Source organism: Oncorhynchus gorbuscha, linkage group LG22 (genome assembly GCF_021184085.1).
Source record: "Oncorhynchus gorbuscha isolate QuinsamMale2020 ecotype Even-year linkage group LG22, OgorEven_v1.0, whole genome shotgun sequence".
NCBI classification, from domain to species: Eukaryota; Metazoa; Chordata; class Actinopteri; order Salmoniformes; family Salmonidae; genus Oncorhynchus; species Oncorhynchus gorbuscha.
In genome coordinates, this window is record NC_060194.1 from 20,827,731 (window position 1) to 20,971,909 (window position 144,179).

At 43.3% G+C, this 144,179-nt stretch overlaps 2 protein-coding genes across 3 annotated transcripts; one reads left to right on the top strand and one right to left on the bottom strand.

Moving 5' to 3' along the window:
- The first annotated feature begins 26,635 nt into the window (after window positions 1–26,635).
- LOC124009778 (protein patched homolog 1-like) lies at window positions 26,636–61,397 on the top strand. Its single transcript, XM_046321933.1, is given in 21 exon segments — window positions 26,636–27,190; window positions 29,048–29,240; window positions 40,042–40,231; window positions 40,332–40,401; window positions 40,539–40,630; window positions 44,555–44,750; window positions 44,875–44,996; window positions 46,824–46,971; window positions 48,116–48,247; window positions 48,380–48,628; window positions 48,907–49,032; window positions 49,782–50,664; window positions 51,611–51,753; window positions 51,956–52,136; window positions 52,249–52,529; window positions 53,791–53,928; window positions 54,194–54,336; window positions 57,964–58,108; window positions 58,110–58,334; window positions 58,468–58,990; window positions 59,194–61,397. Coding segments are annotated over 21 exon segments (4,362 nt in total). The 5' UTR covers window positions 26,636–27,043; the 3' UTR covers window positions 59,229–61,397.
- Window positions 61,398–72,321: 10,924 nt separating this feature from the next.
- Window positions 72,322–91,050, bottom strand: LOC124009953 (kinesin-like protein KIF2C). 2 transcript variants are annotated; one of them, XM_046322214.1, is made up of 22 exons: window positions 90,718–91,048; window positions 88,588–88,682; window positions 86,388–86,471; window positions 86,227–86,275; window positions 86,106–86,138; window positions 84,126–84,257; window positions 83,772–83,885; window positions 83,460–83,560; window positions 82,647–82,742; window positions 82,507–82,561; window positions 82,245–82,407; window positions 81,978–82,068; window positions 81,806–81,869; window positions 80,165–80,256; window positions 79,871–80,013; window positions 77,281–77,485; window positions 76,011–76,121; window positions 75,629–75,696; window positions 75,463–75,556; window positions 74,500–74,583; window positions 72,804–72,897; window positions 72,322–72,672 (listed from the first exon to the last, which is right to left on the bottom strand). In XM_046322214.1, exons 1-22 carry the CDS (start codon window positions 90,776–90,778, stop codon window positions 72,596–72,598), a joined length of 2,106 nt encoding a protein of 701 aa, XP_046178170.1. In that variant the 5' UTR covers window positions 90,779–91,048; the 3' UTR covers window positions 72,322–72,595. The 2 variants fall into 2 exon arrangements, with proteins under 2 accessions (XP_046178170.1, XP_046178171.1); XM_046322215.1 differs by lacking the exon at window positions 86,106–86,138 and having other exon boundaries at window positions 90,718–91,050.
- Window positions 91,051–144,179: the final 53,129 nt, after the last annotated feature.

Consider the following 144,179-nt stretch of genomic DNA (forward strand, 5'->3'; position numbering starts at 1 on the left):
AAATGGAATAATGTGTCCCTGAACAAAGGGGGGGGTCAAAATCAAAAGTAACAGTCAGTATCTGGTGGGCCCACCAGCTGCATTAAGTACTGCAGTGCATCTCCTCCTCATGGACTACACCAGATTTGCCAGTTCTTGCTGTGAGATGTTAGCCCACTCTTCCACCAAGGCAAGTTCCCGGACATTTCTGGGGGGAATGGCCCTAGCCCTCACCCTCTGATCCAACAGGTCCCAGACGTGCTCAAATGGATTGAGATCCGGGCTCTTTGCTGGCCATGGCAGAACACTGACATTCCTGTCTTGCAGGAAATCACACACAGAATGAGCACTATGGCTGGTGGCATTGTCATGCTGGAGGGGCATGTCAGGATGAGCCTGCGGGAAGTGTACCACATGAGGAAGGAGGAGGTCTTCCCCTGTAACGCACAGCGGTGAGATTGCCTGCAATGACAACAAGCTCAGTCTGATGATGCTGTGACACACCGCCCCAGACCATGGCGGACCCTTCACCTCTAAGTTGATCCCGCTCCAAAGTACAGGCTTCGGTGTAACGCTCATTGCTTCGACGATAAATGCAAATCCGACCATCACCCTTGGTGAGACAAAACCGCAACTCGTGAGTGAAGAGCACTTTCTGCCAGTCCTTTCTCGGTGGGTTTGTGCCCATAGGCGACGTTGTTGCCGGTGATGTCTGGTGAGGACCTGCCTTACAACAGGCCTACAAGCCCTCAGTCCAGCCTCTCTCAGCCTATTGCGGACAGTCTGAGCACTGATGGAGAGATTGTGCATTGCTGGTGTAACTGGGGCAGTTGTTGTTGCCATCCTGTACCTGTCCCGCAGGTATGATGTTCGGATGCACCGATCCTGTGCAGATGTTGTTACACCTTAATTGCCTACCGTCTGTAAGCTGTTGGTGTCTTAACGACCGTTCCACAGGTGCATGTTCATTAATTGCTTTCTGGTTCATTGAACAAGCATGGGAAACAGTGTTGAACCCCTTTACAATGAAGATCTGTGAAGTTATTTGGGTTTTTACGAATTATCTTTGAAAGACAGGGTCCTGAAAAGGGGACGTTTCTTTATTTGCTTTGTGTATATGTCAGTATTCATGCATACAGTGCACTCTGAAAGTATTCAGACCCCTTGACATTTTTCACATTTTGTTACGTGACAGCCGTGTTCAAAAATGTTGTAAATATTTTTTTTTACTCATCAGTTTACACACAGTCGCCCATAATGACATTTATAAAAACTGAGTATCACATTTCCATTAATATTCAGAATCTTTATTCAGTACTTTGTTGAAGCACCTTTGGCAGTGATTACAGCCTTGAGTCTTCTTGGGTATGACGCTACACGCCTAGCACACCTGTATTTGGGTAGTTTCTCCCATTTCTTCTCTGCAAATCCTTTCAAGCTCTGTCAGGTTAGATGGGGAATGTTGCTGCACAGCTATTTTCAGGTCTCTCCAGAGATTTTCGATCGGGTTCAAGTCCGAGCTCGGGCTGGGCCACTCTAGGACATTCAGCGACTTGTCCCGAAGCCACTCCTTCATTGTCTTGGCTGTGTGCTTAGGGTTCTTGTCCTGTTGGAAGGTGAACCTTCGCCCCAGTCTGAGGTCCTGAGCGCTCTGGAGCAGATTTTCATCAAGGATCTCTCTGTCCTTGCCGCTGAGAAACATCCCCACAGTATGATGCTGCCATGGCCATGCTTCATCGTAGGTGTGACGTTTTGCATTCAGGCCAAAGAGTTCGGTCTTGGTTTCATTAGACCAGATCATCTTGTTTCTCATGGTTTGAGAGTCTTTAGGTGCCTTTTGGCAAACTCCAAGCAGGCTGTCATGTGCCTTTTACTGAGGAGTGGCTTCTGTCTGGCCAATCTACCATAAAGGCCTGATTGGTGGAGTGCTGCAGAGATGGTTGTCCTTCTGAAAGATTCTACGATATCCACAGAGGAACTCTGGAGCTCTGTCAGAGTGACCATCGGGTTCTTGGTCACCTCTCTGACCAAGGCCCCATTCCCCTGATTGCTCAGTTTGGCCGGGCGGCCAGCTTTAGACTGCGTCTTGGTGGTTCCAAACTTCTTCCATTTAAGAATGAAGGAAGCCTCTGTGTCCTTGTGGACCTTCAATGCTGCATAAATATTTTGGTACCCTTCCACAGATCTGTGCCTCGTCACAATCCTGTCTGTGAGTTGTACGGACAATTCCTTTGTCCTCGTGGTTGGGACCTTATATAGACAGGTGTGTGCATTTCCAAATCATGTTCAACTAAATCAACTAAAGGTTTAGAAAATTTATTAATTTTCCACGGTTTACCATAAGACATGAACAGAAAGCATCAGTGATTTGTGTGTTCCTACAACTTTCTGAAGAGGCAACGAGAATGCCCCTTGTCTGTCTGTGTGCGGTGTCTACCAATTTGTGTAGCCGTTAGCTAATAAAAACAGTCTCTGGTAGATAGAAAGGCTTTCCCAAAAACCTTCAATTTGATTTGACTTAAATGTTAGCCCAAAAAGTATCCTATGCTTAACTGGCAGAATGATATCATGATTATTATTGTCAATCCAGTGGGTATTTGGTTTGCAAACTCATGAGTGCTACAATAACACTGCTAAACACAGCCTCTTGCTTCGTGCTCAATTGAATTAAAGGGTAAACAAAAAAAATCTAAATTCTCAGCTTTTTCCCAGACCTCAAAAGTGGTGACCTGATGTGGTTTAAACATTGTTGTGCACTTAGAACATCTAATGTGGTTTTTGTGTAATTTTGAGAGTGGAAACCTGACATAACTGGGAAAAACAGAAACCTGGGAATATGTGGGCTATTTACTTATTTTTTCTGTTTTAATAAAATACATAAATAGGTCAATTTAAATAAATAAACTAGGCCCTAATCTATGGTTTTCACATGACTGGGCATGAGGTGGGCCTGGGAGGGCATAGGGAGCCAGGCCCAGACAATCAGAATGAGTTTTCCCTCACAAAAGGGCTTTATTACAGACATAAATACTCCTCTGTTACATCAGCTGTCCGTGTGGCTGGTCTCAGACAATCCCGCAGGTGAAGAAGCCAGATGTGGAGGTCCTGGGCTGGCGTGGTCTGTGGTTGTGAAGCCGGTTGGATGTACTGCCAAATTCTCTAGAACGACGTTGGTAGAGAAATAAAAATTCAACAGCTTTGGTGGGCATTTCTGCAGTCAGCATGCCAATTGCACACTCCCTTCAAAACTTGAGACATCTGTGGCATTGTGTTGTTTGACAAAACTGCACCTTTTATTGTCCCCAGCACAAGGTGAACCTTTGTAATGATCATGCTGTTTAATCAGCTTCTTGATATGCCACACCTGTCAGGTGGATGGATTTTCTTGGCAAAGGAGAAATGCCCACTGAAAAGGATGTAAACAAATTTGTGCCCAAAATTTGAGAGAGATAAAAAAAATGATGTGTATGGAAAATGTCTGGGATCTTTTATTTCAGCTAATTAAACACGTGACCAACATTTTACATTTATATTTTTGTTCAGTATAAATTGTAAAGTTATGACTTTCTACACAATATAACAACACATTTTTCCAATCTGGGTGGTGAAGTCTATAAAGTATTCAATAATTTCACTGTGTATTTTGGATAGAATCATGGCATTTGAATGTACCCGAGGCCACCAAAATAGAGCTAATGCAAAAAAATGTCCTGGCTGTCTACTTTTTCTGGTAACACTTTACTTGACACCCAGCGGCATATGTCATAACAGCTGACATACTTTATAACCTGTTTATAATATGGTCATAACACTGTCATGACACATATTTAGACCTGTTGTGACATCTTTTGCATTATTTTATGGCTGGTTATGACACCTACAGTACCCGTGAAAATTTTGGACACGCCTACTCATTTCCAGGTTTCTTCTTAATTTTTTACTGTTTTCTACATTTTTTAATAATTATGAAGACATCAAAACTATGAAATAACACATATGGAATCATGTAGTAACCAAAAAAGTGTTAAACATATCAAAATATATTTTATATTTGAGATTCTTCAGAGTAGTCACCTGGAATGCATTTCAATTAATAGGTGTGCCTTGTTAATAGTTAATTTGTGGAATTTCTTTCCTTAATGCGTTTGAGCCAATCAGTTGTGTTGTGACAGGGTAGGGTTGGTATACAGAAGGTTGCCCTATTGGGTAAAAGACCATGTCCATATTATGGCAAGAACAGCTCAAATAAGCAAAGAGAAACGACAGTCTATCATTACTTTAAGACACGAAGGTCAATACGGAAAATTTCAAGAACTTTGAAAGTTTCTTCAAGTGCAGTCGCAAAAACCAACCACTATGATGAAACTGGCTCTCATGAGGACTGCCACAGGAAAGGAAAACCAGAGTTACCTCGGCTGCAGAGGATAAGTTCATTAGAGTTATCAGCCTCAGAAATTGCAGCCCAAATAAATGCATCAGAGTTCAAGTAACAGACACATCTCAACATCAACTGTTCAGAGTAGACTGCGTAAATCAGGCCTTCATGGTCGAATTGCTGCAAAGAAACCACTACTAAAGGACACCAATAAGAAGAAGAGATTTGCTTGGGCCAAGATACACGATATTAGACTGTGGAAATCTGTACTTTGGTCTGATGAGTCCAAATTTGAGATTTTTGGTTCCAACCACCGTGTCTTAGTGAGACGCAGAGTAGGTGAACGGAGGATCTCCGCATGTGTGGTTCCCACCGTGACGGATGGAGGAGCAGGTGTGATGGTGTGGGGGTGCTTTGCTGTTGACACTGTCAGTGAATTATTTATAATTCAAGGCACACTTAACCAGCATTGTTACCACAGCATTCTGCAGCAATACGCCATTCCATCTGGATTGCTCTTAGTCCCACTATTATTTGTTTTTCAACAGGACAATGACCCAACACACCTCCAGGCTGTGTAAGAGCTATTTGACCAAGAAGGAGAGTGATGAAGTGCTGCATCATATGACTTGGCCTTCGCAATCACCTGACCTCAACCCAATTGAGATGGTTTGGGATGCGTTGGACCGCGGTGTGAAGGAAAATCATGTGGGAACTGTGCGTTGTGCTCAGCATATGTGGGAACTCCTTCAAGACTGTTGGAAAAGCATTCCAGGTAAAGCTGGTTGAGAGAATGCCAAGAGTGTGCAAAGCTGTCATCAAGTCGGCTACTTTGAAGAATCAAAAATATATTTTGATTTCTTCAACACTTTTTTTGCTTACTACATAATTCCATGTGTTATTTCATAGTTTTGATGTTTTCATTATTATTCTACAATGTAGAAAATAGTAAAAATATAGAAAAACCCTTGAATGAGTAGGTGTGTCCAAACGTTTGACTGGTACTGTACATATTACATACAACCTGAGAACAGTGGTTCTCTTATACAGAAATGCTATCCATATGAAGCAAAGAGCAGTTGCTTTATATACACTGCTCAAAAAAATAAAGGGGACACTAAAATAACACATCCTAGATCTGAATGAATGACATATTCTTATTAAATACTTTTTTCTTTACATAGCTGAATGTGCTGACAACAAAATCACACAAAAATTATCCATGGAAATCAAATTTTTCAACCCATGGAGGTCTGGATTTGGAGTCACACTCAAAATTAAAGTGGAAAACCACACAAACATGTCAAAATGAGGTTCAGTGTGTGGCCTCCACGTGCCTTTATGACCTCCCTACAATGCCTGGGCATGCTCCTGATGAGGTGGCGGATGGTCTCCTGAGGGATCTCCTCCCAGACCTGGACTAAAACTTCCGCCAACTCCTGGACAGTCTGTGGTGCAACGTGGCGTTGGTGGATGGAGCGAGACATGATGTCCCAGATGTGCTCAATTGGATTCAGGTCTGGGGAACGGGAGGGCCAGTCCATAGCATCAATGCCTCCTCTTGCAGGAACTGCTGACACACTCCAGCCACATGAGGTCTAGCATTGTCTTGCATTAGGAGGAACCCAGGGCCAACCACACCAGCATATGGCCTCACAAGGGGTCTGAGGATCTCATCTCGGTACCTAATGGCAGTCAGGCTACCTCTGGCGAGCACATGGAGGGCTGTGCGGCCCCCCAAAGAAATGCCACCCCACACCATGACTGACCCACCGTCAAACCGGTCATGCTGGAGGATGTTGCAGGCAGCAGAACGTTCTCCACGAGTATCTCCAGACTGTCACATGTGCTCAGTGTGAACCTGCTTTCATCTGTGAAAAGCACAGGGCGCCAGTGGCGAATTTGCCAATCTTGGTGTTCTCTGGCAAATGCCAAACGTCCTGCACGGTATTGGGCTGTAAGCACAACCCCCACCTGTGGATGTCAGGCCCTCATACCACCCTCATGGAGTCTGTTTCTGACCGTTTGAGAAGACACATGCACATTTGTGGCCTGCTGGAGGTCATTTTGCAGGGCTCTGGCAGTGCTCCTCCTGCTCCTCCTTGCACAAAGGCGGAGGTAGTGGTCCTGCTGCTGGGTTGTTGCCCTCCTACGGCCTCCTCCCCGTCTCCTGATGTACTGGCCTGTCTCCTGGTAGCGCCTCCATGCTCTGGACACTACGCTGACAGACACAGCAAACCTTCTTGCCACATCTCGCATTGATGTGCCATCCTGGATGAGCTGCGCTACCTGAGCCACTTGTGTGGGTTGTAGACTCCGTCTCATGCTACCACTAGTGTGAAAGCACCGCCAGCATTCAAAAGTGACCAAAACATCAGCCAGGAAGCATAAGAACTGAGAAGTGGTCTGTGGTCCCCACCTGCAGAACCACTCCTTTATTGGGGGTGTCTTGCTTAAATGCCTATAATTTCCACCTGTTGTCTATTCCATTTGCACAACAGCATGTGAAATGTATTGTCAATCAGTGTTGCTTCCTAAGTGGACAGTTTGATTTCACAGAAGTGTGGTTGACTTGGAGTTACATTGTGTTGTTTAAGTGTTCCCTTTATTTTTTTGAGCAGTGTATAAATCACCTGAAGCAATTGCTCCTCAAGGGGCTCAGTATGCCTCTGAGCACCATCTGTATCAGGTGGTTCGCCTCTCTCATCAGAGGATAAATGAAGAGCGTGGCTGGTAAAAGCATTACGCCTCCACTCACGAAGCAGTTAGATGGAAGTGTCTGTCTTCTGTAGAAAGAGACCACCCTGTCAGGCAGCCACAGACCGACTTACGTCTGCTGACTGCGCAGACAGACAGGCAATCTGGTGGTTGTGGGACTGCAGGTGTTGCTGCTCCTTCATAAAGAAACCAGACTGTTCTCCAGGCTTCTGGGACACAGACACGCTCTTCTCTCCTCCACCTAGCCCTCTCCCTCACTGTCTCTTGGAAATATACTCCTCTCCTAGTGTTCCATGCTCTATTTCTCTTTCCTTCAAACTCTGAACGTAAAAACAGAGCCTTTTGGAATCCTTCACACTAAAATATGTCTTTATATGGATCATGAATCACTTTCCCCACAGTTTAGTTTGGATTAGTTGTCTTTGTCTGGATGGATAGCAGGCTCGCCTCATGTTTGTGTTTCAAAAGGCTGCTAGGCTTCACCCTTATTTGAAGCAAGGAATTATCTGCTTTCACCTTGTTTTTGTCCTAAAATCCTAGTCCATCTGTCATATTGAAGTGTAGATTTGGCACATCGTGAAGATATATACTTTTTGTCTGAGTTGAGCATGTTAACTATCTTATGACATTTAATTTCCGCTTGAAAACGCACTTCAAAGACCAGAACATGACTTTTGTCTATCAAACACTTGTTTTACAAAAGGGTCATTCCACCTCAAAAAGCACAAGAAATAGGATTTTGACACCCTTCATCTCAGATTGTTTTGAAATCGTTTCTGTTAGAAACGGATAAGATTAACATTCCTGCAACATTATGTTGTTGAAATATTTTTTTTTTTAGAAATTAAGCTAATTGTTGGCCCAAATGGCCCATTTTTTATTTATTAGATTCCTATAATATTCAATAAATATAGTACCTAACATCTGATTTGGACCGAACTTGTTAGTAACAATGAATTAGAGATGACTAATCCAAAGAAATGGTGAAAAGCCATCCACGGGACCACACCCCATGCCAATCCCACCCCAACATCAAGTATACAGTATCAGTTCTTAATATAGTATGGAGCTTATTGTTTCTTCATCCCGTGTATTGTATTCTCAGTTAATTTGGTGATGACTTTCTTTCCCTGTTCAGAAAATGTTTTATTTAAATTATTGAATTAGTAATTGTTAGGTTCATGTCCCATCCTATTTCCTCGAAGATGGCGCAGACAGATATGGCAGCTCTGCTTCTAGCTCCTAAGCAACTTTGCAGTATTTCGTTTATTTGTGTGTTATTTCTTACATTGTTAGTCCAGGATGTTTTTTGTGTTATTACATACAGCTGGAAATAACTTTTGGATATCAGAGCGGCAGTAACTCACCAGCATTTATGACCAGAAATACGACTTTCCCGAATTGTATCCTTTGTTCGTACCCTCCAGTGCAATTGAACTTATCCCAGAGGCTGCTCCCAGACGCCACCGGCAGAGAAGAGATATTCTAGTCGTACTCAGGAGGCGTGTACACCACCCAGAGGAGCTCATTGTGAGGATCTCCTTTCAGAGAGACATCAGGGACTGTAACATAGTCTTTTTCACTGAATCATAGCTCTTTCTGGATATACTGTTCTCGTCCATACAGCCAGCTAGGTTCTCAGTACATTGCACAGACAGGAATAAAAAACTTTCCGTGAAGAAGAAATGCGGTGGTGTATGTTTCATGATTAACTACTCATGGTGTGATTGTAATAACATAGAGGAACTTAAGTCCTTTTGTTCACCCGACATAGAATATCTCACAATCAAATGTCAACCTTATTACCTCCAAAGAGAATTGTAGCTGGGGATTTTAGCAAAGCAAATTTGAGGATAATGCTACCAAAATTTTATCAACACATTGCTTGTAGTACGCGTGCTACAAAAGCTCTTGACCATTGTTACTCTCCCTTCTTGGATGGCTACAAGGCCCTCCCCGCCCTCCCTTCGGGCAAATAATATAATAATATAATAATATATGCCATTTAGCAGACGCTTTTATCCAAAGCGACTTACAGTCATGTGTGCATACATTCTACGTATGGGTGGTCCCGGGGATCGAACCCACTACCCTGGCGTTACAAGCGCCATGCTCTACCAACTGAGCTACAGAAGGATCAGATAATGACTCCATTCTGCTCCTCCCTTCCTATAGGCAGAAACTGAAACAGGAAGTACCTGTGCTAAGGTCTATTCAACGCTGGTCTGACCAATCAGAATCCATGCTTCAAGATTCTTTTGATCACGCGGATTGGGATATGTTCCAGGTAGCCTCTGAGAATAACATTGATGTGTACACGGACACGGTGACTGAGTTCATCAGGAAGTGTATAGGGGATGCTGTTCCCAATGTGACTATTAGATGGCAGCATTCGTGCAAAACTGAAAGCGCAATGCACAGCATTTAACCAGGGTAAGGTGACTGATAAATATGGTTGAATACAAACAATGTAATTATTCCCTCCGTAAGGCAATCAAACAGGCAAAACGTCAGTACAGAGACAAAGTGGAGTCGCAGTTCACCAACTCAGACACGAGACGTATGTGGCAGCGTCTACAGACAATCATCTATTACAAAGGGAAACCCAGCCACGTCGCAGACATGAACGTCTTGCACCCGGACAAGCTAAACACGTTCTTCGCCCGCTTTGAGAATAACACAGTGCCACCGACACGGTCTGCTCCCAAGGACTGTGGGCTCTCGTTCCTCGGCATACACATCACTGACAATCTGAAATGGTCCACTCACACAGTGTATTGAGGAAGGTGCGACAGCGCCTCTTCAACCATATGAAGCTGAAATAAATTGGCTTGGCCGCTAAGACCCTCATAAACTTTTACAGATGTACAATTGAGAGCATCCTGTCGGGCTGTATCACCGCCTGGTACGGCAACTGCACCGCCCACAACCGCAAGGCTCTCCCAGAGGGTGGTGCGGTGTGCCCAACGCATCACCGGTAGCACACTGCCTGCCCTCCAGGACACCTGCAGCACCTGATGTCACAGGAAGGCCAAAAAGATCATCAAGGACATCAACCACCCGATCCACGGCCTGTTCACCCCGCTATCATCCAGAAGGCGAGGTCAGTACAGGTGCATCACAGCTGGGACCAAGAGACTGAAAAACAGCTTCTATCTCAAGGCCATCCAACTGTTAAATGGCCATCACTAGCCAGCTACAACTCGATTTCTCAGCACTGCACCTTAGAGGCTGCTGACTATGTACATAGACATGGAATGACTGGCCACTTTAAATGGAACACTAGTTACTTTAATAATGTTTACATAGTGTTTTACTCATTTCATATGTATATACTGTACTCTACTGTAATTTAGTGAATGCCACTCAGACATTGCTTGTCCTAATATTTATATATTTCTTTACTTCATTCTTTTACTTTTAGGTTTGTGTGTATTGTTGTGAATTGTTACATACTACTGCATTGTTGGAGTTAGAAAAACAAGCATTTCGCTGCACCAGCAATAACACTCTTGGCATTCTCTCAACCAGCTTTATATAGTGGTCAGAGCCTGGTAATGTCAAAATCAAATCAAATGAAATCATATATCATTTTAAATGTGTGTGACCAATAAAATGTGATTTCATTTGATTTGATTTTGACATTACCAGGCTCTGACCACTATATAAAGCTGGTTGAGAGAATGCCAAGAGTGTGCAAAGCTGTCAAGTCAAAGGGCGGTTACTTTGAACAATCTCAAGTATAAAATAGATTTAGATTTGTTTAACACTTTTTTGGTTACTACATGATCCCATATGTGTTATTTTATTGTGTTGATGTCTTCACTACTATTCTACAATGTAGAAAATAGTACAAATTTAGAAAAACCCTGGAATTAGTAGGTGTGTCCAACCTTTTGACTGGTACTGTATATACACTGCTCAAAAAAATAAAGGCAACACTAAAATAACACATCCTAGAACTGAATGAATGAAATATTCTTAGTAAATATTTTTTTTATTTACATAGTTGAATGTGCTGACAACAAAATCACACAAAAATGATCCATGGAAATCAAATGTATCAACCTATGGAGGTCTGGATTTGGAGTCACATTCCAAATTAAAGTGGAAAACCACACTACAGGCTGATCTAACTTTGATGTGATGTCCTTAAAACAAGTCAAAATGAGGCTCAGTAGTGTGTGTGGTCTCCACGTGCCTGTATGACCTCCCTACAATGCCTGGGCATGCTCCTGATGAGGTGGCGGATGGTCTCCTGAGGGATCTACATTTACATTTACATTTACATTTAAGTCATTTAGCAGACGCTCTTATCCAGAGCGACTTACAAATTGGTGCATTCACCTTATGACATCCAGTGGGACAGTCACTTAACAATAGTGCATCTAAAACTTAGGGGGGGTGGGGTGAGAGGGATTACTTAACCTATCCTAGGTATTCCTTAAAGAGGTGGGGTTTCAGGTGTCTCCGGAAGGTGGTGATTGACTCCGCTGTCCTGGCGTCGTGAGGGAGTTTGTTCCACCATTGGGGGGCCAGGGCAGCGAACAGTTTTGACTGGGCTGAGCGGGAGCTGTACTTCCTCAGTGGTAGGGAGGCGAGCAGGCCAGAGGTGGATGAACGCAGTGCCCTTGTTTGGGTGTAGGGCCTGATCAGAGCCTGGAGGTACTGAGGTGCCGTTCCCCTCACAGCTCCGTAGGCAAGCACCATGGTCTTGTAGCGGATGCGAGCTTCAACTGGAAGCCAGTGGAGAGAACGGAGGAGCGGGGTGACGTGAGAGAACTTGGGAAGGTTGAACACCAGACGGGCTGCGGCGTTCTGGATGAGTTGAAGGGGTTTAATGGCACAGGCAGGGAGCCCAGCCAACAGCGAGTTGCAGTAATCCAGACGGGAGATGACAAGTGCCTGGATTAGGACCTGCGCCGCTTCCTGTGTGAGGCAGGGTCGTACTCTGCGGATGTTGTAGAGCATGAACCTACAGGAACGGGCCACCGCCTTGATGTTAGTTGAGAACGACAGGGTGTTGTCCAGGATCACGCCAAGGTTCTTGGCGCTCTGGGAGGAGGACACAATGGAGTTGTCAACCGTGATGGCGAGATCATGGAACGGGCAGTCCTTCCCCGGGAGGAAGAGCAGCTCCGTCTTGCCGAGGTTCAGCTTGAGGTGGTGATCCGTCATCCACACTGATATGTCTGCCAGACATGCAGAGATGCGATTCGCCACCTGGTCATCAGAAGGGGGAAAGGAGAAGATTAATTGTGTGTCGTCTGCATAGCAATGATAAGAGAGACCATGTGAGGTTATGACAGAGCCAAGTGACTTGGTGTATAGTGAGAATAGGAGAGGGCCAAGAACAGAGCCCTGGGGGACACCAGTGGTGAGAGCGCGTGGTGAGGAGACAGATTCTCGCCACACCACCTGGTAGGAGCGACCTGTCAGGTAGGACGCAATCCAAGCGTGGGCCGCGCCGGAGATGCCCAACTCGGAGAGGGTGGAGAGGAGGATCTGATGGTTCACAGTATCGAAGGCAGCCGATAGATCTAGAAGGATGAGAGCAGAGGAGAGAGAGTTAGCTTTAGCAGTGCGGAGCGCCTCCGTGATACAGAGGAGAGCAGTCTCAGTTGAATGACTAGTCTTGAAACCTGACTGATTTGGATCAAGAAGGTCATTCAGAGAGAGATAGCGGGAGAGCTGGCCAAGGACGGCACGTTCAAGAGTTTTGGAGAGAAAAGAAAGAAGGGATACTGGTCTGTAATTGTTGACATCGGAGGGATCGAGTGTAGGTTTTTTCAGAAGGGGTGCAACTCTCGCTCTCTTGAAGACGGAAGGGACGTAGCCAGCGGTCAGGGATGAGTTGATGAGCGAGGTGAGGTAAGGGAGAAGGTCTGTCGTCGACCTTCTTTTCAAAATGGTTGACGAAGTCATCTGCAGAGAGGGAGGAGGGGGGGGGAGGGGGCGGAGGATTCAGGAGGGAGGAGAAGGTGGCAAAGAGCTTCCTAGGGTTAGAGGCAGATGCTTGGAATTTAGCGTGGTAGAAAGTGGCTTTAGCAGCAGAGACAGAGGAGGAAAATGTAGAGAGGAGGGAGTGAAAGGATGCCAGGTCCGCAGGGAGGCGAGTTTTCCTCCATTTCCGCTCGGCTGCCCGGAGCCCTGTTCTGTGAGCTCGCAATGAGTCATCGAGCCACGGAGCGGGAGGGGAGGACCGAGCCGGCCTGGAGGATAGGGGACATAGAGAGTCAAGGGATGCAGAGAGGGAGGAGAGGAGGGTTGAGGAGGCAGAATCAGGAGATAGGTGGGAGAAGGTTTGAGCGGAGGGAAGAGATGATAGGATGGAAGAGGAGAGAGTAGCGGGGGAGAGAGAGCGAAGGTTGGGACGGCGCGATACCATCCGAGTAGGGGCAGTGTGGGAGGTGTTGGATGAGAGCGAGAGGGAAAAGGATACAAGGCAGTGGTCGGAGACTTGGAGGGAGTTGCAATGAGGTTAGTGGAAGAACAGCATCTAGTAAAGATGAGGTCGAGCGTATTGCCTGCCTTGTGAGTAGGGGGGAAGGTGAGAGGGTGAGGTCAAAAGAGGAGAGGAGTGGAAAGAAGGAGGCAGAGAGGAAAGAGTCAAAGGTAGACGTGGGGAGGTTAAAGTCGCCCAGAACTGTGAGAGGTGAGCCGTCCTCAGGAAAGGAGCTTATCAAGGCATCAAGCTCATTGATGAACTCTCCGAGGGAACCTGGAGGGCGATAAATGATAAGGATGTTAAGCTTGAAAGGGCTAGTAACTGTGACAGCATGGAATTCAAAGGAGGCGATAGACAGATGGGTAAGGGGAGAAAGAGAGAATGACCACTTGGGAGAGATGAGGATCCCGGTGCCACCACCCCGCTGACCAGACGCTCTCGGGGTGTGCGAGAACACGTGGGCGGACGAAGAGAGAGCAGTAGGAGTAGCAGTGTTGTCTGTGGTGATCCATGTTTCCGTCAGTGCCAAGAAGTCGAGGGACTGGAGGGAGGCATAGGCTGAGATGAACTCTGCCTTGTTGACCGCAGATTGGCAGTTCCAGAGGCTACCGGAGACCTGGAACTCCACGTGGGTCGTGCGCGCTGGGACCACCAGAGTAGGGTGGCCGCGGCCACGCGGTGAGGAGCGTTTGTATGGTCTGTGCAGAGAGGAGAGAGAACAGGGATAAACAGACACATAGTTGACAGGCTACAGAAGAGGCTACGCTAATGCAAAGGAGATTGGAATGACAAGTGGACTACACGTCTCGAATGTTCAGAAAGTTAAGCTACGTAGCAAGAATCTTATTGACTAAAATGATTAAAATGATACAGTACTGCTGAAGTAGGCCAGCTGGCAGTGGGTGCGTTGTTGACACTACACTAATCAAGTCGTTCCGTTGAGTGTAATAGTTTCTGCAGTGTTGCTATTCGGGGCTAGCAGGCTAGCTAGCAGTGATGTTTACGTTACGTTGCGTTAAAAGAATGACAATAGATGGCTAGCGAACCTAGAAAATCGCTCTAGACTACACAATTATCTTTGATACAAAGACGGCTATGTAGCTAGCTAAGTAGCTAGCTACGATCAAACAAATCAAACCGTTGTACTGTAATGAAATGAAGTGAAAATGTGATACAACCTGTGAATGCGACCGGGTAGTTGAGTTCTATACAGAAGACGTTGGCTAGCGTTGGCTAGCTAGCAGAGTCACCTACGTTAAGGACGACAAATAGCTGGCTAGCTAACCTCGGTAAATTAAGATAATCACTCTAAGACTACACACTCTAAACCTAAACAACACAATTATCTTGGATACGATGATACGAAGACAGCAAAGACAGCTATGTAGCTAGCTAACACTAAACTAATCAAGTCGTTCAGTTGAGTGTAATAGTTTCTCCAGTGCAGCTAATCAGTGGACGTTAGCTAGCTGGCTAGTGAAGACTACGTTAGGACGGCGAAATACGATAATTACGCAATTATCTTTGATACAAAGACGGCTATGTAGCTAGCTGAGAAGAAATTGCTAAGATAAGACAAATCAAACCGTTGTGATATAATGAAATATAATGAAATATAATGAAAAAGTTATACTACCCGTTGGAGCAAAGTGCAGATGCGACCACTCGCTCCAACCGGAACCGGATCTCCTGCCAGACCTGGACTAAAGCATGGACAGTCTGTGGTGCAACGTGGCGTTGGTGGATGGAGCGAGACATGATGTCCCAGATGTGCTCAATTGGATTCAGGTCTGGGGAACGGGCGGGCCAGTCCATAGCATCAATGCCTTCCTCTTGCAGGAACTGCTGACACACTCCAGCCACATGAAGTCTAGCATTGCCTTGCATTAGGAGGAACCCAGGGCCAACCACACCAGCATATGGTCTCACAAGGGGTCTGAGGATCTCATCTCAGTACCTAATGGCAGTCAGGCTACTTCTGGCGAGCACATGGAGGGCTGTGCCACCCCACACCATGACTGACCCACCACCAAATCGGTCATGCTGGAGGATGTTGCAGGCAGCAGAACGTTCTCCACGGCGTCTCCAGACTGTCACGTCTGTCACATGTGCTCAGTGTGAACCTGCTTTCATCTGTGAAGAGCACAGGGCTCCAGTGGCAAATTTGCCAATCTCGGTGTTCTCTGGCAAATGCCAAACGTCCTGCACGGTGTTGGGCTGTAAGCACCACCCCCACCTGTGGACGTCGGGCCCTCATACCACCCTCATGTAGTCTGTTTCTGACCGTTTGAGCAGACACATGCACATTTGTGGCCTGCTGGAGGTCATTTTGCACTGCTCTGGCAGTGCTCCTCCTGCTCCTCCTTGCACAAAGCTGGAGGTAGCGGTCCTGCTGCTGGGTTGTTGCCCTCCTACGGCCTCCTCCACGTCTCCTGATGTACTGGCCTGTCTCCTGGTCGCGCCTCCATGCTCTGGACACTACACTGACATACACAGCAAACCTTCTTGCCACATCTCGCATTGATTTGTCATCCTGGATGAGCTGCACTACCTGAGCCACTTGTGAAAGCACCGCCAGCATTCAAAAGTGACCAAAACATCAGCCAGGAAGCATAGGAACTGAGAAGTGGTCTGTGGTCCCCACCTGCAGAACCGCTCCTTTATGACTGTAAGTCGCTTTGGATAAAAGCGTCTGCTAAATGGCATATATTATTATTATTATATATTATTTGGGGTGTCTTGCTAAATGCCTATAATTTCCACCTGTTGTCTATTCCATTTGCACAACAGCATGTGAAATGTATTGTCAATCAGTGTTGCTCCTAAGTGGACAGTTTGATTTCACAGAAGTGTGATTGACTTGGAGTTACATTGTGTTGTTTAAGTGTTCCCTTTATTTTTTTGAGCAGTGTATTTCTGTATTTCATTTTCAATACATTTGCAAACATTTCTAAAAACACTTTCACTTTGTCATTATGGAGTATTGTGTGTAGATGGGTGAGAAATAAAATATATTTAATCCATCTTGAATTCAACCTGTAATGTAATTAAGTCAAGGGTTATGAATACTTTCTGAAGGCACTGTGTAACATTGAGTTACACAATCCATTTTTAGATGCTTTAGGATGACCTGGATATGAAGTGTAAAAGTTCTAAAATACATTCGCCAATTCATTGTCGAGGTTGGACTTAATGCCCCGTCAAGCTCGTTCGCTCGTTTCGCAACTATGATGTGTGCATTCGGGATGTATTCAGACCCCTTGACTTTTTCCACATTTTGTTACATTACAGCCTTATTCTAAAATATATTCAATATTTTTTTCCTCATCAATCTACACAAAATACCCCATAATGACAAAGCAAAACGTTTTTAGACATTTTTGCAAATGCATAAAAAATGTAAAACCGATACCTTCTTCACATAAGTATTCAGACCCTTTGCTATGCGACTCAAGATTGAGCTCAGGTGCATCCTGTTTCCATTGATCATCCTTGATATGTTTTTATATCTTGATTGGAGTCCACCTGTGGTAAATTCAATTGATTGGACATTATTTGGAAAGGCACAAACCTGTCTATATAAGGTCCCACAGTCGACAGTGCATATCAGAGCAAAAACCCAAGCCGTAAGCTCAAAGGAATTGTCCATAGAGCTCAGAGACAGGATTGTATTGAGGCACAGATCTGGGGAAGGGTACCAAAAAATGTCTGCAGCATTGATGGTCCCCAAGAACACAGTGGCCTCCATCGTTCTTAAATAGAAGAAATTTGGAACCACCAAGACTCTTACTAGAGCTGGCCACACTGAGCAGTCGGGGGAGAAGGGCCTTGATCAGGGAGGTGACCAAGAACCGGATGGTCACTCTGACAAAGCTCCATGGTTCCTCTGGGAGAATCTTTCAGAAGAACAACCATCTCTGCAGCACTCGACCAATCAGGCCTTTATGGTAGAGTGTCCAGTCGGAAGCCATTCCTAAGTAAAAGGCACATGACAGCCTACTTGGAGTTTGCAAAAAGGGACATAAAGACTCTCAGACCATGAGATATAGGGTTCTCTGGTCTGATGAAACCAAGATTGAAATCTTTTGCCTGAATGCCAATTGTCACATCTGGCGGAAATCTGGCACCATCCCTACGGTGAAGCATGGTGGTGGCAGCATTATGCTGTGGGGATGTTTTTCAGCGGCAGGGACTGAGAGACTAGTCAGGATCAAGGGAAATAAACAGAGTACATAGAAATCGTCTATAAAAACCTGCTCCAGAGCACTCAGGACCTCAGACTGGGATGTGGGTTCACCTTCCATCAGAACAAAGACCCTCAGCACACAGCCAAGACAACGCAGAAGTGGCTTCGGGACAACTCACTGAATGTCCTTGAGTGGCCCAGCCCGAGCCCGGACTTGAACCCGATCTAACATCTCTGGAGAGACCTGAAAATATCTGTGCCGCGACACTCCCCATCCAACCTGACAGTGCTTGAGAGGATCTGCAGACAAGAATGGGAAAAACTCACCAAATACAGGTGTGCCAAGCTTGTAGCGTCATACCCAAGAATACTTGAGACTGTAATCACTGCCAAAGGTGCTTCAACAAAGTACTACATAAAGGGTCGGAATACTTGTGAAAATGAGATATTTCAGTGTTTTTTTGTGATACATTTGCCTAAAAAGTATAAAAACCTGTTTTTGCTTTGTCATTATGGGGTATTGTGTGTAGATTGATAAGGGGTGAAACAATTTACAAATGCTAAAAAGTTATCATTGAAACAGTGGCCGACTGCATACACGGTAAGGAAACAATCATGTAATTTGGGTTAACTATCCCCTTTACATGGGGAGGTATTCAATGTTTTTTCAATGTATAACAGGAACAGAATTATCTAGTGGCCAGACCCTGGTAACAGGAACAGAATTATCTAGTGGTCAGACCCTGGTAACAGGAACATAATTATCTAGTGGTCAGACCCTGGTAACAGGAACAAAATTATCTAGTGGTCAGACCCTGGTAACAGGAACATAATTATCTAGTGGTCAGACCCTGCTAACAGGAACAGAATTATCTAGTGGTCAGAACCTGGTAACAGGAACATAATTATCTAGTGGTCAGACCCTGGTAACAGGAACAGAATTATCTAGTGGTCAGACCCTGGTAACAGGAACAGAATTATCTAGTGGTCAGACCCTGGTAACAGGAACAGAATTATCTAGTGGTCAGAACCTGGTAACAGGAACATAATTATCTAGTGGTCAGACCCTGGTAACAGGAACAGAATTATCTAGTGGTCAGACCCTGGTAACAGGAACAGAATTATCTAGTGGTCAGACCCTGGTAATGCCAGGATGTAGGATGGGTAATAAACCTATCAACAAAGACAGTATTGGTATTTATTACCAAGGGGAACAAATATCACCAAATTCACTGAGAACAAATTAAATAGGATGAAGAAACATTACTCTGAGCCTCAGCTCCATACTACTTTTCAGACCGAGAGAACTGTTGGGATTTGAATAGTGTGGGGTGTGGGAGTCCGTGGGTGGCTTTTGACTTTCTTTGGATTCCTCATGACTTACTCGTTAAAATAAAAAAACGTTTTGTCCAAATCGGATGTTAGGTACTATATTTATTAAATATTATATACAGTGGGGCAAAAAAGTATTTAGTCAGCCACCAATTGTGCAAGTTCTCCCACTTAAAAATATGAGAGAGGCCTGTAATTTTCATCATAGGTACACTTCAACTATGACAGACAAAATGAGGTGAAAAAATCCAGAAAATCACAGGATTTTTAATGAATTTATTTGCTAAATACCAGGTTCTAAAATGTCTAATTGTGAGTGCTTTCTTCTCACTCTGTAGCGGAAAGGACTAACGAGGTGATTGTTGGAACTGACCAGCTGATGGAGATCTAGACCAGGGGGAGACTGACCGAACGACCAGTCCTACACACTGGTCCACAGTGATAGTCCAATGTCTAAATAAAAGCAACTTTGTTTATCCCTAGGCTCAGTTTCAGTGGTGTTCTTTGTGTGAATCTTGTCTGTTGTTTCTGGGTGATTCTATAAAGTTTTGTTGGGTGTTTGTTCAGTCAGTGTGTTCTCATCTATACATACATTCCTCCACACAACTATTCAGCCTAGGAGTCTGTGTGTTCGTGCTGTGTGGTGCAGCAGAGGACCAGAGAAGCACAATGGGGGTTAAGTTTATTTGTACACAAAAATGGTGGGCCGGACCACCCAATGAGATCTCATCAAGTAACACACAATCCCTCCCACTTTCACGAACTGATAGAAACATAAGAGTTGCTCTCTTTGTTTTTAATTTTTCTTCTTACTCTTTGCTGTCAACGATTTATTGCATTCCTTTGCCAGCTCATTTCTTAAATTACAGGTCTGAAGTTCCTTATTGACGAACGACAGATCTCCAGGAAGAGGCTCTGTCTACATCGTGTGATTTAGTGGCCTGCTTTATAGTGTGTCTGTGACCAATAGAAGTCATTTAGTGTCATTGGGAGAGTAGTTATGTCTCTTGTCTTTTCTCATCTTTCCTCTTTTGATTTAGTCATTGGTGACGCTAGAATAATTACTTAACTTTTAACTCACTGTTGCTTTTTCATTTTGTCATCCAGAAAATGGATTCAAGTCCCGAAATAAAAGTTATTGTAAACTTTATTTCTGTCCTAATCGAAACTGCCAACCACAATCTTAAAGACCCCTGTTTTGTGGCTATTTAAAGACATAAATAAATAAATGGTTATTCATAAGATAAAGATCAAAAGTGCCACGCAAACAATATAATTGTCACAAAACATTTTGATTTGGATTATTTATCTTCCTGCTTTAAACTTTAACCCTTTGAGCAGCCTCTGACCTGAGCATCAAGTCAAGTTTATGAGATCTGGCATGGGTTGTTTTGGAAAGCCAGGTTTGTATATTTATACAGCAGCCTACTCTGAGTCCCTGTGGCTGTGCTGGTTTGGTTAGGGGCTACCCAGCGCTGTGTTCAGCGTCAGTCCCCACCCCTCTGGGCCAAATGTGACAGATGCTTGTGTTTTCCAGGGTTTGGGATCAGATGTCATCCAACATATCATATATCAGCTGTCTCTAGGTAGATCTGGGTTAGTCTGCAGGCCCAGGCTGAGTTAGTCTCCATAGGGCTATTTGTTACTATGATATAACAGGCCCTACCACCATGGACAGACTATAAAGGTTGAAATTGATCAGAGTGGTCGTTCAACAGAATTGGGGGACTTTTTGACGTGATAATCAAATGTCCATGTTTACTAGATCTACAGCTGTAATTGTTTTTTTGTTGATTCCCTCTCTCCACACCTCTTCATACCTCTGTGTCAGCTCAGCTGCATAGTGTGAATGTTGGCAGGCTCTCTCATCCAAATGAAGATGCTAATGTTAACAGGCAGGCAGTGGTTCAATGTGCCTTTGGCAGTTACTGTAAGTAGTGTAAGTGCAGTGGTACTTGCAAAGCCCATGGTGGCATAAATCACGAATACATGATATAGACAGTGATATAAATACTGCCCAGGAGCTGGTCCAAGAGGATGTATCCCACATGGAACCCTATTCCCTATTTAGTAGTGCATTGGGGACGCACCTACCGCCTGCTCTGGTGGAGCAGTACCCTGCCCTGGCTTACTGGGTGGTGGTCACGCTGACCACTGATTGCATGGAACTGCCTTCCAACTCATAAAGCACAAATTAACAGCAAACCTGGTTAAAAAAACAACGTGAGGCAACACCTCATGGCCCAATGCCTCTCCCCCATGTGAACTCCTTTTTGTGTGTATATATTGACGTGTAACTGAAAGCTGCATACTCACACACGCACACTACATGTTCATGTTTTTAAATGTGTTGTATGTAAATTGTAAAGTCTGTTGTATGTATTTTTTGATATGAGTAATTGTCGCCATTGGCATTGGCTAATGAGGATCCTAATAAAATACAATTAAACCAAATGACAGCTCGGGGAGAGAAGTTTCAGAGCCTTGAGCAAAAGAGGCCGTCACCCGCTCTGCTCAAAGGGAGGAGTGTGTGGTGGGGTGGAGTTTGGGACTTTGAGGGTGGGTGCAAGGTAGGTGGGTGGTTTTAGGGCTGGAGGGCTGAGCGTGTTGGAGGGTGAGAGACTGGTTAGGCCACCCAAGTGGCAAAAACCTGCGTGTTTGTTGCTGACCCCTACACATCAACAGAACACTTCCTCTGTTTGTCTTCTGTGTTCTTGAGGCACAAACCAATTTCCTCCCTTTTTGCAGCACTATCATTTAAGACACTGCTGCGTCCCCCACGCCTCCCTCCAGCCCCACGCCCACCGCCAACGCACAGACACACACACACACACACAGTATCTTTAAGCAACTCATCAGAAAGAACACTTGCATATGCTACTTTTACAAAGGCTGTGTGTGGAGGAAGTAAGATATTCATCTAGGGGATAATAAACTATAGGAACATGTGAGGCACACCTACTCAGATATCTCAGTAGTACACCACTGTTGCTTTCAACGAGCTACTAAACAAGGCAGTAGGTTTGATCATTATCAACACCACAGTGCACAGCTTTTATCACCAGCTAATGTCTTCAATTGAGTCAGACAGACAGCCAGAAAAACCCAGCAGCGTTGCAGTTCTTATCACAAACCGGTGCGCCTGGCACCTACTACCATACCCCGTTCAAAGGTACTCACATATTTTTTCTTGCCCATTCACCCTCTGAATGGCACACATAAACAATCCATGTCTCAAGGCTTAAAAATCCTTCTTTAACCTGTCTCCTCACCTTCAGCCACAATGATTGAAGTGGATTTAACAAGTGACATCAATAAGGGATCATAGCTTTCACCTGGATTCACCTAGTCAGTCTGTCATGGAAAATATCAGCTGTTCTTAATATTGTATACACTCAGTGTATACAGTTTTCTATTGTACTAAATGTTTGTATTTCTGTCCTTGAGCTGTTCTTGTCTATTGATATTCTGTATAATGTCATTCTGTATTATGTTTCATCTTTTGTGTGGAACCCAGAAAGAGTAGCTGCTTTTGCAACAGCTAATGGGGATCCTAATCAAATACCAAATACCAAGGCTCATACTATATAACTACTGCTGTACATACCTTTTTTATTCCTATACTGTTCATAATGTCTATACACACCCTCGTATACATATACATTTATATTCCACACTCTTGACATTGGTTGTCTTGATATTTCTTCATGATTTTCTTAACATGTTGGGGATTTGTGTGTATTGTTAGGTATTACTGCACTGTTGGAGCTAGAAACACAAGCATTGTGTCTGCGATAACATCTGCAAAGTATGTACGCGGCCGATAAAACCTTATTTGATTTATGTTTCAATGGATCACGATACAAAGATATGTCACAGTGCACTGACAACACATGTCAAAGCATTTGATCTATAGTCTGCTCTCCTTGCTTTGTCTCAGTTCAACCCATCTCACAATATAGTCACATAATGGTTCTCAGATTCACAAGTGATAAGTTGACGAGAGCCCCATAAACAAGCAAAGTCTGATTCTGCATTAGTTACCACATGCTAAAGTCTGACAATACCTTTGTTAGAGAAACACAAACAAAGATGGACAGAAAAGTGTTGTTGTTTTTTTTCTTTAAAGAAACCATTCACTACAATGACAAAGGGGGAAAGAAATACATTATCATAATGAGTCTTATCTCTGGCTGTGTGGCAGGTCTCTTCTTTTATAGACTGACAGAACCCTTACAATACTGATCTGTACACGTCATTCTGTTACAATGCACTGTTTGGCTTACGAATATTTAAGAAAGCCTGTTGTAAACATTCATTAAACCTGCACTCACGGAATATTGGTTTGGTTTTGTCTTTTTGTTGCTCCAAACAGTAGGCCAATGGTAGAAGTAAACATCACTTAAAATAAGGTGATTTAAGAGTAAATAGGTCCCTAAATGGATTGAACACATGTACTTTTGTGTTGTGTGCTTATTACTGTGTGTAAATATACTACGTATATACTTCTGTTATTACTGTTATACTCTTATCACTTCAAATACATGATTGTCGTATGTTTTTTTATTTAATCAAGCCAGAAATCCATTTAGTTAATAGTGATTGTAATAGATTATGGGTTCTGTTTAGACAGATATTGTTTTAAAGTGGACAATATTTGTAATCTATCTAATGCGTAAAGGAAAATAAGTTATCCTTATACCACGGGCAACATTGTAATTACTTTGGCTACCAAAGTCCTGTACTCACACATACAAGTAACAGCAATAGATTTACACATAGCCCATCAGCCAACGGAAGTTACAATTAGTTGCACTATTGTTAAGAAAATGTAAAATAATGTATCTATAGAGCTTTAAAGTTACTTATTTTGTTGACTTTCAAATGATGTACCAAAAAGGCACAACATTTCAATTTATACTGTTATGGGGTGGTTTCACGGAAAAAAACTAGTCCTGGACTAAAAAGATAACTCAATGGAGAATCTTCATTGAGGGCCAATTTCCCTACACAGATTAAAGACATTCTCCGGTACTTCTCCGTATACTTTTTAGCCAGCAGTTCTATAAGTAGTGCTCATGAGCCAAAAGTGGTCCCTGAAAATTGCATAAGTACGTCACATATGTGCAGATATGTGCACCACGTCATTGCTCTCTCTCTCTCTCTCTCTCACTGTTGTTGGTGCATCTTGCTAGCTGTCACTCAAATGGCGAGGGGCTGAAACGCATTGTCTAGAACTCATATTGCTAGGGGGCTGGCCCACTTGGGGGGACATGTAGGAAAAATAGCACAGCACAGCTTCCAGAAAAATCGTCATTTTCAAACTAGGGATCATGTCAAATTAAGTTAAAATAGTAACTCTGCTCATAGATTATGCATGTATGAACTACACATTAACATATCGAGCCCAAAGTGGTAGGTTTTTAAAAAATGTAGTCGCCAAAATTCCGGAGCATGTCTTTAATCCTAATCCTGGAATGAAAAACTATTTTCAGGGAGAATTTCCATTGAGCATGCCTTTTAGTCCAGGACTAGGCTTAATCTGTGTCCAGAAAATCAGCTCTTCTTAGGGTTTTAAACTTGAACTTCTCTGCATATCCTATTTCTCAAAATTGTTTCCCACCTTGTATGTGCTAACTTCAACTGCAAATGATTTAACCCTGTTAGTTCATGTGAACTCTAACCTAGTAAAATGTGTGCCTGTCTCCACTGGGCCATATGAAAAAGAAATGCACGCACGCCTAGGTTTACGATAAATAAACACATGGTCGACTGCAGCACAGCTCAGCTGTCATGTGATGCGTGAGTGTGACAGTGGTTCTGTACTTTGCAATTGCACATACAGAACCAGGGCTATGCAGGCATGGCCATGGGCCAGAGAGAGCGGTTTATGTTGGGAGGCCTTGTGATGGCAGATATCTGGACAGCGCATGGTCATCTCTGGGGTTTATTTATCCAAGGCCTCTAGACCTTGGACCAGACCTCCCTCAGTTTGTTAGGCTTCAAGGGGCCACACAGGGCAATTCCTCACATTCCACATTAGCTCCAATTTCCAGCTGCCTTTTCCCCTCATCCAATTCAACAAATTGAGAAACTAGCTGATCATTAGTACCACCCCTGCCTGCCACCATGATATGAAATTAATATTGGGCTGAGTGTGTCCTTTCCCACACATCTCTGTCCACACTCACAGAGTATTCTAGACTAGGCACGTAGGTCAATTATATTGTTGCCATTGTACATGTATGCTTCTCAAATATCAAACATTTGAAAAAAGTGAATCTAAATCAAATTCGCAGTCCAATCGTCATCTTGAAGGGCTGGGTTGAAAGTGTTCTAGCTACATGTTATCCACAAACTGAAATGTTTGTATAAGTCGGGCAAATGATGAGTGGACTAAAAGTCAGTGTATATCTCAGTCATGTAGGTGTGTGCTAATCTATTTGACTGTGAAGCCATTGTCTTCTCAGTTTTTGAACAATGTTCCAAATGAAAGTGTTATAGAGCTGTAGTCTCCTTAATGGTTTCATAAAGTGGCAACTATTGCTGTTACACATCCAGAATGCAAGTAGCAAGTTTCTTTCATTTAGCAGTTTGTTGTCCAAGCTTGATACCAAATTCATTTGTCGTTATTTAACATTTTTTGTAATAAAGTGGTTATGAAGACAAGGAAATTGATTTTTTCTCGTATTAAACCAATACAGTAGAGCACCAATATGTATTTGATTCACAAAGCTATACTGTGTATTGTTTTTGTGTAGGCCTGCACCAAGCTGCTGTATACATGTCTATTGTTCACTCTATAATAAACGATGTTGCCTTGAGACTCAGGTAAACAATGTTAGAATAAAGTACTTGACAATGGACTGTGACAGAGAGGAAACAAATAACTACCTGGTTTAATGCCTTAATTAATCCAGGGTTGGTAGGTCTACAGCTGTCAATGTTAAAGACCCACACCACACACACTCATCACAGCTGTTTGGCAAACTGCACAGCACAGTGGAATTAAACATGTGTCAGTAAGTCCTTAGCAATTAAGTATAAATAGACAAGACAACTACACAGATGATACAGCAATGAAGGGATTACGTTGTTTGGTGAAATAGTGAGATTGGTATACATTAGTCCAATCAATGAGCAAAGTCAAGCAAATGAATGAACTTTGAAAGTGTGAATGATTAGCTACTTTAAACGTAACCTTTGATTGTAGTACAGTTTATAATACTGAGTTTGTTCCTGAAATTCTTGCCAATGAATAAAGCTAGTTTAGTACACAATTTCGACTATTCAGTCTTTTTTTCCCCCTTTTATTTGTGTGAGAAACCACTCTGGATTCATTTAGAATTTTGTTTATGTCAGACTGGATTAAATATAAAACTGTGTCTGTTGTATCAATATATAGCATGTGTGATTGCTTCGTATAACAGAGCTCAGGCAATTGGGAATGTGCAGAGCAGAGCCGGCAACAGTGTGCTGAGTTTATTGAAAGAGTTCCTCTCTCTGACGCCCCTTCGTTCTCCCCCCTCCCCTCGATTTGAAGGGCTGCCTGGGTGGTCTCCCTCTCTCTCCACTTTGGTGAGCTGTTGCTTAGCAGCTAATAATAGGAGATGTTTGCTAAGTAATTTGCCTCTTCCTTGGCCAATGAGAACCAGATCACTTTTCCACCAAACCACCCTTTTCACGATTTGCAGAGGGGCTAGCTTCTCCAAATGTCACTGCTACGGGATCAGAGGCAGACTTAAATATCTGCTCGAGACTTTACTTCGAAAAGTTGTTTTATAAGCTATCAGGACGGATGAAGACTCAAGGATCTATACGGATTTGGGCACATAATGTTGGGATGGAGTTGCAAGACTTTGGCTCAAGGAAAGACTAGTATATATTCTCCTAATTTCTACCCGGTGGATGCGCTAGTATTCTATCTTGGATTATTGTCGCTTTTGCTGAACTCGCACTGTTTCTCTCTCGCTTCGCTCTGTGCTTTGTTTTTCTTGTTTGGACTATGGCCTCGGATCCCAGAGTCCCAGGGGCCGGTGTTTTTGGAGATTTACCCCCAAGTTATACACGTTCTCCGCCGCGAGTAAACTCAGATCTTCTCCGGAGACCCAGTTACTGCCACGCTGCTTTCGCATTAAAACAGATTTCTAAGGTGACAAAATGCTTTCAATGGAATATACTTTGCTGTTTCATTCATCATGTGCTATGTTTTGGTACTTCTGAAGAAACGGGTGTTACTACCACTCGAAACGAGGAGTATTTTAGGGAGTTTTATGTCCAAATGTAGTACAATGTGATATGCTGCCGTTTTCACATAATATTTCGATGTTACATTGTAACATTTACGAATCACTGGCACGCACATATTTTAACCTTCGATCCCGATCTCACTCTGAATGAAAATAACTTTCTCCTTTCATTTTTTAGAAGCAATACAACCCATACTAGTTATTTCTACGTGTGTGGGATCTGTTCAACTCTATTAGTAAGAAGCTAGACCCGGGGTCCCCGTTGTAGGCTAGTTTGTTTGAAAATGCGGTGGATCTTAGAGGAGTTCACTGATTAAGTTTTATCTGACAAAGCATCACTGGACCGCATGAACGGTTGGATATGTGTCAAAACTCCCAAGTGAAACCAAAACATCTGTCCAGTGTGTCTGTACTAGACCGGTGACATTGTTTGTAAAGTTTGAATGGGTATAGTAGACGGTCTTCAGCCAGTGTTTGAATTTTAAATGATAGGAGTAGGGCTTTTTGATATAGGAACTGCTTATTGTCAAATCCCTGCATAGCCTTTTAGAAGCTATGTAGCTTATTAAAGAAAGTATGGTAGGCTACATAACTCCTGACTCAAATGTGTGCAATCTTGTAATCTTTCGACTTCCACTTAAAACTAGGCATTAGTTAGTGCCCAACAGCATTAGGTTTCATAGTTTTTCCCAGTTGTTAGAGCAGCTGGCTGAGCATTTAAACGTTAAATATAGGAAAAATGTTAGTTCTAGTCCAAGTGTTGTCAAATATATAGCCCCTAGTAGACCATAGATACTTATTTCATCCTAGTTGTTATTAGTGTATTATATATGTGTCTGTAATAGGCTACACCAGAACAGCATAGATGACTTTATATCCCATTTGACAAGTATGCCGTTTTGTTGTTGTTAAACCTGAACCCATTTAACCATAACTGTGAAGTCTTGTGTTTTGACTCCATAGCAAACCCCCGTGCCTCTGGTGATGAGTGGTTAGACTCACCTGGCTTGTGCCAACTGTGAGGGCCCAACACTAAAGACTGGTTGGTCATTGCTTTACCCTCTTTGGTGTCGGGCCCTCAATTACCTACCATCAAATTAGGGTATCTTCTGACTGGTTATGTTCGGATATTCTCGTGGTATCTATATATGACATCACTTCAGGTGATCCAATTCACATATATATGGTTTGCTCACAGGACATCTGACATGAAGACATATCACTCACGTATCTATCTAGTACAGTAGATACGGTAATGTTGAACATGCCCTTAAGTATGCCACGCTATCATAATCATACTCAGGTTATCTATTTTATTGGTATTCCCTGCCCAAGTAGGTCATTCTTAGTAATACTTGAAAGACCACTGTATTGATAGTTTATCTTACCTTTATATCATTTTTATGTAACCTTTATTTAAACAAGGCAAGTCGGTTGAGAACAAATTCTTATTTACAATGACGGCCTACACCGGCCAAGCCCGGACGACGCTGGGCCAATTGTGCTCCGCCCTATGGGACTCCCAATCACGTCCGGTTGTGATACAACCTGGATTCGAACCAGGGTGTCTGTAGTGAAGCCTCAAGCACTGAGATGCAGTGCCTTAGACCACTGCGTCATTCGGGAGCAGTTAGATACAGTGTCGTCTTCCATTAGTGAATAGTTGTACTTATCCATGCCATATCCATGCATCCATGTAAAGCAATATGTTGTTATTAATGTGTGATGAACATGTTTTCTCTCTCCTCCTGTCTCTTTAGGGGACGGCTGTGGGTCAGAAAGCCCCGTTGTGGATTCGGGCGAGGTTCCAGGCTCTTCTCTTTTCTTTGGGCTGTCACATCCAGCGACATTGTGGAAAAGTCCTTTTCATTGGACTGCTTGTGTTCGGTGCCTTGTCTGTGGGTTTGCGGGTTGCTGCCATCGAGACGGACATTGAGCAACTATGGGTGGAAGGTGAGTCAGGCGTTCAGTTTCGGGGGATGGTTTGAGGTGTTGTCTGGAAAGGGGAGAGAGAGGGTTATTCTTTTGCCCAAATTAACTTGTTGTAGACATTTTTCCATCCAGGCTACTGGAGGGGGGCACAATAAACTGTATGGGTGCTGTCTGACTGACTTGTTGCGTCAGTATTTTTGCTCTAGTTTTTTGAGGGGTGCTGCTCTTTAGTTATTCATGATTGGGTGGTGGATACTATGAATTTGTCGTTTTTTTTCTTGAATTTGACCATAACTTAGTCATTTTTGTATTGAAAGTTATTTTAATGTGTTTGCTGATGGCAAAGCTGCTTTGCAATGGGAATGGAGAGTAGTTCAAGAAATTCCAACTTTATTGCTTACAAGGAGCTCGTGTTGTTCCTTGCACACGCAAGCCTTCTCATCAGCCTTGTATTGTTTGCCATGGTGGCTCCATGTTCCATGTTTTATTTGACGTCCTTTCTGTGTGCAGGCTGGGTTATCGGTGCATATTCGGGCAGCTTTATTTGGTTTTCACACTGCCAAATTCCTTTTAAGCCCCTCTAGGCTTTTGCCGCACTCCTGATCCCAAGAGCAGATGGGCTGTGTGAATCGTTAGCCATCTTTGAGGTGCTGACCCTCCCCCCTATAGCTCTCTGTGTGGTCCTTAACTATTCTTGGATTCCATTCAACAATAAAGGCACCCCCTTTCCGACAAAATATAAGTGAATACAGCTGAAGTTTACCCACCTGTTTTGCACACTCTAAAAAGAGTCACAACAGTTGTAGGATACTCTTAGGGGAAAAAAGGGTTCTGCGGCTGTCCCCATAGGATAACCCTTTTTGGTTCCAGGTAGAACTCTTTGTGGATAGGGTTCTACATGGAACCCAAAAGGTTTCTACCTAGAACCTAATGGGTTCAACCTGGAACCAAAAGGGGTTCTTCAAAGGGTTCTCCTATGGAGACAGCAGAGGAACCCTTTTGGGTTCTAGATGGCGCCCTTTTTTCTAAGAGCGTATAAACACTCTCTTTTTTCCTTCCCAAAACATTGGCTGGGAAGGGCTTAGATGTTGTCAGTTAAATGCTTGTGGTCTGACACTGTGTTTGAGTTTTGGTAAAATTGGTGAAGCCAAAGATTTTCAGATTTGACTCATTCACTTGTCAGATTGTAGTTAAGTGGAGTCTGACTCACAAACAAGATATGAAATTATTGCAGTGTAATTTGTCACAATCATAGTGTTTTGTTCATGTACTGGTGTGTATTTCATACACATTAAAGAAGCTAACTGTTGGTCTTCTGAAAGGAAGTTGTTAGATAGGGTTTGTTGTGCCTAATCATGGAGTCATTCTGAGAGTGAAATACCCAAATGCTGAAAAGGAATGCTGTTCCTTTAAGAGGCAGTGGCCATGTTTCTAAAGTTTCTGCCTGCGTTGTTTCCCCAATAGCCCATTGACAAAGCTGCTCAGAGCTCAATGGAGAGTAAGTGGTTTGGTAACAAGGAGAGGTTGGTTCTCACACACGCACACACACAAAATCACACACACACACAGAGAAACACATGCACACATCGCTCTCTCTCCCTCTCACTCACTCTCAAACACATACACATGCACACATAAACTCTTTCACAAAACAGAGGAGATATATTTCCTAATAGGACAGAGAATTGTATTGCTCTCGAAGAGACGATGTGATGAGTGTCCAGGCAGCATCATGTTTTATTAGTTGCAGTATATTTTTATTTTGAAGACAGGCATGTTTAAAGCTACTTTATAAATCAACAGCTTACAGTTGGGCCTCAAACTGTCAAAATAACAGGTGTTGCAGGCTTAGTATTTTCTCAATAGAGAACGCAAGTCTATGTGTTCTTCTTGTCAACACAAGTGGAGGTGTATTCTGACCACATATGAAGGATGAGGGTGCTGATATGAGGCCTCCTGGGCTCACACTCGGCCAGCTGGGAGTGCTTGGGAGCATATGCTTCCCATCATATATCCCCAGGCCATATCTGTCTCCCACCCCCACCCAAATGTCATGTTTGCCACCTAGCTAGGGCAGATGACCTGCTGTGTGTGATGTCAGACCACCAGGCTCTTTTTAATTGTTTCCTCTCGCCTACCCTAGCGTTACCCTACCTTACCCTATACCCTACTCTACCTAGCATACCCCATCCCACCTTAGCCTAGTTTGCCCTACCCTAGCCAAGGATTTTGTGCTAACACTTGGGCCATAGGACTGTGGAAAATAATGTTTTGGAGAGTATTTGTTTTCTCAACCTGATCCAAACCCTGCTGTACTCTGTAGCTTGTCTGTTCTGAATGTTGATAGGATATTGGTGGTAGTTAAACCAGTAGTTGGTGCCAGTCAGAAACATATGGGAGAAGGTGTAGTAGTTTAAAAAACAAGGTACCTGTTGTGAAAGGTGTTCACACTGTGTGTAGTTATAACCGATACTAGTTCAACTGTTCCGTCTCTAGGTGGGTAGACTCATTCGACTGGTTGGCTAATACAGACAGAGTGCAGAGTGATAAAACACACTAAATTCGGCTTAAGGACATTTTTGTTGTTGTCAGTCATGTTGTTTTCTTTTGGACGTTTATTTGACAAACTTTTCTACTGCAGAAGCAATGCAGAGCAAGAAATAACACAGGAAAATGGCCTGGCAGTCATGGGTGGGACCAGGGGGAGAATGTGACCTAGAGTGCATTGTCTCGGCGAAGAAAGGGTGGTAATAAAGAGGTGAAGTGCAGGCAGATGAGGATGGGGGTGGGGGAGCATTAAGGGCGAAGGTTTTAGGGGTATACACTTTAACATTTCCCCATTCCCTAAAAACAACAGTGTGGCCTCTTTCTCAGGACACATTTCTTTCACCAGTTCAAGCAGGACGAAGAAGAAAATGTATATTTCCTGGGTAGGGAGTTGTTTTTTCTGGAAGTAATATAAGCTTAGCTGGCGTTATTACTATGGCAACAGTCATGTAGATTTCCCAAAAGGTTTGATATTTGGTAGTGGGTAGAATTAATACCACCAAAGAGCACCACGCAGTTTTGAATAGTGCATGTGGAGGGGGAAATAAAGGTTTACAAGTATGTACTTGTAGGCTAGCCCACATGAACTAAACCCATCCTTCTCGACACAGTTTTGGTGATCTTGACAGACATGTACACACAGACAAGCTGTGCAAATATTGCAACGTGCCAGGCCGCCATATGTTTTAGAAAGAGACTGTGTAGAATGGGGGAAATGAACATATACACAGCATGAATGAGCTACTCCACATGGCGAGCAGTAGGTACCTTCCAGAGCCCTAGCAGCACAAGCCAGGCCTTTCGGAGGGGAACATGTGGACGTTTCAATGTTTGGAACAGTTATCTAAACAAAAATGCAAGGTAAATGCTATAATTCATCAGAAAATACAGTCTTCCAGTTCAGGGCCTGCTAAAAGAGAAAGAAAGCTCTATGAGGCATTATTGGAGGTGAATGGAACGCCACAGTGCCCCAGCTAGATAAATAAACTCCAACTGCTGAGCCTCAGACCTCACCAGTAGAAAGAACAAACAAGGCCAGAGTCAACCTGGGTCAGTTGAAAATGTTTATTTCACCCCCCCCCCCCCACCCTCTCCCTCCATTCATCCCCCCCCACCACCTCCCACCAATCTGCAGTCCTCCAGCCTCAGTCCTCTCCTCAAGGAGCAAACACACGAGCTGAATACTAAACTTCATCAGATCCCTCCATTACTGAAGGAACCGTCCACTGTGTACTGCATTAATACACCGTGCTACTATCCTTTTTGGATATTTACAGTGTTAGAGCAGTGACTCGTATAGCGGTGTAGGCTTTCCCATGTTGTGTGGTGTTTAGTTTTCCAAGGTATATAATAGAGATGAGATTTTATGGTACTTGTCTTTTTTACATTTACAGTAGTGCATCACATTTCAGCACTGTATGTAACCGTATACCTGTTTAGTGTCCTGTATTTGATGTTGCTTGAACGTCACTGTAGACACTGGGCCCATTTTGGGGGGAGTGCTGAAGGACTATCTCTGTTATAGAAAGCACTGTCTCACACATCTCCTTTACACTCTCTGTGTTTCTTGCACTTTGACACTTTTTATATCATGCCAAAAGAGATTGTTCTCCTTGGTCCACTGTAAAGATACACCAGTCACCGTTTTGGGGTAGAGTTTGCCTGTTTTGCCCCCTCTGGAAAAAGAAGAAGGGAGAAAAACATTTTCTTGGTATTTGGGGGGAAATAAATGGTGCTCGGGCTCAATAAATTCATTTCTAGGCTGAATGAGACCAGCAATGTGGAAAATGTTTGCCTTTCACCGTGGGATGAATGTATGTTTCAACCACACATTAAGCTGCATTAGCAGCCAGTGGAGTGCCTAATGTGACTATTTTTCACAGCAGCCAACACTAGGGATGATTAGCATAATTAGTACAGGCAAGGCTATACATATGGAAATAGCAAGTGCCTAACTGCCAACACCAGTGGAAATGTATGTCAATGCTGACAGAAGTATCAAGATCTGAATAGATTGTAACTGAAGCGGATTATTCTTGCCTTTTACTTTTGATGGCATTTTTACAGTTTTCCCTCTCAAATTGAACTTCATTTGTCATCCTCTCACTTTTTTTTGAAGGAATACCTCAAAATGTCCTTTTCCCACCCTGTCCAATTCACACACTCTCCCCCTCAAACACGGACGCACAGACACACTGTATTTCTATCGGTAAGGTAGAAAGCCAAAGCGCCCCCCAACGCCTTCATTGTTTTATTTGCTGGGAAAAAGTCTAAGGTCCATTTGCTTTTGTTGTGAAAGTTCCCTCTTTATTTTTTCCTGTTTGTTGGGAAACATCTGAAAGAAATTCAGGAGAGGAGTGACAAAGGCCTGTATTCAATCTCTTCTGCCCTGCCTGGATTTTCTCTGTATAAGGAGCTTCTCCATCTGCTAAGTAACACATTGGACTGGGATGGGGAGGTGCTGCAGCACTTGGTAAAGGATGGCCTATTGAAGAAAATGGCAGTAGAACTGAAGCTTGATTTCAATGAAGACTTGTTTCGCTGTGCCAGTCAGGGCCGAATCTATCCCTCTGGTTTTATACTGCATGCTTTTTAAAACCATGTTAAATGGATAACGAAGGGCAGGGAATGGGCAAGATGAGGGACTGACAGTTCCTAAGCAGAACCGGTCCAGCAAAGTCTACTTTCTGTGTGAATGTATAAGTGAGGGAGTGGGTGAGTGGCGAGGCTATGGGTGCATTTGAGTGTGTACATTTTGTGTACTATAATCTGTACAACGTTACAGGTAAAGCATGTCTCTTCCTTGTGGGGCTTCCTCCAAAGCAGCATGGATCCTTTCAGTGGCTCCATAATCCAGCTAATCTGGCCCACAACACTTTGAAGGTGGTCTCTGCTAATGGAGAGTGGATTTGGACCTTTAGTTAACATGTGAAGGGTGTTGCTGCTGGTTTCAAACAGTGTTTTAGTGACGGCGCCTAACAGCCTCTGAGCCAAGCTGGAGAAATAGCTTGGCTACTTGTGTGGGACTTCTTCCACATTTGATTGGATACATTGTGCTGTCTGTGACCAACACTTTTGGAAGATACTGTTTTGAGTTTGATGGCAAACGTTTACACTCACTAAACCTGTGCACTAGTGTAGGCAGACAACATAGCATACAGGCAGACATGGAGAGGAAATACATTGATACAGTACAGTATGGCAACGGATCCCATACACAGACAGAAGCTCTTGACGACCACCAATCACAGAGTCTGAGGTTTTATTTTAACATAAAATATCTTGATGATAATATTTTTGTCCATTTTTGCAGTGAATGTAACAAATTAAAGGCCTATTATTATTATTCTAAACATTCAGCGTTATGAAAAGTAATGTTAAATTGCTTATAATACCATTAATACCTCCACCTGTTATTCAATTTGGATGACAGGTTGGAAACCACTGCAGTATGGTACGGAAAGGGGGATACCTAGTCAGTTGTACAACTGAATGCATTCAACTGAAATGTGTCTTCCGCATTTAACCCAACCCCTCTGAATCAGAGAGGTGCGGGGGTCTGCCTTAACCGACATCCACGTCTTTGGCGCCCGGGGAACAGTGAGTTAACTGCCTTGCTCAGGGGCAGAACTACAGATCTTTACCTCATCAGCTTGGGGGTTCGATCCAGCAACCTTTCGGTTACTGGCCCAACGTACTGATGTCTCCTGTGGTCTCCTGAGGTCTGTGGGGCTGGGCTGGGTGGTGGTGGGCTGGGTGGTGGTGGGCTGGGTGGTGGGCTGGGTGGTGGTGGGCTGGGTGGTAGGCTGGGTGGTGGTAGGCTGGGTGGTGGTGGGCTGGGTGGTAGGCTGGGTGGTGGTGGGCTGGGTGGTGGTGGGCTGGGTGGTGGGCTGGGTGGTGGTGGGCTGGGTGGTGGTAAGCTGGGTGGTGGTGGGCTGGGTGGTAGGCTGGGTGGTGGTAGGCTGGGTGGTGGTGGGCTGGGTGGTGGTAGGCTGGGTGGTGGTGGGCTGGGTGGTGGTGGGCTGGGTGGTGGGCTGGGTGGTGGTAAGCTGGGTGGTGGTGGGCTGGGTGGTGGTGGGCTGGGTGGTGGTGGGCTGGGTGGTGGTGGGCTGGGTGGTGGTAGGCTGGGTGGTGGTGGCCTGGGTGGTGGTGGGCTGGGTGGTGGTAGGCTGGGTGGTGGTGGGCTGGGTGGTGGTAGGCTGGGTGGTGGTGGGCTGGGTGGTAGGCTGGGTGGTGGTGGTGGGCTGGGTGGTGGTAGGCTGGGTGGTAGGCTGGGTGGTGGTGGGCTGGGTGGTGGTGGGCTGGGTGGTGGTGGGCTGGGTGGTAGGCTGGACATGAGGGAGATTAGAGCTGACAGGGTCCATCAGTGGTCTGACACCAAGAAGCAGGGGGCTCCTTCTCCTTGGTTAATTACATGCCACTTTCTATACTGCCCACTGAGAGGGGAACTAGCACTCGCACATACACACACATCCACACAAGCCTGATAGGCCTGCCTGGCTCTGTGTCTGGGCTTTGGGCGGGAGGCCTTCTCCCTCATACCTGCTACCGTTGCCTGTTTGTCTCTCTGGCCAGCCCCAGCCTAGTCCCACTGAGAAGCAGTGAGAACCCCATCTGGATGGAGATGAGCTTTAGCATAGGAATGGCTATTGCAGGCAGTCCTCACTCCAAAATGCCCAACGCTATAAAAAGGGTTGATTGATGGATCGTGTCCCTGCATATGCTTAGAAGATGAGATAGACCATAATTGTGGATAATTGGGCTGTATGGGGATGTCACCTCCGGGGGTTGATGTGAAAAATGGAAGAGAGGGAGGACAAATGGAGGTGCTTTGTTTGGAGCGCAGCACCCTGAGTGGCTTTGTGAAGAAGTATGAGCTCCCTGATCTCTTCTACCATGTTATGTTGATATTATTTACAGTTATCTGATTTCCCCGTCCAATATGGGATTGTTGAAGGATAACTACGTGTTACGTTTTGACAGTCTCCTCATGAAAAATGACTTGGGCCTAACGCTTCACATGTGATTTCGCTCCACTTTCAATGTCAAATATTCAGAGAATCACAGGCCCCAAATTCCATACACTTTCCTCAAACTTTTCTGACTGCTTGGTGAGAAGTAATTTGGGCGACTGTCTCTTTAAGGGCTGTTGGTTGCAGGCCGAGCGGATAGGAGCAGAGCGGAGCAGCCTCCATCTGGTGAGTGGCTGAGCTCTCTCTCTCTCTCGGAGCAGAACAGTGACTGAGTGGCGAGGCCGGGGCTCTAGTTGGGTGGTCCAGATGGGCGGAACAAGACACAAATAGCTATAATTTACTTCAGGAGCCCTGTAATTACAGGCCAAAAGATTGAACATCAGTTCCTGTAGATGCCCCCAATGTATTAAATATGAGCAGAATGTCCCAAGTGAAACAAAAGTGTCTGTTCTTAAGCGTTTGTTTGATTCCGTGAATTCACAAAGTCAACTATGAAGGCTATGAAGGCTAGAAGAAAGCCCAGAAAGATTTTCCAACCCAGTTATAATCTAATCTTACACTTCGAGAGCCGGGGAGAGGATCGTTTTTTTTCTTCTCCCTCAATTAGAGGAGCTGCGTCTGGATTGGGTAAGGTGGTGCCAGGAAGAGAGGGAGAGGGGAGACAGAGGGAAAGAGTGGAAGAGAGAAAGCCAGGGAGAGAAGCTGAGAGGCGAGGTGGCTACAGTGAGAGCCAGCCTCTGCAGGATTGTCATGTAGTGGAACACGGAGGGGCAGACGGGCCCACTCTGATCCAGAGCGGTGTGTTTCATGTGCCCTTGGCATTGCCGCAGATACCCTGCTCACTCTTTTCAGGGCAGCCTCTGGTAATTACGGGGCTGGACTCCAGAGTTTCCTCTCAGGGCTTTGATGCTTTCATCCCGGCTCTGCATACCAGATCAACAGCATTTCTGCCTCGTTGTTCTCTCCCATCCAACCCTGCTACCACCTTTATCTCTCTCTCTCTCTCTACTAGAATCTCCCTCTCCTTCTCTGATGGGTTCGTTCTGGTATGGTGAAAGTCTTCTGTAAAAAATCGTTGGTATGTTGTGCCTTCGTTTTGTACTGAAACAGTCTGACTAGGCTAGAGGCTGTGTTTTTGACCATTGTCAGTTTCTTACATGATCAGGTCCCAGGTGAAATAGACTGTGAAACTAGGGATGGTGGTGCTGCCATTCCGTGCCGTGTTGTTAGTGATGGGGTTTGGGGTTTGGGCACCAGGGCACAGTGAGGAGGAATTCCCTAACAGGACACATCTGTTTCACAGAGGGAGCCAATGAGAAGCTTTGACCAATTTCTCTTGGCTAGACGTCTTGTGTCTGAAGTGCCTTCAAAACCAACACGGGCAAGGGCGTTGGCCGATCTGTGTTCATGTGTATGTGCAGTGCATATGTGTACTACACTCACTATACTCACGCCACAGTCGTTTCAATACAGGGATCCAACTCGGAACTTACATTTACATTTTACATTTAAGTCATTTAGCAGACGCTCTTATCCAGAGCGACTTACAAATTGGTGCATTCACCTTATGACATCCAGTGGAACAACCACTTTACAATAGTGCATCTAAATATTTTAAGGGGGGGTGAGAAGGATTACTTTATCCTATCCTAGGTATTCCTTAAAGAGGTGGGGTTTCAGGTGTCTCCGGAAGGTGGTGATTGACTCCGCTGTCCTGGCGTCGTGAGGGAGTTTGTTCCACCATTGGGGAGCCAGAGCAGCGAACAGTTTTGACTGAGCTGAGCGGGAACTGTACTTCCTCAGTGGTAGGGAGGCGAGCAGGCCAGAGGTGGATGAACGCAGTGCCCTTATTTGGGTGTAGGGCCTGATCAGAGCCTGGAGGTACTGAGGTGCCGTTCCCCTCACAGCTCCGTAGGCAAGCACCATGGTCTTGTAGCGGATGCGAGCTTCAACTGGAAGCCAGTGGAGAGAGCGGAGGAGCGGGGTGACGTGAGAGAACTTGGGAAGGTTGAACACTAGACGGGCTGCGGCGTTCTGGATGAGTTGTAGGGGTTTAATGGCACAGGCAGGGAGCCCAGCCAACAGCGAGTTGCAGTAATCCAGACGGGAGATGACAAGTGCCTGGATTAGGACCTGCGCCGCTTCCTGTGTGAGGCAGGGTCGTACTCTGCGGATGTTGTAGAGCATGAACCTACAGGAACGGGCCACCGCCTTGATGTTAGTTGAGAACGACAGTTTGTTGTCCAGGATCACGCCAAGGTTCTTAGCGCTCTGGGAGGAGGACACAATGGAGTTGTCAACCGTGATGGCGAGATCATGGAACGGGCAGTCCTTCCCCGGGAGGAAGAGCAGCTCCGTCTTGCCGAAGTTCAGCTTGAGGTGGTGATCCGTCATCCACACTGATATGTCTGCCAGACATGCAGAGATGCGATTCGCCACCTGGTCATCAGAAGGGGGAAAGGAGAAGATTAATTGTGTGTCGTCTGCATAGCAATGATAGGAGAGACCATGTGAGGTTATGACAGAGCCAAGTGACTTGGTGTATAGCGAGAATAGGAGAGGGCCTAGAACAGAGCCCTGGGGGACAACAGTGGTGAGAGCGCGTGGTGAGGAGACAGATTCTCGCCACGCCACCTGGTAGGAGCGACCTGTCAGGTAGGACGCAATCCAAGCGTGGGCCGCGCCGGAGATGCCCAACTCGGAGAGGGTGGAGAGGAGGATCTGATGGTTCACAGTATCTTGTGTGTGTGTTTGCGTGTCTGCAATGCTTGTTGCACTAGAGTGATTATAATATGAGCCCTGCATAGTCATATCCAGCAAATTTCTCTCCCTCTATATCTCGGTCCCCCCCTCTCTGCTGTGGGTCTCTGTATCCTTTGGACCTGTGCCAAGGCCTCTGGTTTGAACTACACAGCTATTTAGAATCCAAGTCTTGGGGAGTCGGAGGAGGGTTGGACAGAAATATGAAACTTAGAAAAGCAGCCTAATTAGTGGCTTTTTTTTCCCACTACCGAGGCTGCAATTAAATTAAACTGTGAATCTTAAAAAGCTTCATATCTATCCCCAAAGCCCCCGGAACTGTACACTCTGTGGACCTTTCTGTGCTTCATTCGCTCTGTCGATTGACGTTTTAGCTTGCATCATGCTTCCTCTGCAGTGGTAATGAGGGTCAGTTGTCTTGTCAAATCGCAGCGCAACGAAGAGAAATAACCCAATAGCTCTTATATATGTGGGAGATGAGATGAGTCTTTAACCCAACCCCCCCCCCTCTCCATTTCTCCTCTTCTTCTTCTCTCTTCTAGCCGGTAGCCGAGTGAGTCGGGAGCTGCGCTACACCAAGGAGAAGCAAGGAGAGGAGTCTGTGTTCACGTCGCAGATGCTCATACAAACCCCCAAACAGGAAGGAACTAACATTCTAACCCAGGATGCTTTGCTGCTTCACCTGGAGGCAGCGCTCTCGGCCAGCAAGGTCCAGGTGTCTCTGTTTGGAAAGTAAGTAGACCCATGGGTCACTGGGGGTTACCCTACAACTAAATAAAAGGGGGTTGTCTGTGGTCACATATCTGATGTTCTGTATGTCTTCTCTCCTCAGATCATGGGATCTTAATCAAATCTGCTACAAATCTGGAGTCCCTATCATAGAGAATGTCATGATTGAAAGGGTACGTTGGAAAATATGAAATATCCCTCCCTGTTATTTTCTGTCCATTGCGATCACCATGCATGGTTATGGTTATGGATCTGGTTTATGTACTTTTGATAATGGATAATAACTGATGACTGTATCCATGTTTTGCAGATGATTGACAAGCTGTTCCCCTGTATGATTGTTACCCCACTGGACTGTTTCTGGGAAGGTGCAAAGCTCCAGGGGGGGTCGGCATACTTACCGTAAGTTCCAGAATATTTGTCCTTCAAATGGTGCAAATGATTTTCTTCCATATTACTTGGAAATACAGAATGTTTTTTTTAGTGTTTTCAAAAATCAGCTATCTTGAATCCCAGTATTAGAGTTACGTTAGGGCCCCTGTCCAGCTATCTTGAATCCCAGTATTAGAGTTACGTTTAGGGCCCCTGTCCAGCTAGCTTGGCCCCTTTCACCTTATTTATACGTTGGGTTTGGCAGGGGCCAGGGAATGTGGCTTGGCTACAAAATCTCAATTGACCTCCTGGTTCTCACACACTCTTCTTAACAAGAGGCTTTAGTTTGGATCCAATACAGTGGCAGCAGTAATAACCTACAATGGTGGCAGTAATAACCTAACATCAAGCTGTGACTAAAGAGCCGGTTAGCCCTGTTGTTAGGAAGAGGCCTACTTCAGTTGTCACCTATGCTTCTCCTGTCGTCGTAGCTCTGAGTGGTCTAACACACGCGCACACACACACACACACATGCACGCACGCACGCACGCACACACACACACACACACACACACACACACACACACACACACACACACACACACACACACACACACACACACACACACACACACACACACACACACACACACACACACACACACACACACACACACACACAGTCCCCCAGCCGAGCAGGGGAAGGCCCTCATGGAAAGGGGACAGGGAGAGGGAGGGAGAGATGGAGGGAGGAGATGGCTGCTACTGGGTGGGTTGGTAAAGGGGGGGAGGGGAACCTTTGGGTCAGACAATGGTAAGCATTCTTTCAGTTTACGAGTGAGTGTCCATCAGTGAGGGGGCCCTGGAGGGGGGCTCAGCTTTGTCAGCAATGGGTAACACTGTGCATTCTCATGGTAATCGCCCGGGCTCTGAGCTGTAAGTTGTCCAACAAATAAAATGGGCATTATGCTTGGTCCCCAAAGAGCGTACAAGAAATTAACAGTGGAGTTTGGTTATTTTAAGATGCTTTTTATCATATTCCTTGCGGGGGGAAAAATCCTGAAAGATAAGTATCACACTCTAAATTGATATTTCAATAACTCCAATTGTTTTCACTTTTGGATATATTGATTATATATTCAGGTAAAACCAATAGTTCAGTTTAAGGGTTTTGAAAATAGTTTTTTGCAGCCACAGGCGTGCACATTGAACAACAAACAGTGTTTTCTCCATTCACCTGGCAGGGAGCTCTCTCTCTCTCTGTCTCTCTCTCTGTCTCTCTCTCTGTCTCTCTCTCTCTGTCTCTCTCTCTCTGTCTCTCTCTGTCTCTCTCTCTCTGTCTCTCTCTCTCTGTCTCTCTCTCTCTGTCTCTCTCTCTGTCTCTCTCTCTCTCTGTCTCTCTCTGTCTGTCTCTCTCTGTCTGTCTGTCTGTCTGTCTGTCTGTCTGTCTGTCTGTCTGTCTGTCTGTCTGTCTGTCTGTCTGTCTGTCTGTCTGTCTGTCTGTCTGTCTCTCTCTCTCTCTCTCTCTCTCTCTCTCTCTCTCTCTCTCTCTCTGTCTCTCTCTCTCTGTCTCTCTCTGTCTCTCTCTCTCTGTCTCTCTCTCTCTCTCTCTCTCTCTCTCTCTCTCTCTCTCTCTCTCTCTCTCTCTCTCTCTCTCTCTCGCTGTCTCTCTCTCTCTCTGTCTCTCTCTCTGTCTCTCTCTGTCTGTCTCTCTCTCTCTGTCTCTGTCTCTCTCTCTCTGTCTCTCTCTCTGTCTCTCTCTCTGTGTCTCTGTCTCTCTCTCTGTCTCTCTCTCTGTCTCTCTCTCTGTCTCTCTCTCTCTGTCTCTCTCTAAGGACTCTCTCTTGCTGTCTCTCTCTCTCTCTGTCTCTCTCTCTCTGTCTCTCTCTCTCTGTCTTTCTCTCTCTCTCTCTCTCTCTCTCTGTCTCTCTCTCTCTGTCTCTTTCTCTGTCTCGCTCTCTCTGTCTCTCTCTCTCTGTCTCTCTCTCTGTCTCTCTCTCTCTCTCTCTCTCTCTGTCTCTCTCTCTCTGTCTCTCTCTCTCTGTCTCTCTCTCTGTCTCTCTCTCTGTCTCAATTCAATTCTAAGGGCTTTATTGGCATTGCCAAGCAAGTGAAATAGATGTTAAATAGAAATGAACAGTGAACATTACACTCACAAGAATAGAGACATACAGTACATCATGGCAATGTACGGTATTGTAAAAATGTGCACATAGTTGAAGTACAAAAGGGAAATTAAATAAACATAAATATGGGTTGTATTTACTTTTCCTCGTGTAGTGTGAGAGGAGAGAGAGGGGGAGGGCCTTTGATGATCACAGATCCACAAGTATTCCCCTAAATCACAGTGGTGAAATATTTTCTTTAAAAATGTCTGTGTTGTTATTTATTTGCCATTTCTTTTTGCTGCGCTGAAGAGAGCTGGGGGTGGCCTGGCCACTGAGGCTAATGTCCCCTCTAGCTTCCGCTTCAGTTCAGCCGAGTTTTTTAATGCAAAAAGAGGGAGAGAGGGAGAGGGAGAGAGAAAAAAACTTGAGAGAACAAAGAGCAGCAATCTATGGAAAAACAAAAGGGCCTAGGCCGGTTCACTCAAGCAAAAAATAGCAGATAAAGGAGCCTCTCTTTGCAAGCAGGAGCAAAGGCGCTTGGTATGTGGGAATGGGAGAGTAGCAGCTTTATTTGAAGCCACTCTCTTCATGAATCATTGGAGTGAGGTTGGGCCCAGAGTTAGGACACTTTGGGGATTCTTTTCTCTCTCTACCAACTCAAGTAAATGGCCTCAAAGTATTTAGATGATTTCTTTCTTTCTTTACAGCATTTACTTTTTATATGAATTGGTACAGCATTATTTTATGACTTGTAATGGTCTGAGTTCTTGTTTCTTAGATATTTTTTGTTGTTGATAGATTGATTATTGGATTTTTTTTGGAGGTGTGAGAATGTAAATTAAAAATAAAATAATTCAATCGACCAAGGGGGATATATATATATATATATATGTGTGTGTGTAAATGGTACAATTTTAACACAGGAAGGAGGGGAAAGTAAAAAACATTACGAGCCGGGAGACATTACGACCTTACGGAGCCGAGGCCATTTCTGGTTGTGTGGTGTATCATGGGTAATGTGGTAGAATACAGATGTTGCAAGGGCAATCCTGTAAAGCAGAGGATGCTTCCTCTTGACAAGTACTCTCTTTCTACTGGTGGGAGCCACTGAGTTAGCGCACTGTACTAAGTTTACTTGGTACAGCAAAAGCTGTCAACTGACACCAAAGAGTTATCCCTCAGGCCACATAATTGCCTGCTCCTTGGAGGAAATTATAAATGTAGCATGGAGGAGGACCCAGAGGCAGAAGCAGCGAAAAGCCTCAGGATTAGGCATTTTGAAAGGCTCTGTGAACATCACACCACTAAACAGCGTGAGATGCAGGCAGGCAATCAACCCAACAGAGAGAGCACACAGACAGACTCCCTGCTCAGCTACCCACCAGCCAGCCCTCTCACTGCTCCACTGCAGCCTTATCAAGATGTTTAGAGGCAAGAGGTAATTGTTATGACTCGATGCACAAAGTTAAGAAATAGGCGCGAGCAGCCTGCCGCCGTGTTTTTCCCTCCGCATTGTGGCCCCCGTGTAACAGGATAATAAACGCTACTTTATAAACGCAGTATCTGCAGCTCCTCGTCACCAGGGAGAGCCCAGCAGAGGCGGGGCAAGATCAGAACCAGCCAGTAGCATACAGGAAGGGAGATGGGGAGGTGTAGGTACGGTGGCATGGGTGCAGCTGGAGGAGGGAAAGGAAAGAAAAAGGGAGGGGCAGAACGTGCTGCAGAAAGAGCACAGCTGAACTGGACTTAACAGGACTGTATATAAAGTGATTTCTACAGCCATGGCATCGCTCTACTGTGCCCTGCGACTCCCACTGAGCCTGTATGTTGTTGTGTTCCTCTACAGGGGGATGCCGGACATCCAGTGGATGAACCTGGACCCTCTGAAGCTGATGGAGGAGCTCAGCCAGTTCACCAGTCTGGAGGGCTTCAAGGAGATGCTGGACAAGGCCCAGGTGGGCCACGCCTACATGAACCGCCCCTGCCTGGATCCCAATGACTCCGACTGCCCCCTCAGCGCACCCAACAAGGACCTGAGAGAGGTAGGCTGGTTCCACCCCACCCTCCCCCCCTTTTAAAGAGGAGGGTATTCTTGTGAGCCCGATGTGCCTGGTTGTTAAATAAGCTAACTGTTAGCTCTGCCTGTCTGTCTCCCTCCCTCCGCAGAGTCCTGACATTTCTGGGCAGCTCCAAGGCGGTTGCCACGGCTTCTCCAAAAAGTTCATGCACTGGCAGGAGGAGCTGATCCTGGGCGGTCGGGTCAAGGACACCCAGAATGCTTTGCAGAGGTGAGAGCGGGAGGGGGTGTACACCGGGGACAGGGGGAGATTGAGGGCGAGGGTAGTGAGGGCCTAGCTAGCACTGAGGAATGCCTCTGACTCCTAATAACCTCACACATCTGAGGAATGCCCCTGACTCTAATAACCTCACACATCTGAGGAATGCCCCTGACTCCTAATAACCTCACACCTCTGAGGAATGCCTCTGACTCCTAATAACCTCACACATCTGAGGAATGCCCCTGACTCCTAATAACCTCACACATCTGAGGAATGCCCCTGACTCCTAATAACCTCACACATCTGAGGAATGCCCCTGACTCCTAATAACCTCACACATCTGAGGAATGCCTCTGACTCCTAATAACCTCACACATCTGAGGAATGCCCCTGACTCCTAATAACCTCACACATCTGAGGAATGCCCCTGACTCCTAATAACCTCACACATCTGAGGAATGCCCCTGACTCCTAATAACCTCACACATCTGAGGAATGCCCCTGACTCCTAATAACCTCACACCTCTGAGGAATGCCTCTGACTCGTAATAACCTCACACATCTGAGGAATGCCCCTGACTCCTAATAACCTCACACATCTGAGGAATGCCCCTGACTCCTAATAACCTCACACATCTGAGGAATGCCCCTGACTCCTAATAACCTCACACATCTGAGGAATGCCCCTGACTCCTAATAACCTCACACATCTGAGGAATGCCCCTGACTCCTAATAACCTCACACATCTGAGGAATGCCCCTGACTCCTAATAACCTCACACATCTGAGGAATGCCTCTGACTTCTAATAACCTCACACATCTGAGGAATGCCCCTGACTCCCAATAACCTCACACATCTGAGGAATGCCTCTGACTCCTAATAACCTCACACATCTGAGGAATGCCTCTGACTCCCAATAACCTCACACATCTGAGGAATGCCCCTGACTCCTAATAACCTCACACATCTGAGGAATGCCTCTGACTCTTAATAACCTCACACATCTGAGGAATGCCTCACATGAAGCAGGATCAGTTTCCTCCTCTGACCCCTGCGTAGGACAGACCAATTAAACATGATGGACAGCCACATAAACTAAGGACAGATTTGTTGTTGAGGAGAGTGGGAGAAAGGTAGCCTGCTCTTTTAAGTCAGAGAAAGGAAAAGGGGACACCGACAATCATTTACAATACAGGGGTGTACTAGTACACATTTTCAGTGCTAGGGATTTGTAAAACGTCTTGATATACTGCCGTATGTGTGAGACATGATTCCTGGGCTCTTTTGAGTATTCTGAATACTTTCTTTCATTTCAATTGAATTTAAAACCACAGCACAAGTATGAATGGAGTGACAGTGTTGGGCCACTGCCCGGATCACGACCCTGGCAAATCTGGAGGGAAGTGATACAGTCCTTTAAAGCCACAGACTTTATTCCATGATTTGATTTACGGTAATCTCAATCACATTTTTACCCCAGAACTCCCACATCGGTGCCAAGTCGCCTTCGGGGCCATCTGTGCTCGCTGTGGAAAGGCAGCAGGACACCTGCTTTCCCCCGTTCTGGAGTTAGAGCCTGAGAACACTAGCCAACAGCTGACTTCTCCACCCACTTACACTGTATACAACCACCTTTTGGTTTATATGCCACAGATCAGAGTATGTCATATCTATGACAGCCAAGACAGGAGTCTCTTGACAAGAGGACTCCTAAGGTTCCTCTGTAGTATTTGGGGGGGGGTCTTGAATGGGGGGGAACATGACTCCTGTGTGTGGTTTGAGCTCACTTGGCCGCAGACGTCTGACTGTGTCTCTCTCTCTCTGTCTCCTGTAGTGCGGAGGCCCTCCAGACCATGTTTCTCCTGATGAGCCCCAAGCAGCTCTACGAACACTTTAAGGACGACTATGAGATCCATGACATCAACTGGAACGAGGACAAGGCCACCGCCATCCTGGAGTCCTGGCAGAGGAAGTTCGTGGAGGTATGTGTGGGTCAAAAGTAGTGCACTAAGTAGCGCACTATACCTGTTCAATTTGGGACGTAGACCTATGTTTCTGGCCCCTAGCTCCCCCGCCTCTGCCACCCGCACCTTTCACCAACCTGTCTCGACCCATTTGAGTCATATACCGGAAAATAAGAAATCAGAGAGCAAATCATAGTGCGTCCTTAAAGTTGGCCTCGGGTTTGGCCTGTTTTTCCCCTACCCTTTTACGGATGAGTCGTCCAGTTTACCTGCCACATGCATAGAGGAGGGGCTTTGGCCCAGGGACTCTGCAACGTCTGCCTGAATTCCATCAATCCTCAGCTGCCTAGTAAACGGAGTCCTCCGAGGAGGCCACTGACAGACTCCCAGTTATAGGAACAAGCTGTTTTTGTGATAGCTGACACCCAGCATGCTGACTGAATGGCTGGGGGGGTCATGCCTCCAGCAATACCAGCTCGCAGAAGAGGAAGAAAGAGGGAGAGGAGAGAGAGAGAAGAGAGAGAGAGAAGAGAGAGAGAGAGGGAAAGGAGAGGGGAGAGAGGAAGAGAGAAAGAGGGAGAGGAGAGAGGGAGAAGAGAGAGAGAGAAGAGAGAGAGAGGGGGAAAGGAGAGGGGAGAGAGGAAGAGAGAAAGAGGGAGAGGAGAGAGGGAGAAGAGAGAGAGAGGGGGAAAGGAGAGGGGAGAGAGGAAGAGAGAAAGAGGGAGAGGAGAGAGAGAAGGAAAGGAGAGAGAGAGAGATTGGGAGATGAGGAGAGGGGGATGGTCACTGTAAAAACAAAGTGCAGGGTGTTGGGTTCCCCTAAGGTTGTCGGCCATTCATGTTGCTGATGGAGTAGCTTGAGAGACCATGTGATCTCATTTGATCCCCCTGACCTTTGCTCTCTGGCATCTGTGGTCATTATTCCTGTTGTCAAGCTTCATAGGGGCTCAGCCACATCTTGTTTGCATGTTGTTGATTTAAAATATGAAGTCATCTTTGAAGAATACATTGTTTGTATGGGAGAAGAATATCAAGAGGAATTTAAGTGTTAACTGACATGACCTCACAAGCCACAACCCTAACTAGGTCACTACTACTGGTGTACATTCTCTTTTTGACCCCTAACCTGTATTTAAATAAAGTTATTTTATTTTCCCTCCAGGTGGCTCATGGCAGTATCCCCCAGAACTCCACTTCAGAGATCCACGCCTTCTCCACCACCACCCTCAACGACATCATGAAGTCCTTCTCTGATGTCAGTGTCATTCGGGTGGCTGGAGGCTACCTGCTCATGGTAAGTAGTAACCTACTCTCGCTACTGTAGGTTCATCATAGATGTCAATAGTTCTATACTGATTCCTTTTTGCCTGTGCTGAGTTCAAAGTTCAAACTCTCACCCTCTCCCTTCTCTCTCGTCTTAATCTAGCTGGCCTATGCCTGTGCGACCATGCTCCGTTGGGACTGTGCCAAGTCCCAGGGGGCCGTGGGGCTGGCTGGTGTGCTCCTGGTGGCTCTGTCTGTGGCAGCTGGCCTGGGGCTGTGCTCTCTGCTGGGCCTGTCCTTTAACGCTGCCACCACACAGGTTCTTCCCTTCCTGGCTCTGGGGATCGGTGTGGATGACATGTTCCTTCTGGCCCACTCCTTCACTGAGACTGGCATCAACATCCCCTTTAAGGTGAGCTAGATACCTCCCCTCCCCATGCCCCCTAGTTCAATCACCTGTTGACCCACTGTAACCTTGTACTTAGTCTCTGTCCCAAAAGAGAGACACCCTATTCCCTATATAGTGTACTACTTTTGACCAGCCAGGGCTCTGGTCAAATGTAGTGCGGTATATAGGGAATAGGGTGGCATCTGTGATGCATGCTTAGTTATGTTAGTTAGAACAACAACAGTTACTTTTATTCTCTGGCTGGCCTGGCACTAACTGTTGTCTGTGTTTTGTCTCTGCAGGAGAGAACGGGGGACTGCCTGAGGAGGACTGGCACCAGCGTGGCGCTCACCTCCATCAACAACATGATCGCCTTCTTCATGGCAGCCCTGGTCCCCATCCCAGCACTGCGCGCCTTCTCTCTGCAGGTACTAGACTGTGCTGTATGCCCGACTGTGTTTACACTGCCTAGCTCTGCCATGGAACCAGTAGTGCCAGGCACACACACCAAGGGAAAACACACACACACCAAGAAAAGTGGGCCGCAGGCCTCTGCCACAAAGAGAAAGAAAAACTTTTCAGAAGTGACATTTATTCAGGGGGGGGGATCTTTGTTCTTTTCTCTTCCTCTTTTTATTGCTCACTGCACCTACAGTGCCAGGACAGGCCCTCCCCCTCTCTCAAGTGGGGAGGGGAGGGAAATCATCAGAGGAGGAGTGAATCAGTATATCACTGGGCCGTCAGCCTCTAGCTCTGTGATCTTCCCGCCTCCCCCTGGGTGGTCCGTGGTTCCTTGAAACCATACCGACTATAATGTCACCCCCAGGGCGGTAGAGTAGGGAGGTAGGAGGGGTCCTGCACAGACTCGCAGAGAGAGCAGCAGCAGCAGCCTTGCGAGTCCCCTTTCCTTTACCTCAGTTCCCTGGCTTGTTGACTATTTTCGCTGGTGATTTAGGGAGCACTTTTTTTTTCTTTCTGGGACTGAATCCGAGGCACTAAAACAGCAAGGGAGCTTGAATGTAAAGCCCTTTTTTGTGGAGCTCAAGCGGCAGCTGTGGAGTCGGGTGGCGGCGTGGAGCGATGTCATGAACAGGGTTGGCCCCTCTCCTAAACAGTATTTCTCTCTCTCCTTTATTTCTCCCCCTCCTTCCCCCTCTCTTTCTATCTCTCTCCCTAGGCGGCCATTATTGTGGTGTTCAACTTCGCCATGGTGCTTCTTATCTTCCCGGCCATCCTGAGTTTGGACCTGCACCGTCGGGAGGTCAAACGTCTGGACATCCTATGTTGTTTCTACAGCCCCTGCTCCTCCCGGGTCATCCAGATCCAACCCCAGGAGTTCTCCGATGCCAACGACAACACCACCCATAGCCACGCGCCTGGCGCCCAGACTACAACGACCTACACAGGCTCCACCATCACCACTAGCACCCAGATCACCACCACCGTCCAGGCCTTCACGCAGTGTGACGCTGCGGGCCAGCACATAGTCACCATCCTGCCCCCCACCTCCCAGATCTCCACCAGCCCTCCATCTGTGGTGGTGGCCACCTCCCCCGCTCCCCCCTCCCCCACCGACCCCTACGGCTCCCAGCTCTTCACCCCCTCCAGCTCCACGCGGGACCTCCTGGCCCAGATGGACGAGTCCAAGGAGGCCAGGGAGTGTGTTCCTCTCCCCTTCTTCCGCTGGAACCTGTCAAGCTTCGCCCGGGAGAAGTACGCTCCTCTCCTCCTAAAGCCAGAGAGCAAGGTGGTGGTCGTGGTCCTCTTCGTGACTCTGCTGGGGCTCAGCTTGTACGGGACCACCATGGTTCATGACGGACTCTACCTGACCGACATTGTGCCCCGCGACACCAAGGAGTACGACTTCATCAACGCCCAGTTCAAGTACTTCTCTTTCTACAACATGTACCTGGTGACCATGGACGGCTTTGACTACGCCCGCTCCCAGCGTCTCCTCATCCAGCTGCACAACTCCTTCACCTCGGTCAAGTACGTGGTGAGGGACAGCGACCAGCAGCTACCCCGGATGTGGCTGCACTATTTTCAGGACTGGCTAAGAGGTAAATACAGGTTTGCCTAAAGGAGATCTTGTTTTATTTCATTCCAGAAGCCCCATAGTGATTCTGTTATTAGGCCTAGTCAGTCAGTGTGTTTGAAAAGGAGCTCTGTTTGTGGATTCTTCCCCTGGAGGTATAGCGTTTTAGTGATGTCAGGGTCTTTAGAGGGAGAGGTTGGTTTTTGATGTTTACCTTCAGTGTAAGGACGAGGGTGGAGGATGGGGGGGTGAATAGGAGGTGAGCGAAAGCCTGCGGCGGTGAAAGTTCACCCCCGTCCAGCAGGTCTGGAGGCTAGATGATGTAGAAGAAAGGCCAGAGGTTATGGCCCTCACCTTTTGGCCTCTTCCCTCTGGCTAAAATATACTGGAGGTCCTAGACTAGTCATGAGGAAGTATTAAGGTATGAGGCGAATCGAGGCTGGGCCGCGGGTAACCAGGCTCGGCAATCCAAAACATGAGAAACAGAACTCTTCAATCGATTGAGAACTGGAGTGACATGAAAGAGTCTCTCTCTCGCTCCACTCCTCCCTCCATGCTATTTCCTTTCTAGTCAGGTTCTCCCTGTAATTAGAGAAAGGCTGTCGAAACTGTTTTTTTTAACTGCCGCCAGACTTTGTCATTTAGAAAACACGAAAGGCTTTGCTGGTTAGTTTACTCAGCCCACAGACATATTAGGAACAGAGATGCGTGTTTTTGGACGTGTTTGTGTGTGGTTTTTGTAGGAGGTTAATGTTCCGAACACTCTGTAAAACGTCTGATTTTACATAGATGACTCATTCTAAACGCACCATCGTGTTTTCACTACTCTAAAGTATAACTCCTGGCATAGTGCTCCAAACATCTCAGCTTATGTTGTGGCCCTGTCAGCTGTATAATATAATAAACATGAGAATGTGGTGGTGGATCAGATCGGTCTGACTCTGTGCTCTCCTGTGTTCTCGCTCCTCTAGGACTGCAGGCTGCCTTCGATGCAGACTGGGAGGCAGGCAGGATCACCTGGGATAACTACCGTAATGGCACTGAGGATGGTGTTCTGGCCTACAAGCTGCTCATCCAGACCGGCTCCAAGAAGGACCCCTTCAACTACAACCAGGTGTGTATTGTCACAGTACCATGCTCCTACTGCCTTCGATAGAACTCTGTTCCCCATGTCTCCCTTGGCAAAAAGGTCTTCTGACCTCAATGGGACTTCCTGGTTAGGTAAAGTTTAAATGTAGCTTGGATATATTTGATGGTATAGTCCCCGTCCGGTTACTGAGAATGCTAACCCCAGTCCCTCTCTAAATGTCTAAAAGCTGACTTCGCGTCGTCTGGTGGACGAGGACGGTTTAATTCACCCAGACGTCTTCTATATCTACCTGACTGTGTGGGTGAGCAACGACCCCCTGGGCTATGCTGCCTCTCAGGGTAACTTCTACCCTCACCCCCGTGAGTGGATCCACGACAAGTACGATACCACCGGAGAGAACCTGCGCAGTAAGTCTCCCACTTGGCCTCTCTTTAAATTCACATGAAAATGCACCTTTTTTAATGAAGTTTCTACCATGAGCCAAGGTCATATGGTCTAACCTCTCGTGGTGCATTGCAGTCCCTGCCGCAGAGCCCCTGGAGTTTGCCCAGTTCCCCTTCTACCTGAATGGCCTGAGGCAGGCATCCGACTTCATTGAGGGTATTGAGAGCGTGCGCACCATCTGCGAGGAGTTCACCCGTAAAGGCGTGCTCAACTACCCCAACGGGTACCCCTTCCTGTTCTGGGAGCAGTACATCGGCCTGCGACACTGGTTCCTCCTGGCGGTCAGCGTGGTGCTAGCCTGCACCTTCCTGGTCTGTGCCATCCTCCTGCTCAACCCCTGGACCGCTGGCATCATTGTAAGTCCCCTCAGCTCAGCCCCCCTCTCCTTCTCTTTCTCCTTCTCCTCTTTCTCCTCCTACTCCTCCTCCTCCCAGGCCTCCCTCCCTCAGCACAGCTCAATAACCCTGCCACAGAGGGAGCGGAGGCCCCATCTCTGGGGAGGGCCCTTGGCGTGTTGGCCAGAGGGTGCTGCTCACACCCCCCAGGCCTTTGTCATTCTAATCTGTTCTGGCTGGGTTTAGAAAAGGAAATGCAAAGGAGCTCTCCTGAAGACTTTACCTCCAGCTCCCTTTGTCAAAGATTGGGGACAGGACGGATCTGCCCAGACGCGACCTTGGCCTGCTAAACCCATCCATCAGGCCTGGGAGGGAGACGGCCTGTCAACTCAGCGGCTGGGAAACATTTCACAAAGCCTGGTGGTGAGGGGAGGGTCCCTGGGCCGCCCGCCTGGTCAGACCGCACTGAAGGGTGACTCTCGTGACCGACCATTGGGGCTGTAGTGGCACAATTCAGTCAGTGTGGCACAAGTTTCAGTTGGGATTGGAATGAATTTAACTTCTCTATTTAAGTAGTCAGTCCTACTGGAAGACAGACTGCACAATATTCAGAGAGAGAGAGAGAGAGAGAGAGAGAGAGAGAGAGAGAGAGAGAGAGAGAGAGAGAGAGAGAGAGAGAGAGAGAGAGAGAGAGAGAGAGAGAGAGAGAGAGAGAGAGAGAGGGAGGGAGGGAGGGAGTGAGGGAAGGAGGGGGGAAAGGTCCTTTCAGGCCTACATGTGCACAGTCACATTGTCTCTCTTTAAGCTGGAGCCTCTATAGTTTCACTGCTTATATGTGGCCGTGCAATAAAACAGAGTTTTATCATTTCCAATTTAACCGTGACCAAATTGGGACCCCTGCCAACATCAAAGGTTCACGAGGCTAAGAATTTTCAAAGTCCTCTCTCTCTATCTTGTTAAAAAATAGGGGAATATAACCCCGAGAGAGGGAGCAGCCCGGGAGGGTGAGGAAGAGGGCTAGGGAGAGTGGGACTAGGGCCTGAGTGTAATTCGATGTCATGCAGATGACAGTGAGATCCTCCCAAATGTCGGGTCAAATATTCTGTTGTGTAAGACTTAACTCTTACCTAATAGAATCATGGAAACAGGCACTGGAGGTTGTGGGTGCAAGACATGCTGTGAAAATGATTTCTAACATTTATACCTATTCTTTAATGGATGTGTTTCATTGTGACTCCAGAGTTTGAGGCAGTGTCTAACCAACCCATGTTCCTCTCCTCAGGTCTTCATCCTGGCCATGATGACGGTGGAGCTCTTCGGTATCATGGGCCTGATCGGCATCAAACTCAGTGCCATCCCAGTGGTCATCCTCATCGCCTCTGTAGGCATCGGCGTCGAATTCACCGTCCATATCGCACTGGTAAGCATTTCGCTGCACCTGTGATAACATCTGCAAATGTGTGTATGTGACCAATAAACATTGATTTGATTTGATTTTGGTGCGGATTTTTCCTCCCTCACTCTATGGACAAACTAGGAGAAAGTCAACGAAGATAAGAAGTAGAGATACACTACTACCATGGATGGAATGATTATGTTGCCATGAGCCACTACTTTTTCCCCATGAGTCTGTTATGGACAGCCTGACCCTAACCCTCTGCCTCTGTCCTCTCTCTTGTCCCCAGGCCTTTCTGACGGCCGTAGGGAATAGGAACAGGCGTTCTGCGGTGGCCCTGGAGCACATGTTTGCCCCTGTGATTGACGGGGCCATCTCTACTTTGCTGGGAGTCCTAATGCTGGCTGGCTCCGAGTTTGACTTCATCCTGAGGTGAGTGTGAAAGGCTCCAATTCCTCCTGGGCAGATTCCCTCCAGTATTCCATATGTCGCCTTACGGAGGAAGTGCTAGTGTTGTGTTTATTCTACTGAAGGGGGCGGATGCATGGAGCCAGTTGTCTGTTTCCCTCTGGGGGAGGGAGCCAGGGTGGGTGGGGGGCCACAGCAGTGCATGCAGGTGGGAATGCGCTCCCCCCCACCTGGCACTGTCTGTCAGTCCTTCGTGCTGCTGCCTGCAGGCCTCGCTCACCGCCCGGAGGCCTAGTGGCCCAGCGCCCAGAGGCCTAGTGGCTCAGCGCCCAGAGGCCTAGTGGCCCAGCGCCCAGAGGCCTAGTGGCCCAGCGCCCAGAGGCCTAGTGGCCCAGCGCCCAGAGGCCAAGTGGCCCAGCGCCCAGAGGCCTAGTGGCCCAGCGCCCAGAGGCCTAGTGGCCCAGCGCCCAGAGGCCTAGTGGCCCAGCGCCCAGAGGCCTAGTGGCCCCTCCCTCACAGGAACAACAAATGGAGAAAACATCAAGGGTGTTGAACAGCTGCTCATAAACATGGACATGTTCTACTACCCACTGAGGGGTGGTGACTCGCACACACCACACATATGAGCACAGACACACACACACACTGCTAAATGGCATATATATACATACACGCAAAAATGAGCGCAAACACACACACATACCATTCTCATAAGGAATCTGTAAACCTTCCAATCATCCGGCTGAAAACATTTCTGCCCAAATAGGGCACCACAATAAAAACAGCCTGGGTTTGAGCTGGTCAGTGGTACCCCTACCAGTAGTCACCACCACCACCTCCAACCACCCCCCACCACCACCTCCAACCACCCCCCACCACCACCTCCAACCACCCCCCACCACCACCCTCACGGCTTCTGTTGGAGGGTTCTTTTTCACTGCTGAAATGCTTCAGTGGAAAAAAACAAATAGCAATGTTTTTCAGCTGAATCTGGCCTCAGCTGGAACCAAACCACAGCCTTGAGAGCAGCCTCAAACAGGCCCATGACATAAAAATTGCTTACTGAGAAAGCAGGGCAGCACATTGAAAATATAAATACGCTCAGGGTGGCTTTTTGGCAGAAACGCTCCAAGCATTCCCATTCTGTTTTTGTCAAGCGACATGGAGGAACTGGAAAGGATCGTTTTTCCACCAAAAAGGCAGAGAAGGAAAAAAAAGAGGAGAGGAGGAAGGACAAGAACAACAGGGTGGGAATAGAGAGTTGTTAGGAGGAGGAGGGTAGGTGGTTCTAGGAGAGTGGTGGAGCTTGAGAGGTTGGTTGGAGAGCTAACTGTGTGCGTTGTGGCGGTGGGCTAGCAGGCAGCAAGAGGAGGGCATTCACACTAGGAGGTCCTGTTTAGATGTAGCAGAGCAGAGCCGTCCCTCTCACTGGGGAGTAGCATAAATAGGTTGTTGTAAACATCTCCTGGCGGTGGTACGCTGAATAAATAGGCCAGAAAGCTCAGCTGCCCCTATCCAAAGGAGCCAGCCCTTCCAACCCCCGACTCCAAATGGAAAAGATTAAAAGTTTCTATAAACAACAGAATTCCTAACACTGTCTTCTTTGGAGGGAACGTGGATGGTTAAGGGTCTCCTTTTTAACCCTTAAATAAATCAAGCTCCACTTTCGGAATGTTGACGTAGTAAAATAAACGTGTGACTTTTTTCCTTGACTTTTCACGGACGCAGGATGGTCATAGTGAGTGGCTGTATCTAACGGGTTGAACGGTAACTAGAGGTGAACACTGATGGGGGTTCCTGTTTCATCTGGTTTTCTGCTCTTCCTTAGGGCATGTGTGTTTTCATTTGAAACTACTTTCAAGGGCATAAGAAGTGACCAGTCACATTTGTGCCTCTTTTTGAAGTGAGGCATGGTCATGGCTGAGAAGACTGAACTGAAATGTTTGGTGAATTATTTTGTCATAGCAAGTTAAGTTGACTTCCCAGAGTAAAACGGAGCGGATTCCATTGGCCTTGTTAAAGAGACAGACACAGGGAGAGTGGAAGAGTAAATGGGAAGGCACAAGGGGAGGTGCACATGAGGTGCAGAGAAAATAAAGATACGCTCGATACCAAACTTAAAAGTGACCTTCCCTTCTGAGGTGTGACACCAACAAAGCCGGAGTGGTAGATTCAGGCAGGGATGAATGAAAGTTCCGGAATGCTATTATCCTTGTTCTTGTTTTTCATGATCCACTCTATTTTTCTTACTTAAGTCTGGACCGCAGTTAAAAGAGCCGAGCCCTCTGTTTTCTGTTAGCGTTTAAGTGGAGTCCTCTCTAATTTTCTCATACACGCTTTCTTGTGGCAACCGCAGCCCTTCCTCAGAGCAGAGAGAGGCTCACAGAGACCCAGGCAACCTCACAGCTCTGTGGCCCATTACAGAGCACCCTTCACCGCGCAATCATTTAGGGCAGAGCTAGGAACCACAACAGCTCCATACAACTCCAAGAGAGACAAAGAGAAGGCTCTTAACAGTACCACGAGCATCAAAGGATGTTTTAGTTGGAGCATGTTGAGAGTCTGATTTACCCCCTGCCCTTAACACACAAACACACATTTTCTTCCAGAGCAGCTTCCCATCCACTCCGGTTCCCTTCAGATACTAGACAGAGTATACAGTTCCCTCTCTGTTCTCATCACGAAGGGACACTGACTGTATATACACTACATGTATCTCTACTACCAATTGTGGCCCACTCCACACACTGACCAACAGTAGTAGTATTCAATATAAAACACGATAGTAGTAGTAGTAGTAGTAGTAGTAGTAGTAGTAGTAGTAGTAGTAGTAGTAGTAGTAGTAGTAGTAGTAGTAGTAGTAGTAGTAGTAGTAGTAGTAGTAGTAGTAGTAGTAGTAGTAGTAGTAGTAGTAGTAGTAGCGCTGAGTGAGACTCATCCACCCAACAGGACTTTGTTTATCTCTCTCATGTAGTGTCTGTGAGGTGTGAGGTGACGTGGCTGACATAGGCAGGCAGGAAGAGCAGGCAGGAAGAGCAGGCAGGAAGAGCAGGCAGGCTCCACTGGCCAGCCCAGTATAAACACAGAGGTGCCTTGCCCTCGCCACGGTGAAATCGGAGCTCATCGACTTCAGATATGAAGTTGTTGAAGGGGAAATGCCTTTAGCGGCAGCAGCGGCTCGGAGGCCAGAAGAGGGACACTTCTTCTCCCCAGCCTGCGATGAGACAGGGAGGGGAGGGAGGGGAGGGAGGGCCCTGGCGTTTCTGACGTGTAGGATCTGCTGGCTAATGTAAACACATCTTTTCAGGAAGTGGCAGTGCTGTGGTGATAGATGAGGGCTCCCAGACGGAGAAGATGGAGCCCAGGAATTTTCTTCCAACTTGTCAAGTTGCCAGTAGTAGAGAGGGACGGACAGAGGGAGAGAGGAAATGCAGGGGAAGGGAGGGAAAGAGAAGGAAATGGGGCCAAACATAGGGCTTGAGAGAGGGTGGTCTGATTCTACCCCCCCCCCCAGCTCTGCAGTGTCCTCCCTTCCAGTGTGTCCTCGTGTCGCCTGTTTACTAATGTGGCTGAGTGCTGGTGGCTCTGCTTATTCCCATTCAGAAGGAGCCTTGGTGACTAAATGTTCCCTCTGTGTTGGTTGTGTTCCAGGTACTTCTTTGCGGTGCTGGCTATCCTGACCGTGCTGGGTATCCTGAATGGACTGGTGCTGCTACCCGTGCTGCTTTCCCTCATGGGCCCACCCCCGGAGGTCACCCCGTCCGACAACGGCAGCTGCCTGTCGCCAGGGCCCCTCCCCCCCTCCCATGACCCACCACGGCTACTACGCAGGACACGGCCCACTCAGCCCGCGACAACAGGCCTTCTCAGAGTCCTCCGAGTCAGAGTGCTACTCTGAGACGACTACCACGTCAGGGATAGGGGAGGAGTACAAGTACGGTGACCGCAGTCCTTACATCACCCCTCCTACCTCCCACATACTGCTGGAGGCCAGCAAGAACCCCAGCTTCCCCAAGCTCACGGTATGAAAGCACCCCAGTATTAGTTGCTACTTCATACATAATACAGCCCAAATACAGTATGATGTGCAATACATTGTTATTAACAATGAATATCGTGATTCTAATCATGTCTGTTATTGTTCTGCTCTTCCAGGTGGTGAAACCGTTCCAAGGGAACCAATCTGTAACTGCTCAGAAAGAACTCTTAAATGAATCTTCTCCGAATGCGGTTAACTCGGTCAGCTCTCAACTCAAGCAGTGGGATAACAAACATGATTACAATTCTGACCAGGGACCCAGGTGGGAACATTTACCCAGTGACAGGACCCAAGGTCCTGGGAGGACTAATCACTGTGGTCCCAGGTCTCAGACACACAAAGGGCCTCAGAACAGGACTAAGATGCCGGCCTATAATGGCGGTACCATGCCCAGTAGTTCTGTTACTACCATGGTTACGGCCACAGCCTCGGTGACTGTGGCGGTGCACCCCAGCGTGCCGGGGGCCTACCAGGGTTACATGCATGAGGGCTACGAGGACAGTGAATCAGACTGTTTTAAGGACACTAAGAGGACTTCACAATCTTGTGGGAAAGCTCCCCAATCTTCCAAGCGTGAATCCTTGGAGCTTCAAGACCTGGAATCTGTACAGAACCACTATCAGGCAAACCAGGCACAAGGTGAGTCTAACACTGAAACTTAAACACACTTTTACATACTTGGACTTTCATTTTATGGTAGATCAGTCTGAGGCTATATTAGAATATTTTCACATTAACATTCTGTACATAGGCTGTCTGTGAATATGTCTGTGTGTGCAGCTATGACTGGTGTTCAACAATGGTTCTCACAGTTTTCTTTCTTCCTTGCTCTTGTGTTCCAGGTGGCCCATGGATCCAGGCAGCCAAAGATTGCTAGACACCCTGCTACTCCACCCTGCTACCCCACCCTGCTACCCCACCCTGCCCCTATGTCTGGAATCCTTCTCTGGCTGCCTCCGATACCCAGCCCGTTCTCTTTGATCTGTACATAGACCTCACACAGACAAGAGGATTTATTTGTAAAGATATTAAAAAAAGGTCTTGTTTTAAGAATATATAAATATATGAGTATATATTTTAATACTAAAAAGAGGGAAACAACTATTTAAAAGAGTACTGTATAACTTGGCTATTCTCTTGTGTTGTGTAGAGTCAGATATATAAGATTATTGGGGGGGGGTCCTCCCTTTGTATAGATTTAGAAGATGCTATATGTAAAACAGTTCAGAGTCAGGGGTTATTAAGATATTAGGTTGTTGAAAATACAAGGCCAGTGTTTGTTTTTTTGCTGCTACACTTCAAATAATGGAAATCATTTGCAGTACCCCCCTCCCCCGATCTAAGTTGAGATATTCTAGATGTTCTTACACTGAGAGTGGAGGGTGCCTTATTGATTAAGCTCCATAACACACACACACACACACACACACACACACACACACACACACACACACACACACACACACACACACACACACACACACACACACACACACACACACACACACACACACACACACACACACACACACACACACACACACACACACACTAGCTATGATCTATTCAGATGATCCATTGTTGGTCATTGATTGCACTGTACAAATACAAAAACAAGCTCAGTAAATATTTTCTTCCTCTTCTACCAATAACAACCATTGTGCCTTCACAACACCTACCCTCTTGGAATTCATAAGCACAGTATATATATTCAAAGTTGGATGTAAATATGATATCTGTCCTGTTTGTTTGAGAGCATCATTTCATACCTTTTTTTCACATTTAGAATCACCTGATATGTACAAGACGTGTCTTCATTTACTGGTATGATATGATGCAAATACTATTAGCAAAACAATAGCATATTCTCCTTTGGTTTCTTCCATAATACACAGGCTGCTCATCCAGAATAAAGCCCGTGTTCAGACAGTAAATTAATATATTACCATGTATTGGTCCATTTCAATCACCTGAAGCTCTGTATGTCTGTATGCAGTCAGTAACTTGACTTGGTGTCACTTTGGGTTGAAGTTTCTTGAGCGTCGTTCATTGTGTCCCAGCTCACTGGCATGTTGCATTATGATCGTTGTCTCGTTGTTATTTTGCAGTCTACATGTTTTATTACTTGAAGGAGCTATGAGAAGAGGTTTTTGGCTTTCCTGGGGTTATCTAAGCTGTACTTTGGGTAAGGCTAACTTTGTTGTCAACCCCCCTCCAACTCGACTGGGGTCTAAGGGGTCATATTTGACTAATGCTGGTTGTTTACCCAATTTTATTCTGAAAGGGAATTTATATCAAATGCAAAGGGAGGTTTTTGTTTTCTTCTAAATGTTTTGGCTGCTTTAGGTTTGTGGTAGACATTATTTCAACCCTGTGCAATTGTTGACTAGGTAGTGCATTTTGTGCAGAGAACTACTCCAAGAACCACTTACTCTCTCTCTCTCTCTCTCTCTCTCTCTCTCTCTCTCTCTCTCTCTCTCTCTCTCTCTCTCTCTCTCTCTCTCTCTCTCTCTCTCTCTCTCTCTCTCTCTCTCTCTCTCTCTCTCTCGTTGTTGTAGCTCACATGCAAGCCAGCATTTCTGTGATTTTGTTTTTGTTTAATTTGTACGTTTTGTATTATGGACAAAGTTCAGTCGTTCAGTATTGGTCACATCACTGCCAATTTAAATGCAGGGAAATGTAATAGATTTAAGTGGCAGCTTGGGTTTCTTTGGTACATAGAGTTATGAAAGAAAAGTAAAGTAGCGACTGTGCATTCTGGAAGTAAACAACAAAATAATAAGAGAACAACCTACATTCATTCACTGCTTCAATACATAAATACCTGAGTGTGTAAGTTATATGAGTGGGAGGATGGGGGTTCGTTCAAATGTGTGTCATGCCATATAAATTATTTATATAAATTTTTATTTTTGTAGTTTGTACAGATGTTAGTCACTAGACTGAAGTTCTATTTTTAAAGAGTAAATATATATTATATATAATTATATCTATTGTTACAGATTTGTTTTTTTGTTGTTTTTGTTTGTTTGGTTGCTATTATTTTTGTGAGGGGTGGGAGAGCGGGGGGGGGGTTGTCCACAATGAGTAGAGAGGGTTTCAGACAGACCCTGTTTTGTTTTTGTTTTTTGGAGAGAAGGGTACACTTGGAAAATGAAGGAGAGGTGTGGCAGACACTGTCCACCATGTTACGTTTCCTTACCTTTCCTTCTTCATTTAATGATTTTGAAGTTGTACTCTTTTTGTCGATGTCTAAAACACTGTGACTTCCGAAAACTATGCTCAAGAAAACCCTTGTGTGACCATTATTTTCCCTCACCTTCTATAGGAATTTAACTAACAAAATAAATTCAAATGAAAAAAAATCCTGTCTGTTTCAATGTTTCTTTTCTCAGTCAACTTAGTCTGTTATGGTTTTTCTGTTAGCTTCTATTAGCAAAGTCAACAACTTAATGCCTCCCTAGGTCATCTTACAATTCTTACACTTCCTGCTTCATTGTTACGACTCCAACACCACTGTCTCCCACAGGCCCACCTGTGTAGATGAAAGCTCTATGCTGTAAATTCCTCTACTTCCCACAACAACATCTCAGTTGTCAGCTACCTTGGGCCTGTCTGAATCTGATATGTCTGGGACTTCTGAAGTTACTGTCGTGCCCCTAGAGCCTTGGGAGAGGGAAGGTGGGTGAGAGGAAGGCTCCTTCAGTATTAAGTACACCGTGCATTACCTTCCTCAACATATTATACTGTGAAAGGAGCTTCAAAATGCTAGGATTTAGTCAAAATGAAGCATGTAATAAGCCCTATTTTATTACAGAGAAAAGTCCAAAATGCTTACAGCTTCTACGTAAAAGCACATGTATTACCAATACGTTACAGTCATCATTTCAGATAGAGGAATCAATGTGAAAGTGGTTATTCAAAGAGAGTTTATTGTCTACTTTCTATTTCCCATAATAGTTTCTTAAAAAAGTAGTTGAAAAAGTAGCCGTCACTATTTACACCTGCACAGAGGTGCTGGCGACCATGAAGTGGGAGAAGATGTTGCTTTCTGACCTCTATTGGTCAGCGTAGTGTTTGCTGAACTCCGTGGAGTGCTTAGGACTGTGGTGCGACTGCACCCGCACCATCTGGTTAACCTCAAATTGTGGTTTACAATTCTCCTCCAAACAGTGTCCAGACAGTCTGAAACCTACAGGGCTCTTCTGTCTCCAACCCAGGATTCACTCTCTCTCACCCTCACAAATGTAGTGTAATTGAGACAATGCTTACAATATGCATGGCTGGATGCATTTAGAAGGAAGCAGTAACACTCCATACTAGGGGATAAAAGCAAAACGTCCAGTTTTCGATGGCATTGATTCAGTCAAGTTGACTTAGATACGTTTTTTCCAAACAAATAGAAAGCCACAGGTTTTTTTTTGGGGGGGGGGGTGATGATGTCACTGGAGGTCTAAGGGACACGTTTCACAGCCCACGGAGTTTGGTCCTGACATAGTTTTAACTGCTTCTTCCTGTGGACCTCCGTGACGTAATGTATGGTTTCAACAGTAAGCATCAGGCTGATGGTGGGAGTTGATATGGCACTGCTCATTCATGCCTGCTCCCCTGCCTGGCACAGCTCTGACTGCATAGGCACTGAAGCCAAGAATCAGACTGAGTGGCACTTTGGGCAGCAGCAAAATCATGGGGGAGCTCTATTCTGTGAACAGTTCTCTCTCTTTATCCTTCCCGCTTCTATGAACTTTATCAAGACAGATTAGTGTTGAAGTTTGAAAAGGGGGTGGAAGGGAAGGATAGCGTGGGGGAGAAGCATGTGTGTGTGTGTGGGGGGGGGGGGGGGGGGGGGAGTGAAACTGTGCGTATGTGTGTCCATTAGGTGGGGAAGTGTGGAGGCAGGGGACAGCAGCTGGCACTAGCTGAAAGACCTTATCCCCCTTAAATAGCCAGCAATATGTGGGTGAGATAACAGCTGACATCTTTAACAACAGATAACTAGATCTTGAAGGCAAAAATCAGGACCAACCAGTCTCTGTAAAGAATTGGCTGAGGAGAAAAAACATATGGGGAACAAAAGAGCAAACATGATCTGCTTGTGCATCTTGGGTGGCCTGAGGATGAGCGGCCATTGTTGTTAGAATTCAATAGGGCTGATTAGTAAGAAGTGTATGTGTGTGCGTGTGTGTGTCTACATGCACTGGAATACTTGTTTGAGTGTGTGAGGGGGTTCTGTGTTTGCAAATTTGCAGCAACAGTGGAAAAAGGTAGGATGAATAGAATGACCAATGAAAAAAGGAAGAAAATGTACTAGTTGAAACACATCTCCCAAATCTCATTCCTTCTGGGAAGTCTTCATTTGGATTAATACCCCTAAAGCATTGTGAAACATTTTTAACAGAGTGAATAACATCGCTTTAAAGAGGTACAACTCAAATGACTAATGCTATAGTATTCACTGGCAATCACTATCTTAAATAGAGTATGCCACATATTTTATTACTAACTTAATAGTAGTGGCAAATTAGCACAATATAAAACTTGATGCAATTTGCATTGTGTTTGTGCAGGCAGGCACCTATGGAATGTTCCTCCATTTTGTTTCTTCTAATCAGTCGTCTGACGACACTCCATCACGCAGAGATCAATATTTACAAAATGTACGTCAAGCTAACAAATGTGTTTGCAATTTATACATTCTCTCTGACTGGAGGAACAATATGAATTTCCAGGCCGGCCCCTGCAGTGTAAACATGTTTTAAATAAACAGGAACCAACGTAATGCCCTTTTAATTGATTCATTCTGGGCCGCCATGTTTACAGAAGGGCCTAAATATGAGCTCGTAATGCAAACCTAGTGTTTAGAAGTGGTTTGTTTGGTTAAAACAATAACAATTTGAATGCCAGCCACATCGGGGTTGATTGCATTGTGTTTCCATGGCTGGGGCTCCGTTTTGGGATGACAGACTAGCGAATCCCTGCTGGCTATTCTTTTACAAATTACACACCACATCTCAGTGTGACTGTGAAATAACATAAGACTGGGTTCTAAATTCTAAATTGGAATGAATAATCATAAGGTGGCATGGAATTGTACAGTGATCTGGAGAGGGAGAGAAGCAGAGGATGATAATTAAACACATGCAAGTGGCAGTAAAAGCTAATGAATAGTGCAGACTGGCAGGCGTTTAACGTGGCCGGCTCAACATGGCGTATAGCTGTGGGAGCTGCACCATATGTCCCTCGCTCTGCGCAAACATCTCAGTTCTGTCCATAAAAAAAAGATGCTTGAAACCAATGCTAACAGCACACTGATGTGTTTCTGCACTAGCTATTTATGTTCCTTTTTATGTTCTCCCTAGGCTAACATACCTCTCTTTCTCTGTTCTGAATCCCAAGCGAATAGAATAGGTTATTAGCCAAAACAGCATATGTTATATCTTTATCCTAACGATGATTTCTATAGTCTAAAAACTACCTTGACTAATCATTTTGAGGAATGCATCCCAAATGCCACCCTATTCCCTATATAGTGCACCACTTTTGACCAGACTCCTATGGGCACTGGTCAAAAGTAATGCACTAAATAGGGAATCGGGTGCCATTTAGGTTTCAGGCCAGAGCTTTGGCCTGTTATGTTCTATTCCAAACCAGAAGTCTGTCTGCTCTCAGCTCTACACTGAAGACCGACACAGGGTGGAGTATCAAATCAAAGTTTATTGGTCGCATACACAGATTTGCAGATGTTATCGCACGTGGAGTGAAATGCTTGTTGTTTCTAGCTGCAATAGTGCAGTAATAATACCCAGCAATACAAAACAATAGCACACAATCCAAAAAGCGAAAAGAAAGAAATTAATAAATATCAGAACGAGCAATGTCAGCGTCTGGAGTATATATGTATTGTATAATGCATAAAACGGTGTGTATAGATAGTATGGTCAGTATATGAATAGAAAATAGTTAATAGTTAATAGCAGTAGTTACCGTATATAGGATGTGCTTTGACTTGAAAACAGTATGTAAACATTATTCAAATGAAGTGTTCAATGAATATGTACATAGAGCAAAGCGGTCTCCAATGTGCAGTGCAGAGTACTGGGTGGTAGCTGGCTAGAACAGTGATTAAGGTTCAGGGCAGAGTACTGGGTGGTAGCTGGCTAGAACAGTGATTAAGGTTCAGGGCAGAGTACTGGGTGGTAGCTGGCTAGAACAGTGATTAAGGTTCAGGGCAGGGTACTGGGTGGTAGCTGGCTAGAACAGTGATTAAGGTTCAGGGCAGGGTACTGGGTGGTAGCTGGCTAGAACAGTGATTAAGGTTCAGGGCAGGGTACTGGGTGGTAGCTGGCTAGAACAGTGATTAAGGTTCAGGGCAGAGTACTGGGTGGTAGCTGGCTAGAACAGTGATTAAGGTTCAGGGCAGGGTACTGGGTGGTAGCTGGCTAGAACAGTGATTAAGGTTCAGGGCAGGGTACTGGGTGGTAGCTGGCTAGAACAGTGATTAAGGTTCAGGGCAGAGTACTGGGTGGTAGCTGGCTAGAACAGTGATTAAGGTTCAGGGCAGGGTACTGGGTGGTAGCTGGCTAGAACAGTGATTAAGGTTCAGGGCAGGGTACTGGGTGGTAGCTGGCTAGAACAGTGATTAAGGTTCAGGGCAGAGTACTGGGTGGTAGCTGGCTAGAACAGTGATTAAGGTTCAGGGCAGGGTACTAGGTGGTAGCTGGCTAGAACAGTGATTAAGGTTCAGGGCAGGGTACTGGGTGGTAGCTGGCTAGAACAGTGATTAAGGTTCAGGGCAGGGTACTGGGTGGTAGCTGGCTAGAACAGTGATTAAGGTTCAGGGCAGAGTACTGGGTGGTAGCTGGCTAGAACAGTGATTAAGGTTCAGGGCAGGGTACTGGGCGGTAGCTGGCTAGAACAGTGATTAAGGTTCAGGGCAGGGTGCTGGGCGGCTAGTGGTGACTATTTAACTGTCTGATGGCCTGGAAACAGAATCTGTTTATCAGGTCTCTCGGTCCCATCTTTGATGCACCTGTACAGTCTCCTACTTCTAGATGGCAGCGGGGTGAACAGACAGTGGCTCAGGTGGCGGAGGTCCTTGATGATCGTCTTGGCCTTCCTGCGATACCAGGTGCTGTAGATGTCCTGGAGGGCAGGCAGTGTGCCTGATGATGTATTGGGCTGACCGTACCACCCTCTTCAATGAGACTGAGGACCAATAGGGAAATTGAGAAAGACAGAGTGGCCCTACGGACTACTTACCACATGTAGAAAGGAGGGAAACTCTGCTCAAGCATAACAGCAGCTCCAGGAAAGGCCTCTGGAAAAAGACTGTTCAAGTGGGGACCTACACTTCTAACTCTAATACTGAGTAGAGCACTGAAGGTCATCAAAGCTACAAGTCTTACAACTGTAGTTATTAGATTAGGTCACGTTATATGACTGTTATACTTAACTCTACACTATAGTGCATAGGAAATCATGTTGGAAGCTGTAATCATCATTTCTAAAGGCTGCCACTGTTTTACGTCTTAAGGTGCTAAGCACAATGAACTGTTTTCAGCTACAGTGTAATGGTTTGACTTGGGGGTTGATGAGTATGCCATGCTAGAGGAGGCTACAAATCCTTAACCAAGTGGCTTTCATCACCTACATCCATCAGTGGTGGGGAGTAGGTTGAGCTCTTCTAGGAGCCCAGCCTACCTAGCCCCAACCCCAGTTCACCCAGCTCCAGCCCAGATTACATGCTGCCTGTCCCAAAAGGGCCATGGGGTCTAGGCCAATGGCCTAATCACAAAGACACAAACTCAGCAAAAAAATAAATGTCCCTTTTGCCCCTGTCTTTCAAAGATAATTCGTAAAAATACAAATAACTTCATGATCTTCATTGTAAAGGGTTTAAACACGGTTTCTCATGCTTGTTCAATGAACCATAAACAGTTAATGCACCTGTGGAACGGTCGTTAAGATACTGACTGGTGGCTGAAGTCCTTGATAGGCAATTAAGATCACAGTTATGAAAACTTAGGACACTAAAGAGGCCTTTCTACTGTCTCTGAAAAACACCAAAAGAAAGATGCCCAGGGTCCCTGCTCATCTACGTGAATGTGCCTTAGGCATGCTGCAAGGAGGCATGAGGGCTGCAGATGTGGCCATGTCCGTACTGTGAGAAGACTAAGACTGCGCTACAGTGAGACAGGACGGACACCTGATCGTCCTCGCAGTGGCAGACCACATGTATCAACACCTGCACAGGATCGGTACATCCGAAAATCACATCTGCCGGACAGGTATAGGATGGCAACAACTGCCCGAGTTACACCAGGAACACACAATCCCTCCATCTGTGCTCAGACTATCCGCAATAGGCTGAGAGGCTGGACTGAGTGCTTGTAGGTCTGTTGTAAGGCAGGTCCTCACCAGACATTACATTTACATTTAAGTCATTTAGCAGACGCTCTTATCCAGAGCGACTTATAAATTGGTGCATTCACCTTATGACATCCAGTGGGACAGTCACTTAACAATAGTGCATATAAAACTTAGGGGGGGTGGGGTGAGAGGGATTACTTATCCTATCCTAGGTATTCCTTAAAGAGGTGGGGTTTCAGGTGTCTCCGGAAGGTGGTGATTGACTCCGCTGTCCTGGCGTCGTGAGGGAGTTTGTTCCACCATTGGGGGGCCAGGGCAGCGAACAGTTTTGACTGGGCTGAGCGGGAGCTGTACTTCCTCAGTGGTAGGGAGGCGAGCAGGCCAGAGGTGGATGAACGCAGTGCCCTTGTTTGGGTGTAGGGCCTGATCAGAGCCTGGAGGTACTGAGGTGCCGTTCCCCTCACAGCTCCGTAGGCAAGCACCATGGTCTTGTAGCGGATGCGAGCTTCAACTGGAAGCCAGTGGAGAGAACGGAGGAGCGGGGTGACGTGAGAGAACTTGGGAAGGTTGAACACCAGACGGGCTGCGGCGTTCTGGATGAGTTGAAGGGGTTTAATGGCACAGGCAGGGAGCCCAGCCAACAGCGAGTTGCAGTAATCCAGACGGGAGATGACAAGTGCCTGGATTAGGACCTGCGCCGCTTCCTGTGTGAGGCAGGGTCGTACTCTGCGGATGTTGTAGAGCATGAACCTACAGGAACGGGCCACCGCCTTGATGTTGGTTGAGAACGACAGGGTGTTGTCCAGGATCACGCCAAGGTTCTTGGCGCTCTGGGAGGAGGACACAATGGAGTTGTCAACCGTGATGGCGAGATCATGGAACGGGCAGTCCTTCCCCGGGAGGAAGAGCAGCTCCGTCTTGCCGAGGTTCAGCTTGAGGTGGTGATCCGTCATCCACACTGATATGTCTGCCAGACATGCAGAGATGCGATTCGCCACCTGGTCATCAGAAGGGGGACATCACCGGCAACAACATCGCCTATGGGCACAAACCCACCGTCGCTGGACCAAACAGGACTGGCAAAATGTGCTCTTCACTGATGAGTCAGGGTTTTGTCAAACCAGGGGTGATGGTCGGATTTGCGTTTATCGTTGAAGCAATGAGCGTTACACCGAGGCCTGTACTCTGGAGTGGGATCGATTTGTAGGTGGAGGGTCCGTCATGGTCTGGGCCGGTATGTCACAGCATCATTGGACTGAGCTTGTTGCAGGCAATCTCAAAGCTGTGCGTTACAGGGAAGACATCCTCCCTCATGTGGTATCCTTCCTGCAGGCTCATTCTGACATGACCCTCCAGCATGACAATGCCACCAGCCACACTGCACATTCTGTGCGTGATTTCCTGCAAGACAGGAATGTCAGTGTTCTGCCATGGCCTGGCCAGCTAAGAGCCCGGATCTCCATCCCATTGAACATGTCTGGGACCTGTTGGATCGGAGGGTGAACGCTAGGGCCATTCCCCCCAGAAATGTCCGGGAACTTGCAGGTGCGCTAACATCTCACAGCAAGAACGGGCAAATCTGGTGCAGTCCAAGAGATTACTTTTGATTTTGACCCCCCCCTTTGTTCAGGGACACATTATTCCATTTATGTTAGTCACATGTCTGTGGAACTTGTTCAGTTTGTCTCAGTTGTTGAATCTTATGTAAATACAAATATTTACACATGTTAAGTTTGCTGAAAGCTAACGCAGTTGTTTATATATTTGCTATTAACCATATTTAAGATTCATGGAGGGAATTCCCTTTCAAATGGGACAAGACACATTTGTTTCCCTTCTGAGCATGACAACAGCCCAACCTAGGAACCTTACTTATATAGCTGAGGTAAAGGGGAAAACTAAACAGTTGCACAGCTGAATGCATTCAACCTTAATCAAGGTCCATGTCATCGGGGAGTAGGTGTTGTTGGGGAGTTAACAGCCTTGCTCAAGGGCATAATGGCAGATCTTTCTTACTTGTTGGCTTGGGGATTAGAACCAGCAACCGTTCGGGTTACTGGCCCAACGCTCTTAACCACCAGGCTACCTGCCACCCCATAGAGGACTAGACACTTCACATATCACTTCATTACTGTAAATAGGATCTTGAGTAAATGTGCTGCTATAATTTGTTGTGTGTAGGGAAAACATTTCTCCTGAATTAAGTATTGTAGGCCTAACTCAATGTGTGTATGAAATGTGAAATCATTAGCAGTGCTTGTAACTACTGGTCAAACAAATAGTATTTGGTTGCACCTGTGTGTACCAAGCTGACAAAAAGATTTTAGCAGCCAGCTGGGCAAAACTACACTAAAATGGGGTGTGGTTGAGCAAACGTGGATGGATGGATGCAGTAAATTCAGTAGGATGTGCATACAGTGCATCATTCTTGAGAACTGACATAAATCAAAAGAAAATTAGAGTTTCGTGCAAAATTCTACAAATGTGACAGGTTGGACATTGTGTAAAGAAACAGGGCATTTCAGGATAGGCCACAATTTACAAGTATATACAGAATTTCTGGCATGCAGTTCTCTTTATTTAATCCCACTGAAAGATTGTATGAGTGGCCTACTTCATAGCAGCCCCTGTATGTCTCCCCTGGTTGCAGTTAGACTGACCTCTGCTGGTTAAACTGCAGAATGCATTATGAAACTCAGCACTCCAAAAACGGAGCCAATATTTCGAGCCAGGCAATTACAATAACAGAACAAAATGTTCTACAGATTTATTTTACTAAGTGTCAAGAGAATGTGACTAAGATAAACAATCGTGTTAATCCAAATAAAACATGATTTAATTGCATCATAGGTAAAGACAAAACATGGATAGGAATTAAAACTACGCTTTCAGTCCCATATTTGGCTTATGTATCCATAAGTGGGTCCATTAAAAGGATCAGCTTGGTGTTTAGTGCTGCAGACAGACAGGACTAATGTTGACAGACACATACACGCTCTTGTTCAGATAACAAACACCAGAGAGACAGACAGCAGTCCTGAGAGGATTACAAGAAGAGATAATCAGAGGGAACAAGGGAAGGAGGCAGGAAGAAAAGAAAAACAAGGGCTGGCCCGGCTAGCCGCTGATGGACTAACTCACTGGGTGGCTTGTCTGTTTATTTAGTCTGTGGAGGTGATGGGAACCGAGCAGCAGCCACTGCCAATTTTCTTTGCACAGAGAAAATATTCATGTGGACAGCTGGAATCCAGGGAGCAGTCAAAAATGGGGCACTGGTCAAAAGGTAGCGCACTATAAAGAGAATGGAGTTCCATTTGGAATACATCCAAACAGTCTCAGAGCCAAGAGATACAAGTCCCAGCTCACATGAAACAACGCTCCCCATTCAAATCTCAGCATCGATGAGGCTTTAAAAAAAAAAAAAAAAATACACCCTCCAAAAATCTGAAAATAATTTGGAATTTGAAAGTAGACAAGGGGATTTGGCAAAGTAATTAACAATTCCAAGCAGAAATGATCAGTGTTGTGAAATAGTAGATAAGAGTGAATAAAGGTCTGAATCATGAGCCTATGACCACCTTTTACAAATGAAAGATTCAACGATGTACTGCAACTGCTAGTCTCATGACTGATTGTGAAGTAAATGCAGTAGTTTGAGGTTCTGTTAATCCACTATACAACTGAACGTGCCTTTATAAAACCAACTATACTGAACATCACTATAGAGATCAGAGTGGTTCCTGATATCGCTGTATTTTACATAACAAAAGTGAACAATATGCTACCAGACGACTGAAGCACACAGCTGAGGGTGAGCGAAACAATTCAAATACATTTTGGCAACAACACGAGATGGACATCAAGAAGCTATAGAACTTTCAGCAATTTGATGTGGCTACGTGCGGTCTGTTTTCAAATAGTTTTCTAAGCGATCAAAAAGAAAAAAAAGGCAGAGCTACATATCACCACAAATAATAAAAACACTGCTCGTTAACCGTTATTGAGATGCCGAGTTAAAAGAAAGTTAATGTGTTATACTAAGTCATTGAAAAGTGTTTTGCATAGCACTTGCCTGTGAGAACAGGCAGACTGCTGGTTGGGGGAGGGTTGGTTTGGGAGAAGGGAGGGGAGTACCACCCAGTGAGATGGGGGTGGGGGTTGTGCTCATAGGAAACAGTTGTTCTGCATGCAAGGCCTCACACCATGCTGTGGGGCCACCCAGTCGCCAGCAAAATTTGTTTATTTTTATTCTTTGGGGAAAATTGTTCAGTGTGAGATGTTTATTAGAGCTTTGATATGTCATGTGTCAGCTTTTGCTTGCAGGGTATGTGTATACACAAGCTGGACTTGTGTATAGTGGAGGTTGGGGTCGAGAAGCAGAAAGGAAGGAGGAAATAAGGGAGGTAGAAACAAAGCCCCCACACAGAGTGCTAGGCAGATGTGCACAGGTCATGCACCAGCGGACTAGGTTGATGTCATGGGGCTAGAACACAGCTCCGTGGTATGGCATGGAATACAAACACAGGGAAACACATTTACATTTCTCAATGGAAATTAAAGAGCAGTAGCTAAACGGTAGGTTGATAAATGCTACAAAATAACACATTGGTAAATACCTTTATTATATTCACAAATCATTTAAATGCTGGACAAATGAATAAAAATACATTTAAAACATGAACTGTTAACATACTTTCACAGAGATCTACGGTATGTAGTGAGAGGCTTTACACAGAGCTAAGGTTCTTTCATGTACCATTAAATGAAAGTTAGCGGAAGGGAATTTATGCCCAATTGAACAATAATGAATAGTTACTGCATGATAAGACTTATCAGAACATTATTCCCAAGTGAACAAGTTGAGGGATGTCCCTCTCAGCAATAACCTGATTTGGGTGACATCCTTGCCAGTCGCTCTCCATCAATGGCAGACTGCAATGCCAGGACAGTGTCTGCGAGAAGAAACAAAATTAGCCAAAGCCACAGTGTTATAAAAGCTAGACGATACTTGGGATAAACTAGGCTGAGAATGTGTTGTTGATGGAATTACAAATGTAGCTGGTCTGTTAACACATCCACACACCCAGTAATTTTCTTGCGTAGTCCACAATATCGGTCGCCCCAGCCTCAATGTCATATGATGGCATCTCCATTAGCTTGATAATGTTACTTGCTCCCTGTACAACATAAGACAGTGAACAGAGTGATACTTTTTTATATTTTTTATAAAATAAAGCCACTACACAGTATCATTTACATTTTTTAACACTACAGTTATTTGTTATTTCAAGTCCAGTTGCAGTGATTGACATGAACTTTTCAGCCACTTGTCCTTTTTTACTTGTCCAGAGGCTCAAGTCACTTGCTCCCTCACCCAAAAAAACATTAACACCATTGACCAAAAAGGTGATTGAAAATGATGTTGTATGATGCAAGAACCACTACACAGAATAACCTTCATTATTATCACTAGTATTGACAATGGAAGGCTGCTGGTCTCTGATCCCATGTATTATATATCTCCCCCCATTGAGGCCTTGAGCAAGGCACTTAACCCCCCCAAACTAAAAAACAGCACTGACAGGCTACTGTATAAAACACATTGGGTCCATCAACCCTTTATCTGGAGAGCGACTGAGAGTGCAGGCTTTTGATCCAACCTTGCTTAAAACACACCAAACTCAGATTATCTGTTGAGCAGCTGATTGTTCAAGCAGGCCTGGAGCAAAAGCCTGCACCCCCAGTATCTCTCGTGGATTCTACAGGAGGGTTGGTCACACTGCAACATTATTTTACAACCAAGTACTTTGTCTTCATAAAATAATTCCCTCATTCAACGAACCAGGGATCAAATCGCTAAGGTGGACGAGGTGACTAACAAAATACGTTTATCTATTGGTAAGGTTACATTTTTCGGTGTTCATGGGTAATCTTGACAGCATCGAAGTTACTTGTCAATCAAGCTATTCTAAGAAGAATTTTGCCAGAATTACATGGCTAGTATTGAATAGTGGAGAACCCTAGCCAATTTTTTGAGTGCTTGAGAGACGGTTTTAGAACCGGAGTATGCAGCATTGGTTTCATCAACTGTGTTTTGGCCAGTTGCAGCTAAACAATAGTGCCAGTGACAATTTATTTTAGGACATGGGAAATGACAATGACATTAATGCATGCTAACAGCTAAATCGTTCATTAGTGAGATAACCAATTCAAAACAGTGTAGGTTGGCTGGTTATCATCTAGTTAGTCTGTTGTAATGTCATTATTTTACCTGCTGCACAAATGTCTTGCTCACTCCCTCCTCTGGCAACTCAAACGCAGGTGATGCACACATTATGACTTTTCATTGCTAACCAAAACTTTGCTACAACTGGGAAAATAACTCACTAGCAATTATCAACAAATGTGCAAACGCAGTTAGGCTCATTTTGACCTCAAAAACACATCTGGCAACTGAATGATTGAAAGACAGCTTGTGCTGTAAATAAATATACTCCGATGCGTTCTGCAGAGATTGGGAGGACAGTGAGTAAAACAACATATCTGCAGGACACGGATCTAATTATGATCGGAGTAGCCGAATTGTTTGACAGCAATTTCTTTATTTTACTTGTCCGCTCAGACAACTTAAATCTATATAGTCTGCTTGTCCAACAATTTGTTTTACTTGCCCCGGACAAGCACTAATGTCAAGCCCTGCAGTTGCATCAAATTATATTGCAATTATAGGTCCAGGATGTGTCAAACAAGGAGTCTTTTGGACAGAGATATAGGTATACCGTCAACTCCTCGTGCACCCTCTCCTCCAGCTCAGAAACCTGGGATATGGCCTCATACACGTCGGTCATGGGTACAATGGAGTCCTGCAAAGACCAGAAGTTAATAACATGCTGTTTAGTACTAATATACATATTTTTTAAAGGAACTCAGACCGGTTTTAAACTTACTCTTGAAAGTAGTAATAGTAGAACGCACAAGGTGCAATTTGGAAATAAGGTCGTGCATCAGCTCGTCTTGTCAGCCATGGCATACTTTAGAGTTACTTATAACTGGGCAGAAATGTCCAGATCAAGTAGCCATGTCAGATAACGTTTCTTGATTTAGTTTTTTTTAGCCCATAGATATTGTTGTAATGTTGTTGTCACATGAATACACACTAGACATAGCAAAATGTATATAATTGCAACAAAAACTTAGCTTTAAACCTGTAAAGTTCTCTCCAACAACAAGAGGGGTGTTTTTATTTTTACTAGACAAGTCAACAAATTTTTATTTACAACGACTGCCTACCCCCGGCCAAACCCCAACGACGCTGGGCCAATTTTGCGCCGCCCTATGGGACTCCCAATCATGGCTGGTTGTGATACAGCCTGGAATCGAACAAGGGTCTGTAGTGAAGCCTCTAGCACTGAGATGCAGTGCCTTAGACCACTGCGCCACTCAGGGTGTGAACAGTTTGCCTCATGAACAGTGCTTTTTCCCCATAGAAATAGACATGGCATGTGCAGGGGATGGGCACAGGATGTTCTCCAATGCTAGAAGAGCGCACCCCCCCCCCCCCCCCCCCCCGAGTGAAGAGTGAACAAGTTTGGGAACCCCAGCTATAACACAATCTGTCCCTTGAGGACCAATCAGTGGTAAGCAACTAAACAGGGGTTGCATCTTATTCCCTTATTGCATCTTATATAGCGCTCTAATTTCAACCAGGGCCCATGAGGGGGCCAGGGTCTTTTTGAGCTCACCTCTTCTGAGGAGCTGTCCTCCACTTCCATCTCATCAATCTTCTTAGGAAGATCCGCATCATTCATCTTTAACGTTCCATTAAGTTCCTTCACTCTAACAATAAATAAAAAGTTAAATTTACACCTACTACTGGAAATATCGATCGATCAATTGTTTAGACAGTACCTGTCTGCATAGCGTAGTGTGTTCACAGTGGAATCGCATGAGGACATTCCAGGAGACACCATTGCAATCTGGAAAATAAGAAAAACAACAATAACATTATGGCCAATATTAGGTCTATCGTCTAGTACATTATGGCCAATATTAGGTCTACGGTCTAGTAATGTAGGGAGGGAAGGCCAATCTCTTAACTTTGCTAAAATAAAACAATGTCTTTAAAAAAAATGGTGAGCACATTATCCTTTTCAAGAGGGAAAAGAGGGGGGGGACCACCACAGCTTAGCCTGGTCCCAGATCTGTTGGTTCTTGTGACAACTCCATTGCTGTCATTATCAAGCACAAGTGCATCTAGAGCTAAAGCCCAAAGAAAGGAGACAAGCCTTACCATGCATGTCCTGGAGTTCTCGCCGATGAAGGAGTCTCGGAGTACCTGTGTCAGCTTGCTCATCCTGAAGGGGATGTGGTGGCTGTCCATCCCCAAGGAGCGAATGCATTCCTACAAGGAGAGGAAGGAGCAAGCAGAGTTTAGACTAGGGGTGTTAAACATACAGATCCAATTAAATCCAGCACGTGGGTGGTTTGTGCAAAAAAAAAAATGTAATAATTTGTTTATTTTTTAAAAATAAACTAGAGAAAAACGATCTCAATTCGACACCGAAATGACTAAAACCTAGGGGTGAGAATCTTTCCCATTCAAGAAAACTCAATACACATCTAGGTACATAGGCTCCAATACGACAAACGATTCAGTGCGATTTGGTTCGATGCAGTAACATCCAATTCATTTTCTATTCCAAATCTGGTGCTGGGCCTCCTGAGCTAGATCTGTCCAAGTCAACTTCTCTGTGTACGTAAATGATGCATGTCTATGGCGTATACTACTCTATGTAGGCACCTAATCTGAGCCCATTACCACAAAAACATTTGAATAGAAGATGTAACATTTAAATCTAAAAATTCAATCAAATTACAGAAAAGGGCATCTCATGCTTATCTGAATACTTGTGGCCATTATCACAATGCATGTCATTAATTTCACAATGTAAGAAATCAACATTTGAAAATTGGACAATTGCTCTTTTGGATGGCAATTTATGAGAATTCAGTGTTCTTTTACTTTTCTCGGCATAAAACAGTATATCGGCAGATGTATCATATTGGTAAGTTTTAACCCCCAATATCCGGACACAAAAAAGTTGGTCAGACTCTACTCCGGACCTCGGGGAAGATCGAATGCAGCCTGCAAGGCTAACAGTTTGACACCCCTGGTTTAGAGTAAGGAGCTGCAGCTCCACAGCATGGTTACATTTAGAAAGAAGCGCTCCACAGAATTAACTCCTCACATCATACACATTTAAACTCTCATTTTGGGTTAAGATATATATATCTTTTTACATTGATAACACTGGTGACATTACCAACACATTTTTTAAGGGTTTTGCATGCCTGCTATATGATCATATTCACTAGGCACAAAACAGAAGAAAACTGACCGCAGAGGGACTAACTGAACATGTCCAAAACAAAAATGGTCAGTTACCATTTTCCGTTGCAGAAGTTTTTGCTACCACATGTGCACTAATGAATAGGACCCAGGTAAAAGGGATGTCTAAAGAGTGAGAATGAATGGACAGCAGGCTAGTAGTTGTATTCACCTTGAGAGCCAGCAGGCTGCGGTTGATCTCGGCCGTCTCTACGAGGGTCTGTCTGTCGCTACTGCGAACGTCAATGCCCCTCTCGTTCCCTGCTAGGTCCACCAGGGAGAACTTCCCGTGCACCTGGTTCCTCCTTCGCAGGATCACCTGCAGGACAGCGTGGGAGCGAGACGAGTTGGCGTTGGCTGACGTCTGGCCGGACGTCCTGAGAAAGAGGTGTCAGATCATTATTCACTACGCTAAAGTTAATATATCGGCAGGGGTGAAAGTAAAGTAGTGCGTCAATCCAGCAAAAATAAAGTGGGGGTATGTCGTACCGGTAAAACATAAGCCTGTCACAATAATGAACACAAAATGTCAAGAAAACTGTAGGTTAATAAACCATTATTTATCATTACCACATGTCAGAGGCATGAAGCATTTGCGAATAGACTTGAACGGGTGGTATAGTTTACCGCAACATGCGATCTGGTTTGACGAGAACATTGACATTTTGCCAAGGCAGAGATGAGTGGCCGAAACCGAACGGGAACAGCAGTGGAGGCATTCATTCTGTCCTAATGACAATCGCCAAATGTCTTTACACTTGTGTAACATGTCTCTCTCCATTCACCTATTGTTTGGAGGCTTGAAATATGTTGCGAGTGAAGGAACGCGCGTGGCTAGTCTAGTAAAAGGAGCCCTTTGAAGTGACTGACAGATTAAAACAATGTGACTGGTAACACATTTTAAAAAGTCAAATCTTGATGACGAGGCTTACATGACTAGACCTGCTATTGAATTAATATGGATTTTAAATAGAACTCGATTAGGTCCCACAGCAGGCCCACCCATTAGGGTGGCAGTTTGATGTGGGTGACATTTACCGACCTAAAAACTGAACACATCACATTATTCTGGCCCAAAACAATGACAACTTCTCACCCAGTGGCATTGGGGCTATATAGATGAGTGCTGATGCCGCCCCATGATAAGCAGTGCCCACTTTGCCAAAAGCAGGGTGCAAATATTTAGCTTGTCCATGCCCAGCACGCCTCTCCAAGGGGTTGTTGGAGAGACGCAGCCCCGCAGTACTCCAGCAAATTATTTTAGCATAGGCTAAATGATGTAGCCTACAGTAGAAATAGTATTACCGTATGTGGTTTTTCTGTAGCCCATAGACTGGAGACCAAATAAATGTATTACCATGTCACCAGAGACATTTTTAAAAATCATTAACTTATGAGGAGTGTGCAGGAGAATGTCAACTAAAAAGGCAAACATCAGCTTTGGAGCGGATGTGGCAGAATCAGAAGTGGACAGCAAACAGTGCAGAAAATAAGCATTTAACTAATCGATTTAACTAATAGTCTTTAATAGTCTAATAGGCTTTGTTGGAGCTTATTTCTTCCTATATATATATATATATATATTTTTTTAAAGTAGGCCTACCTCTGACAGATTCAATTTAGCTGTCCATAGATTTATCAGTATAGCTAAATCCTCCAATACTATCACCATGCACTCAGAATAGACTGAGGACTTGTGTTTGGTTAAAACCAGGACTTTAAATTGAGGTGGGATATGCCATGCCCTTTCTTAAAAGGGTAAAAACATTTTGAAATAAATAATCCAGATAATATAAAGTGTTTTATAACAATGCTTAACTCCATGCTGCCTTTTGATAGAAACAAGCTTTAAAATAGCCACAAAAGATGTGACTGATGCATATGGGGATATATTGATTAGTTTCTATGACTTTCTGAAGCAGCCTTCAATATTTTAGGAGACAAAATGTACTTTGCTCTTTTGTCCACAATAATTGAGCTTTTCACTTTCTAAAAAGAGAAGATGCTTAATGATTTTCTCAATGTAAATCAGATTGAAAATATTAGGATATGTTATGATATTGAAGTGATTTATATAGCCTACTAACCAGATTTGTTAAAAGTAGTTTAAATTTGTAACACAAGCATATTAATTGGGCTGCTGTTATGTTGCTCTGCTGCCTATTAGGTGAGAAAAAAAATTGGCCCAAGACCAAACCTACTGCCAGCCCCTGCTGTATCCTACACTACTCTAGTTTAGCGGGGATATTAGGGGGGCAATTGTCTTTTCTAAGGCGGCAGAGCGTACAGGGCCATAATGCCGCAGATTTTTTAAAAGTGTTTTTTTTACAGTGCACACACAGGAGGTCCCGTAGTTAGAAATGTCTGGAGACAGGAACATGCACACCAGTGTAGGCGGAGTAGAACACTTAGAGAAAAGATAAGTAGTGCTCCGACGCAATGCTGCTTGTTTTACTTTCCCCTTCTGAGAAAGATATTGGTGCCATGTCAAAAAAACAACCAAGAACAACACACACACAGTTGACAAAGTCACGAGAGAAAGATAAAGGGGCCTGTTCAAGAGGGCGGAATGTAACAGAACGTTCAGATAAAAAAGTATTAGGTAATCAGAATAGGTAATCATGTCAACCATAAGAATTTGTTCTTAACTGACTTGCCTAGTTTAAAAAAACAACATTCATTACGCTTCTATCTGTAGGTACTCACTGAATACACCCTGGGTGGAGTAAAAAAAAAAAAAAGTTTAAAAAAGTAGTGTGTACCTGCATGCACTGCCCATCTCAATCATCTTGATGACATCTTCAGCACACGAAACGTACATCTCCTGCAGGCCGACCACCTGGACCTGTTGTTTCTCATCCTCTAGCACTCGCAGCTTGGCCTTCTTGTTCAGCAGATCAAATACCTGAGGAGTAAGCAAGTGTGTTAGCAAAAAGTCAAATGAGTCTTCTCTACACTTTTGTCCTGTTATCATGGATTCTCCATCAAAACTAAAAAACATGTCAACCATCCAAACCACCAAGCTGCTCGAGGAGCGCTGAGCTTTTCCTTCTCACCTTGCTGTTGTAGATCTCAAAGAATGTCACGTAGGGACACAGATCCAGACCGGAATATCTCCTCTGCTTCAGGAGGGCGAACACATCCTGAGCTGAAGAACAAGGAGTTACAGGACACTGAAAGACATCATTGAAGTATGTCCTAAGTAAAGGTTATTCACATATAACCTTCATGTACAAAACCCTTTTTGTATATAAAATGTGAGGTGGACAGATCTATTCCTTAGTCCTAGATATTTCTGAGATCAGTACTATCACAATATTTCCTAATCAAGCAGATGATATAGTGGGTGCAGCAAAACGCTTGTGGTTCTAGCTCCTACCAGTGCAATACAAATGTAAGACAAGTACCAAAATCTATTTAAAAAAATGAAAGAATCAAAGGATACCTCATAGGGATGTGAATCTTTCCCTTTAAAGACGTTTCAGTTTTTTTTTTTAAAGACTCGGTTCGACACGATTCAATAACATGTTGCATAAACATACATTTTCCATTCTAAATTCAAATCTGCTCCTGATTGAGCTCATGAGCTAGGCCTCTCTGAACTGACCGCGTCTGGAAATTATACGTCTATGGTGTATGTAGGCACCGGAGCTGAGCCATAAGGGAAACTGGGTATCTAGCCAGCAGCGTTGCAGTTCTTAACACTCAAACCTCTGTCTTGCCCATTCACTCTTTCCAAGAGACTGACCGGCTGAATGCCATGATCTCTTATTGATGTCACTTGTTAAATCCACTTGAAATCGGCGTAGATGAAGGGGATTTTTAAGCCTCGAGACATGAATTGTTGGTGTACCATCGAGGTTGAATGGGAAAGACAAAAGATTTAAACTGCCTTTGAACAGGGTACGATAGTCGGTGCAAGGCGCACCGGTTTGTGTCAAGAACGGAAATCCTGCCGGGATTAGGAAGGTGTTCTTAATGTTTTGTACACAATCCATGTCTCAATTATCTCAAAAATCCTTCTTTAACCCATCTCTTCCCCTTAATCTACACTGATTGAAGTGGATTTAACAGGTGACATCAATAACAGATCATAGCTTTCACCTGGTCAGTCTCATGTAAAGAGCAGGTGTTCCTAATGTTTTGTACACTAAGTGTATAGCACAACTTTGGATTTCACAGTCTCATAATCAAATGGTTTAGACCTTTTGGAAGTTGACAGATTTGGAGAGCTTATCTTGTTCTCTCTGTTGGACCATGCAGTACGGGTGGCAAAAGTATCCTGCGGCAGATGGCTATATAGGTCAGCTAATACATGACTAAAGTCCCAGTGCGCTACTTTTGTGAACAATATATATATTATTTTGAATGGTGTGATGCAGCACCCCTACATCCCACAGCCATGCTAGAAGATCAATGACTGTCAACATAATTACATGCTTAGTTGTCACAGAAAGTAGTAAGAAAGACATTTAAGCAAAACAATTACGCAAACCCGTGATTGGTAAAATGTGAATCTATTTTCTGACCGTTGCATGCTACATTTGGATCGGTTAGGAGTCCCAGCCGAATCACTGCTCTCGTGTCTTAAACATTTGAACCAGGGACCGATGCGCAACGGTGAATTGTTACATCCCTAATAACAAAGCCAAAAATGCAATGTTGTTGAAGCCAATAGCAGGGAGACAATGAATTACCTGCCATGGCATAGATCCCTTTCGCGTTGTTCTGGCTTTTCCCTGAAAAATCTCCTCCCATTGTCTGGATAGGGTAAAAGATAGGTATACATTTTACATGTTAAAAAATTATCTGGTGGACTTTGAGACAAAACTGCTCTAGTCAGTCTGTCAGGTAAATGGTAAGACTTACATGAGTTTTACCACTTCCAGTTTGTCCGTAAGCAAAACAAGTTGCCACCCCACCATCAAAGATGGTCTGGACAAGGGGCTTGGCAGTGAACCTACCAGTGAAAAATATTGGTATATAACCATGTTGCAAAAACAAGTAAATGACAAACTTCATAGGAGAACATACTTGCAAAGGGTATTAAGTTGTTTTTTTAATCAGCAAATTGTAAAATAATCCTGATAGAGAAAAACAGAACACTACTGTTTAGAAACCAATAAATGTGCATACCTGTACACTAAGTCATTGGTGGATGACTCATCAAAGGAGTAGTCAAAATGGAAGACCTGGTTGTCAAGGTACTTTGTCAGGTCCACTTTCTGCTTGGGCTCATGAAGGAGCAGCGTTCCATTACCAGGGATAGAAACCACATCAATATCGTTCTTAGTCACCTCTAAGACAACCACACACAGAAAGTCAACATGAGAAGCAGCTTGGTGGATACAGGTCAGTCAGAGAAAAGTTTTAGTTTGGTCAATTAAAAGTAAGTAACCTTTACTGTTGAGAGGACGCTTGCGAACGCACACACAAATTCTACGAGCTTCAACCTGTGAATCAAAAATAAAATGACATAGCTGATAAACACTAGTTAAGAAAGGCCTCCCACATTTTAACTCTTCTCCTCCATCTTACCATATCAGACAGAGATAAAGGAAGTACTTCCAAGGTCTCTCTGAACTCTTCAATCATCTGGTAAAACTGCTTGTTCGGTCGGTTTGTGTCTTCAAACTACAGCGAGGAGAAATACATGTAACGGAGAAAGTTATGGGTAGTAGTATTTAATATTGCCAATATATTAGTAAAGGCTTTTAATGTGTCCACAACTTCAAATGAAAATAAAAGGAGGAAATTGACAGTAAGTCCGATCAACCTACTGGTATGCATCTGCAAAAATAATTAACACAGGACACGGGCCAATAGTACCAGGTAAACCGACACAGTGGCCATCTCTGAATACCCATACTGGAGTACTACATACTCAAACTGCAAACTAATTTCAGTGTTTGATCTAGTAGAACCCACTTGTCTTTTCCAACAGCTGATAATCAGATAAATTGACATGCCGTACCAAAATTAACAAATGACTAAGTCATTGCAAGTGCACATTAAGGAGTACCATTTTCAACATTTCACATACTATAAAACTTTATTTTCTCGCATACCATTTAGTCATGCCCTCGCCTAAACTGTATCCCCGCACATTGACTTGGTACCGGTGGCCCCTGTATATAGCCTCGTTATTGTTATTTACTTTTATTGTGTTACTTTCTACTTTGCAAATATAATTTAAAAAACGATTTCTTGAACTGCATTGTTGGTTAAGGACTTTTAAGTAACATTTCCCAGTAAGGTCTACACTGTTGTATTCGACGTATGTGAAAAATGTAATTTGACTAAAATGGGTATTTGGACATGGCCACTGTCTCATGTGACCAATTCTCTTACTTTTCCTTTCTTGGGCACCATGTCCAAGCTCTTGGCTGCATGGGACAATCTTTTGTTCACTGGTTTGCTCATGTCTTGGGGTAGCACCGATCTCCGTCTGCCTGAAAGAGTGAAGTATCTAATGGGATGAAGATTCTCACAAAAGATAGCAGGGCGTCTCATACTAGGATCAGGTCTATTTAATCTTATTCATTGTGATCTACAAGGCAAAACTAATCCTAGATCAGCACTACTCTTCTGAGGCAATATAAAAACACAAGCCCAGGGAAATAAACATAGTGATGTGTGTGACTCAAAGATCCTAAAGCTCACTTGAGGTGACAGAGGAAACACTCTTGGCCTCATTCTCCTTCAGGGCCTCGTTGACTGGGGGCAGGACAGCAGTCGGTCTCTGACTGTTCCTTTTCCTCTCTCGGTTGGGCACACCTGGAAAATGAAGCATGATGACAAAGGTGAATATCAAGAGGTCTCCGAGTCACTGAGTGAAGCATTCAGAGGGTAATGGGATAAATTATGCCAGTATGTTTGTGCCTTCATGCCAACTCCTTGTCACGCCAAACAAAGGTTTGACAATGACTGCAATGGAGTTGGCAAGAGCACAAACAGATCTGGGACCAGGCTATAGGGGAAAGGAAATAAGTCAGAAATCATTGAGGCACACCCCACCTGAAGCTTTGAGGACAGAGGGTGGATACTCTGAAGACAGGGAGTCATGCTTAGTCTTAGTAGCAAGCTCAGAGACAGGAGCAAGGGTCCGGAACAAGCATGTCTGCCGTGTAGACTTTCTTGGAAGTGGAACTGAGAGGAAATTAGTACATTTACCACTACAGTTAAATGAAGTAGATTAATAACTCCTGTTCATCATCCTACTGATCCCAAGACTAGACACCAAACCATAAAAATAATGATTTTATATGTAGTCCTACTAAACAGATGGTCACCTTCATACCACCCCTAATAAGTGGGTTCAATTTTAGTTGGGTGAATCTGGCATGCCATAATCAAATGAGAATTGCAGCAAATGCATTACTTTTGATTTCAATATAAGCTGTAAAACAGAGATGAAGCAGAAACAGTGCCGTGTTTAAAAGAGAAAAGCTGACAGTAGCTTTGGGAACGACTTCAGTGCTTATTAGAAGGAATTGTGGGGAGTTTGTGGAAACAAAGAACACATACTACTAGCATGCTAAGAAATAAGATCCAAATCACGGAGTCTGCATTTCACTAGAAAGAGTGCTAGTACACTTATGCAAACTGCTCAGGGTCACTATTCGAATTATATAGACATATTCACACCGTATTTTGGAACCCATCACATAAGGAACCTTTTGTCACCAAATGGCATTCTATACTGAACAAAAATATAAAAACACAAGTATTGGCCCCATGTTTCATGAGCTGAAATAAAAGAACCCATAATTTCTCACATGCACAATCCCTGTTACTGAGTATTTCTCATTTGCCAAGATAATACATCTACTTGACAGGTGTGGCATATCAAGAAGCAAATTAAATGGAATTATCATTACACAGGTGCACCTTCTGCTGGGACAATAAAAGGCCACAAAAATGTGCAGTTGTGTAACACAACAATACCACCGATGTCTCAAGTTGAGGGAGCATGCATTTGGCATACTGACTGCCGGAATGTCTACCAGAGTGGATGCCAGAGAATTGTAATGTTAAATTATCTACCATAAGCTGCCTCCAACAGCATTTTAGAGAATTTGGTAGTACGTCCAACCGGCATCACAACCGTAGACTATGTGTAACCAAACCAGCCCAGGACCTCCACATTCGGCTTCTTCGCCTGCGGGGATTGTATGAGACAAGCCACCCGGACAGCTCATGAAACAGAGGAGTATTTCTGTCTGTAATAAAGCACTTTTGTGGGGAAATACATTCAGATTGGCTGGGCCTGGCTCCCCGATGGGTGGGCCATGGCTGTGCCCCTGCCCAGTCATGTGAAATCCATAGATTAGGGTCTAATGAATGACAATTTAGTGATTTCCTTACATGGACTGTAACTCAGTAAAATCGTTGACATTGTTGCATTTATATTTTTGTTCAGTATAGTTTACAGGTAACTGCCAAAATAAACGAAACACCAACAAAGTGTCTTAATGGAGACGTCGAGCCAAAACAGCTTCAATGCCCCTTGGCATAGATTCTATAAGTGTCTGGAACTCTATTGGAGGGATGCAACGCCATTCTTCCACGAGAAATACCATAATTTAGTGTTTTGCATTCTATTTGGAAACAGTACATTCCACATGATTATACTCTACATTAGTTAATCAGTTATGTACAGAAAACATACAGTCCCAGTTTTGAAACAAAAGCATGTCCACTCAACCCCACTAGTAAGTAAAGACAAGAGTACAATTATTGTGCACCTGAAGATAGAACCACATAATGGCCTGTATCTTCAAATCAAGGTATCAGGCTGCCCACAGGGAGCCCCATTCCAAAATGTTGCCCAATTATTGGCAAAAAATCGGATCGGTCAAAAGACCAATTAATGTCAGAAGATCAGAATTTGTTTGTCTGTGTGTGTGGAAATAGGCCTATATGTTGTGATTCCATCTCATATAAAGTGATTTAGCATATGATTTGCTTAGAGAAGAACATGCATTGCATGCAAACCTGTCTCCTCAGGAGGACCCGCTGGAGTAGAAGCTTATGAAGAAAATATCCATAATTAACCATCAAACACAAAACAATGAAATCCAGACTTAAAACATACTGGAAGGCAAAAATCACTTACGACTGGAAGGAGCAGGGACCCCGGATGAACGAAGACGGCTTTCACATTTCTGGAGAAGAAAAATCACAGGCAAACATTGCTCCTGACGTTAGGACCACAAACTTTCAAATGAATGCACTTTGAACCTCAAGTTCCTAGGTCCATCCCTAGAGTACACTTACCTTCTCCGGAGGAGCAGGTACACTAGTTGGTTTCATGCGCTCAAAAAGCTCTTTGTTCAGGGACCATAATTCATTCATTTCAAGCTGAAGAGCAAAGGGCAGGAATAGTAGTATGTCAACAATCAGTTTCAGTTGACAAGACTTACAGCACATAGCATAGCTAGATCAATGAAAGATACTAATGTCTGTTAGTATTTTGATAATTATTGCACTGTTGATATGTCAGCAGTAAAGTTTAAAACTAATGATGCAAAATGCATAATCATGACACTTGCTGAATTGTACTCTAACATAACGGGCTAAACTCCACAGTGAAGGAAGTTCACCACAGAGTGGAGTTTAGTCCAATATCTGTACAGGGACGCAAACTGGTGAGGGCCCAAAAAGGTGACAATTTTTTTGCACTGAAACATGTAAAAGAAATCCCTGGAAATACAGGCTAACTAATTAAACAAAGAATATGATATACATGATCAGTCTGTGTGTAAAATAAGTGGTTCATGTGAACCTAATACATAACTAAACAAATGTTTAGAGAATGTTATGTTGCCTAGACTTCACTGCAAATGACACTCAAGCCTTGAGAAAAAGAACACTACACTAAATTGTTGTTAGCCATGACAGCCTTTATAATAGAATGCTTGTGGCACATTCACAGAGTAAAAACATGTAATAATCCCCCCCACACGCGTTACTGTCAAGTTCATCAAAACCAATATCTTTGGGCTACACTGCATTATACACTTTCTGCCTGTGGACATCTGTTCTACAATGTGCCAGCAGAGCATGAAACCCTTTGTTGGCATAATTGTTATCTTTCAGGTAGAGAGAACACCTGGCTACACTCTTTTAATCCACTATATTGAAAGTGAGAAAGTGTGTGGTGTTCCTTTCCTTTTTTTAGTGGCATCCAGCTTAAGCCAGGCCCAACTCCACTCGTTTAAAAAGCAACATCTTATTTTCACCTAATTCTCTCATTCTGAAAATTAACCACATTCGGTAAAGGGAAAACATTACTTTGTTAGCTAATGAACACAGATTGCCAGGGTCCAGAAAGCAGCTAACACGTTATAACTTGAGGAACGGTGTTGTGCTGAAAAACTCCCCTCTGCCAGAATTCTCCCCACCTTCACGTGAACACGCACACACTCAATTCACTGCTGCAACTTGCTTGCTAGTTGAGATTTCTGCCCTTCACTCCGTTGTCAGTTTAGCCAGGCACTAGTAATGTCTGCAGTTTTCGGTTTGACTATTAGTCTATAAATAAATATCTTTGCAAAATTGAAATGTTTACATTTTACTCCCTCTATGTTTAATACAACACACACATTAATTATTCATTTTGGTTGCCTATCCTGTGTGCCACAGAAAGTATTTGACTTTAGCCACAAAATTAAGGAAATTAGAGGGGGGGGGACACGTCGCCAAGACCATTTTCTTGCCTGCTGAAATCCTCCCCCTCTTCTAATTTCCTTAATTTTGTGGCTAGTGTCAAATACTTTCTATAGAACAAACTTTACATCAGGATAGGCAACCGAAATGAATATGTGTGTGTTATAAACAGAGGGAGTAAAATGTAGGCAGGCAATAAACATTACAGAACAACTACTAGTCGAATAAGACATGGGAGAGATGACACATTTTGGCAAAGAGATTTATTCAGACTAATACACTTGAAACAAATAGCCAAACCGAAAACTGCAAACTGCAGACATTACTGGTGCCTCCCCGCGACCAAACTTCCATCAATTGAATGAAACGCAGCCTAACGTGATCATTGACAGCTGCCTTGAAGGACACAAAAATGCATTCTGCTACTAAGATCAGTGAAATGTAGGATAAACTGACAAAAGAGTGAAGAACAGAAATCTCAACTAGCAAGCAAGTCGCATCAAATGAAGAATTGAGTGTGTGTCGGCACAACCGCAAGGAGTCGTATAACGTTACCAGTTCATATAATAGCGAATTGGTTAGGTTACTAACGTTAGCTGTCTGACTTCATTAGCCAGCTAATTTTCACACCATGAACTCAATTCTTTGATCAGTAAAGTTGGCTCTTGCTCAACATTTATCTGGCTAGCAAAAGTCGTAGGTCACCTATTTTGGATTCAAAACGGCGAATTTCATCAAAAGGTGACTAGTTTACATCCCTAAATCTGTAACATAGATAAGGCACTTGTCTCACTCTCGAGCCACTTACCTCTTTTCCCCTGCATACAGATTTCTCTGACCACTCAACCGCCACAGTACGCTTTGTGGAATCCACAGATTTAACATTTGCAGTATGCACTCGCCCTGTAAAACACATTTAGAAGTAGTAATATCATGAAAATTAAACCCGGTTTGCTAGGCCACACCAACGCCCTAGACCAGAGCTACAGTTATTTAAGAAAGTATTCACACCCCTTGACTTTTTCTACATGTGTTACAGCCAGAATTTGATATGTTGTCACTGGCCTACACAAAATAGCCCATAATGTCAAAGTGTAATTATGCTTTACATTTTTTTTTATACAAATGATTTTAAAAAATAGAGCTTAAACATTAAATCAATAAGTATTCAAACCCTGTTAAGTCAAGAGTAAATAAGTGCTTAACAAGTCACATAAGTTGCATGGACTCACTGTGTGTAATAGTGTTTAACAAAGGTGTAACGTATTTAAGTAGTAGTTTCAAGTATTTTTACTTAAGTAGTTTGTGGTATTTACATTTGACAACTTTTACTTCACTACATTCCTAAAGAAAATGATGTACTTTTTACTCCATACATCTTCCCTGACACCAAAAAGTACTCGTTACATTTTGAATGCTTAGCAGGACAGGAAAATTGTTTAATTCACACTTATCAAGAGAACATCCCTGGTCATCCCTACTGCCTCTGAGCTGGCGGATTCACTAAACACATTCTTTGTAAATTGTCTGAGTGTTGGAGCATGCCCCTGGCTATCCGTAAATTTAAAAAAGAAAATAGTGCTGTCGGGTTTGCTTAATAAGGAATTTGAAATTATTTATACTTGATTAGATTTTAGGACCATTTGACCAAGGAGAGTGATGGTGCTGCATCAGATGACCTGGTGCTGCATCAGATGACCTGGCCTCCACAATCACCCGACCTCAACCCAATTGAGATTGTTTGGGATGAGTCCATATCTGATGTGACTACAATTTGCCTCATGCAGCAGGACACATCTCCGTTATAGAGTTGATCAGGCTGTTGATTGTGGCCTGTGGAATATTGTCCCATTCCTCTTCAATGGCTGTGTGAAGTTGCTGGATATTGGTGGGAACTGGAACACACTGTAGTACACATCGAGCCAGAGCATCCCACACATGCTCAATGAGTGACATCTGGTGAGAATGCAGGCCATGGAAGATATGGGACATTTTCACCTTCCAGGAATTGCATACAGATCCTTGCGACATGGAGCTGTGCATTATCATGCTGAAACATGAGGTGATGGCAGTGGATGAATGGCACAACAATGGGCCTCAGGATCTTGCCACGGTATCCATGTGCAATCAAATTGCCATCGAATAAAATGCTATTGTGTTTGTTGTCTGGAGCTCATGCCTTCCCATACCATAACTCCACCATGGGGCACTCTGATGTCAACAACAGTAAACCGCTCGCCCACACAACACCATACAGTCTGCCATCCGCCCAGTACAGTTAAAACCTGGATTCATCCGGTATAGCACACTTCTCCAGCGTGCTGGTGGCCATCGAAGGTGAGCATTTGCCCACTGAAGTCAGTTATGACACTGAACCATTTTATTGTCCCCACAAGGTTCACCTGTGTAATGATCATGCTTTTTAATCAGCTTCTTGATATGCCACACCTGCCAGGTGGATGGATTATCTTGGCTTTTTGTGCATATGGAAAATGTCTGATCTTTTATTTCAGTTCATGAAACCAATACTTTACATGTTGTTCAGTGTAACGTTAGGTCACCTTACTTTAGCACTACAACGGCCATAACTAGTAAAAACATATCAAATAATTGCTTTATTATCCTATAGCTAGCTGTGTCTACTAGCTGCTAAATTAACAACCACGCAAGTTATGTTAACCGCACATGCACCAATAACAATGTTTTTCGATTAGTTTGAGTGGCATTCAAGTAACGTTAGCTAATTCAATTCGTCGAGTTTTGTAACTTATTCACCTATAACTTACTGACCTGCGTTAAAGTGTATTACAACAAATAATGTTCATATTAACTAGGTAACGTTATATTATTTGGGAGGTAAATCTGGCTAACTGCAACACAAACAAGCGAAATAAACAAACCTGGCTAACAATTCCTTAAACTAGCCAAATTAGCTTACCATCGCTTCTCTGGATGTTGACTGAAAGTCCAACAAGAAGGTTCGCCATAGTTGAATCCATGTTAATGCGTAAACTCACTTGCCACTCACTTGCCAACCTAACGTTAGCTGGCTACAGTCAAGCACCAAACAAATCCCAATCCGCCGCCAAATGTTTGAAATCAGTTTCTCGTCAGCGGATGAAGTAGAAAAGGGCGATGCTGATTGAAGCAAGGGCGTTCTCAAAGATTGTCTATCAGAAAAAGTAGCTCGATAGCCATGTGGTATTATTGATTTTTTTTATTAAGCTCAGTGAGTATAACCAATAACGATACATTTGAACGAATATAGTTTAGATATAGTGAAACATTGTTTGCATTTCCTGTTTTGAATACAGGTATACGATGAAGAAAAAAAATAATACAAATAAAATACAATGCAATGTCATACATAACCACGGTGTGGCAGTAGCTAGCTACTATACCATTTGGAACCTCTGTAGCTACCAATTGCATGGCATGTTTGTTTGGAACCTCAATAATCAACTATTTGTTACTTTGACTCATTGCAAAGACACTCATTATTTGCTTATTATGTTAGTGTAATAAGTGCATAGGCCTACAGTCTTGAGCTTGATACTCCCAGCCCTGCCTGACCCCCCAAATGTTTTTGGAATCTGTCTTATGAGGACATCATTACCCTTTTCAGTGTGAATTGAGGGTAGTTACTTTATCTGCCATTTTATCCAGTTGTTTGGGATAATACAGTCATTTTGTTGGGCAATATGTTCAAACTAAAGTGCTACAGGTTGTTCTCTCCTTTATTTGTGGGTGGGTTTGAAAAAATAACTAGCCTCATCCATACATGGGGCGGCAGGGTAGCCTAGTTGTTAGAGCTTTGGACTTGTTACCGAAAGGTTGCAAGTTCAAATCCCCAAGCTGACATGTTACAAATCTGTCATTCTGCCCCTGAATGGGCAGTTAACCCACTGTTCCTAGGCTGTCATTGAAAATAAGAATTTGTTCTAAACTGACTTGCCGAGTTAAATAAAAACTTTTAAATGGTATTAAAAAACTATTTACCAATACAGAACGGCCAGGTTACAAACCATGAAAACATATTTCCGCTGAGATAAACTAACTGTGGATGATAACCTGAGTCTAGATTAGAGGTAGATTAGACTCAATCAAAACCAAACCTGGCCAGAGTAGACATATTGTAGCTAAGATTGGGAACAGATGGACTGTGTTTTCAAACCCTCACTGACATGAGTTACAGTATTGTGGGGGGTGTTTACTTCATTGAGCTCAATGAGCTGTGATGATATTGTAAACAGAGTGGGTGATTGCAAATGTGTCTAATAAAAACATTGCATTCAACTTCCCAATTTATGAATGCATTGTTTTTATTGTCAGAAACCACATAATTCCATGTCTGCAGCTGCACCCTGACAGCCTATGATGCTCATATAACATGAACTTTATGCAATGTATTTATGGATAGTATAGCTCAGCATGATGCTCGACTGCTCTGATCATTGAAGCACATGCTCTCTCCTGCAAACCAGATGTAATGAATAAACAAAGAAATAACATGAGGAGGATGGATCTAATAATCAACTCCTTGACGTTCATGAAACTAATGATTATGGCCTATTCTGTGAGGTAGCATTGAATGGCTGTAAGTGTAAAAAGTGTTGTGCAACGATATTGACCAGGGGTTTATGATTCACCACTTCTGCTGAGATAGGAATAGGTTTTTTCTTAGGAAGAGCCTATGAGGAGAAAGGTTGTGTCCCAAATGACACCCTATTCCCTATGTAGTGCACTACTTTTGACTATGGCTCATGCCCCTGGTCAAAAGTAATGCACTACATAGGGACAGGGTGACATTTGTGACGCCCTTGTGCCTGAAGTGGTGTGAATGAACCTTACAAAACCCTGTGAACAAAACCAGCCAGTGTGATCTGAGCACTTACTTCTGTGTCTTATAACGGGGTTTAGGCCCAGAATGCTAAACCAGTTTTCTATGACAAAATTATGCCATATAAAATCTTCTGCACACAATACAGTAAAAACTGAAGGGATTCTACTCAGGGTTCTTTCACTGACATAAATACACACACGGGGGAGATTCTCTTGATTGCCGAAGCAGAGCCTTGAGCAGAGCCTGTGATGTCATGAATCTTAATCTCATCTTTTGAGTGGATTTTGTGACCATGAAAGACGACAGTTGTTCTTTCATTACAGTTCGGTCTTGCGTGAGAACTGGGGAGGGAGATGGATTGATAGACCAAAATAGGTTCTGTTTCTACTAAATCTGCATGAGGCCTATAAGACAAAGTTCCCCCAACCACCCTCTCTTGTACACATCTCTTGTACACATTTTTCTCTGACTCTATCGGAAGATGAGACATTGAAGACAAACCTGATCACTAAACAGAAAATATTAGTTTTCCTTTCCTGTTTCCGTTTTATCAGATTTCTCCACAGTTCGATTGATTCCTTCCAACCCCTAAAGACAAAGACAGATTGCTTCTTTATTGCTGACTAACCCATGTGCTGGTGATTGATGACTGATAAAGCATCTCAGAATAGGAGTGCTGATCTAGGATCAGTTTGGCCTTTCAGATCATAAGTGATAAGATTATCTGGACAGCCTGAGTCCTGATCCTAGATCAGATCTCCTACTCTGAGATGCTTTGTGGATACAGGCCCAGATCCAACTCCGGTGCTTCATCCCAGATGACTCAAAGATATAATATGAGAAAATATGTCATATTTTTATGGACTGCCATAATGACTGACTAGCTGAGGTTTATTAGTAGCAGTGGGACACTAGGCTATTTCACAGACTAAAAGGACAAAAACAGAGAACAGTACGTTTTTGAATGAATCTGGAGATTGCAAATGTGTCTAATAAAAACATTGCATTCAACATCCCAATGTATGAATGCATTGTTTTTATTGTCAGAAACCACATAATTCCATGTCTGCAGCTGCACCCTGACAGCCTATGATGCTCATATAACATGAACTTTATGCAATGTATTTATGGATAGTATAGCTCAGCATGATGCTCGACTGCTCTGATCATTGAAGCACATGCTCTCTCCTGCAAACCAAATGTAATGAATAAACAAAGAAATAACATGAGGAGGATGGATCTAATCATTAACAAAAGAAGCCCTGTTTTACTCCCAGACGTTCATAAAACGAATGATTATGACTCTAAATAAGGTAAGTTGCATTTATGTTACAGTAGATTAGTGTATAGATTACTACATCTGAGCTGTAGACGTGTGTGATCTGTTACTCAGTCACAGGCAAATATTTACACTGCTTCTGTGTTTAGAGCACATGGAGTCTGACAGGATGTGCCAGGACTTCAGTGAAGTACAGTAACTGCAGTGGTGTGGCCACATGCAGGATCTGTTGTTCCCATCATGCCATGGGAAGTAGGCGTCGACGTTGGCCTTGGCGGGGTGTTGCTTGTGTGAGTCACTCTCTCGTTGAGTCAAGCTTGTAGTCCAGAGATGGATGATATCCGTAGAAATGACCACACCCATTGAAATGTCACCTTCAAATCTTCAAGCTACAGTAGTTATAGTGTATGACCCCTTCACTTCCTCTAATAGTACTTCAAGTAAATCAAATATTAAATTCCAGTCTTAGAAGAATGACAGATACTCGAATGACTGCTAGAAAATAAATATTGTTGTTGTGTGGTGAAGAGTGTGTGAGGAAGTTCCTTATCCCGCTTCAAGTGATGTAGGCCTATTCAGTGAGGTAGCATTGAATGGCTGTAAGTGTAAAAAAAAGTGTTGTGCAACGATATTGACCAGGGGTTTATGATTCACCACTCCTGCTGAGATAGGAATAGGTTTTTTTCTTGGGAAGAGCCTATGAGGAGAGAGAAAGGTTATGTCCCAAATGGCACTCTATTCCCTATGTAGTGCATTACTTTTGACTATGGCCCATGGCCTGGTCAAAAGTAGTGCACTACATAGGGAACATGGTGCCCTATGTTCCCCACCCTGATGCCTGAAGTGGTGTGAAGTGGTGTGAACCTTACAAAACTCTGTGAACAAAACCAGCCAGTGTGATCTGAGTACTTACTTCTGTGTCTTATAACGGGGTTTAGGCCCAGAATGCTAAACCAGCTTTCTATGATCAAATTATGCTATATAAAATATTCTGCACACAATACAGTAAAAACTGAAGGGATTCTACTCAGGGTTCTTTCACTGACATAAATACACACGGGGAGATTCTATTGATTGCCGAAGCAGAGCCTTGAGCAGAGTCTGTGATGTCATGAATCTTAAACTCGTCTTTTAGTGGATTTTGTGACCATGAAAGACGACAGTTGTTCTTTTATTACAATACAGTCTTGTGTGAGGACTGAGGAGGGAGCTGGGTTGATAGATCAAAAAAGGTCCTGTCTTTACTTGATGTGCATGAGGCCTAAATAGCTGCCAGACAACAAAGCATAAAGTAATGGTGGCTTCAGTGATTAGTTGGGCCAACTCACTGAAACACACCATGCACTGGCAAAGTGGCAATTCTTTATTTACTTATTGTCCGCTGATTTTTCAGTTGATGGTTGAGAACAGGAGCACAACTTTCCCTGGGGACAGGGGGGACATGCCCCCTCCATAAAGCATCTCAGAATAGGAGTGCTGATCTAGGATCAGTTTGGCCTTTCAGATCATAATTGACAAGATTATTTGGACAGGTGGGGTCCTGATCCTAGATCAGATCTCCTACTCTGGACTGCCATAATGACTGACTGGCTAAGGTTTATGAGCAGCAGTTGGACACTAGGCTATTTCACAGACGAAAAGGAAGAAAACGGAGAACAACATTTTTTTTGGAGTGAATCTGAAAGGAAGAGCTTTTAATGCAAGTGTGTGTGTGCATGTCCTACATTAAATGTATGGCTTTTAAAGATTATCAACTGCCTCTAAAGACACTTTAAAGTCTAAGAAGATGTGGTTGCCTAGTGAGTGAGGATAACTATTAGAAATAGAGACACAGTACATTGAGTTGTTGCTACTTACAGGGTTATGTTGCCATTCATATTTACTTTATTTTGATGTAAATGTGCAAAATACTATTACACAAGATACACTTTAAAACATATGGTCTGTGGTAGCCTCGGATACAGTGTTTCTCCAATATTAATTTAGCAGTGGCGCACAGCCGCTGCTAAATGGTTGACGCCATTTAAAAAAAATATACAGTTGAAGTCGGAAAATTACATACACCTTGGCCAAATACATTTGAACTCAGTTTTTCACAATTCCTGACATTTAATCAGAGTAAAAATTCTCTGTCTTAGGTCAGTTAGGAACACCACTTTATTTTAAGATTGTGAAATGATAGAATAATAGTAGAGAATGATTTATTTCAGCTTTTATTTCTTTCATCACATTCCCAGTGGGTCAGAAGTTTATATACACTCAATTAGTATTTGGTAGCATTGCCTTTAAATTGTTGAACTTGGGTCAAACATTTCAGGTAGCCTTCCACAAGCTTCCCACAATAAGTTGGGTGAATTTTGGCCCATTCCTCCTGACAGAGCTGGTGTAACTGAGTCAGGTTTGTAGGCCTCCTTGCTCACACACGCTTTTTCAGTTCTGCCCACAAATTTTCTATAGGATTGAGGTCAGGGCTTTGTGATGGCCACTCCAATACCTTAACTTTCTTGTCCTTCAGCCATTTTGCCACAACTTTGGAAGTATGCTTGGGGTCATTGTCCATTTGGAAGACCCATTTGCGACCAAGCTTTAACTTCCTGACTGATGTCTTGAGATGTTGCTTTAATATATCCACATGATTTTCTTTCCTCATGATGCCATCTATTTTGTGAAGTGCAACAGTCCCTCCTGCAGCAAAGCACCCCCACAACATGATGCTGCCACCCCCTTGCTTCACGGTTGGGATGGTGTTCTTTGGCTTGCAAGCCTCCCCTTTTTTCTCCAAACATAACAATGGTCCTTATGGCCAAACATTTCTATATTTGTTTCAACAGACCAGAGGACATTTCTCTTCAAATTACGATCTTTGTCCCCATGTGCAGTTGCAAACCGTAGTCTGGCATTTTTATGGTGGTTTTGGAGCAGTGGCTTCTTCCTTGCTGAGGGGTCTTTCAGGTTATTTCAATATAGGACTCTTTTACTGTGGATATCGATACCTTTGTACCTGTTTCCTCCAGCATCTTCACAACGTCCTTTGCTGTTGTTCTGGGATTGATTTGCACTTTTCGCACCAAAGACAGAACGCGTCTCCTTCTTGAGCAGTATGACAGCTGTGTGTTCCCATGGTGTTTATACTTGCGTACAATTGTTTATACAGATGAACATGGTACTTGTGGAGGTCTACAATTTTCTTTCTGAGGTCTTGGTTGATTTCTTTTGATTTTCCCATGATGTCAAGTAAAGAGGCACTGAGTTTTAAGCATACGTCCACAGGTACACTTCCACAGGTACACCTCCGATTGACTCAAATGATGTCAATTAGCCTATCAGAAGCTTCTAAAGCCATGACATCATTTTCTGGCATTTTCCAAGCTGTTTAAAGGCACTGTCCACTTAGTGTATGTAAACTTCTGACCCACTGATACAGTGAATTATAATTGAAATAATCTGTCAATTGTAAACAATTGTTGGAAAAATTACTTGTGTCATGCACAAAGTAAATGTTCTAACCGACTTGACTTGAATGGTTGAAAAACAAGTTTTACTGACTCCAACCTAAGTGTATGTAAACTTCCAACTTCAACTGTATATTTATATATATATATATTATATATATTTTAAATGTCTGCCGAGATGCACTTTTAAGATCAGAGGGACAAGTTACAACAAGTTACATATCTTCCTCAAATTCTCATCAGATCATCTGAGAAACATTAAAACTAGCTAGCTGGCTTGTAACCCTGGAAGTGTAGCCAACCCTATTAATAGATGTATGTAATCATTGTTATCTAAAATATGTTACGCTAGCTATATTATTATTATACAGAAATGGCTGGTGTTGTCACTGAGATCAAGAGATAAAATTAAACTGCCCCTAATTTTCAGATGAGTTTCAAAGTGTATATTAGCTGTTCATAATGGCCGGTCTCCTACACTACTGTAATACTTGGTGAGAAATCCATCATGTATCGGACATGAGGTAATAGCTTTGAATTTAACATGGTTCACAGTCTTGTCACAGTAAGCTATATTAACTGTTATCTCAGAGCAGTCATACAGTGCATACTGTATGTGTACAGTACTTGGTTGCTTTTTAACACTCTACTTTAAGACACAAAAACTAGCCCCCATCTTGCATATCATGACAACAAAGAGGCAACTGTCCCTGGTGTTTCTCCGAGCGTGAGGAGAAGATTAGGAAACGATGATCCAATCACACGCAACCTACCGCCTCAGAACTGACATTGTGTAACTGTGTGGAGGCTAGACAGCTCCGATGAATCTAACCCTGCTGTAAAACCAAACACGCCTCTTTATGTGTCATGATGCCGACAGATTATGAGACAAACAGCAATGCACTCACACCATCCGCCCGTATAGCATGATGTTTATAAAACAATTGCTCTAATGCATCAAACGCCACGTCTTAAATAAGATAGATATATGGCATATGCCTCCATTTAATTTGTATTGATTATTATTTTAGAAGCCATCCTTATCACAACATTTTGAGAAGCAAAAAGAGGGCAGGCAAAGTTTGATAAAGGATTTTATTTTAGAACTGTACAATGCCAGCAGCATACCACCCCACATCCCACCGCTGGCTTGCCTTTGAAACTAAGCAGGGTTGGTCCTGGTCAGTGGTGTAGTGGTTGGTGCCTGGAGAAGTGAGTATACTCTAATTTTGCCAAATGTTTTCCAAACGGCCCGTGTGGCAAAGGAAAGGCAACCTGTGTGAAAAAATGATATGAGAAACAGTGACATACACTCTGAATGACCTAAAATGATTCATCTCATATTGGTCTTTCACAGTCAGGCCAACCCAAGCTGTACTGTGCAGTAGGTTAATAGTAGGCCTACTACTGAAACAAATACAAAAATGTTTCAGGTTTTTGTCTTCAAAGTCACACGTTTTTTTTTTTTTTACAGAAAAACAACAACATAGTATGTTCTAAGTCCAAAACAATGCTTAGACCACATCAGGAGACCACTTGGTGCAGGCACATTGCACTATTTTTGATTAGTTGTGTTTCTGTAGCACATGAAATGGAGTTTGCAAAAGAAATGGCCACTTGATTAACGCAAATAATCATGATATCATTCTGAGGTACGTAAAGGCTACTTTGTAGCTAGTTAACATTTAATAGAGAAGGTTTTTGGGAGAGCCTTTCTATCTACCAGAAGATGGTTAGGCCTATCATTAGCATCACTATATTTTTCCTGTTCCTTAATTGTTTGAAACCTGGACGTTTTACTTTATATTAGGCATGTCTTACCTTACATTGAAGTAGCCTTTAGCCAAAATACTACCATAGAAACGTGGAGGCAAGAATGTGTTATAAGACTTATAAGACTCATATGCGTTCTCTTGTTCTATTGGTTTTCTTTCAACTTTCTTTCATTGTCTAGCAGGTGAAGGAATCATCCTAATCATCCTATCCCCATTGAGACCGGGTCTGTACCTCAATATAAGTTGGATCGAGTTAATTTCCACCCGGCACAGCCAGAAGAGGACTGGACACCTCTTAGAGCCTGGTTCCTCTCTAGGTTTCTTCCTAGGTTCTGGTCTTTCTAGGGAGTTTTTCCGAGCCACCGTGCTTCTACACCTGCATTGCTTGCTGTTTGGGGTTTTAGGCTGGGATTCTGTACAGCACTTTGTGACATCAGCTAATGTAAGAAGGACTTTATAAATACATTTGATTATAAATACATTTAATTGATCACAGGAGTTTGGTGGCACCTTCATTTTGGAGAACGGGCTCGTGGTAATGACTGGAGTGGAATCAGTGGAATGGTATCAAATACATCAAACACATGGTTTCCAGGTGTTTGATGCCATCCCATATGCTCCGTTCCGGCCATTATTATGAGCTGTTCTCCCCTCAGCAACCTCCACTGCAACCACATGATAGTTGTTGTATCTTTAAATCACCCCTCTTTCTAACAGATAGTTCCATCTCTGTCCAGGAAACCGCTTGCATGTGCTTTGCGCATTTTAGAAACAATGCTAATTGCAATTTGAAACATTCGCACGTAGGCCTACTGCCGTGTGTACATTGCTTCGCCTAAAATGTTAAGAAATAATAGTTGATCAACATTTTAAGCTAAACAATCTGATCTGTACCATCAGCCCTGTTAATTGATACAGTTTATACCTCCACTACACTACTTTGATAGCTATCAGCAGGTGCGCAACTCTGGTTTTAGAAGTGGGGGGAGATAAAAAAAAATAATACAAATTGCCAGTCGGATAAACACTCCAAACAACCTACTTGACCACTCTGAGGCGTCCGCATGGTCCTAAAGCACACTATTGCCTCGTTTTGTATACACATTCCAATGATAAAACTGGGGCGGGGGGGAATGCAATTTCAGAATGTGGGGGCATGTCTGTCTCCAGTGAAAGTTGTGCCCCTGGTTATCAGTGGGGATTAAGTGAGTATATGCATTCTCCACTGAAAAATAAGTGGATATACGGAGTATCCCTGCGTATTCCCTCCACTACACCATTGGTCCTGGTCAGTCCCTGGATGGGGGACCAGATGCTGCTGGAAGTGGTTTTGGAGGGCCAACAGGAGGCACTCTTTTCTCTGGTCTAAAAAAAATATATATCCCAAAGCCCCAGGGCAGTGATTTGGGACCTTGCCCTGTGTAGAGTGCCGTCTTTCGAATGGGACGTTAAATGGGTGTGCTGACTCTCTGTGGTCACTAAAGATCCCATGCACTTATTATAAGAGTAGGGGTGTTAACCCCGGTGTCCTGGCTAAATTCCCAATCTGGCCCTCATACCATCATGGCCACCTAATCATCCCCAGTTTACAATTGGCTCATTCATCCCCCTCCTCTTCCCTGTAACTATTCCCCAGGTTGTTGCTGTAAATGAGATTGTGTTTTCAGTCAACTTACCTGGTAAAAAACAATCTTGTGCTCAGACTGGTTGGTCCTTTCTGACACAGATCATTTTTTCTCTCTCATTGAATAGACATAGAAGTTTCGATGTAGAAAACTAGATACTCCAGTAGAAAATACATCTGGAAAAACTCTGCTCCTGTAATCTATTTAGAGGAGAAAATGACAGGAGCAGTATTCCTCCATGGGCTCGAGTTCGTGGATGACTGGGGTGAACCAACTTCTCTCTGCCTTGATTGCTGAATGCTTTCTGTTTTTTGATTGCCATGATTAAGTGAAGCCTAATGTTGAAGTTTAATTTCTTAAATTGTTTTTAGAAGGCATAACTCCGGTTCCTGCTGAACTGAGCCAGTGCTCATTATATCAAACTGTTATCAGCTCAGTAGGCACAGGAGGTTGAGCCCCGCGACTCGCAAAGTTCTGTTTTCAACACAGGGGGGCACACCCTCAATGTGGTGGGAGTTATTGTGAACAGTCCCTTTGTCCAGATAGATACACAGTTGAGTCCATGTGAGATCTGGTGGACGAGTCATTCCAAGTACAGCAGTCGTCATGATTATAATGCATACACCCACATGGTAAATTGTTTTCACAACATGAGGATCTAAACATGAGTCTCAAAATCACATGAGCACAGAGTAAACCTAACTACATAATATAATAACATAATGAAATTGAATTCATAACTCAGTTCCTTACCAATTACAAACGCATTGCACATGCTGAGATAAATAGACTGTACTGAAAAATAAATCACTCGAAACACTTCACAGCACGACATGATATACAGTGTTTATATTTCTCAAGAGCAATTTAGAACGGCTTTGACCGTACCCTCGACTTGACCCCCTTGATTGAAAATTTGAGCATTGTTCACAATTAGATTGTTTCTGGTTTTCCCAATGGGACATTTTCTGTATTTCCTTCCTGTATGAGACAGAAATACAGCTCTCCCCCCTCCCGATAGTGTTTGCTCGCCCCTCCATCATGTCCAGGGTCTCACTCCACTGCTGATGAGAGAGGGCCTCTGAGGAGCGGAACTTAGCCACTGTGAACATGGGCTTTCACAGATCTGTTCACAAAGCGAGCTAAGTCCTGCACCTCACGAAACTCTGAACCCCGTATCATTAGATCCAGATGTCATCCATCTCTCTTGTATGTTCACATATTTTGGTATGCATGTTTTTTTTCTTTTTTTATCCAGAAAGTTCGAGCTTTCAGCTATGGATCAGCATAGTGTTACGGGCTGCTGGTGGAGATATTTGGAGAAGATGGCTTAGGGATAATATTCTGGATGTTTTATCCCTGCATGAATAAAGTGCTAGAATATATTTACCAGTTCAGAGCGGGTTGTTGAGACTGAACAAGTGACTGGGAGACCACAATTAGATGTTGAGGAACATTTCACATTTGTAGCAAAGAATGCTTGTCTGGGGCCGTTAGCTATATCCTGAATATGAGCGCCATTGGCCTCAATAGTTGTGATCCTCATCCCCAGTGACCTTCTGAAGGAACATGTAGCATAGGGACGGTAGACAAAGGTTGAGTAGGCAACAGGCTCCAGCAGGATTGGATGGGGATGATGTTGAAGAGTGTGGCATGCAGCTGGTTGGAAATCCCTGGCAATGTGATTTTATGATACAATACCAAATCACTCTGCCAGGAATCCCACTGGCTGCCCCATGTAAGATGGAGAGAGAGAAAGAGAGAGAGGGGAGAGAGGCTGACAGACGGACAGATAGACAAACAGAATACAACAGCCTTATAGTCAGGTAGAGAGCAGACTGATGGCAGGTGTTTGTGCAGTATGGCCGAGTCCAGCCACTCATCACCCTGTAATTACAGTTAACACACGTCCCTCCCTGAGCTCACTGTTCCCCTCCCCATCCTCTTTTTAACAGTCCTATAGGAATAGTCCTGTGGGAGGGGGGCACATTCACTGATGCACCTGAGCAAACACACTCAATCTCTATGCCTGTTTAGAAAACCCTCGAACTGGACTGGATGTAGTTACACTTTCCACATCCTTTGACCACATGCTTCTTCATGACCTTTCGACCTGTACTATTAAATCATTTATTTTGCATTATATTTACAGTCATACATACAGCACAAATGATCTCAATGAAATGAATGATTATGTCATGTAGATGTATGTGTGCCACTGCACTACATACGGTGCATTCGGAAAGTATTCCGACCCCTTGTCTTTTCCCACATTTTTTTAAACGTTACAGCCTTATTCTAGAATGGAATGAATGTTTTTTTCCCCTCATCACTCTACACACAATACCCCATAATGACAAAGAAAAAACAGGTTTATTCAAAATAAAATAAAATAATATTACATAAGTATTCAGACCCTTTACTCAGTATTTTGTTGAAGCACCTGTGACAGCGATTACAGCCTCGAGTCTTCTTGGGTATGACACTACAAGCTTGGCACACCTGTACTTGGGGAGTCTCTCCCATTCTTCTCTGCAGATCCACTCAGGCTATGTCAGGTTGGATGGGGAGTATCGCTGCACAGCTATTTTCACATCTCTACAGAGATGATCGATCGAGTTCAAGTCCGGGCTCTGGTTGGGCCACTCAAGGACATTCAGAGACTTGTCCCGAAGCCACTCCTGTGTTGTCTTGTATCTGGGCTTAGGGTCGTGGTCTGTTGGACCTTTATGGTAAACTCCAAGTGGGCTGTAATGTGCCTTTTACTGAGGAGTGGCTTCCATCTCGCCACTCTACCTTAAAGGCCTGATTGGTGGAATGCTGCAGGGATGGTTGTCCTTCTGGAAGGTTCTCCCAACTCCACAGAGGAACTCTGGAGCTCTGTCAGAGTGACCATCGGGTTCTTATTCACCTACCTGACCAAGGCCCTTCTCCCCTGAGTGCTAGGACAAGTCTTGGTGGTTCCAAACCTCTTCCATTTAAAAATTATGGAGGCCACTGTGTACTTGTGGACCTTCAATACCGCAGGCATTGATACCCTTCCCCAGATCTGTGCCTCGACACAATCCTGTCTCGGAGCTCTACGGACAATTCCTTCAACCTCATGGCTTGATTTTTGCTTTGATATGCACTGTCAACTGTGGGACCTTATATAGACAGGTGTGTGCCTTTCCAAATAATGTCCAATCAATTGAATTTACCACAGTTGGACTCCAATCAAGTTGTAGAAACATCTCAATGACAATCAATGGAAACAGGATGCACCTGCGCTCAATTTAGAGTCTTGTAGCAAAGGGTCTGAATACTTACATAAATAAGGTATTTCTGTTTTGTATTTTTAATAAATGTGCTTTGTCATTATGGGCTATTGTGTGTAGATCAATTTTTTTTAACATTTTAGAATAAGGCTGTTATCGTAACAAAATGTGTAAAAAGTCAAGGGGATGGAATACTTTCCGAATGCACTGTACATTTAAATGACCTTACATGCAGCAGCTATTCACTGCCACGCAGTGAAAGTACTATTTATTAGATACTACCTAGCAAGTCTTTATGGCATCAACCATAGAGATACAATTAGTGTTCTTTATATGTCATTCTAACACTTAAAACTTCATGTTCAGCTCACTCTATGTTGAAACATACTCACCTTCAGGATGTTGTCTATGTTGGACATTTTCTAAAACTCTGAGATCCATACTGTAAAGAAATTAAAAAAGAATAATTCATCCAGAGATGAAAATAATAACCTAAAGGTAAAGGGAGGTAAAGATAAGAATCAATTCAGAGATGAAAAGAACCAGAATTACAAGGTCTAAAGTAATCTACAGTACTTGGACCTCTGGGCACAGAGAGAGCAGCAGTGGCTGATGGACTTGAGACTAAAGGTTTGCCCTACTTCTCACACAGCTCAGAATCAGGGGACCTCTCCTCCCTATCAGTAGACAAGCAATCCAAAAACAGAACCAAGGTGCAAAACATGGCATTTCAAAATATTGATTCAAATATTTTCCTGTATCGTTTACAGCGTGCGGTTAACTCTTTCCGCTGCAGTCGGCTTTACACACTTCAGGTGTCGTCACTGACTGACTGCTCCTGGGTTGTAATAATGGGTGAAATGAAACATATTATGCCATCATCATCATCGTCTCGCGATTCTATTTTGATTATAATTTTGTGGTTTGTAAACTTTATTTAAGGTATCAGCAGTGACCATCACAATGGACGCAGAATACATATGTGTCATCCTAGAAATTCATGACAGTATATCATCTGATAAAAGTTTTTAATTGGACTTGAGACTAAAGGTTTGCCCTACTTCTCACACAGCTCAGAATCAGGGGACCTCTCCTCCCTATCAGTAGACAAGCAATCCAAAAACAGAACCAAGGTGCAAAACATGGCATTTCAAAATATTGATTCAAATATTTTCCTGTATCGTTTACAGCGTGCGGTTAACTCTTTCCGCTGCAGTCGGCTTTACACACTTCAGGTGTCGTCACTGACTGACTGCTCCTGGGTTGTAATAATGGGTGAAATGAAACATATTATGCCATCATCATCATCGTCTCACGATTCTATTTTGATTATAATTTTGTGGTTTGTAAACTTTATTTAAGGTATCAGCAGTGACCATCACAAAGGACGCATAATACATATGTGTCATCCTAGAAATTCACGACAGCATATCATCTGATAAAAGTTTTTAATTGCATAATTTGTCCATTATGCCTCTTAATCACACCATACAGTTATTTTGTCTTAGATCATGGCGAACATTTACAGACATGCTCTGAGGCAAGGAAGATAGCAGACATCTTGTGGCTTGAACGTTGGGCAGCTCCCTTCCAAGTCTGACAGCTAAATTCATGTGAATTAAACTGGCCCAGTTCCGGGAAACAGACTACTGAATTAAAGCCCATCTTTAAAGTTAAATTACTTGTGCCTTCCACTCACTCTCTTCTTTACAGCTCTTTATAGCTTCGAGAAAGACTTGATTGACTGAATGAAAGGAAAATCCAAGATAGCTTATAATGAAAGATAGGATGCCATCAAATTAAATACATTGATGTATGAGAGGTGTCAAAAGGACATGAAGAAATAACAGATTTTCAATTTAAAAGACTTTCAGATGAGTTATATGAGCAAAAGTGTGCAAGCTGTTATGTTCATACATTTTCAAAAAAACATTTGTAATCGTACAGAGATGTACCCTATTCATTGCTAGCTTCTTTTCACCACAAGTAAATTATAACTCAAAACATGTCAAGATTTTACATGTGACGTCATAAGCCTGTCCACAAAATTGGAGAGTATCGCTGCTTTGAGTCTATGGACAGACCACAAAGCCCTTTGATAATGGCCATAGTGGGATCACTCCCCCTCTCCATTTACTGTATGAAGATCAGCCCTGTCCCGTGAACACCATTTTGTCTTCATAATACTGTATATTAGTTTCATGAAGAACACATATACTGTACATTCTTCCCCATGCATGTTAACAAGCTTTAGTCTGCTTTAATCAACTTTCCTACTATGGGAACTTCTGAATTTTTATTCTTACATTTGAGGATAGTTTGTACATGGCAAGTCTCACTAAATCACACAAATCACATTTCTAGAATTGCAGAAGCTTGCTCTCTCTAGGCTAAATCATTTCCGTTTGAGACCAGCCATTGGCACCTCACTTGCCTCCATTATAAACCAGCACTCAATACTGAGATTGGCTGATGCATTACAGCCCTACTGCCACTGGCTGCCAAACAATCATGGAGTTCGTCTCCCAGTCTTTATGTTGTGCCAGAACCTTTCTCCTTGATTGCCCACAGTCTCAGCTGTTATGGCTAGACAACTACTCTGCTCTGGCAGCAGGCCAGAGAAAAGGGCAGCACGTTATTTGGTCTGGCCCTCAGTCAGATGCCATTCCAAATCAAATCAAATGCTATTTGTCACATACACATGGTTAGCAGATGTTAATGCGGGTATAGCGAAATGCTTGTGCTTCTAGTTCCGACAGTTCAGGAATATCTAACAATAATATCTAACAGTAATATCTAATAAGTAATCTAACAATTCCCCAACAACTAACAACTAACTAAAGTGGCCAGTGATTGGGTCTCGATGTAGGCAGAAGCTTCTCTGAGTTAGTGATTGCAGTTTAGCAGTCTGATGGGCTTGAGATAGAAGCTATTTTTCAGTCTCTCGGTCCCAGCCTTGATGCACCTGTACTGACATCACCTTCTGGATGATAACGGGGTGAACAGGCAGTGGCTCAGGTGGTTGATGTCCTTGATGATCTTTTTAGCCTTCCTGTGACATCGGGTGCTGTAGGTGTCATGGAGGGCATGTAGTTTGCCCCCAGTGATGCGTTGTGCAGACTGCACCACCCTCTGGAGAGCCTTGCAGTTGAGGGCGGTGCAGTTGCCGTACCAGGCTGTGATACAGCCCGAAAGGATGCTCTCAATTGTGCATCTGTAAAAGTTTGTCAGGGTTCTGGGTGACAAGCCACATTTCTTCAGCCTCCTGAGGTTGAAGAGGCGCTGCTGCACCTTCTTTACCACACTGTCTGTGTGAGTGGACCATTTCAGTTTATCTGTGATTTGTACGCCAACGAACTTAAAACGTTCCACCATCTTCACTGCTGTCCCTTCGATGTGGATATGGGGTTGTTCCCTCTGCTGTTTCCTGAAGTCCACAATCATTTACTTTGTTTTGTTGACATTGAGTGAGAGGTTGTTTTCCTGACACCACACTCCGAGTGCCCTCACCTCCTCCCTGTAGGCTGTCTCGTCATTGTTGTTAATCAAGCCCACTACTATTGTGTAGTCTGCAAACTTGATGATTGAGTTGGAGGCATGCATGGTCATGCAGTTGTGGGGGAACAGGGAGTACAGGAGGGGGCTGAGCACGCACCCTTGTGGGGCCCCAGTGTTGAGGATCAGCGAAGTGGAGATGTTGTTTCCTACCTTCACCACCTGGGAGCGGCCCGTCGGAAAGTCCAGAACCCAATTGCACAGGGCGGGGTTGAGACCCAGGGCCTCCAACTTGATGAGCTTAAAGGGTACTATGGTGTTGAATGCTGAGCTGTAGTCAATGAACATAGGTATTCATTTTGTCCAGATGGGATAAGGCAGTGGACAATGTGCTGTGTGATGGCGATTGACTAGTCTCTCAAATCACTTCATGATGACAGAATTGAATGCTCACCAGGCTAGAATCACCTGCAGCTGGATTACAACCACCCAACTAAACCACTATATACAGTATACACCACCAGTCCATCAGTAAAGATACTACAAAATACTGACGGGCACCTATTTGCAATGAAATTATGTTAACATGGAAATACCCGTCATTCAAAGTGAACTCATGAACTGTGAGGTTCCTGTCACTGTTATGATTATAATTCAGAGCTAAACAGTAATTAACCAAGAATATATTTATTTGTGGTTTTTGAGATGAGTCTTCCCTTCTGAGACTAAATATCACTAGAAGGAAAGGACATTGCAATTCATCAACTGTATGTTCATGCAAGTGTTGTACCACTGTGGTACATTTAGCTAACCTAAAACATCTGAAACTTCAGTCTGTTAAAAGAAAACACATTTTATAGAACTTGCAACTGAAAACATTCTCTATAAGTGGCTGTTGTGTCAGAAAAATATGATAATATTGCCACCCCTGTTACAAAGACAACCATACAAAAACAATGCTTCTATATAATTATATGTGGGAAAAAAACAACTGTATAATTCCAGAAATTATTTGATAGGTTGATGTACACTAACCACACCTAGAAGGTCTTCACACTTACTAGAATTTTCGCAAAAATACGTTGGCTACACGTATACTGCAATGTAAACTTGCGGACTTGTCACGTCTCAACCTCTCCTTCAGGAGGCAGCGCACGACACTCGCCCAACATGTGCTGCCCTCTAAGCAGGGCAGTGTAAACAGAAATGTCTCGTTGAGCCAACAATCGTAATAGCATAGACATGTTTTTGAAACAGCTTTTACTTATATTTGAGACTATATACAGTTTTTACCTGAAATTGTAGTAACAGCCTGTTATGCATTCTGACATTGTCGCTGTAGATTTAAAGCCCAACAGGGTTTATTTATTTAATTTCTGGCACTACACTGAGCCACCAAGGTCCAGGCAAGAAGCAACTCCCACGGGAATTATCAACATTTTCAGTCACAATTTGCTTTTACCTCATATAATAATGTCTTCCATGATCAATAAAGCCAGCTTTGTTCTAAGGTAACCTTTATGCTGGTGTAAACCTAAGAGCTCCTATGGTTCAGCTAAAAGTTAGCATTCACCGACAGCTAGCATGTTTATGCGAGGATGCAGCCATTATTTAGCTAGCTTGCGAGCAGTTACCTAGCTGTGTAGCCTATATTATAATATGAATGACACGGTATGATAACGTTACAGTACTTTTATTCAGTATTCGTATGGGAGGGGTAAATGTTCATTGTTGATATGCTAACGTTACTTGATCATGAAGCATGTCGTTAGTTAATAAAGCTATGGCCACAATTTCATTACGTAACAGGCCGTTGCTATGAAAACGAATTTCAGCTGTTTCAAAAACATTGCTCCGCTGTTACAGTTTGTACTGTACGTGTTGGCTCAACACGACAGGGCTGTTTACACTGCTCAGAGGGCCCTGCTCAGAGGGCCCTGCTCAGAGGGCCCTTGCTCAGAGGGCCCTGCTCAGAGGGCCCTGCTCAGAGGGCCCTGCTCAGAGGGCGCGGTCGAGATGTGACACGTTAGTAAGTTTACATTGAAGTATATGTGTAGCCGATGGTATTTTTTGTGAAAAGTTTAGTTAAGTGTGAAGACTCTCATAGATAACGCACCTGTCTAGTCTGTAGTGATAATCAGAAACAGTAAAAAAAAATATATATACAAAAATACAAGCGCAAAGTATTTATTTCAAATTCCATTGGTTGGTTTACATTTGCGTGTGGAAGGAGTAAACTAAAAATAATTATTTTGAGGTTAGCAGCCAAATTAAACCTCTTCCATAGAAACTTCTTCAGTCACTAAATGTCTTACAGACCTTTAGCCCCAGGTATCTGGAAGCAAAGCAACCCTTAACTTTACAACATGAAACCAGTGAGTATGTTCAGGTCTTTAAAGTGCACTCTGAGGACACACATTTGAATCAAACCAGGCTCACAGACCAAATTAATGCTTTGGCTGCATGAAACCAAACAGAGCCTTTAACTTCCATCGCCAAAGAAAGCAGTCAAAATGCAAAAGCTTTGAGGGGATTGACTACAGTGAGTGTTCCTATCTGAGCATTAGAGAGTCATATAAGAGATGAGGTGGGTACATGCTATTCCAATGGGTGTTGAATGACGTGACTGACCTTTCATGGCCCGCCAAACAACCCACATGAAAATATACTATTGTGTGCCATGGTATAAATACTGTAGCATTACTATATTTATATACTATGGTGTTTTTGTGGACTTTACTGAAGTATTCACTGTAGTGTTTCTGCAGACATGACTGTAGTTTACACAATAGTGTTTTTGTTTCATTGATTTCTCCTTGAGGAAACCTACTGGACAAACTAAAAGAGCAACTGTTTCATAATCTGTTATTAGGTTGGACTGGAGGCTGAACTTGGCATGCAGGTTTCTCACTCATGGGTGGCACACATTCTGATATGTGGTAGTGTTTTTGCAGACACTGTGGTGTGTTGCGGATATTACTGTAGTATTTACTAGTGCTTTTTGTGGCTAATACTGTAGTATTTACTATAGTATTCTACAGAATACTACACAATTATATCATAAGTACTACACATGATTGCGGGATACTACAGTGTGGAGAATAGTATACTAAAGAATTCTACAGTAAGTACTATAGTATTCTATAGTCTGCTGTAGTTTTTTTTTCATGTGGGACAAAGAGAACTCAACTCTATGCTTATAGAAATGACACATTTTACATCATTAATAAACTTAAAATATAAAAAACCGACAGTGATAGTTTGCAATTAACCTGTCACAAGTACTTGCATATCATCTTCTGATTAAGATGCAGTGAGACAAGTAGCAGCAACAATGCTTTTTTTTCTCACACGTAAATGAAGGTAGGCAGAATTTGGGGACTTTATGAGGCTTGGGAAAATGCAATAAAATGTGAATACACCCATCTGTTGGACCTTAGAGGACTTCCTGTAAACAAGTTTGGGAGAGGAAAACCTCTACCACCAGCTCCTCGTCTATAATTGCTGTTTCATCTTTATTTTCTTCTTTCCATTAGCCTACCTACTCTTATTTTCTCTCTACCTACTTCTCTTATCTATCTGTCTCCTTTCATTTTCTTTCACTCTCCCTCTCTCTTTGGCTTTCCTTTCTACAAATAACTCTAAATTATATTGTTTACTTGAAAATAGTGGTAGTAGTGGTAGCGTTGGAAGCTAACATTGCTTTGATGTAAAGAGGAAATAAAGACAGTATTGTTATTGTTAACATTTTTCTATATAGTTATACATGTATTGTATATAATATATACTTATATTTCCTAATTTATGAGTTTGATTAGATCAATATGTGATTTTATTATTCTGTAGTTTTATCATCCAGAATCAAATCTAGCATCAGATTTATGCATTATATCACAATATCTACCCCTGCTGACACATCCCTCATGGATAATTATGCATACATACATCTATATTCCACCTGTAAACTACATGCGATTACATTTCCTGACACAGAAATTCACCAGGGAAATCATTTCTCAATGGAAAATGTTGAATTACATTAACGGTGACATTGTTGTTGAATGCAAGCCGACAAATGATAATGACATACATGTATTATATCTTTCTATTTAGGACTAAATAAATGAGTAATATCTAAATAAATGTATTATAGAGGATATAGAATTTGAATCATGTATTTATTATATTCAATATATTATGTTTTATTTCCATTTACTCATGACCAAGGATTTTAGTTGCAAATAATATGATATTGTATAATGTAATTTACATTGTGCCCTGATATGTTGCTTTGTGTACAGTTTGTTTCCTTTCAATCAATTCATTTTCTATATTGATTTGTGTAATTTCCTTATTCTTACAATAAAATGTCAAAAGTAACTATGAGCCTCTTTTTTTTCTCCCCATTCCATAAAGACATGTCAAGGCTTTCCGTTAATAAGAACTCATAGGAAATAAAACCAACAACATAATAGTATGGTACAGACCGGATTCACTCTATGGTTCAATTATATCTCCATTAAAATAGTTATAAGTTATAATCACTGAGCGCACCTCTGAAATCTAGGATCATCAACTGTAAATATATTCAATATTCATTTTGTTAGTGGTACATAGAAATACATATATTCCAGTTAAATTAAGTATATGCACACCGTTGGCTAAATATTATCAATATTTCCAGTGTAAAAAGTTATTTTTGAAAAAAATATTACAAAGAAACCATCCCAATCGTTTAAACATGACCCATCGCTTTGCCATTCACGTCTGTGGCAGCTATACGTATCTATGAATCGACTCTATTCAGTCCTGTCTAGACTCTAAAAAGGTATCTCTATGTTCACTAAGAATATGAACATGTGGGTTAGCTGTTTTTTCCCCCAGTGATATACTGTTGTTGGAGAATCTCAGTAAGATTTATAATGCTAGCTGAAAAACCCAACCCTGCTATATTATAATGGCCAACTGGCCAGCAACTGTCTGCAAAGAGAACCACAGTGTTGATCTAATCATTCAGTGATGTCAGGTGGAAAAGACTGCTTACTTCCTCCCTCTGTGCCAACACTCAGCCCAGAGAGAAAGGAGAGAGAGAGAGAGAGAGAGAGAGAGAGAGAGAGAGAGAGAGAGAGAGAGAGAGAGAGAGAGAGAGAGAGAGAGAGAGAGAGAGAGAGAGAGAGAGAGAGAGAGAGACAGAGAGCGGGAAGGTTAGTCAAGGCACATGGCCCGGCTTTCTTATTCATTATACAACTTCTAACTTCTGAAGACTGTGTTACAGTTGTTTATTTCTCCCTACTTCCTCCTCTCATATTTTATACATTTTCAAGGAGAGCCATATAAGCAGTGAAGCATGGGAGGTTTACATTCATGTAAACACATCTAATTGATTCTGGGAATATTGTTAGATTGTGCTACATGAATTTTAAATTTAAAGCAATATGTCCAGGCTATAACAAAAAAAGAACTCTGGTACACATACTGAATATAAGACGGTTATGTGGCCTCTTTCTACGCCGCCACAAATACAAAAAGGATTGTGATCCTCTGACGAGGTGCACTAAAAAAAGCACAAGATATTTTCATACAATTCCTTCCCAGATTTCAACCATCACAAAGCAATAGAAATTGTGTTTTGTTGTGCATCCAATTTCAAGTACATCTGCATCACACTGAAACAAAACGTGGACCCTAGAATTACCAGGCCATTGTTAAAACCTAACAAAAAGCGCAGTCTTGTCCAATGTACACAGTGAAACAACAGCATTGTGTTGAATAGTGAGAAAAGGCTGGAAAATTGTGTAGCAAATGATCTGTCATTATTACGTTTTTTAAAAGTATTTTCCTTTTTAGTATATATTTTTTATTAGTAAATCAACTAACTATTGAGGATTTTAAAAAGTAAGTAAAGATATCAATTAGGGGCTGGCAAGTCCTACAGTTTCGGCTTTGTTTCAATGTAGCATTTTGACATGTTTACATTCCTTCCTAGTCTAAACCAAAGCACTGAATTGCTATTGAATCTTTTCGCTCCAACTGTCATATATACTATGGGTGTTTTCAGAGGTTTATCTAAAAGGTCATCTTAAGTCATCTAAAAATTGTACAAAGTCGACTAAGCAGATAACTTTTCATTCATTCCCTGTACGGGTGTACAGGGGAAATACAGGTGCGAACCAAATGCACATTACACATGCTGGAGACCCGAACTGCTCTGAAGGATCAAACAGTACTCCAAGTACTTACTGTAAAGTACTATACTGTTGTATTAAATATCATACAATTACAGTTTCCATTTGCAACAAAAATCTTGAAGTTATTGTATGTAGTTAAACGGTTGCTGTAAGAATAAATTTTTACATGAAACACAAACATTAAATGTAAACAGATTTTTGGAAAAGCACCTTCTTACTCACACAAAAGTACTGCCAGCTTCCATTTGGGATTGATTTAAAGCCCAATGATCTTTATATGAACTTAGTGCGTTGATCCCAAAGCCATTGGTTAAAGAGAGAATGCAGTGGATCATACATGTTGCTCCTTAGCTCCAATGCAACCCCAAGCTCAAACTGTGCTACAACTAGTGCGCTCCTCCTCCCCTCTTTAAGTTAGGGACTGAGTCAAAGGCATACACATCATTCACAGAAGTTTCAAAACCACACCCAGAACTGCTTGCAAAGGAGGGGAAACACTGAGTTTTCCTTAAATAACACCAGGAGAAGGGAGGAAACTCCTGTTTTCTGCACAGCCAAACTCTCAAATAGCCATGTAGTAGGTTGTGTTTTGAAAATAAAATGATGATGCAGTTGTCATTTTCAGGATGTTTATTTTTTTCAGCTAGGGGGGGTTCTATTTTAAAGAAGTAAGTAGGTGTGTGGTGGGCTCTGGCTCTAAACACCATAGAGCATAGAGATATGTGGTCTCAGGTCAGAGTGTGTAGTGGTAATTGAATATACGCTGTGTTTGCATACTGCGTGTGCGTGTGTGGTTGGTGTGTGCGTAGGCACATGGGCATGTAGTTGAGAGCTCTCTTCATCCTCATTCCCGTCCTTGATGACAACCAGCTGCACCTCTTTCCTTTGTGAGTGGGCAGCATGTAGCCTTCATCCCTCTTCATACACATGACTCTCTTTACGATAAAGAAGCACGCCATTTCTATAGCCCAAATTGCGCTGCCATTTTTGTTGTGTGGGTTGTGCAATCCTGGTTGATAACATTGCTACATGCTTTTTACTCTCTGTAATTAGGGCTATATGACATCTATAGTGATTTGTAGTTTGTAAAAAACAAAGTTGTTTCTTTTGGGTAATGAGTACAAAATGAATATGACATTAAAGCATTGTTTTCCAGCATGAAAAGGCTATTGGATTTGTGACAAAATAGTATATTGTTAGGAACAGTACATCCTTTGATCTGTTATCTTTTCCCCTGACTAATCATTTACAAATGACAGCCCGGAACTAAAGGTGTAGCCTGGAGCTTGTGAGGGGTACCAGGGTTTGTCCACCAGTTTCTATTTACAGCATAATGTTATGTTGCTAGGGAACATCGTTGTATTATCAAACCAATCAAATGACCATAAATGTTTCTCTCATTATCTGGGATGCATATTGCTTTGCATATTCTTTCCAGTATACAGTACTGTGGCTACAAAGAAAGCTTGATGCAGCTAAACAATATGCAACCAGATGTTCTTTCAAAGTCAACCTGACTTCTCTGACATAATCTAGTTGAAAGGCTGTTCTGAGTAGGAATTTCAAAAACTGGAGGAAAGAAGTTTCACAAACTTTACACTCCCATTTGTTTGTTTGAATAAATGGTCTTAAATACGCAATATCAAACAATGGACAACCCGTTTGAAAGCAATGTGAAAGCAGGTTGACAAAGGAGGGGTCTAGAACCAAACTATAAAATGTTGTATTTTGTCTGGCAGGTTGCCCAGACGGCAAGTGAAAACAAAGGCTGCCTGCGCACTCCCTATCTGTGACTTGAGACAGGCAGCCAGACACAGACAAGCAGACCCACAAAGGGAACACTTTCATCTGTATGTCATTGCAAAGGAAACCCAGCTCACAAGAAAAATTACTACAGTTTACTATAAAATACTACAGTACTTACTAGATCATTATTTAGCTAACTGTAGTATACTGTAGAATACTATATACCACACACTGTAGTATCCATCGATAATGTGTAGTACTTACTATAGAATTGTGTAGTATACTGTAAAATACGGTCATGCTTTAAATGATGTGCAGCTTATAAAGGCTTAATAAAGCCTTCATAAACACTACATAAATATGTTACAAATCATCTATAACCAAATGTCATGCTTTATAAAGGGTTCATAAATGTGGCATAACTGTGTGACATAACCACCAATGTCAAATGTGACATAACCCACTATGTCAAATATGACATAAACCTGTTTCTTTTAAATAACGGGTGGCATAAGCACTGCTTAATAAAGACCTTATTAATCATATGAAATTGATACCTCACAAAGCATTTATAACCCGGTCATGCATCTTGGTAGAGCATTGCAACACCAGGATATTATGTTTGATTCCCAGGACCACCCATACGTAAAAATGTATTCATACATGACTCTAAGTCGCTTTGGATAAACGTGTCTGCTAAATGTTATATATTATATTTCACTGAAACATTTCTTGGATGGCCCAACCTCCTTCCCTCTTGGGTGTATAGTCAATATTGGACCTGACCTCAACTTCCCCCAAAATGCTGTGCTGCAGGATGACTCACACTCTAACGTGCAGCCATGCACAGCAAAAAAAATGCAAAATTCTGATTTTTTTGTTTTGTTTTTCCAGGTTTTGTTACCCCCCCCCCTCCCCATTTTTTCTAGCTTACCTCAAATTTTCACACTTTTTATTAGAAAAATAACCAAATTTGATGTTCTGTGTTCACAACTATACCTATGTCACACCATTTGGATAAGGGCATTTCTGTGCTGCGCCAGAAACTCTAACTTGGAAGATGAGAAACTCCATTCAATTCGTATGATCATATTTCTCTTTCATTTACAAATCAAATAAAAAAGATGACTTTCAAATGCCTCTCCTGTGAAGTAGTGACGTGTGACATACGCCTGTCGTCTAGAAACGGGTCACATACTGTATATGGTGTCATTTCACCGGTCTTCAAATAATACGGTATGTTGCTGGCCTTTCACTCCACCCATTTCACTGGCGGACAAATCACATCACATGTGCGCTTACTGCGGAAAGCCTGCTAACCAAACAACAGTGCAGGGCATGCTCACTGGATTAAAGGGCATATACACAAAAATATTTTTCCCAGACCTTAAAAGTCACCCCCTGATGTGACAAAGGCATTTCCTAACAGACCTGCTCACTGTTTGTTGTTGTTACTTTCAAGGTTTTAACCAACATGCAGTACCTCCAGCAGGAGCAGAGGCAATAACCATTAATCCGCCGGCTCAGGGACAAGCTATATTATTCACAGCCCTGTGTAATGTTCAATGTCATTGCATTGCTGAACTTTTTCAAACTTTGTGTGTTTTGTATTGTTTTAAAAACATACAAATAAAAGGAAATGCATAGTTTGAACATATCTTGTGTTTATTTGTTTTTAGCTGTTAGTGATCATTCCCTAAGTGTTAATACATTTGTGTTTACATCATTCAGCCTCTATGTATGTGTTATGAATGACCAACGGGTTCTGACTTTTTATGAAGTACAGAATCAAGCGATATAGAGTCTTTATGGATGTATTATGAATGACTGAAGGTGTCTCACATCAAACAAGTATTACTGGACACTACATAAAGCGTCAATAAAGTGGTTATTAACGTTCTGCTGATTTATGAAGGTTCTCATGATCCACAGATTATTGTCGGGTGTGAGAGGTATTTAAATGGGTGATGGACCTGCAAAGCTTGTGTTTTGTGTGTGTGTGTGTGTGTGTGTGTGTGTGTGTGTGTGTGTGTGTGTGTGTGTGTGTGTGTGTGTGTGTGTGTGTGTGTGTGTGTGTGTGTGTGTGTGTGTGTGTGTGTGTGTGTCAGAAACAAGATGATTTGGGGTAGTCCAACTTGAGACTACCACACCAGCAGGGCCTGGAGACCAGGGCTTGATTATAATAATAATAATAATAATATATGCCATTTAGCAGACGCTTTTATAACCTGTTACAGTGGTGCCATCATTTTGTTGCTGATCTTTCAGCAGGGGAGTGGATCAATGTGACTAGGCCCAGCATCGTGCGGTATGGCTCGTTGTTTTTGCGTGCTTGTTTGTGTACTGAGGAACATGTAACTTGGTTCCAGAAGAAAGACACTTTCAATTTCTTTATGTTGGGGGCTTTCATCAAGGTAAGTGGTTCTTCGTGTAACGTCGTCTCCAGGCTATTGCGCACACAGCACATATATACCTGGGATATCAACCATTTAAAGTTGTCCTTAGTGGGAGTGACTATATAATTCTATAGGAATTACCTTACTCACTAAATTATTTGTCATCATCACTACTTAAGACAGTCAAAAAGTCATAATTATGGCTAAACCCTGCCCATTTCCACAATTTATCTTCTTAAAATGTGATTTTAAACCTAACCCTAACTAATGACAGCCAAATTTCATGGGTTGGTCCACCAGACGTTACGCGCATTTGGGCAGAAGTGTCTGGGAATGAGATTATGCATTATGTGACAAACATGTCATCCCTTTTCTGTCCTTCAGCACAACATGTCATCCTTTATAAAGCACATGTTTATGTCATATTCGACATAGTGGGTTATGTCACATTTGACATTGGTGATTGTCACACATTAATGCCACATTTATGAACCCTTTATACAGCATGACATACGGTTATAGATGATTTGTAACATATTTATGTAGTGCTTATGAAGGCTTTATGAAGCCTTTTAAGCTGAATGCCATTTAAAGCGGGACATAGAATACTATAGTAAATACTACAGTATACTACAGACCACAAAAACACTACAGTAAATAATCCAGTAATGTCTGTAAATCACTACGGTCAGCAAAAACACTACATTAATTACTTAAGGCCAGAGGGGGTGTGGCAATAAGGCCCGAGAGGGTGTGGTATATGGCCAATATACCACAAAAACCAGAGGTGCCTTATTGCTATTTTAAACTGGTTACCAATGTCATTAGAGCATTAAAAATAAATGTTTTGTCATACCTGTGGTATATGGTCTGATATACCACAGCTGTCAGCCAATCAGCATTGATGGCTCAAACCACCCAGTTTATAATATAGTGTATACTACAGTGCTTAATTTGCATATACCCTGCCCATTCCCCTCCCAATTTGTGCCACCCATAAGTGAGAAATCCGAAATGCTATGTATAGATCGTATATTGCTTTCCTTGCAGGTTATAGAAAAGAGCAGAATTTTTTAATATTTATGTAAACTAGTAAACTGTAAATATTACTGTATGCTACAGTCTTGTCCGCAATACTACAGAAAAGTCTGCATAAACACTAAGGTGAATATTCTAGTATTTATACCATGGTTTATCACAGAATTCTTTTTCATGTGGGAGTGCTAAGGAAGTCGTGTGTGTGTGTGTGGGTGTGAGTCATATCCCCGGAGAGACCCCACCCTGCGTAGGCAGGAGATTTGGCGACAGTCTGTTAGCCTAGCCCATCCTAGAGAAGGACAACTGTGTTCTTTGTTCAAATGTCATTTTGAAAAAGTGAGAAAAGAGAAAATCTATTTTTTCTGTGGCGATGATATGATCTATCTGCCACCACTGTGGGATATGTCTAAACGTTATGAAATAAACACAAAACACATGTCTCTGGTTTCAGCTGTCTTTATTTAAATAAATTAAACAGTGCATTAATGCTTTATCCCCTATGCTCAGGGACTTCTGTGATATACTTCATGCATCTCATCAACATTATTATGGATTATGTTATAAGGAGGATTGTTAGTATTGCTGTTTTTAGTAACAGCTTGACAGAATGAAGTGTTAAATTGATCAGACTAGCAGGGAGGTTCTGTTGCCACAGCGCTACTGTGACAGTTGCAATACTGATCCTATGTGATGCCCTGCGATGTGTCATTTGGAGGCCCTACTGCTTGTGAAATGAAATCATGATAACAATAAAATAGTGTCAGAGCCAAGGATCAGGCTGTTACGGGACTAGCACGGTCCCAATCGATCCTGTTCCCAATTAGAGAGGAATCTGCGCTTATGCCTCCGACGTCTCGCTGAAGCTTCAAACTAAGCCCAGAGTAGCTGCTAGAAGATCAAGCAAATGTGGTTACGGGTGGCCTAATTTCACTTCAGTGGGTAACATTAGGTTGCTCTGAAGTAGAATGCCAATGGGTGACTGGCTGCCAGCGCCAACATCAGATATTCAGTTTTCGAGTTAGAGTGGCTCGATACAAGTAAGGCATTCCTTCCCCCTTCTATTCAGTCTAGTCTACCATCCACATCTGCATCCCTCTGTATCTCACTTAGTCCCACTAATTAAGAGTTCATTGGCGTTCAGCTTGGCTTCACTACTTGTAAATGAATGAACTATGTGGATACACAGTGACATTGCTGCTCTTTATCAGAATCCCAACAGTCTCTTATGTTCAGACGTACTCAATAAACAACTTCACTGGCTGTAAACAAAATTGGGCTGCTTGAGTTTACATTGTCTGAGTGAGTGTACACACAGAAAAGTTGACGTTTTAATATATAGTATAATAGTATGCGAATTGTAAGGGTAGAGGTCAAATGGCAGGCTGGCAATATGGAAACACTTAAACAGAGGCTTGTGTGCTCCAGCAGATGTGTACAACCGCAGTCCACAAGGCCCACTAAGACTCTTTATTTTTTTGTATTGAGGGTGCGAGTATCTTTGTCATCAAAATAGATTTGATATCATTTTTAAATTTGCTGCAGCTGTCTATGCTAATATATAGCTAAGAATTATGTGTAAAAATTGCACAAACAAACATTCTGTGGTATGTAGATACATTTTAGGGGCAGTACATATGTACTGTTGCTGTGGTTGTTTTCAGGCTAAACCAGTGGAACAAATGAATCCATTAATCCATGTTTAATCTGAGTCATTAAATCAAACGTTGTGTTTACAACACTCACATTTGTAGTATTTGTTTCACTATCAGCTATAAAAGAAAATAATGCCTTGTTTGCCATCTACACAAAGGACATATTCTACTTTACTACTGATGTCAGGAATTAGCAGGTAAACTGAGTGGAAAAGTTTCAGCAATATGGTGATGGTAACAATAAATAAGGTGTCATTTGTTTGAGTCACGCCCTACTGATCTATATATTCTATTATGTGACGAGTTATAGTCTAAAAGAAGAATGTGGGGAAAATGCAAACACCATTATTCACATGAGGGAAAAGACCAGGCTGCGCAAGCAATCGCATCGGTCAACGACATTACACTTGGATCCATTTACCCTTGACTCATTGGCTGACAGAATACTAGCTCCATTGTAATGCATTACTTCTTTTTGGCCTACACATGGATGTTAGGTTTCAAATGGGGATAAGCTATTATTGTATCTTATTTTGTTAATATAGTAGCTTAACTACTTGAAGATACATTCAACTTAAGTTAACAGATGTAGCAGTCTCCTGTGTTTTATTTGCAAATGTCAAAATGGCTGATGTTCTTATTTTTCTGATGTTGTATTAGGCCTGTATAGATGTATTGTAGTTTGTGGTGACTTTGTGAAAAGCTAAAAATTGTTATCATATATTTTATACATTTGTGTATGAGCATTTTGCTATATGACAAAATTGCAAGGTTGGTTCTAAGGCATTATGCACACATATCTAGATATGAACAATGTTGTGCTTCATAAATACAATGATTTCGGCATCTCAGAAAAAGTCATGAACTGCATCAGAAATGCAGGGCATTAAATGTTCACATTTAGCAGACACTCTCACCCAGAACGACTTACAAGAGGAATTAGGGTTAAGTGCCTTACTAAAGTACACATTGGCAGATTTTTCACACTGTCAGCTCGGGAATTCAAACAAACAACCTTTTGGTTACTGGCCCAGCACTCTTATCCACTAGGCTACCTGCCTGCCACACTATATGCACTCTTCAAGGTTATTTTGTACCCAGAGATTGACAATAATGTAACTAACTTTTAAAATATAATGAACAATGTCATCATGACACAAAGTCTATCTACTAATAAATAGTAGATATTCCCTTAAAGCTGCAATATTTTTGGGAGACCGCGCCAAATTCATTTTGAAAAGAGGTAGATCTGTTTCATGTGCTGACTGTTATTATGCTTCCCGTTCTTAAGTCTGTTTTTTCATCTTTTATTTTTGGTTTTGTACAGCAGCTTCAAACAGCTGAAAATACAATATTTAGTGATTCTCTACACAATGACTGCTTGTTTCACCACATAAACTGAAATTAGGTGAACTATTAAAATGTTAGCAAACAAGAAAATGGCGGCACAATTTCTGCATGGTGCACCTTTAATTTTGTCCACCACGGGAAGATAAATTGTGTATATGTGTAACGGCGTTCGTCTGTTGAAGGAAGAGAGTCGGACCGAAATGCAGCGTGTTTGTTACTCATGATCTTTAATGAAGAAAACGAAACGATACATGAAATAACTAAATACAAAAACAACAAACGGAACGTGAAACCTATTACAGCCTATCTGGTGAAACTACACAAAGACAGGAACAATCACCCACCAAATACAAAGCGAAACTCAGGCTGCCTAAATACGGTTCCCAATCAGAGACAACGATAAGCACCTGACTCTAATTGAGAGTCGCCTCAGGCAGCCAAGCCTAACAACACACCTAATCAGCCGCGATCCCAAATAATACAAACCCCAATACGAAACACAACATATAAACCCATGTCACACCCTGGCCTACCCAAACATATAACAAAAACACAAAATACAATGACCAAGGCGTGACAGAACCCCCCCCTAAGGTGCGGACTCCCGGACGCACCTCAAAAGCATAGGGAGGGTCCGGGTGGGCGTCTGTCCATGGTGGCGGTTCCGGCTCGGGACGTGGACCCCACTCCATTAATGTCCTTGTTCCTCCCCTTCGCGTCCTGGGATAATCCACCCTCTCCGCCGACCATGGCCTAATAGTCCTCACCCAGATACCCACATAACTGAGGAGCAGCTCGTGACAGAGGGGCATCTCAGGACAGAGGGGCATCTCAGGACAGAGGGGCATCTCAGGACAGAGGGGCAGCTCGGGACAGAGGGGCAGCTCGGGACAGAGGGGCAGCCCGGGACTGAGGGGCAGCCCGGGACTGAGAGGAAGCCCAGTACTGAGAGGAAGCCCAGTACTGAGAGGAAGCCCAGTACTGAGAGGAAGCTCAGGCAGGTAGTAGGCTCCGGTAAATCCTGGCTGGCTGGCGGAACTGGAAGATTCAGGTTGACAAGCAGATCTGGAAGAGACTGGTTGTCTGGCAGATCTGGAAGAGACTGGTTGTCTGGCAGATCTGGAAGAGACTGGTTGTCTGCAGATCTGGAAGCGCTGGGCTGACTGGCGGCACTGGCGGCGCTGGGCAGACTGGGAGCACTGCGCTGGGCAGACTGGCGGCGCTGGGCAGCACTGGCGGCGCTGGGCAGACTGGCGGCGCTGGGCAGGCTGGGAGACTGGCGGCGCTGGGCAGACTGGGAGCACTGGCGGCGCTGGGCAGACTGGGAGCACTGGCAGCGCTGGGCAGACTGGGAGACTCTGGCAGCGCGCTGGGGCTAAAGAGGCGGGAGACTCCGACAGCGCAGGAGAGGAGAAAAGCGCTGGCTGCGCTGAACAGGCGAGGCGCACTGGAGGCCTGGTGCGTGGTGCTGGAACTGGTGGTACTGGACTGGAGCCTGGTGCGGGGAGCTGCTACCGGAGGACTGGTGTGTGGAGGTGGCTCTGGATAGACCGGACCGTGCAGGCGCACTGGGACACGATGCTAGCCCAGGAAGCACCTGGTGCATAACACGGTGCCTGCCCGGTCTCTCTAGCCCAACGGTGAGAGTCTCCTACCTGGCATAACCATACTCCTTCTAGCCCCCCAATAAATTTTTGGGGCTGCTTTTCAGGCTTCCAACCGCGTCGCCGTGCTGCCACCTCATACCAGCGCCTCTCCACTTATCCGCTTCTATTTCTTCCTTGGGACGGCGATATTCTCCAGGCTGAGCCCAGGGTCCTTTTCCATCTAATATCATCTCCCAAGACCAGAAGTCCTTATATTGCTGCTCCTCACAATTAACAGGGAGAGTACCACTCTCTCTCTGTGCTCTCCCCCAATAAATATTTGGGGGTGTGTGGTTTTCCTTTTTGACTCCATTCGCCTGTGGCTCTGGATGAAGCGAATCCCAGGCGGGGGCCTGCAGACCGTATAATCCATGACCGTCCTTAACGCAGGCCGTTTACACACTGCTCGGTCCGTGAGTGGTGGGTGATTCTGTAAGCTCTGTTGAAGGAAGAGAGTGAGCAGCCTGTTTGTTACTCATGATCTTTAATGAAGAAAACGAAACGATACATGAAATAACTAAATACAAAAACAACAAACGGAACGTGAAACTAATTACAGCCTATCTGGTGAACACTACACAAAGACAGGAACAATCACCCACGAAATACAAAGCGAAACTCAGGCTGCCTAAATACGGTTCCCAATCAGAGACAACGATAAGCACCTGACTCTAATTGAGAATCGCCTCAGGCAGCCAAGCCTAACAACACCCCTAATCAGCCGCGATCCCAAATAATACAAACCCCAATACGAAACACAACATATAAACCCATGTCACACCCTGGCCTACCCAAACATATAACAAAAACACAAAATACAATGACCAAGGCGTGACAATATGCTTGTCAATAGAAGTGTAAAGATGAATCACTTTGTTCGCTACCATTCAGTGCAAATGTCAAAACCACTCTTGTGGTTCATGATTCATCCCTCATATCTTGTTGATTTATGTGCTTTTCTTTTTTAATAGATTCCATTGGAAAGTAATACTCTACCAAATGAATGTCAAGAGATAAGTGGACATAGCTTTTGAAAACAATATTTATTCCATGAGTATTTATGGAATACAGCCTAGCATTGCACTTTGTTTCCTCCTCGCTTCCCCCGTTATACTTTATATTTGATGGAGGCTCTCAAATCGTGCATGTACACATACCGCGTGGGTAAAGAATTCTGCCATGAACTTTAGAAAAATAAGTCTCATTATGTTTTAACAAAAGGGTGCATCAATGTACACCGTTGTGCCCCTGCATTGAATATGCTCTACACAATAGATCTGAAATAGTTAATTTAATGATTGCAGTACTATCAGTCAGTCTGTGGAAGTCTTTGTGTTGTTCAATGTCATTTTTCCCAAGATCATTGTGTAGAAAGAAAGCTGGAAGATGATGATTAAAATGAAGATGAAAGTCTCACAGCACTAAATGAATATCCAATATGACAATAGAGATGAAATGGTCCAATTTCAAGGATGACAATGTCCAGAACCCAGAGACAGACCCAGAGTCAAGATATCTTGTACAGATGTAGGATCTTATTTGTTTACCCTGTTGAAGGAGAACTTTCATGCAATGCTAGAAATGTAACATTTCTAGTGCATCTTAGGTTTGAAAAGGCTTCTGAAATTTGTAATTTCCACTTCGACATTTCAGACATGATTTTCCCTTACAAAAAAAATGGATCAACCCCTAGAAAAATATCCATTAATTGTAATCCACATAATAATTCATATTTCCTGTTGCTGCAGGATTATTTTCCTGCAGTAGCAAACTGGCTCAAATTAAAATCCTACATATTTAATGTGCGTGTTCTGTCTTGGATGAGACCAGCCAGTGTGACTAGATAAAAAAAAAGTTTTGTTCCCTTGTTGGCAAATGTTATTACGTCAATGGAGATGTATCCGGAAAAAAATCTATTGTCATGACTCAGTTGGGCAATCTCTCTTCCTGGAATTGTACTGCAATTATCGTCACCAAATTAGAATGCATTCATCCAAGATCATCTTTTATAAATGCACTCGACCCAGATCAGTGACATTTCAAATGGGAATAAACCTCTAAATTAGAATTATCTGCGGAATATACAATATTGAGCAACAACAACAAAAAGCAAAAGGGCAAAACAAGCCTCTCAGGTGAACACTTGAGATGCACCTGAGTCCATTGTCGGTGGGGCAGGTTGTTCAGTGTAGAGGAGTGGGCTGGGTGTCGTGTGAGCCGGCCGCCATTGGTTTATGGATATCTGTCGGCATCTGGATCTGATTTCCTTTCGCCATGTCACAGGCAGAAAGGCTTAAACCGTGAGTCATGGTCCTGGGGCAGGCAGACTCTTTATGGCTGGCTGGTGTAGGCTACATTGTAATTAGACTATTGTTGTGGCCACTGTCCATGCCCCGGACCATGCAGAGCAGAGTGGAGTATGGCTGGGATGATACAGCCATGTTGTTTTCCCACACTTAGTCCCAGACCCGAACCTCCTCAGGTCTGGTCTGGGTCTGGCATGGCAGGCATCTGGGCCCTGGGGTCATCACTCGCACTGATAATGGCCAGATAATGGCCAGATGGTGTGTGGAGCTGTCGAGCTGTGCATCCTCTGTTTGTTAGTTAGTCATAGGCCCTACCTCATTTGAACCCTCAGACATTGGCCTAATTTTATAAGGAGCACAGAGACCGACCTCAGGCTGGAACGCCCTGCCTTGACTGGCTGTACAGTAGAGACCGTTCGTCATAACGATCTGTTCATTAAAGTAAATGGCAAGATTGTGATTCTCAACATGACATTATAGCTCCATTGATCAACTATCATAGCTTCAGAGAGTCTATGGGCCATATTTGTTTAAGTGTGTTGGTTAGTAGTATCACCTGTTGGTTAAAATGATTAATCACTTGGTCCTTTGACAAGTGTCTTTTTCCCATTGTTTAACCAGCTGAATTGCATAGACTGGTCTCTGCAGCTGAACATCTCAACCTCAACCTAGCAACGTAAACAAACCAATGTTGTGTACATTAAAGGTATACGACATTTGACCTAAAAACTGTCTATTGCAAATCCTCTCTCGCCTGCTTTCTTTCCTTTGTGATTCTGATGACTTTGGTTAAGCTGGCACAAAGCCCAGTGTTGAAGGAGAACCATCTGGAGAGCCAGGCCATTCCGACTGTCTCTCTCCACTAATGTCCCTTGCTTTGGACATTACCCAATAACGCCTAGCTTCCCATCTTTGTGATGAATTGTGAACACATTGATTGAAAGAGTGTAAGCAGGGCTTTAGGTTTACAGCTAATTTGCAGTAGCCTCTGTTGACTTCGGAAAATGGCGAAAAAAGAACCAACTTGCACATAGAAAGCAAACGCTAAACATTTTAACAGAATGTTCTTGTTATTTTTCAAATAAATGAGACGATACGTTCAGTCACGATTACAAGGAATCCATACTCTTAGAATGTAAAAATTCTGTAGATACAGAGCCTTCAGAAAGTATTCACACCCCTTGATTTCTTCCACATTTTGTTGTGTTACAGCCTGAATTTAAAATGTATTACATTGAGATTTTGTTTCACTGGACTACACACAATACCCCATAATGTCAAAGTGGAATTTTGTTTTTAGAAATGTTTACAAATGAATTCAATAATATGAAAAGCTAAATTGTTATAAGTTAATAAGTATTCAGCCCCTTTCTTATGGAAAGCATAAATAGGTTTAGGAGTAAAAATGTGCTTAACAATTCACTTAATAAGTTGCATGGACTTACTTTGTTTGAAATAATAGTGTTTAACATACTTTTTGTATGACTAGAGATACAATCTTCGGCAAAATCATTCGCAAGGAGATTCCTGCAAAAATATTATTTGAATATGTACCCCACACATACAATTATCTGTAAGGTCCCTTAGTCGAGCAATGAATTTCAAACACAGACTCAACCACAATGTCCAGGGAGGTTGTCCAATGTTTTGCAAGGTCACCTATTGGTAGATAGGTAAAAAATAAATAAAAGAGCAGACATTGAATATCCTTTTGAGCGTGATGAAGTTATTAATTACACTTTTGATGGTGTATCAACACACCCAGTTACAAAGATACAGGCGTCCTTCCTAACTCAGTTGCCGGAGAGGAAGGAAACCACTCAGGGAATTCACCATGAGGCCAACGGTGACCTTAAAACAGTTACAGTTTAATGGCTGTAATAGGAGAAAACTGGGGAGTGAAAAGAAGGAAGCCTGTACAGAATAAAACTATTTAAAAAGAAGTGTCCTATTTGCAAGAAGGCACTAAATGTCACGCCTTGGTCATTGTATCTTGTGTTTTTGTTATATGTTTGGGTAGGCCAGGGTGTGACATGGGTTTATATGTTGTATTTCGTATTGGGGTTTGTATTTATTGGGAGTGTGTATTAGTAGGGGTGTGTCTAGTTAGGCTTGGCTGCCTGAAGCGATTCCTAATTGGAGTCAGCTGATTCTCGTTGTCTCGGATTGGGAACGGTATTTAGGCAGCCTGAGTGCGCGTTGTATTTCGTGGGTGATTGTACCTGTCTTAGTGTTAGTCACCAGATAGGCTGTATTTGTTTCACTCGTTTGTTGTTTTTGTATTTTCAGTTATTTCATGTACCGCTATTTTCTTCATTAAAAGTCATGAGTAACCTACACGCTGCATTTCGGTCTGACTCTCTTCAAACAGCAGACGAAGTTCATTACAGAATCACCCACCACGATTCACAGACCGAGCAGCGTGTGAACTGGCAGGATCTGAAGGTGGACGTTATGGACAACAGAAGCAAGGATTATACGATGTGGGAAGAAATCGACAGGTGGGCGGCCGACCCAGAGCGAGTGCAGGAGCCCGCCTGGGATTCCCTACAACAATGCGAAGAGGGCTATACACGGATGGAATCGAAAAGGAAAGCACGGCTATACAGAGCGAACACCGTAGGTAACGGGGAAAGCGCAGAGAGAGAGTGACAGAGTCAGGAGTCAGACCTGAGCCTACTCTCCCTGTTAATTGTGAGGAGCAGCAATATGAGGACTTCTGGTCTTGGGAGATGATATTAGATGGAAAAGGACCCTGGGCGCAGCCGGGAGAATATCGCCGTCCCAAGGAGGAAATAGAAGTAGCTAAAGCGGAGAGGCGCGAGTATGAGGAGGCAGCACTGCGACGCAGTTGGTAACCGGAAAGTCACCTCAAAAAATGTATTGGGGGGAGGCTAAAAGGGAGAATAGTTATGCCAGGTAGGAAACCTGTGCATACTCCCTGTGCTCACCGTTGGGCTAGAGAGACCGGGCAGGCACCGTGTTATGCTATGGAGCGCACGGTGTTTCCAGTGCGGGTGCAGAGCCAGCTGCGACTCATACCAGCCCTTCCTATTGGCCGGGCTAGAGTGGGCATCGAGCCAGGTAAGCTTGGGCAGGCTCGGTGCTCAAGAGCTCCAGTGCGCCTGCACGGTCCGGTCTATCCAGAGCCACCTCTACACACCAGTCCTCCGGTAGCAGCTCCCCGCACCAGGCTTCCTGTGCGTGTCCTCTCGCCAGTACCACCAGTTCCAGCACCACGCACCAGGCCTCCAGTGCGCCTCGCCTGTTTAGCGCAGCCAGAGCCTTTCTCCTCTCCTGCGCTGCCGGAGTCTCCTGTCTGTCCAGCGCCACCAGTGCTCCCAGTCGGCCCAGCGCGTCCAGCGCGCCTCGCCTGTTTAGCGCAGCCAGAGCTTTTCTCCTCTCCTGCGCTGTTGGAGTCTCCCGCCTGTTCAGCGCAGCCAGAGCCTTTCTCCTCTCCTGCGCTGCCGGAGTCTCCTGTCTGCCCAGCGCCGCCAGTCGGCCCAGCGTCACCAGTCTGCCAGGATCCGCCAGAAGTGCCAGTCTGCCAAGATCTTCTAGATCGGCCAGACAACCTTAATCATCCAGGTCCACCAGCCAGCCAGGATTTACCGGAGCCTACTACCTGCCTGAGCTTCCTCTCAGTACTGAGCTTCCTCTCAGTACTAGGCTTCCTCTCTGTACTGGGCTCCCTCTCAGTACCGGGCTTCCCCTCAGTACCGGGCTGCTTCGGTCCCGGGCTGCCCCTCTGTCCTGAGATGCCCCTCTGTCCTGAGCTGCTCTGCTGTCCTGAGCTGCTCTGCTGTCCTGAGCTGCCCCTCTGTCCCGAGCTGCCCCTCTGTCCCGAGCTGCCCCTCTGTCCCGAGCTGCCCCTCTGTCCCGAGCTGCCCCTCTGTCCCGAGCTGCCCCTCAGTTATGTGGGGATCAGGGTGAGGACTATTAGGCCATGGTCGGTGGAGAAGGTGGATTATCCTAGGACGCGAAGGGGAGGAACTAGGACATTGATGGAGTGGGGTCCACGTCCCGAGCCAGAACCGCCACCATGGACAGACGCCCACCCGGACCCTCCCTATGCTCTTGAGGTGCGTCCCAGAGTCCGCACCTTAGGGGGGGGGGGTTCTGTCACGCCTTGGTCATTGTATCTTGTGTTTTTGTTATATGTTTGGGTAGGCCAGGGTGTGACATGGGTTTATATGTTGTATTTCGTATTGAGGTTTGTATTTATTGGGAGTGTGTATTAGTAGGGGTGTGTCTAGTTAGGCTTGGCTGCCTGAAGCGATTCCTAATTGGAGTCAGCTGATTCTCGTTGTCTCGGATTGGGAACCGTATTTAGGCAGCCTGAGTGCGCGTTGTATTTCGTGGGTGATTGTACCTGTCTTAGTGTTAGTCACCAGATAGGCTGTATTTGTTTCACTCGTTTGTTGTTTTTGTATTTTCAGTTATTTCATGTAACGCTATTTTCTTCATTAAAAGTCATGAGTAACCTACACGCTGCATTTCGGTCTGACTCTCTTCAAACAGCAGACGAAGTTCATTACACTAAAGTAAAACTGCAAAAAATGTGCCAAAGAAATGAACTTTCTGTTCTGAATAAAAATAGTTATGTTTGGGGCAAATCCAACACATCACGTCACTGAGTACCACTCTTCATATTTTCAAGCATGGTGGTGGCTGCATCATGTAATACTAGGGAGTTTTTTTTAGGATAAAGATAAATGGAATAGAGCTAAGCACAGGCAAAATCCTAGAGGAAAACCTGGTTCTGTGTGCTTTTCAACAGACACTGGGATACAAATTCAACTTTCAGCAGGATAATAACCTAAACACAAAATAATATTGTACAATCCAGGTGGGCAAAGCTCTTAGGTATTTACCTCAAAAGACTCTTAGCTGTAACTGCTGCCAAAGGTGATTCTAACATGTATTGACTTGAATAGTCGAATAGTTATATCATCAATATATATTAGTGTTTTATTTTTCATAAATTCTAACATTTGTAAAATATTTTTCTTACATTTTGACATTACAGAGTATTTTGTGTAGATCGTTTACAAAAAAATAGAATTAAATGCATTTTAATCACACAACAAGATATGGAAAAAGTCCAGGGGTGTAAATACTTTCTGAAGGCACTGTGTATTATATGTGAAAATAATGGAATATTGTGGTCTTGTACAGTTTGATGTTATTTCTACATTGTCTACATAGAATAGACCATTTATTGAAAGCCTTTAAGTGGTGTAGTATGGAACCAGCAGATTCCATTGAAGTAAATGTATCCGATACAGTAGTAGCCTAAGTAATTATCTTACGAATAAGAAATATACATGTATTTTTGGTTCCAACAAAATTTGAATGAAAATAAAGCTTGTTTTAAAGACCCAAAAACAGTATTTATCATTCATAGTCTGATACCCTCACAGGATACTGGAGGTTCTCCCAAAAACCTGAGATGAATTAAAATGTGATTTTTGTCGGACCACCATGCTCATCTGACAGCTCCAGTTTATTGTTCCAGGATCCTCGCTGAACCGTGCCTCCAGTACTACAGTTAATTATCTCTCTGATTCTCAGCCCCAAACCGTTCCCCAGATTGAATGTGGGTTTCTGTCCTCCACTCTCCTCTCACTCATTTCCCCCCATGATTCATTGTGTGGTTTGGAACCGGGATCAAGCGGCGACTGACTGAGACTTTCAGAATAGACATGAATTAGAGACTGTATGGCTTTGAGGTGCTTAAAGATGACAAATTTAGATGTGTATCTCAGGGACATGTCTAATGACCTGAGATGGCCTCTCTGATCTGAGGCTTGTCCACCCTTTCCTTTATAGTGTACTATTATTTTTACTAGGGTCCATAGGGCTCTGGTTAAAAGTAAGGCACTAAATAGGAAATCTATAGGTGCCATTTGGGACATACAGAGCGGCACTTTGAAGGGCTATAACCAGAACTGCATAAACTATATACTGGGATACTTGCTACTATATGGATTATCTTGCAGCAATCACTGTAAAATCATCTTTATATTAGCGTATTTTCCACTGATGAATTGTTATTGGTTTGAAGCATCGTTTCTCAGGCAACGAAAGCTTATTGCCAATAAAGCTTCTGAACAGTGACATCTCTGACCTACTGTGTGGCAGATAGGTTAGGTGAACTAGGCTCACTGGGATAGGTTATACTTCCTAATGTGACAGTGGAGGAGTAGAGGGTGGAATAACATAATACCTGGTTTTCATTAGCACTACCTGGCTCAATGTAAAGCGAACCATGCCATGTTTCCTGTCTGAGTGGCTTAGGAGCCAGCTGTCGGGGACCTGTCCATTCACAAAAATACTTATTTGTCTTCAGAATGTTCAAATTTGTATGGTGATCATTTGGGTGATCATGAGAGTTCCAATCCCGCATAGGCAGTTCATTGTTTCATCTTTATTGTCAATGCATAATGAGAGTGACAAAGTTCCTTGGGGTAACGTTAGCCAGAGTGCACTACTCTTCCTCAAGTCAGCCCTCATTACAGGGACATACAGGAGATCAGCCCCAGACACACAGCCAAATGATATTCGTGGTGCCTACCTGCACACCCTTGATGTTGGAATATTCCCACTGGGAATAGACATCAATTCAATGTCTATTCCACGTTGGTTCAACATAGTTTTGTTGAAATGGCGTGGAAACAACATTGATTCAACCAGTGTGTGCCCAGTGGGTTGGACCTGACAAGAACAATGTAACCATTGGAGTTGCATGTACGATATGTGTTTTGGTTTCTACTCAATCTATAAAATAACTGGGTAGAATTGAATACGTTGACATCATATCTACTATAGCTCTCATGATAATAATTCAATTCAATATTAAAACCATAAAAACCTGGCATGTAAATGATAAATTACATTTGACGTTGACTCCTGTTGCAGGTTGGTATCAAACCCTACAGTGCACCAGGTTATAGCCGTGGCCACATAATGATTCTGGCTGGGTCTACACAGGCAGACCGATTCTGACCTTTTGCCGATAAGTGTTCTATTGGCTACTCAGATCATATCAGAATTAGACTGCCTGTGTAAATGCAGCCTCTGTGTCTAAGATCTTGTGACACAAAGGTGGAACTTACTTACTTGGGAGTGCTAAGTCCTCGACCCAGCCTAGCTCTGCTAGGACTCTATAATGGTTCCCAGAATCATTCAGGTGCAGCACATCACAGTGCAACTAAGCAGTGGAAAATGTATAGTCAGACCTCTTTGGCGCAGAAAACACTGCCCCTATGGAACACGTGATGTATAGCTGTAGTTAAGTGGGTACCCAGGCTTGATGATTCACAAGCATGTGATCCTTAAAATGGGAAAATATCACAAAGGACCATATTGTCCTCTATTTGTAGGGTTAATATTTTTAAATATCAAAATTCCTTGTGGAATATCAAAGCCAACAGGAATAAAATGTTCTCATGCTTTACTGCTTATACATATATCCAAATGTTGTATTCAACTTAAATTTATTACATCTGTTAAATGGGTTTTTACAAAGGTCTAGAAAATGTATCTTGATTTATATAACAGAAGTGTCATAATTTTGGCACACAATATTGTCAGTAAAACTAAAGACAAAAATGAATAGGAGCGACAGTTAGTGACCCCAAATCACATTTATCAACCATTATCCACACCCTTAATCACTTCATTACATTTCTCTACATCCTTAATTCCTTGAGGTCTGTGAAATGGAAAAGAAGCGAATGATGCCAGCTTCTTACTGGAATAGCCACAGCCATCATGTGAGAAACTTAGTTCAGGAAGGCATTGTTTCAATGTCTTGTGGGTCAGGTGCTCTATTGCTCCACAGGATGTTAAAGAGCCACAGGATGTTAAAGAAAAGACCTGTTGGTGTTATCCAAGTAAAAAAACTATCCGTCAAAATCAAAACTACAATTCATTGTTTTATATGAAGGCACCTTGTGACCTTATGACCAAGCATGGTTAGTGGGTGATGTAATGACTCGATAGCTGCATCTTGACAGGGACATCCAAAGAGCAATTTAGCATATTCTTGCAAGATTTTCTTTCCTCAAACTGTGGTTCGCCATTAAAACTGAGTGTGTGACAGGGCGGGACGCTCATGTTAGGTTTTGTGTTGTTTGCTTAATTTTTCTCTCTTTGTATATTCAGATGGAAATCATAATGTGATTCAAGCCTGATATGTGTCCATACACATTGCAATGAGATATGTATTGAGTCCAGGTAATAACTGCAATTGCTATAGCAAAGAAGCTCTACATGAAACAGCTCAGTACCTGTAGGTCTAACTGTTGGCAGCATTACAGATTGAAATTGTCAATGCAGGCAACATCAATATGCCATTTCTATTGCAATCCTTACATATAGTGGCAGGTATTCATACATAATGGACTTGATCAGAAATGGCATGCCTACAATCAGGTGTCTGATTATTCAGGAACCTGTTTTGCATTTGCATTACACACATGCAGTGTGTGGTGTAGTATTACTTCCTGGCTTTCCATTAAATACACTCAGAATACAATATTGAATGATACGGTAGCTTAGTCCACGGAAAGGCCATTAACGTTCTTCAACATGGAGTGGGGAAGCTTGGGTGTGTGACTGAGCAAGAGGAGCCTGTTGTAGTGCATCAGTCTGTTAAAGAGAGAGAACTGGTTGTGTGACTGGACTGGGGCTACGTTGGAGGGGTGTAACCCACGGTGACTCAATGATCAGCTATGTTCCTGTTCAAGATGAATGACTCACAGCACAGGGCTGAGGGCTGCTGGGAACTTAGTTCAGTGCCAATGGATATGCTTCTACCCTCCTCTATTACCACCACTGCCCTTCCACCATCATTCAAGTGACCCAACGCGAAAACACTAATAAAAATGAATTTGGAACATGGAGGTTAAGTTGCCGTTGGCGTATTATGAAACATTCTGGAAAGAGACAGCTCTATTCCAACTGAGAGAGAGAGAGAGAGAGAAACCTTTGTCCTGCTCCAGCTCCACTGTGGGTAGTAAAATAAAGGTCTATTTGAAGCAGAATGCACTGTCAATATGCAGCTGGTAATGAGGCACTTGAGTGTGCCACAATGCTACCTTGAGTCACACAGGAAAGATGAAAACAAAGAGTAATGGTGTGACCACCAATGCTATTCCACTGGGCTTGTTTGGCCAATGAATGAAGAGTGATGCAGAGAGAGAGATAGATCATCTAGTGATTCTGAAACCAGAGCTGGCTGATATCATGCAATTGCCCATATACTGTGTTTCCAGGCTGCTCCTGGTCATCAGTATGTGTGCAGTGAGATGCAAAGAAACGGGAAGGAAAGTTTTGGGCCACAATGTTTTGAAGGAGAAACTGCACTGCCTTCATGTCTTTCCAACAGAAAATACATATATGAAACTAGTATAGTGTCATACGCATGAGAAGCGCAGTGCGATTCAAGTCATTAAATGTAACCTGCTTTGGCACCATAAAATGTTAAAACTGCACTCTTTAACAATAATCCTGAATAAGTGCGTTGACTGAATGAACAGGCTTTGCATTCACATTAAAGTGGCGTGTCTGTCTCTGTTCAGCAATTAAGTTGTCTTCCTCCCACATACTGGGTGCTCAATGTAATCCACACTCAGAAATGATGATGAATGACTCCACTGAATGGAGATTTGCAACAGGCTCTAATCTTATTTCATTTCCATCTTCGTATTAAAGAAAATAATAATTTCCAACCAACTGGAATGAATCAACCCCCACGTTATTGCACTGAGTAAAAGTACCGGTTTATATTGTTCTTTTCTGTTCCCTTTTTAAACCTTTGAAATATTTTTTTTTATTAAACATTTAGCTCGACATTGAATTACTGCGAATCAATGCGGATAGAGCAGCTTGCTATGGAACGGGCAAGACATAATTGTTAACATGCACCATGAACAGACAAGTGTAGGGCGTGAGATGCAACTGAAATTTTGCGGAGGGGAGAGAGCAAGAGAGGGTGGAGGTGGAGCCCTGGCCTTGAAGGGCTGGGGATCTTGTTATGACATGCATTATCTGAATTAGGCCCACAGAAGAGTGGCTTCTATGGAGGACCTTTGAATGTTTTTGAACGTCAGTTGGCTTAACATTGGATCAGAGTTAGCTAGCTACATAACAAGCTTGTGTGTGCAGAAAGTTAAAAACACCAAAGTTAAAAACACATCTCACTTTTTTGTAGTTAATAAATCTAATGTGAAACGTGAGGGGGGGGGGGGCAGGTCGATGCAAACACATGGGCAGAAATGGACTTTCTTGGCTGTACACACCAACACAGGCCAGGAAATGGACTTTCTTGGCTGTACACACCAACACAGGCCAGGAAATGGACTTGTTTGGCTGTACACACCAACACAGGCCAGGAAATGGACTTGTTTGGCTGTACACACCAACACAGGCCAGGAAATGGACTTGTTTGGCTGTACACACCAACACAGGCCAGGAAATGGACTTGTTTGGCTGTACACACCAACACAGGCCAGGAAATGGACTTGTTTGGCTGTACACACCAACACAGGCCAGGAAATGGACTTGTTTGGCTGTACATTTGGTGTTTTTAATGGTAGTTTATCCATTCTACGGATTTCAGACGCCATCAGGTTGTCTTTTCTTTGTCCACTACTGTTACATTTCACAATGAACTTTCACCTACTAAGTAAATTAACTCACTCTGCACTGTTTTTGACAGACTGTAAATGAACAACAGAATACAGCAGTGCACTTTAAGGTACACATTTAACTGGTTCCGTTCATTCACATTAGCAGGAATTGTTTTGACAGGTAAAGCCATTTTTAGCTTGGCTCAGTCAGTCTGAACTGATGTGTTATTTCCATGAAACGACGGGCTGCATTGGAACATGGCAGTAGCGTGTTTTATTACATTATGTTCTGTGTAATGACTTCATAACACGGTATGGCAATGGGTCATCACAACCTGTCTGTGTGTCAATCTGCTGGGAGAATAATTATGTAGATGTGTGGAAAGCATGCCTACTCAATATTAGATTAGAATCTTATCAAAATGCCCCCCCCCTCCCCCATAATTAACTCAGAACTTTAAAAATGTATGATAAATTCCGAAGTAATAAGTATTGATTAATTAAGACCTTTAAAAAGTGTATAAATGATGGATGTTAGTTATCCTTGTCATTGCACATTATTTGTAATTAATTGTCTAAAATTATTTTGATACTTTATTTCTGTTTTCGTATTCTATGCATTTGTAATTAAATATTAAAGTTCAGTTTTAAATATTAAAGTTTTATACAGTTTTATACAGTTCTTTATTTTATTAGGTGAAGTACATGCTCTTTAAAGCAATTTAGAGATCTTCAATAAAAAGCAATTAACCACATTTGTTTTATTTTTAAATTGGCTGTGTTACATTGAAGCACGAAATTAAATATTGTTTGTCCTTATTTTCTTATTTAGTTTTGTATACTTTCATATAGTACTGTAAAATAGTAATAAAGAATTTGATTGGTTTGTGGCACATATCACACTAAAAGCATAGGGCTCCCTTTTAATATTGTTTGTGTATGCACGTAGAAGCTATTATGTTACAGACAAGCACAGGCACTCATTACGTGCTACATTCAATTATCTTTTTATCTTTAATTACTTGAAAAATTAATTTACTTGCTTGAGCGATTATTTAATTGGCATTCCAAGCTGAAGGATCAAATCAATATACAACATGTGATGTAGGAAGGACGCAAATTAAACCATTGTGTCTACAATTTGCAGTGCAAAAATTGAAATGATGTGGTATATTGAATAATCCTCAAATTTCATGTCATAACATCTTAGATCGCTACCAAATAACGAATGTCCTAATTTCCTCAACAGTGCCATGTTTTCTGTTTTAGTTCATATCTGTCCAATGTTCAGTGTTTTGTTACTGTAGACACCAGAAAGTTAAAGCCCACTGGGCACACAATGGTTGAATAAACGTTGTTTCCATGTCATTTCAATGAAATGATGTTGAACCAACGTGGACTAGACGTGAATTGACATCTGTGCCCAGTGGGAAGTAGCGTCCTACAGATGTAGGATCTTAATTTAATATCCCCTTTGCTGCTGAGAATTTTGCAGGAAATGTAAACTTATAGTGTATTTGAGTTTTTAAAAGGTTTGTCAAAGTTCGTCATTTCCAATTTGAACTTTCAGACAGGATTTGCCATAATGAGAAATGTATCAATCCCTAAAAAAATCACATTAATTATAATCCACATAATAATTCACATTTCCTGTTGCTGCAGGATTATTTCCCTACTGTAGTAAACTGGCTCAAATTAAGGGTCTGTCATTTCAGAGATAGACTACAGAGAATTCCTCGTACGGTATACCAGCCACATAATTAACTCTGACATATTGAATTACTCAACAAGCTAAAAACTCACTTTACATGTCCCTCTGTGGGTGTCTAGTCTGACGTACAGTCTACTCTACAGTGAACGCTTTTCATTGTCAAAGAAGCTTCAAAATGCTCCTATATTCCCTTGTTCAAACCTCAGCATGTTCTGAGAGGTAATGCTAGTCCGCACAGAGAGTGGCCAGGGAAGTTTCTTTGTTGGATTGAAAGTGTAGGTGATGTATCCGGTTGATGCTGTGGCAATTAGACACCTCCCAGGTGAATTATCAGTGTGTGATCTCAGACATGGGTGTCTGTGCTAGACTGAGCGGCTGCACTTTAAGTGTCTCTTGGCACCCACATTAATAATACAATACCTGCTCCAGGTTGCTTGGCAGCCCACCTCTAGGTTGCAAACACACAGTAAGGCAAGGCAATGAGCTGAAACACAGATCCACTGCCAAAGTCGTAGTGGAAGAAACTAACGGTCAGCGACTGGAATGATAGTACCGGCACTATTCACATTTCACACCTTCCCCAGTTGGTTCATTAGCTTGGTCACACCAGCGTAAGTTCACTACCACTAGTAATAACAATGACGGCGCTAATCATACCAGAAAGGCTCTAACATGTTTTAATATCCTTAATACTCAGGGGGCATGTGTAGGAGCTAACACATGCAATGCCCCACTGGAGTCCAACTGATATTTTGGGGAACAATATTAATTTCAGCCCAAGTAAACTGGAAAAAATAAAACAAACGTCTTCCACTGTTTATTTTTAGACAACCTCATTGGGTTTCATTGGGTCTGCTGCAGCCAGGGGCCCCCAGACGTCCCTCCCAACCCGGCCCGTGCAGTGTCAGAGGCACACTAGTTTCCTGCCTGTGCTCTGACTGTGACGCAGGCTGGAGAGGCACACACACCATTAGAATGGGCTCTTTGTACTGCAGTGCTGCCTTTCCTCTTTCCAGTCTGACAATGTTTTTCCTCTCTGTTAGACAAAGTGTTTGCAGGTTGCTGTGCTTGCTGCTCCCCGGCTTTCTGTTTGAGAATGGGGTTGGTCAGAAAATAAAAAGCTAACCAAAATGTTTGAGTCTCCGTGCTAAAAACAGTAGGAACAGTAAGAGAGTTTCACTTCTCATTCTCCATCTATTACCCGATCCAACTGGGGCCTGACATCAGTCTGATGTGGGTTTTGGGGTCAGCACGGCAGCAGAGAGTGATATCCACACAGGTCCTCTCAGCGCTGTCTGTCTCTCCCCCAGTTAGAGCCAATACCCAAGGTAAGTAAAGTCTCTTTAAAAACACAAAAACATGAATAAAACGTGTATTTTTCTCTCTCAAAGAACATGTTTTGCCAAGAAAAAACGCCTACGGTGGATTAGCCTCCTCAGCAGTTCATTGTTGGTGTATTATTTCTACAAGTGTAATTTACTACTGTTCAACCCTGGGCTCTGTCTCCAAGTTACATTGGCTCTCTGCAGTGGACGTATTACCCCCCAAGTGCATGGTCCGTCTGTCACCCAGAATGAGAATATCTCCCTCATAAAGTTCACGCGTCATAAAAGTATAAATATTCCAATTGCTAAGTGTAATGTGTATGCAAAACGCACTTCATTTGACTAATGTTTTGACCGTAGTCAGTACCCAGCTAGAACCATATGTTTCTTTGGTGGGAATTTCCGTACTTCAGCATAACGTTTTCTACAGGTTTCCTCATGTCTCTATTCAAAGTCATGTTCTCAGAACATTCAGAGTACGTTAAGAAACAACGTTTTCCTGTGGGAATTTCATTACTTCAGCATAATGTTTTCTGCAGGTTTCCTCATGGTTATATTTATAGCCATGGTGACATAATATAAATACAACTTTCCATTTAAAAAAAAACAAAAGAAAACATTTGTGACATTCTAAGGACCTTCTAAGAATGTTATTTAAAAACATTACATTATGTCTCAGCATCAACAAAACTCTCCCTATCCTGTATCTTGCTAAGTGTATCCAGGTGTGTTGGTCGCAGCCACTAATTGGCCACACCTGATCTTAAGTGCTTGTTTAATTTGAAATGGGGTCTGTTCGCATAGACTAAAATGAACAGCTTCAGTATGAGTAGAAAACAAACATGGCATGCTAGCTCTATCCAGTTGGCACAGTGGACAGAGAATTCCATGGACAGAGAACAGAAGATCATAGGTTTGAATCTCACTGATGCCGTGTCACAATAAAAAATATGTTTGCATGATTAATGCCTAAGCAAACTTATCTGTGCTTGGAATTCAAAGCAGTTAACCCAAATTAAGCTGGTCTTATTGAAACATGTTCTCAGAACGTTATTTAATTACCTTCAAATAACCTGTCATTTATTTTCTCAGAACATTGTTAAAACCACCCTGGAACATTTTCAGGGAACGTAAAACGTTCTTAGAACCGCCGTGCAACCTAAAATCTAACATTCCGGGAACAAGCAATATTTTCACCAAAGTGATGGCTTTGTTCCTTGGACCAATAGGAAACCAAAAACATATGTTCCCACTACTTCCAAGGAACCAAATCTGCTAGCTGGGTAGCTACAAAGGCTCCTGAGAAATGCCATAATGTCCAGAGTTGAATAGGTCAATCCATAGTTTACAATCACAATCTCAGGTGTATCTGCCATTGTTCCTACAATACTCTCAGCTTACTTATAGTAGGTATGCAATAGAGTTCTGGGGAATCGTCGAGACACAAAACCAGGAAGTTTATTAGCAGTTGTGCTCAAAATGGCTATTGTCTCCGACTCCTGTTAGCATTGTTTCATTTCATGGTACACTTTGAACCATTTATTGTCTAAGATGGTTGAGTACATGAGTGTGTTGACATTTGTTTGCCTGAAAACAGGCACACTGTTTGTCCATCCACAAAAAATATTTTCTGTGGTGTCCCCATAGAAACAGGATCAATATTTTCCCTGCGGAAGTCATCATTTTGAGCCATGAACACAACAGTTGTCATCAACAAAAGTTTCATCTTCCCACTTGCATTACTCTGGCAGTGTTAACTGGAATTACTGGAGTGTCTCTGTACTTGCGTTGCTGCAGAACACACACAGTGAAACTGGAATGCTACAGTATGGGTGGAAATTATACTGTGATACTATCAGTTTACCATGCATCATTAGCAGGGAGTAGAATAACTGTCACAGTTTGACATCAAATAATCATCTCCAATCAATCTCACTTAGGCTACTGGCTATTGAATGGGTGTCTGACCACAACACTGCTTCCCTCAGTATTGTGATCCTACAAGAGACGGCTATTCTCCACCCATTCCCACTATTCCTCTTGTTACAGTTCCAAACCCTTAGTTTAATTTCCTATGGGAAATTATATTTCCCCAACGACCAGCTGAAGGGGATGATTCTCAGCATCGTACTTGGCTAAAGCTACTCTGCTGTTTCTCTCACTGTGCTGCCACACAGAGACAAGTTCTATGACCCTGCACGCTACCACTATCGTCTGGATTGGATGACACCCTGGGTGGCGAAAGATGGCTTATCTGTCAAGTCTTCTATCTGTCTCACAGTGTGCATGGCCAGTGGGTTATGACCTGAGCGGTGTGGCGTGGCGTGCACATTTCCTGTTTCATGAGAACAATACCGGACGGTAGTGTTGTGTTGGGAGTAGCCCAACAGTGAGAGAGTTAGGCATCCAAACCCAAAGCCAGAGAAATTAAAATGTGTTATTTGTCTGTCTGCCAGCCTGAAAGAATGCTGAGAACTTGTGCGAGCAAGTAGGGAGAGCGCATAATCCTAGTTTGAACGTTTTCTCTGCTTACAAAGAAGAAAGGAAAACGTGTCTCCCTGTTGAATGATAGTGGGCTGATCACAAAGCAGACAGCTCCTTTCCTTCCTTGTGTCATGAGATATTGGTGAGCTGTCTTACTGTGAACCTTTCAGACAGTATGGTTTACCTACTATATGATATAAAGTTACTGAACAGTATAACGAATATTCTGCCTATCAATGATAGGGCCCATCGTGGTACTTGCCAAAGCCATCGCTTAACAATAATATGTCAAATAAAATAATGTATTGCAAAAGGAAATACCGTAATAAAATGTAAGTGTACTGGGAAAGATGGGTTAGTCTATGGGCATCTGAGGGTTGGAATTAAGATTGTGAGTGACTGATTGATTGGCTGATACACTTGGAATCCAGGAGTTCCTCTGTCCAGTGTCTGTGTTATTTTTCCCATCTTAAATTTTTATTTTTATTGGCCAGTCTGAGATATGGCTATTTTGTTGCAACTCTACCTAGAAGGCCAGCATCCCAGAGTTGCCTCTTCACTGTTGACGTTGAGACTGGTGTTTTGCGGGTACTGTTTAATGAAGCTGCTAGTTGAGGACTTGTGAGGTGTCTGTTTCTCAAACTAGACACTCTAATGTACATGACCTCTTGCTCAGTTGTGCACTGGGGCCTCCCACTCCTCTTTCTATTCTGGTTAGAGCCAGTTTGGGCTGTTCTGTGCAGGGAGTAGTACACAGCATTGTACGAGAGGTTTCTTGGCAATTTCTCGCATTTATTAGCCTTCATTTCTCAGAGCAAGTATAGACTGACGAGTTTCAGAAGAAAGTACTTTGTTTATGGACATTTTGAGCCTGTAATCAAACCCACAAATGCTGATGCTCCAGATACACAACTAGTCTAAAGAAGGCCAGTTTTATTGCTTCTTTAATCAGGACAACAGTTTTCAGCTGTGCTAACGTAATTGCAAAAGGGTTTTCTAATGATCAATTAGCCTTTTAAAATGATAAACTGGGATTAGCTAACAGAACGTGCGATTGGAACACAGGAGTGATGGATGCTGATAATGGGCCTCTGTATGCCTATGTAGATATTACATTTTAAAAAATCAGCCGTTTCCAGCTACAATAGTAATTTAAAACAATAACAATGTCTACACTGCATTTCTGGTCAATTTGATGTTATTTTAATGGACAAAAAAAGTTTTCGTTCATAAACAAGGACATTTCTAAGTGACCCCAAACTTTCAAACGGTAGTGTATATATATATACACACACACACACACGACTAATAATATGCTATCAAGGTAGTCAGGTCAAGCAGAAAGATGACCTTTTCTGTCACATGGTTTAATGGTTGCCGTTTTGTTGGGTTGCCATTTCAGTCGTATGTGCAGGTTCTCTCAACTGTAATGGTTCAGTACAGATCTCCTTTGAATGGTTTTGAAGAGGTGGTTAAATAAATCCAACCACATACAGTAAGATAATGGGTAGGTTATAAAAGCCCCCAGGAAAGCTTTCATTGGTCCTCTTTAATGCATTAAGTCAAATAACACAGAAATCACACATACATTTTCCTAATTGTGTTATGTACAGAGTGTACGTAAAGTTGCAAGACAGGGAAACGAATTAATAAGTAGCAGTGTTAAAACTACAGTACATTATATTCTGTATGTTTGCATTTGCTGGACAGCTTACTGTAATGTTAGTAGCAAATGCAACGATAAGTGCTTTTCACATTTCTGGTTACACCAAAAAAAGGCAAAAAATAAATCTATAATCAAAAACAGTGGTTAAATCCACAGTACTGTACACATCATTGTTGGGCTCAATTCAGAATTTTGGAATTGACTTCAACTCATGAGTTTAAATTCGATTTGAAATGGCCACACCCCACAGGATGTAGAATTTAAGTTTGAGTGACAGGAAGTAGAATTTAATTCTGTGCAATTCAAAGAAATTCCTCTCAGTCAAAGAACGTGAGTTTCATTGAATCTTGACAGGTCACACTTCCAGATTCCATGAATGTATAATTTTTCACTGGAAACAATGTTCAAATACTATTTTAACCTTAGTGCTTAAAATAGCCAATTATATTTCCACCAAATATTTCATTTGTTTGGCTTATTTTTTAAGGTCTCCGAGTCAACTTTAAAAAAAGTGATTAATGAAATGTTA

Excerpts from the sequence above, each read along its gene's own strand:
- LOC124009953 (XM_046322214.1), bottom strand. The coding sequence starts at position 90,778 with ATGGATTCAACTATGGCGAACCTTCTTGTTGGACTTTCAGTCAACATC. Across the intron at positions 82,069-82,244 it reads ACCAATGACTTAGTGTACAG|GTTCACTGCCAAGCCCCTTG; the intron begins GTATGCACATTT and ends TTTCACTGGTAG. Across the intron at positions 72,673-72,803 it reads CTACGCAAGAAAATTACTGG|ACACTGTCCTGGCATTGCAG; the intron begins GTGTGTGGATGT and ends TTCTTCTCGCAG.